A 144,179-nucleotide genomic window follows, 5' to 3' on the forward strand; every position below is an offset into this window, starting at 1 on the left:
GGTCGTAGACTGAAATTGTTTCGTGTGAGACTTCGGTCACGAGAAAATTGAACTCCGACCTTTCGCAATGTGCCTGCTCGTTGCTTAAGGTTTTCACTTTACACTTCAAAGTGCAAAGCATAACATATACTAGAAACATAGTAAATCTCCCATAATTGAGTCGCTCAGAAGTTAATGCGGTTAAGCACATGCCTTGATATTTCCTGATCTTTGAAAATTTTAGTGGAATAAATAATATTTTTCTTAGTTATTAATTCTCTGAATTTTTGTTTTCTAGAGTTAACCGCATTAGCTTCTGAGCAACTCAATTGCTGCATTATTTCGAATATACGAAAACCTTCCGCGAACAGAATAAATTTTCCATTTCATTCCAGTTTCGCTTGAGTTTTATCATTCTTGAATGATACGAAATTGTCTTCCCTTATATATACTAATTTCGCTAACTATGCTCAATAATTTTCGAGGATGTTCAAGTTTAGTAATTTACAAAGAAAGATATCGAACCAAGCAATTCAAAAAATGATGAAACTATATGTATAAGTAGAGTACGTCAAGCCTAATGCATTGCAATTTTTTTCGTGCCGAATTTCACTTTGAAGGATCGAAACCACGACATTCTGAAAGGATCGACACGCAGCAGATGACCATCGATTTCTAAATAAATATCTCGTGAACAAAATAATCGAAAAATTACGTGTTATCAGTTGATTTCTTTGCAACTATTCCTTTCTAATCGAACAGCAAACCAATTTTCCGACAAACGAGCACACCGGGTACATTCGCAACTGAACAGAGGCGCGACAGATGTGTAGACAACGGCGGGCAATGAAGAAAGTTCGGTAAATAGCGAATCGAGAGAAAGGGAACGTAGAAGCGGCGCACACCCAACGGTTTCAAAGCAAACGGAAGAAATTGAAAACACGGACAAACCCGAGGTTTGTGTTTTAACAAGTCTTCGTCGGTCCCTAGGAATCGGCACTATCAAATCCGACAAACAATATTATCTAAATCAGATGATATTAAAAAATTTGTTGTAATCAATCTCCCTGAATCTTTTACGTCTGTTGTTTACATATACGCAATTTTTTTTAATGTACATGCCGCCTACGTGGAAACCAAAGTAAAAAGAGCTCCGCGTTTAACACTAACATTACATTGTATACATAGATGTATACTGTGACCAAAAAAATAACTAGTTATAAAATAAAGGTAAACAAGTTTGACGAAAAATTGTTCTTAGTGAAAACAAAAACAAAAGAAAAGTCAAGAATTAAAGAGCTGATTAATCAATGCAAGACTTGATATAACGTTATATGAACGAAAAAAAATGCAGAACATCAAATCAAATATTAACACTAGAACTACCGCATTCGTGAAAATGGCGGCAGTTCGTTTCCTTATTTCGCAATCATTGATGTCTGAAATGCATAAAATATTCCAAATGATTTTAAAAATTAATTTCAATTGAATATTACAATAAACATAAACGACAAAAATCTATTGCTACAATTTCCACAAACATTATATCTTGATCATATTAATAAACCAACCGAGCAATTAAATTAACTTTTTTGTAACTGATTTATAATTCAGTTCGCATACTGCTCAATCAATGTCTTTAACAATTTCTCAGAGAAAAATTCGTTATCTTTTTAATAATTACAAGACGAAGAAATCAGGAATGAGTCATTTTGACCTGCCTGGTAGTTTTAGTGTTAGTCACTGGGTAATCTACCGTTAAAATCGGTCATTCGACCGGTTCATGGTACGGCTAGCGTCAAAGAGGAACTTCGATCCTGAAATGGAACGACACCGCCGGAACTCGAGGGGAGATATTTATCTGAAGGCCAAGTATCTTTGTCCATCCCGATGTACACCCAATCTCTATAAATTTCGCGTGAACTTGGACCTTGTGCCCCATTATTCGTGGAAAGTGGCGGAACGGTGGCCAAAAATGGCCCCTCTAATTTTTCCGGCGCGATCCCTTGGGGGTAGAAAATGGCGGACGGTGATAAAATACTGTAAACGAACGATATTATTTAGCCGCGCGAGGCCACAGTTCGCTCCCTCGCGTAATTACACGTTTAGAGAAACTTTTCCTGCCGGCAGGTGCTCTCTTGCCTGTAATTTTTATCAAGCGCGAGCGTCTCTTCGGTGAGGACTTGCTTTTTATGGCCGACACTCGGCGCCGGTCAATGCGTGAAGGCAACGCCTTTTACAAAGCAGGGAACGTGGTCTCTTGTTGCTCGGTGTTGGTGTATCACGCGATTTTCCCTCACGGGAGGAGAATAACGATACTGTTTGACCCTTTGTGGACAGGGGACCTTTTTAATGTTGATGGAACTTCCGTCGTAGAATATTCAATTGGCTACTAACGCGAGGCAAATAAATTTTCAGTGTCCAAGGTCATTCCGAATGAGATGGCTGTGCTGTTGAGGTAGACCAATTTCGTTAAAACTGTCGAATATTTTCAATCTTTCTGAGTGGTATGCTGAATTTCGCACAGAGACCTATTTAACTGTTCGTCTTATGCAGATATATTTTTATAAATATTTTATTGTTCGTTAGGTAGTAATAATATTTATTATATATAAGTTCTTTCGAAATAAGTGAACCACGACTTATATTATACCTGAATATATCGCGGGGCTGTGTTAATCAAATGTGTATGAATACGGGAAATATATGATAAAACTACGTTTTTCAAATTTTGAAATGGCGTTTAACTGAGTGAAACGTTTGTCTGATGAACGTGAAATAGCGTAGGATTAAATCACCGGTTTCGAATGCATTAATTGCTTTATGCGATTACGTGTGCATATAGTTACCAGGAAATTACTGCATGTGCACATAGAATTTGATATGGAATTTTCTTGCTGAAGCGCGGGAACGATGAAAATTTGATTACGAGTTGAGATGACTCTGCGTTCACCGACTGCCTGGATCCTCGTTTCCTAAAAGAAAATGATTTTCTCATTATGCAACAGCGAAACGATAGGTGCTTAAACATAAATAACTCTCCGTTTTTACAATACTTTTGCATGGTTCCTTTTCCAACGAAACTTTTATTCCATCAAATTGACAAGTTAATGTCAGTACACAGGCAGCGATCAGTGAACTTTCACATGTGATTCTCACGCGAACGCACAAGATTATTAATGCGATCGACGTTCTGTCGATTAGACCCGCATAATGTTCCCCGTCTCCGAAACAATCGTGACATCGCTGTCTCGTGCTAGACTAATTCGTCTCTGTGCTCGTGTCAGTGCACCGCGCAATCTCTAGGAAGAAACTTCCTATTATTAATCATATGAAGAAACTTCTAATTGTTCCTAGCTCTGCAATGCTCATCGAAATTCTGTGTTCTGCCTGATTGTTAATTGGAGCAGTAGATGGACAGATCACATCTACTACAGCGCATCCTATTGTATCGTATAGTATATATAGTAGATCATCCTATACAGTGGTAGATAGATCTCTACTGCAACAAGAAAATTCGATTAAAAAATGGGAACATTGACAAACGATCGTTCCATCAAAGGTAAAAGGAAACCAGGCCGCGTCATCCAGCCGATTGAAGTCGGGCGCAAATCGATCGTACTCTGAATCTGTTTTCAAACGAACGAATACGGTTAACCAGCGGTGCAACCATCCTCGACAGGTAATCGGTGAGCTTAATGCTAATACATCTACGAACGTTTCTGCTACATCGGGAATCCTATTTGCCCGCGTCTGTGTGTGGCTCCTAAAGTGCCCCGACTAAATTGAATCCCCGAAATTCGGCCCGCCTTTGCCCGATTTCTCTCCCGAATCTTCGATTGAGCTACATTCTGGCGGAAGACAGCCCCCGACCACAACGCCGCACTATGCAGTGAAGTCTAATTTAACGAAGTGAAACGAGTTGGTGAATATTCTTCGCGGACACGGGACAATTTTCTGGAGGGGACTTGCGCGTGCAATCGAATCAACAGTGATCCCGCGGATGCGTCGCTCGGACGTATGCTGGATGCTAGCTGGCTTTATTAGCATTGAGTGTGAATGCAGATTGTGAACGTGGTTGTGTTGGCGATTGAAAGGAATCGATGTTTCGGAAGAAATAAATAATGTGACTGACAGACGTGATCGAATTTTCGGGAACTAGAATGAAGAGTATTTTAGAAATAATTGAAACTATGCGATAGATTTTAATTAGATACTGTAATCGAGTTTTGGACGTGGACAAGGGTTGAAACGAGTAAAAGGGAAACAAAAGAAAGAAGGCTAGATAGGACGAAGGAAATGGAGTCTAGTAACGACAACGAAAGCGTTAATGTTATAATATTCAAACTAAACGCTACATTCAACTCCTTTCCAATTTTCCTCGTTCATTACAAGTACAAATCTAAACCGAATGTAAAACACTGATAATAACGAAACAGCTTCTAAGTTAAAACCACGTGCAACAGATAGCATAGATTTTTATGAAACCAAACTATAAATCTCTGCCATAACTTTCACTCCCTTCTACAAGGGATAGAAAACATGTTATTTAGAAACCGTTTGGAAGCCACCTTTCCACATCGTGTAATCATCAGGAACTGCACCTGTTCGACGATGACCGTTTGCATTCGCCGGATTTCAAGAGAATTCGTCGCGAGCCGGGATCGATCGATGCCACTGATTCGCGGTATGCGCCTCGAGTCATACGTCACCGACGAATATGCGACAAGCGGTTTCGATGTCACGGAATAAGCGCGCGCGTGGCAGAGGACATCGGATCCCAGCCCGTTTCGAGTAATTCCGCGCTGTTTCACGGAGTGTTGCGTGCCCCGCACGCACAGAGGCCCGCTTTGTCGCGTTCGTATCGTCACGGGAACACGCCATGGGAATTGAACTTCGCAACGGAAACGGAAGATAGACGGGATGCGATAACACGTTACCGCGACACTAAACGCATCATTAGCGGATCGATGGCACGTTAATTGCTCTACACGCGGCAAAAATTGTGCTGCTGAACCTGTATCCCCGGAAGAATAAGAAAACTGATGCCTGCCAACCTGTTATACCAGTTGATCGACAGGAGTTTGAGGAGTTCTTTTATAAAAGATAAAGTACCAAGCGATGTGAAACATTCATGAATAGAAGAGGTTCGTTGAGTCTGTTCAGAATTGAATGTAGGGTCCATGGTGATTGATTGTCGATCGTTTATCATGTTGGCTTCGACGAGATTTACTAAATGTGAATTAACGCGTCCGCCGGCGACGTATATTTGCAACTGTTTCGTATGTTGTGCGAAGAAGAAATAATTGGATTTACGTGTGTTTTCATGTAATATTGTAACGCATGGTATAACGCGGAGGAAGTTATGCAGATTTGTTTTATTAATTATTATTTACACTTTGTGAAGACGATATGTTCTGTTTAACTCTCCATTGAACCGTGACTTTTAAATCACGTACCAATATATTAGTAATCTGTTGTTTATTTCATTTCTCCTAGCAAAGTAGTGAATAAAATGAAGTGATTAATTAACTTAAACTTTGATACGCTCAGACGTGAAATTTCAACGTCATTGTAATTTCAAAATCACGTATATTCATTGTTAATTTGTATTTACAGGTTGATATTTCTTAATGTTACACCACACGTATCTTTTTATAGTAAAAGATTCGGCTTATAGAAGTTTCATCAAATATTCTAACCACAGGGACTGTTATTGAAAGAAACGCTGGTAGCGAATGGATCGATAATAGCGGAATATACTTTGCTCGATGCGTTATTATTAGATACTGTTTAATTTATTATTCGGCAACGACGAGATAATTTCATTGCAAGCTTTCCGGTTGACATTTTCCAATACCGTTTTTCTATTTTCAACAGAAGGATCGTCGAACTGTTTGTTCGTCATTGTACCGATTCGATATAGGGTGTACCGAACAGAAGCAGAGAAGAATAGCGACAAACAAGGGTTAACCTTGTTCCATTCATCTTGAGTACAACGGTGCCCGGAATTCATGGATCTTCATTTCTCTATCGACCTGTATAAATATACTTGAGGGCGTCCGACACGCGGGCCAGCTTTCCTCCATACTTTCCTCCAGTTTTTCCTCGGCCGAGGGAAGCTCGGAAGTTCGCGGAACGCCGGGACGGGCCATGTATTTCAAAATATTGCGCTTTAAAGAAGATATATTCTTATCAGCGCACATATTCCCGGCGCGCTGTCCGGAGTGGATGGAAGATATATGAGCAAACGGAGAACAACGCAACGCCGCAAGCGAATAAGAACAACGAGAAGTTCCCTTCTTCTGAATTCGCGCTTCATCCGCGTAATCAACCGTAAAAACAAAAGTCCAGCGACCCACTTTCACTGCCTACCCGGGAAAGCGACTCGCGAGCAGCTCTTCAGCTTTTTCCAGAGTCTCTGGAGAGATCCTGCGTGCTCCTCTCTGTTTTGTTGTTGAGATATTTATTTGTTAAAACGATTAACGTAGGTTCGTTGGGATGAAACTGTAGATAGAGTAAGCGAGTTTCGATTTTTTTATCGAAATTGTATTGTTGAAGGCGATATGTAGTTTTTGAAACAATACTCTAGGTGCCATTGGGATATTGTAGATATCAAAGTAATTGAACCTTAATTTCTTATTATAATTTCTAATTATAGTTCGTAAAGAACTATTGTAGGTTTTTAAAACGACGCTTTCCGAAGGAACACTGTAGATTTCCTCAAAGGAATTCTGTAGATTCCAAAGCGGCCAAATCTCAATTTTCTATTGAAATTTTCAGCTATAGTTTGTAAAGTACTATTGTAGTTTTTAAAACAACACTGTAGGTCCCCCTAAAGCAATTTCGTAAACCCCAAAGCGACTAAATCTCAGCTTTCTATTGAATTTTTCAACTATGGTTTGTAAAGCACTATTGTAACTATTAAAGCAACGTTGCAGGTCCCCAAAGGAATTCTGTAGATTCCAAAGAGACCAGATCTCAATTTTCTATTGAAATTCCCAGCAAAATTCTTAAGACACTATGCAGTTCCCAATGTGATGTTGTAGTTTCCAAAGCAACGTTGTAGTTCCTAACGCGACATACTGCAATTTCCAGGACAATATTGTACTTCACAAAACAATATTGCAGTTCCCAAAGCAGTATGTAGTTCCCGATAGTGCAGGCACCAATGCGATACTATATATCCCAAGGTGATTGAATCCTAACTCTTTATTGCCATTTCCACCAACAGTTCCCAAGGTAATATTATAGTTCCTAAAGCAACGTTACTGAACCCTTTCCTCCCAAATGGTATATTTAGGTACCACGAACATTTTAAATTACCGGAAAACTAGAAAACGCTTAGATAAAGAGCAATTGTACCACATTTTTGCTAATAGCTGATAACTTAAGTGCTAATCAGCTGTCAATACATGTGTTTTAGTTGATTAGTCCACAGCCGTAAGTCATTCTTCACAAAATTTCTTCATAAAATGGTACATATTCAGCGACGAAAGGGCTAAACCTGCAAGCGACTGAGTTATTAGAATAACAAGAATAACATTAGAATAACAGTCTCCGCGAAAGTACGGACTCGTAAATCTCATCGAGTTTCTCGTGATTTAAGGGTGAGCACCTTATTTAACCCCTCGCGCCGCCACCTGACACTCGCTGATTGAAATATGCTTCCCCCGCGATACAACTCCCATCAGTTTATTATCGGAATTATTAATGAGCGAGCGTAAGCGAACCAAGGGTTTCAGCCCTCGTAAATTTTAAACAGCCTAATCGGTGCATCACGAGTGCATTACCGTTCCACATGGAACTCGCAGCCAGATGTGCCTGGTACTAATCCTGTAACTAGAATCAACTTTGACACGGTTCTTTTAAGATTGGTGTTGATTTCTTTGAAAAATTCTCTTTCCTGTTTTAGGGTCCTTAATTTTTGAAGTATTCTTTAGAGAGCAATGTTGCTTTCTTCAAGGAATCTTTCTTTTTCAAATAAAATAATTAAATTTCTTAATAATGATATCTGTAGAGTATCCAAGCAGATATCTATCTAAAATAACGATACACCTTGTGACGAGAGCAATGACAATAACTCTTTCCACCGAGTCCTAGTTAAAATGTCCACTCTCGAAAAATTATCGAGGCGGGATGTTTGCTCCGCGATAAAATAGGAGGCCCGTTCAAAAAATTACTGGAGCACAGACGCCTCGATTGATCGCTGGAACGAAATATTCCCGACACTTCAATATCTTCCCACGACTCGCAATATCTCCCGCGTCTCAAAGGAAACTTTACATCTCATTGCGTCGGTCGATCACATTGGTCCCAACAACCGGGAACAGAGAAACTTCGCGCTGGAAGGAGTATAAACACGAACTTCTCGAACCTGGAGGGTCTGGATTCCGAAAGGAGACGCGGTGTAGCGATAGTCAGGCCGAGAAGTCTGATGTCGGTTCCTTAACGTTGTTGTGGTCCTCATTTGTGTACACGTTTGAAGCATTATTACTGAGAAAACAGAAATACTAATCTGATATGTGAAGTATTTAAAATTCCGTAATCCAATATTGTATTTTGACCAAAATGAGAACGCGACTGAGCCAGAAGAGATTGAACGACCGAAACGATGCTATGACAAAGAAAGAACTTATTTTTTACTTCACTTTCTCCAGCAATAAACTACTAGAAATTATCGTGTGATATATAAATATGTAATATTGTGGTACGAAGTCATAATACCATAAATTAACAACATATTAAATCGATTATTACGATGGAACAGTGCCAAGGAAAGCTAAAATTCCAGGTAGCAGCTGAATCGTTAAACGTTTCCGTCGACTAACACGTTAAACGCGGAGCTATTTTTGCTTGAAAAAAATCTTCTCTTCGTAATGCTTCAATGAAATTCATTTCAAAATTCACCAAAAAATTCCTTAACATTAGAACTACGGAGCATTTAATATAATGAGTGTGTAATCCTTATAAAACTTGTAACAATAGATTATCTTCAGTTCCTTCAAATATTCATTATAGTATTCAAGTGAGACTATCTATTTATTAAAAACTATCGACTAACATATTTTCAAAATTATTTCAAACATTCAATGCTTCTGAGATACAAATCATTGCGAAACAAGGAAACCGGAACCGGTCATTTTGACTGTTACGGTAATTCCAACGTTAACAAGTAATTCTTATAAAAATTGTAAGAATCTTTTCTATGTAAGAGAAATCGTTAATTTTTAAAATTATAATGAATATTTAGTACGAAGAAAATTTCGTACAATTTTTCCAAAATATATGGAAAGTATAGAGAGAAATTTTCAGAGTGAAACGCGTAGTCGAAGAATGCCTAACATCCGACATAGCTCAGCACTTTTCGAGTGCTCCAAGGATAAACAAATTTGTTGGGCATTGTTCCTTGCATATTCAGCTATCTCAAACAACAACAATGTCTCGGTTTAGGTAAAATTTTTCAAATGTACTTTTGGCCAGCCAGATCGAACGAATATTCCACTGTGCATCGCCTAAAGCTGATAGTCCGTCTCTAGGAAACGACGCCCGCGCTTAACGTGTTAATCAAGACACCGGCCCGTTGCGAGATATCGAGAACGCATCGGAAGCTTATTACGGATGCGATAGGCGGGGGCGCAAGCGCAAGCCGCGTGGCGCGCGGCAAGAGTCCGCGTTTCCGTGAGGCAGTCGGCCCGAAGCCGTCGCGGATCGAACACGCAAGATACGGAGTCAACGTGCTTCCGCCGGGGAGCACGAGGTTCTCTCATCGCGTCACGTCCCGTCCCGTCGTGTCTCGTCCGTCGTCAGCGGCACCCTCCAACGTGATTAGCACTTAAGCACCCGGCAATTTCGGAGTTCGAAATACCCCGATACCTCGAACGTATAGTTGGGAGATGACTTGACGTCATAGTAGAACGGCACAGGGGCAAGGGGTGTCTTTCCAATTTATATAGGTTATATATCTCTATAGTTTTGATTGATTAAGCGTGACCGTTTCGGTAAATTAGTAATGGAAAGTATAAGAAATTAGGAAATGACAGCAGAAGAAAATCGGGCGTAAAAAATGAGAACTTGCGATCAGAATTCCTCAGCCTAACCATCAAGTGACCTCTTAGTAGTATATGAATACGTTTAGTGGAAATTCTGTTTTGATACGAAGCAAATTGATTTAGAAGGTATACTTAATACGGTTATTAAGGATATGTTATTCCGACTAAATTAGAAAAATATATTCTTGTGATATAGGTGAATATAAATTATATACATCAATAGTTCTACAAGCACGCGTCAGAGGTAACGCGTGGCCGGACGTTAAAGTGTTAAAGTCGAAACCACGGAAACAAAGAATCGTGTTTCGCAATAACTGCCGAACTCAAGTAAACAACAATAGCATTTAAGACAGGGATCGGAAGAAATACGAGGTCCAATGTACGTGAGTTCCAATTAAAAATCGGAAGAAACGCGGGAGCCCGGTTGAATAGTTCAATTTTGTATGTCGAGCGAGTGCACGACGATTACGTTCTCCCGGGGGTCCGCTGGAGGCGGTGGATCACTGGATTAATGGCACACGGTTAGAAGAATAGGAGAAACTCGGCCGCACGCAGGCATCCGAGGACGTGACTTGATTTTAAGGGAACGGGATCGACGAACCGGCGTCGACGAGTTCTCCGACGCAGCACGGACACGGGCGAGGGCGGAACGTCGGCGCGACGCGGCGCACAAAGAAGATCAACGGCTACCTGTGCGCGTTTGTTTGTGTGTGCATCGATTCGGTGAGGCAGGATCGATCTGACGGAAGGAGAAACGGTGTCGCGGCGGCAGTAAACAAATAGGAAACGTGTTCCGCGATCGGTATCGGTCAGATGGGATCGAGGGAAGTTTAGCGAGCATTTACCTGCGACCACCGGCTCGCGTGTGCAGGAAACTACCCCTTGGAAACGTTTCTTGAACCGTGGAGTCGCGTTCGGAGAGCCGGTGAACGTTTCATCTTGATAGCTGTTGCTCGGAATTTCGCGCGGCACGCGTCCCCGGAGGAAAGGAGAAAGAGGACATAAATAGAAAAAAAGACACGAAAGAGGGAGGAATAAGGAATTTGTGAGAGAGGAACGAAGGAGGGAAATCGAAGAAAAGGAGGAGACGAAAAGATAGAGAGAATTAGAGGAAAAGGAGAAAGAGATAGAGGAACAGGCAGATAGAAAGCAGAGAAATAAAATAACAGAGAGACAGAGAGGGAAAGATAGGAGAATAGAGAAGTAAAGATAAGAAGATAGAGAGACGAAGCTAGAAAGCGAAAGTCCAGCCAACTGTCACGCAAGAAGACTGAGAACCGACAAAATCAATCAGGGAAACGATGAACTGCCAGCGAACTAGCCCCCCTAGTCGTCGGATACTCTAACGCAGCGCGTGGATCCCGACAAGTTCCCATCGCATAGATTCCTAGCCAGGTAAACCGCTGGAACGTTTCGAATCGTTCGGAATTGTTTTTCGATACTGGCCGCCGCGCGTATATTGGCCGGTCGTTCTCGTACGGGAAATCAAGAGGTTGGTTTTTTAATCGTTCCGAAGTAGGAAATATTTCAGCGCGACCAATTGAATTGCCGGTGATCGATTAATTACAATTGCCAAGGATTTCTGGCCTGTCTTTCGCGTGTCCGGTGTCGTTCGCGTGCGCCGGGGTTTTTCCATTATTTTTTCCTGCGCGTTGAAAGGCTGCCAGCTCCGTCCACACCTTCTGTTGGAGGAGCTTTTATTACCGACGTTATTGTCTCTCGAATTCATTGGTTATTCAGGGTGGACGAGGTAGGGCGTTCGGGCCGGGCCAACGTGCCCATTGTTCGCCGCGGTGTGTCGATACCCGCTGCTCAATAATCGAGCGGCCGCTGCTCCATTCGCTCCTTTTCCCTCGATTCTTAACTCCCCCGTCGTTGTACATAGTTTATTCCGCGCAGTTTGACTTTAAACAACGACCACGAGCGAAATGTATTCCCCCTCCGTAACAGAACGTCAATCCCGGTGAATAGCCGTGCGACGTAATCTCGTTACGCGCTTTTCGACGACGTTGAAAAATTGCGATACCGCCGGCAAAGCTCGATACCCGGCGTTCCGGACGCTCAATCGGCAGCCGCGGGCGCCGACGCGTGTAGAAAATTAATCGGAACCAGCCGAGGGTTTGATCGAACCGCCGGTAGGACGGATCGTGATTATCCGCGTTACTGCGCTTGATGATCCACGGTACTTGATCGAAATTTCACGACTTCCCGATTTTTCGGTTACTTGGTTTCTCAGTTTTCTTGATTTAGTAATTTCCGAGTTGCTCGGTATTACAATTTCCTAATTTCCTAATTGCTCGATTTTGCAATTTTTCATTTTGACATTTCCCTATCTTCCGAGCTTCCAAGCTCTCAAGTTTACAATTTCTCAATTCTCTAATTTCCTCGGTTGCCAGTTTCTCAATCTGTCACGCTTCTGCGCTTCCAAGTTTTCAACTTCCCAAGTCATGAATTTTCTAAGACCACAATTTCTGAATTTCTCAATTTCTCAATTTCTCAATCTGTAAAGCTTCCAACATCTAAAGTTACCGATTTCCAAATCCCCTGATATTTCAATTTTCAAACTGTCCAACGTACTTACACACAAACCCTTTGGAGTACCATAACGAATACAATAATCAGTGATTCCGAGCACGGATAATACCCTCTTGTATAACTGCATGGAGTCGCAGAAGGAATCAATGAAATGACAATACTTGTTGCACAGTACACAAAGGTAATCCACACATGCAAACCGTCTAGAAGGGATGAAACTTCGATCCAATCGATCCAAGCAATACCAACGTCGCGATTCGACTAAATTGTGCCCGTTCGATCTACTGGGATCTTCTGGCCGACTGAAATCGATACACGGGCTGCGAAAAAGGCTCGGTTTGAATATTATTGAGCAAGCTGACGGTTCTCCGGATTTCCAATATCGTTACATCCGGTCTGATGCAGCGAGCATACACCGGCAAGCCCGGAGAGGGAATTGGAAATGATTGAAATGAGAAAGGCTCACTCGTTTCGTAGTGATTCCCATTAACCAGGTAACGTCACACCGAATTACATCGACGCAAGACACGGGTTCTAATATTTGTCTTCGCTCCAAGGTGTATCGGGGAAAATTGAATTACCGGGGCGCTATGAATTCTTCAGTCACCGAAGCTGCGAAAACACTGACGCGCGCCCATGGAAAATTCATCTCGCGAACGCAAACTTTATACAAAATGAAGCCTGTCGTGACGACCTAGCTGCTAACTTGGCTTTTTCGAGGCACCAACTGACTGAGACGATTACGAGTGGGTCGTCTGAGTGCTTATTTGAATATTTATTTTCTATCTTCCCACTGTATCTTCCCTTGACGTAGATTTATATTCCTCGAAGCTAAGGTTATGTCCCTTTTTCGAAGAAGAAACCGAGTGTGTTCAGCGTAGGAATAGTTCTCATGCAATTCGTTCGATCTCGGAATTGCGCGAGCGTGAATTTACCTGGGAGACGTAAAGAAGCAAACGAATGACACGGAGCTTGGCAAGTTCAATACTTTCCGACTGTTTACGACTGTGTATCGAGGCGAATTTACGATACGAACAGATCGCTAGAGGAGTGCATTCTCTGTTTCTTATCTAGCTTTTTATCTCTGTACACGTAACCGCAATAGCAGAAGATTTTCGGTGGCTAGAGGGAGAATTTCATTTCCGAAAGAGTTCGTCTGTTTTCCCATTGCTCTGGGTTACCATTTCTGGCAACGAGGCGGTTAATCGAGATTGCTGTTTAACGAACAAAGGATTTTTAGCCCGTGTCTCGGTATCGCGTACCAGTTTCGCTTTTGTCCCGAGTTCCGTTGCGGCCTCGACTTCCATTCAACGGAAATTCCATCTAGAACCGATGGTAACAGGATCATCGTGCGGTTAACGAGACGTGAAACTCGATTCCCGAGCCCATGGGAGAATCCCTCGCAATGTTACGGTAGCAGCGTGAAAAATATGCTCGATCATTGACCGAATTTTGTGAGAGCCCTCGAATAAATCCGGAGGCTTGCCTAGACTGAGGAACGATTTACTCAGACACGTATCCGAGGATGGACACAAAACATGGCTTGGAACAGTCCACGGATAAATTGATGAAATTTTTGGCTTCTATTTTATTTTACACTAAAATTATCGTACCTGTCAGAATGACTAGTCTCAGTTTTCTTATTTCGCAGTTATTGGTACCTTAAAAGCGTCAAATATACGAAATCATTTGGAAGATAAATGGTTTCACTTGAATACTGTAATTAATATATAAAGAAACCGAAAAGGAATTTATTATTACAATTTTTATAAGAATTACATATTAATCATGTTAAACGATCCTCTAGTGTTAACCCATTTTGTCTCGCACACAATTTTTTTTTGAAAAGGATAAAATGGTTTTTCCTTATTAGAGATGCCTTCAGGGAATAATATATGTAAGTCTTTTGAAAATATTTCAAAATGAAATGTGGAAATATATTATTCGTAATGTATTCTAGAATTACTTGCACAAAAAAACTTCTCGAAGTTTAAGAGAACTTTTTGATCTTCTAAAAAGTCTTTGCACAGAAAACTGAATTATGCATCGAAGTCTGAAATACTAGGAAAGGAAGAAAGCATATCGAACACCTCTCGTTTAAATAATTAAATTATTCATTTGTAGCTTTCAATTTTACATATTGAAGCTCGAAGCTGCCATTACAACGGTATTCGACCGCAAATGGTCAATAACTTCCCGTTCCTTTCGCCGCAAATTTCAGAACACGTGTGCACTGTGAACCGCGTTAGCAAGCTCACGTTGAAACATGATTGGTGACATTAATTTAACATTAACGCATGAAAAGTTGATTCTCGGTCAGCATATGGGCAGTAGTCGTCCTTTTCTGTTTTGTTTACGGTATTGATTAATTGCCGTGTGATTGAACCAGCGAATGGAGTATTACTGCCGAAAATTCATTTGAAAAGAGCCCTTGTCCACCGCGACCAATTAACCCCTTACACTTGAAAGCTTTTCACTAGAAATATTCAACATTTTCCGATGACATATAGACGACAGATTTTCATTCAATATTTCGCTTATCGATGCATTGTACAAAAACATTTCATAAAGTTTAATATCATACAGAAGACTTACACGGATCAAGAGATATCACAATTTAATTTCAATACTTCATATCTAATCGCATTAAATTAAATTTAATATTGAGTATGAAATTTTATAATTCCTCTACATCAAATCAAGCGTCAAGCTACAGTCATCTCTTGAGTGCCAGTGGTTAAACCTAACTTTCATCAGTGTACTATATACACAGTATCCAACAACATCGTTCAATTATCGGTAGACACTGTACGTAGACAGTCCACAAACAAAGTCTGTCAATCCGAACTAGTATTGAGACTTCGCTACAACTAGCCGGCAGACGACGGGCTTACGTAAATTCCGTCGAGAAGCTGCCGTTGTCGCGAGCTTCCTGCCCGGTGCGCCGTAAGACGCGGAAGTTGTTGTTCCAACGACAATCTCGGCCCTATCACGGCGTCCCATTGTTTCGGTTACAGCGCGTCCTCGCCAGAGATTGCGAAACAGCTTGCAAACTTCGTTGTTTTTCATCCCGGTCGCTTGATTGCGCGTAGCTTCTTTGCTATCCGCGATACACTGGACCACAGATTCTTATACGTTTCCTAAGGTTCCAGGAAACGACGAAGCGGAATTGGGTAGAGCTGTAATTTACTTTCCAACCACCGAAACCATAGCGAGAGCAGATCAAAGTCTACTTAAAACGAGGATTTACATAATCGCCCGCAGCACAGCGAACGTGGCCAGGCAGTCCTCGTAATTTCTGGATTCAAAGTGTCTGCCTTTATGGCGGTGATTTTTAAACTCTTCGTTTATTAGCTGATTGTTCAGACCTTTTACGAATGCAGCGAGAATTTTTTGCTGTTTCATAATGAACATACTTGGCAATTCAGTTGGCAACTTAATTCATTTCTCCGGTAACAACACATCTTGGTACCTTTCACCTAAGTTAACTTCATTACATCACTTCCTTCTGCACGAAGAATCACATGTTTCTATATGCAGAACTTGTAACCATTTGAGAACGAATTTCATCATTTTAGCGACAACAAACTTCCATATTTAGAATATAAAGTTGTAAACAATAGATTTGTTCAAATAACAAGATATCACTATTCATTTTCCTCTGGCATTCAACACTCCGCTATGCAATTTAACTTCCTCTGCGTAGGGTTTTCAATGTTTTCAAAAATCCTCATCCGCAAAGGATTAATTCCTCTTTGCACTGCACAAATACAATAATCCTCTAAAACTCCAAAGAACAAGAGTTTTCATATCGTACTAACTCTCACAAACATTTCGCGTTCCGAAATGCTCAACAATTAACCTTTACCGAGCATATCACCTCCCATGTGACATTATATTTTTTATTGTAACGTTTGTTACTTGTTGAGTGACATGATAATTTGTATATAATACATCTGTAAACCTCTAACACTTATTCCAGCGTCTAACTAGTTTCATTCCCGACGAAACTGTCACACCCACTCTGCTAAACTTTTCAAAATTCCACCCCTTTCCGTAATTTAACGGGCCACTTTAAAACTATTCCTCCACATTTGACGATCCAGCGGCAACTTTGGTCTGAGAATTTGATGTCTCATTAACTCAGCAACATCACTGCGTCGTGAAAAATAGTATAGCAATTTTCAACCCCAGTCGGCACGAAAAGCAAACGTTTCGCTAACGCCAACAATCCCCGCGCGCCCGGTGCATCCACGTGACCGAGCCCGTGCAAATGGCCAGCAGCAAACCGTGCAGGCAAGAGGGAAAAAAGGAACGATAGCTGAACGAACAAACGAGTCCCTTTTATTCGCCAGCTTTACACGAGCCTAGAACTCTCCGTTAGAATCTTTACCGGATCGAAACGCGCGTACTCTTCCGTAAAAGTTCATTGCTTCGACTAGTCCGGGACGCGAGGGACGCTGCGCCAAGATTCCAAAGCGGTTCAACTTTTATTACCGGCGTTCCTCGACTTCCGCGCGATCTCCGACTCCACTCGGGCCTAACGATTTCCTGCCTCACTTCGATTCTGTTCTCTTTTTTCCGTTCCCTGCCTCTCACGAGCGAAACATGGCTGCATTCTTCGTTCCCTTTGTTTCAAGCGTAACCTCCATCCCCCGTTCACCAAGAAACTCGCCCCTGAAACGTTCCTTCCGCGCGGGAACTGTCCGTCGAATCGATTCACTCGATTTTCGCCTGAATTTCCATGGCTGCGACGTGCTTTTCCACCGGGTTTCTCTCGACTGAGCGTCATTCGGAGCGTTCGCCGTTATTGGTAGTGAATATTCGCAAGGTTTTTTGTTTGGCGACGCCACGTGCCACGAAAACGAGGACGCGCGGCACGGCGCGTGAGAGTGCATAAATATCGCCGAAAAATGGAAGAGTGAGGCGTGGCCTGTTGAAAAAATTAATAGTCGCGACCGCGAGTTGTGTAAACTAATTTCACGGCGACGGCGAACGTTTTAATATGCTGTTGGTGCTGCTTTGTTACTCGGTTCGCGGTTTTGCAAAGTATCGATCGAGCTTTCGAGATTCTCAGGTGATTTACCGTTCATTTTTCGTTTAATATCCACGGTAACGGTGCGGCGGTGTACTTACGGAGGTCGTTTAATTACGGAGCTCGCGAAGAGGTTCTTGCAGAGAATACGGCTACTGATTTGATAGAAAAGATGTGTGTCGCAGAAAATTAAAGGAAACGCTTAGAAATGAGATCAATTCTCGTTGGGCTGTTGATCCATAGCTAGTGATGTCTTTGTGAACGCAGGAATAAACGCTGATAACGAAGGGAAACGAAGGAAAGTGAAATACTTGTAACGACCCTCGTAAAACGCTGAGCAAATATTTTTAACGGCGGCCGCTCGGCTACGACCTATAACCGTTACAGTTTTACGAGTGTTACTTCTCATAGAGAGACACGCAAATTGTTTCCGAGCGATATCGTTGGGTATTGGTTCATCGAATCGAGAAGATATTACGATTCTGCACAGATTTATTACTTAATTAAAAAGTGACACGAAAGTTCCGAGTGTGCAATTCGAGTCAATTGTATTAAATGTTGTATCTTTTACTTTTCCTTGCCGTTATCATTATATAAATAACTTAATAAATAAATTCATTAAATAAATGTTAGTTAATTAAATAGAGAGAGGAACATAAGATAATTGACTCCTAGTGATAGACACTACAGTAACAATACAAGACAACGCAATTATCAAAAAAATCCTTTAATTGCAAACACATTATTTAAGAATAATACTATTTATTATATAATAAAAATACAAATTAAAATATTAATATTATTCATATAACACGCATCGTGGTTCTCGAGAAAATACGATAACATCGTTAAATACGCTACAGGATCTCAAGACAAACAGGAGTTTCTTCGTTATTCGATGAAACTTTGCGATATTTATACACTCGGAGAATTAATAGCGGAAGCGGAAGTTCAAACGGTATCGGGGCAAGGCACGGACAGTAAATGAAAACAGCGAACTCAATCCCGGGGGCTGTGCTCGCGCAAACGTGTTGGAAAACGTTGCCAGTGGATGTATCATACTTCTCACGTTCCTAATTCAGCGCTCGTCGGAATCACGATGCGATCGCAGAGAAATTTCTGCCTCTTCGCGCGCCGCGTTTCGAAATTCCCGGCAACCAGCGGCAAAATAAAGGGGAAAGTTTTCGGGTTAGCGGGGAATACCCGCGAATATTCATCGCTCAAAGGGTTTCGCGGCTGGACTGAAAAGGTTTCGAATCTTCCCTCCCCCGGAGAGTGGAATACGCGATAAGGATCCCGGTAACGAGGAAACTCGGGGATTTTCACTGAAACCTCAAAACTTAACCCCTCGGTGTCTAGGGTCTGTATTGGCCCAGTTCGAAAATCATATTTAAGTATTATTGAAACGAAGATTAACCCCTGACTAACTGAGTAGAATCTCGAAAAATCCGTGGAACCTTTTAGACACAGAATAAATTGATTAGATGTACTAATTATAAAGTCTCAATATTGGTTGTACATATTCAGATTGTCACAGGTTCTGGCAAGAGTTTTAAAATTTTATGCTTGAAAAGAAAGTTAAGTAACTGTTCTGAAATCTGGAAAACTAATTAGACTCCTTTTCCGTATTTCTCCAATATTTTGTTATTCAGAAGATAAAATGATAATTAGGATAAATTTTCTTGTAATTGTATCCATCAAAATCGACGTAGACATGTACCAAATAATATTGATGAAATTTAATACCCGCCAATCTGGCGCGTGCCATAAACCTAGTGTTAACCCTTCAGCCGCGAGTGACACGGTATCCACGTTCAGCTTGCCTTATCAATTTCGGCATTCAATTTCGGAATCCACGTCACGTTGAATTTTTCAGAAATTCTAATCCTGGTTTATGCATCTATAGCATCGTGTTCTGAAGTGTTCGATATCCAAAAACATTTTTAAAACTGAACTTTCTTTGAATCAGATTTTCTTTATTTTCAATTATTTTCAGTATTTTCCTGCTATTACAAACTTCGTTATAATTATTCATAAATGTTACTATTATTATCAATTTTTCTCGGGTTTCTGGAAAGAAAAATCAGAAGACTGCTTCCAAATGAACGGTTAGCGGAATACCAAGAAAATAATATTCGGAACGAACAAAGATACTCGTGTAAAAACCGAGTGTCTGATCCAGGATGATTACGTTCTTCCCGCGGGTCGCCAACAGATTGTGTCGACGAAGATTGCGGGTCGCAAACGAATGGCCGGTGAAATGCCGGACCGAATTCCCAGCGGGAAGCAATTTACCCAGATATACGGTGTGTATATAGACCGGCCGGCAAATTCATTTGGTTTCTTAAATATTTCATAACAAGGGGAAACGAGGAAAACCTTCGAGAAGAATGTCACGTGGTATTCTGACCAACGGCATTCCCCAAATTTCAGGTCATCTTTGTGCGAGGGTAAAGTCCGCCGCGAGACGCCGCTAGGGTGGCCAGCGACCCCAAAAATTCACACCGTAGACGCGTTGATTAAATTTGAAATTATAACCTGAACCCTTTCGTCTCGATTGTAATTCGTCATCGTTAGCCTTCATGTTAGTTGATAATTTAGCAACAATTTATAATATTTAGGAATTCTACATTTTCAAAAGAAATCGATGTTCAGGTACTCGAAGAATAGAGATTGATAGAAGTTTTGTCAAATTTTCAACAGTAGTTAGCAAATTCTGTAGTAGAAGATATAAAAATTGTCCAAATTTTCTATGAAAATATGCAGTTGAAATACATATGTTGCCGATGATTTTAGCATTCCATTAGCATTCAATTAGTATTTTCTTATTCCGCGAATTTGTCACCTAATCAAAAGTATTCCGTGACTTCGAACAGGTTAAAGACCACTACTTCAGACGTTAGTCGAAAGCCACAGAGAACGAGCACGGTTGAAATAGATTTTAATTAATCCCGGAGTCATGAGACAGATTCTATTCAGCTGCAATTCAACTGTCTCGCGCAGAAACGGATTTTCAGTCTGTTTCGCGCGAGACGTTGGAAACTCTTCGACGATTCCCGTGTAAGTGGTTTGCGACTCGTCGTCCAAGTCGCTCGAAGAATCGTGCAAGTTTAACCATTCCCCGTATCCTCTCGATTTATTTTACAGACAAGAAAACACGGCGAAGAACAACAAGGAACGGAGACTGTAGGATATTTTCGAATACTTCGCCTGCTGCTTTTGAAAAATACGTCCATATTTCAAAAGGTATCTCAGGTAAACCGTGGACTGTTTACCAAATTTTATGAGACATGGGATGACAAGCGTTTATATTTTAGGATATATTCCGTCTACGTATTGTTCCTCAAGTTTTACGAGGCACGGGTCGACGGAATTTTAAGCGAATAGGTGAAGGAACGAAATATCTTTAGCCGTGTCGTCCCAATTTTTATAACTTCAACATTAATTTGATGAGAACGAAGGTTAATAGAGAAATCGTTATAATGTTTCTCGGTTACGTTACTATTAATAACTCTTTATAACTTATAATTCTATAATAAACTTGGACAAATCAACTTTCTTAATTGAACCTAAATCTCGCGTGGAACTTCTGCTAATTAATCTCCTTCCGCGATCCTATTGTGCTTTAACGAACACCTAAGAAAGATAGAACAAACTGTACAGTATAAGTCTCCGCGAATCTAGTGTTGACAAACTATTCAAACCGCTGCAACTTCTACGGGAACTACTGTATTCAGAAACCTCACAAATCAAGAAAGATCTTCCAGCTCCAGTTATTTATGTCGATTATTCCCAGAAACTTCAGCGACAAGAACCCTGAACAGCAGAGATAGGAGCAGAAATCTGTCAAGCACGGAAGACGGACAATCAACGTCGCGAAAACTTGGACGGAATCCTGTTGGATGGGAAAGGGAAGAGCGGAGGAGCTGAAGGGAACGAAGGACTCGCGAAACGCGGACCGATGACCAACCGCGATACAATAGAAGCAGGCTGGCGAGTGAGCTTTCCAGCGAGGAGACGAGGGACAGGTGAAAAGGGACTGCGACAGCGAACGAGCCGATAAATGAAACCGAGCCTGACCACGCTGTCCTCTGCCGTTCGCCGTTTTGTGCTTCACCGTCGGTGTCCCGTTCGTTTCGATTTCCTTTTTTCGCGTCGACTGGACACGCGGAAATGAATCGGCGCAACGCATGCCACGGGTTTCCCTGTCGCGGAGGAATCGCGATGCAGGTCGTCGGCGCTGGAAAATCTCGCGGAGAATGCTTGAGAACGAGTTAGGGAATGTTAACCCTTTGGCCTCGACAGTTTTTCAGTGGAAATATTCTACATTTTCCGATAGGATGTGGTCGATACTCTTTAAAATGTAGGAGGCATGAAAATGAAACGTGAGGTCAAAATAGAATATTAATATATTTAATAAGTTGCGAAGAACACATAAGGGAAGAACCTCGACGTCTCGGGCGTTCAGATAAAGCGACTTAAAGCGACTCTTCTAAAAATGAAAGTGCAATGTGGTGTGATACGCGTCGGAATCGTGCGCCTTCGAGAAACATCGCTAATGGTCGTCGAACAATCGAATCTCGATTGTAGTGAATCTCATTTCAATATGCAAAACTTAATATTGAGTATCAAAGTCTGCGATTTTGCTGTATGACATTGAACTGGGAAATTCAAAAATTATGAAACCGAAATTTTCCGAAAAATTCTAAATTTTTGAACTTCGAGATAAAAATTGGTAGGTTCAAACAAATTTGTTTGAAGTATTTGAATTTGTTGTTTCGATTGCTAGTCAAACGATTATTGTGTGACGTGAGACTGAAGGTAAAAGGAAACTTGGGAGGATAAGAATGACAATATAGGAAAGAAGATATGAAAGTAAAGGAACTATTTAAAAACGTGAAACAGCCATCCCTGTTCTCCACAATCTTGTCTTCCGTTTTTCTCTTGTTTAGTCTTCCTTCGGGGAATACGCGCCTCGCTAAAAACGGACGAAGCAGTCCACGCGGAAGATAAAGTATTTATAACGTGATTTGTTTTTTGTGGGAAGAAAAACTAACGAGGGTGTGGGTGGAATTAAACGTGATGGAGGATGGAGGAGAGAAAAGAAAATACAACCGCCCTCCTTTGCGTGTTTTCCTTTAGCGACTCGTCCTCCGCCGAAAAAGAGGTGAAACGAGTCACGAGGAAGATACAGTATTATAACGTGATTTGTTTCTCGTGGAAAAAAGTTAACGAGGCTGAGGGTGAAATTAAACGTGGCCGCGCTTTCTCTTGGCGTCAGAGATTCCTCCCTCACCGAAAGAGGAATAAAACGAGCGAAAAGAAAGTTGGGGTACTTACGACGCGATTCGCTTCTCGTGGGAAGAAAAAAGGTATTAGAGATAGGGTGAAATTAAACGTGCCGGAGGGCGGGGACGAAATAGAGCCATCTGTCTTCTGTATAATAACGCTTTACCGGTGATTTGCGCGCGCCCATTTCCGCGCCGGGCTCTTCCGCTGATATCAATTAATTAACGCGATCATGAACCATGCCTGCACGAGTACCGGGAACTAAGATCCGACCTTCGGAGGAGAGCTTTAGATCAATGGCGATTGCAGCGAATTCGCTCCGCACTTCGCGTCTCGATTACACGAATACTATAAACATGGCGGTATAAATCAAATTTGGAAAATGCTATATAAATATAAATTCACCGCTGCAACTACTAACTAGTCGTTATTTTTTTATGGAAACTAGAAAGTGCAGTTATTGAGAGTTGAATCGATTTACTATGTTACTTTGCATGTTACTATGCCGGATTATTTAAGAATTGCATAGTGACACTGTGTCTTTTCGATAATCATAAGGAACTCAGGATCGAGTCATTTTCGATATTATTAGAAAAATAAAACGTATTTTCCGCGTGAAGACTCTCTGAAAAAGATGAAACGCATGAACGGAAAACGAGAAAAGGTCGAAGGGAATATTAATCCCTTCATATCTAATTTTCATACAAAATTATGTGCACGTACAGTTGGGAGATGACTTGATGTCTACCGAAACGACACAGTGGCAAGAGTTATATTCCTAGTTCATAATTCTAGTTTTGACCGATTACTTGTCACCCTATTAACAAACAGTAAATTAGCCGAAATATCAGGAGTTAGGAAATAAAACCAATAGAAAATTGCGTAAAGAAAGATGAAAACTGATCAATCAGCCGAATTCTTCAGCCTAGCTATCAAGTGATCTAGTAGTAAACAACACAAAACTGCTATTCAATGCACCATTAGTAATGACATACATTATGAACAAAGAATAAAAGTATACTACTTCTCCGATAGAAATAAGTTCAAATATGAAGCGTACACACTCTTGCCTATCATAGTTTTAATATTTCATTAGACATTGGAAACAGTAAAACAATGTACATTATAATGTGCTTCAGGACTGAAGCAGTTGATTTCATGCTCGTCGAGAAAGCGAACCGACTATATCCCTCTTTCAATTTGTCCTCCTGCGATTGGTACTTTTCAAGTGAAGGATCGAAGGGTCGAAAGCGCGGGGAGAAAGAAGCAGAATAGATTTATCCGACCCGGCATCCGCGATTCATTGTTCCGTGGATCCTCTTCCGCATTATTCGTCGAACGGATTTCTTCGCGCCTATTCAAACGGTTCGCGCCTTAATCCTGCCATTCGAAGATCCGTTTCCCGTGACGTCAACACGAGGACCTCGCCGTTCGGAACGCTTCCGAATAATTTCTGGGGCGAGCCTTGGAGCAACCCGCTCTTATCGGAATTTCTGCGATCGAAGAATCACTTGATTATTTTCCATTCGCTCCCTGTCGCCGATCAACCTTTTATTCGCGGAAATATGCCAACAAGCTGCTGCTGCTGCTGCTGCAGTCGCTGCAGCCGAGCACGGAATAAATATGAGCGCGCAATTAATTGGATTCGAACTACGCTTCGACCCCAATGATGACGTTCGATTCGCTAACCTGCCGAACTCTCCACGTTGGTCACAGGAAATCAAATACATCCCTCCCTCCAGCTCTTTTTCCAGGTATTATGATCTCGTTAACCCAGTTCCCGGGCGTCGAACGTACACAGCGAATCGGAATCGTGTTAACCCTCGGTAGTCCCAACGATCCCGTTAAGTATCTTTCGTGATTTTAACGTTTATGTGATTCTTTTGGTTACATTGTTTCATATTATAGACGGGGGATGAAACGTAATTTAACCTTCGAACAGCGATAACCATATGGTGTGTTCGGAATAATTTCTATGTGTTTGTTCATTGTATTCGTTAAATAGGTCAGAAAATTAATTATGTTGTGAAAAAGAGAATAAACTGAAGGGGAAAAAAGAGAGCTCGATTAAAGCACGGCAAATTGGAAAAAATCTCAGCGGGAAACACCGCGTTACAGTGTTGATTCGCGTGGGAAAATTCCGCGGCAAGGGGTAAATTCGGCGAGTTGTAAACGAAAATGTCGTTTGAATTTGGCGAAGTCGATGTGTGTTCCAGTAATTTTGTCGACGATCAGATTTTTATTTCACTGTCAATATTGACGATCAATCAAAACCGAGATCTCGAACAATTTGGGCGATTCACCTCTTTAATTGACCGAAATATAATCTGGAAATTTTGCACTCTGGATGCACAATATAGAAATACTCGATATACCTATGTTTTTTGGTATAATTCCTGAAGATTCCTATATTCAAATTCACATATTTCGTATGTCAGAATTCTAAGAAACGTGGGTTTAGACTGATCCAGAACGGTACCCCAAAGGTTAAAAGGGTTATAAATTTCAAAATCGCAATATCGATTCACGTTTAACTCTCGTACTTCACCGATTCCGACCGCTGCTCCGCCGGAAATCGATTTCCTTTTCTCTCTCCCTCTGTTGTTCGCGAGAACGAGCCAATAATTATCGGACAGAGGGCATAACTTTTTATGGAGATTGCGTAGTGCGTCGTACGCAGAAAATTTAGTGAGTCGTTGAACGGTTAATTCGTTGGCTCTTTCCATTATTATAGAACACGAACGAAGAGGAAAAAAGTAGCAGAGAATGGACCGGAAATGAAAATTCGTTGAAAATTTTTATCTTGGCATATTCCACTTTTTCCGCGAATAACGTTCAATTCAAACGCGAGGGTATTTAATGAAACCTCGCACGGATATACCGGATATCGAAAAATATTTGATTTGTATCTTTTTTTAGCAATCTATATTTATGTTTATCGAGTTAAAACAGTATTCGATGTTCCGTATGAAAAATCCGATCAACGAATATAACAATAAATAGAAATCAGAAAAGGGATATTTAACAATAATGCAATATAAATTTATCTCCTTATGACCATTTCTCTTAATCAAGCTCTCCTATTTAACGAACTTATTACTTTGAAATATTCTCCTCACCGCATCCGAGATAAAAAGAATGACCAGTCTTCCACGTTAATTTCTTTTACGTTAAGATTTGTTTAGAAGCAAACTTGGACGCTCGAATTCGATAACCAGAATATGTACAGAAGCTAACAGATTTAGCAATCAAATTGATATATCTTCTGGAAACGTAAATAGCTATAAAAGCTGTTTTAAAAAACTAATTGCTGAGTGAAATTTCAAATTTCAGATTTAATTCTTTGCTTACTATTTTATTATCTATTTTATTCTATTGTAAAACTCTTGCCTTATAAACTCCTTGCATTTCATGTATATCTCTTTCTTTTCTATACTAAATGACATAATAATAAATAAATAAATGCTCGTAATCCTAGTATTAATATTACTTTTCGTCAAATCCTTTGACAATTAAAGGGTTATTCTTCCTACAGCTCGTTGACAAATATCAAACGTCGAGTGTCGTCGTTGCTGCGACACCGGACCGAGTTACCGGGGCAGAACGGAAGAGAGATCGCAAACAATGGGCGAGGAACAGCAGAATTAACTCGGGCCAAGAGGAAAAAAAACTGGAAGGAGCGCGGTCTTTACGGTCCCGGTAAAAGCTGCAGGCAAGTTCGACGACGGCCGATTAAAGAAAATTGAAAGGAACGATGGAAACTTTTGCCTCGCCGCCTCCGGTAAACGGTATTTACAAGAAGAAGAACTGACCAGCGGAGCAACTGTTGCGTTTTCGCAAATTCCGCCGAAGATTGCCTGTTTTAAATGCGTTACACAGCGGCCGCGAAATCTTTGCGAACTTCCCGCCTGCGGAGCCGATGAATTCTATCTCGTTAGAAACTTTCGAGGCTGCCGTAGGTTGCATAAACAAATTATAATGCAAGACGGTCCCGGACAAATTAAATTTCTTCTAGAATTCGATCAACGTTGAAGAAGAAGAGCTATGGAATGATAACCGGTTCCGTCCGTTTGTCTTTGATTAATGGAAATCGCGTGTCCCCCCTGAAATTGCGAGAAACTTCTGCGAATCCGCACTCTTTGGCTCAAAGAAACGAGCGAAGAAAGTTCTTTGTATCTGCGAATTTCTCACGACAGAAAGTTGAAACCCTTTTATTTCGAACTAGGAAACTGTCGTAACGGGGACAAGGTATGTAACTTTTCAGTAGAAAATAACAATTAACGAGCGAGCCTGAACAAACCGAAGCGTTTCGAGTTCCAAAGTGGGGAAGGGGGGGAATCGATATTGGATCAATCGCGCCGATTAATTGATATTAGAAGTGGACGCCGCGTTTTGAATAATCCACAGAATAAACGATGCTCAAAGAGTCCAACCATCGAAAATTCCAAGGAAATTCCGGTTGATGTAAGATTTGAATAATATAAGAGTTGCAAAATTGAAAGCTAGATATGATACTAAATTAATATGTATTTGTATAGGTACATAAATGTAAGAATATACATGTTACACTAATTTTTAAAACTATTTTCTGCAACTATAGTAGTCTAAACTGTAGTTCTAAGTAATTTATACAGCCTACCAGATATCTTTATGATTTTATATTAAAATTCTTTTGAATTCTATAAAATTGAAACTTCTCAAAATCGTACATGAACAATTTCGGTTGATTTTACTATAAATTTCGGAATTACTTTATCGTAGTCCGGGGCAATCATGTAATTGATGCGGATTATCTTCATTCGTCGACCTCGAGTAAGCTCCACCTGGCTCTATATATTTTTAATAAAGTAGGGAATGGAAGGGTAAGCGATTCCGCGACGAAAGAAATGAACGATGCAAATGCTCTGATTTAATATTCTGAAATGCCGCACCAAGACGGCCGGAGATTTGGCCGTTTCATGCACATTACCCGTGAGAATTCGAATTACCGATTCGCGTCACGCCGAAAAACCGTTTCCAGATTCAAACCACGAACCCCTCTTTCATCCCAACCATTCGCCAACGTTTTAGGCTCCTCCGGTGCAGCCGAATATCCGTTATCCGGATAATTTGTCAAGGATTTCGCTGCCACCGAATCACCCAGCCGAATATCGATGTGTTTTACCGCATCCATCGGTTCAAGGATTATTGAGCTACGATACTAGACAGTATTAACCCTTTTGGTTCTGAATACCTTGCCTTTGTGAATCTTAATGTAACTGAATTGGAAAAAATAGTTTTACTAATTTTTAGGATATTTACAAGTATTCTGTAGATACGAAGTATTGCCAAAGTGATTAGTTTTGTAAAATGAGAAGTAAAGAAATTTGATAAAATTACATAGATAAAGACGGAATATCAAATGTTCTGGCACTAAAATCTAAAAACTTGGAACGTACTATTTGAAGTTTGGAATTGAGAATTTTAAGTTTGAAGTTAGAAATTTGGAATTTAAAACGTGAAACTTTAAATTTGAAATTCAAACAGTAGAATTAATTACTTTTTCGTATAATGTACCCAATCTTTATTCAATAAGTCGAGTCTATAATTTCACCGTAAAACTGGAAACAAAATCGTTTCGCTATAGATACCGACGAACATGCACACGCGTTCACAGCGCCAAAAGGGTTAATAATCGTCGAAAGTAGACCTCTTTCACTCTTCGCGCGTTATCCGAATATCAGCTGAAGTCTGTGCCTAAGATTTCGCGCGAATACAATCGACTCTAAGAACCGCATTATTCATCGCGGCCACTGGAGGCAATTACCTCTGCGAGAGAAAATTGATCGCTGCCGAGCACTGCGGGAGGCAGAAAGAAAATGCTGTTTGCAGAATTAATGAAGAACATAAATTAACTCGGTTGAAACTTTGTTGCGTTGCTCGCCAAATAAAGACCGCGTCTCCGTATGCAAGCCGTGTCACTGGAAAGTCTTTCGCAAATCCCTTCTTTATTGATAAATCTCGTGTTTTTCATCAAACAAAATGGTACCGGTACAAGAGATCTCGTTACGCGTAATTTCAAATAGGAATAGTATAAATATGATATCTAATATCTCTCAGTTCCACCCGCAAACTAAAAACAATGTAGATCGTTAAATCCGAATTTGAATTTCTACGTAGTTCTGACGCTGAAATGACTTTCTTCTCCATAAATTCCGGATTTTTCCAACCCTCCACTCATCGTTATAAAAATAACGGTGATATTTTAGTAATGAAAGTCTACTTCATCAACATTACTATATTTACGTTCCATTATTTACGACTCCAATTTCAGTTTCACCGGCACGAATTGGATTTTCTATTTCAACGATCCACGAGCACGGATCGTAAACCCTCTATAGACTGTGATTTTTAAGCCACACAATAATATAAGAATGAAATTAAATAATTAAATTACTTCAACTTCACAGTATATCTGTTTTAATAAAGTTATTAAAACTATTGAATACATTGTTAATCGGTCACGAGTTAACCCATGTTTGCACTTGCATTAGCTACTATAGGGCGATATAGATTATCGCAAAAGCAAAATATTCCAAGTTACACAGAAGATACATCCAAAGTTTCATTTCAATTCATTATGTAGAAATAAAGTATATTGAAGTTTATTCAGATCGTTTCACTTTCATATTTAATTACGGAATAACAGCCGGTGGCTTCGGATAGCTTCTGCGTAAAATTCCCGGTTAACGCTGTATTAATTACCAATATGAAACAGTGAACACCGTGGAAGCACGCGTAACAGCGAAACACTCTAGAAGAAACGGTACCAGCGTTCCACGGAATTTTCGCAGGAGCCCTCGGACTCTAGTCACCGCATCGCATAGTTTACGACATTGCTGTTCCTCCGGCATCGATAGTTGATTTTATCGTGCCACTTCCGTTCCTCGACGGCACAGCGGGCTCGCGTGCTTCGAGGCTTTCCCGCGGGCCCGGCAAAATGCCCCGCATTGGCGCTGCTAATTTATCGTTACAATTCCGAGTCGCATCTGAATCATCTCCTCACGAGTATTCGCGTGGCGAGGACTGATCAACCATTGTTCCCGACTCGATGCCACGAATATCACTCCCTTGGCTGCCCGATTGTTGCCCGCTATGAACAATATCTACGCTCGCGCGCGATGAAGTTTCGCGTTGCTTCCGAAAGTGAACGCTGATAGACGGCCGAGCGGAGTCGAATGAATGGCCGAACGCCGCGAGCAATCGGTTTTCCTTGGAATGAAAAGCCTGGTCACGCGAACGGCTAATTAAAAAAGTTCCGCCGATCGCCGCGACTCAATGAGATGCGAGGCACGTTGATTGAGCGAAGAAACCTGTGTACACTTGGAATTCGCTTAATTGGGTATCGCTATCCCTCTTTGATTTCCTTCTAGTTACTTTAGTTAATATTAGGTTCATTTATTGTAGCTTCTGTTATTCCTGGGAAAATTGGGGTGTTCGTTAGCTTGGAAATTAAAGGTCTGAAGAAAGGCAATTATACAGATTTGTCTAATTCTATTGACCAAAATCGATATGAACCAAATAATGTTTATAAAATTTAGTGTGCGTTAAATTGACCTGTTCGGTGTACGTAGTTTTTTCCTGTTTTTTCCAGTTTGAAAAATCTCTCGTTTTGCACGCAATAAAATCAAAAAATGAAGTGTGCTCCTTGAACGCACTTTCATATCTTAATAAAGAATCAAAGACAAATACAAAAGAATTACACGTTTCTCTGAAAAGAATAAAGAATTCATCGTTGAGAGAATTAGTATGTTTTCAAGCTTTAAGTTGACGTGCATACTCGTCAAACGCAGTTAAGTGATTCACTTAGTGTATGTCTATGCTATTTTAATGGCAATAACGTTATGCAATTTCCCTTTATTTCACAGTGGAACTCGATCACATCTGCGTGCAATACGTCTCGCTGGACGAAACCGCAGCACACAGGATCTTTCGTGAATGGCAAGTCCTCGATTAAGTTGAATTCATTTTCCCCAAAGTACCTGCATCCACTTCCATGAAGCCAGATCAACTGCATTGCAAAATCGGAGATGGAAACTGGTCCATTAAGCTTATTCGAACCAATTACCTCTTCAACGCTCATCCCCGCTATCTTCTGCGCCTTTCTGCGCAAAAATTTTAATCGTCGAAGCACGGAATCTCAATGGACGCATTTTCATACTTTATAGAAATCCATTGAAGGAAATGAAAACTGGCCAATCTCGCCGATATAAACATAAAAAATTCCCGAACTTTACCTCGTAGGAAAAGAACTTCGCGGCGAAATTTATTTCGGCAGTTAAAGGTTAACAGATGATGCTCGTTCGCGAGCAAACGGAATCTCGGTTCGATTTCTGAACGGTTCACGAAAGCGAGCGAAGTCGCTGGTCGCCAGGAATTCGGTGGGGAATAAAATATTGCGGGAAAGCCGAAGCTAGTATCCCGAGGGAGAGGTTTCGGTTCTCTTGATCTGAATGGTGGCTCGTGAGAATGTGTGGTGATGGGGTGCAGCAATGGGATTGAACTGTTAACTATGAAATTTAGTTTCAAAAATCTCTCCTACTCACAGCGAAACCAGAAGATGAAGTGTGTACTCGTCAAACGCAGGACGAATGCACCTGGATTTATCTTAACCGTTTGAGTGCCACGGGTTTTTACGAAAGATTGTTATCATTCCTAGCCTACACAGTATATAATACAATACACAGAGAATTGTAATATACTTATATCAATAAAACTAATAAATTTCTACAAAAATTTCAACAAATTCGTATGAAGACAACGAATTTCTTTTTTGGACCATAAGCCGCCATTGTTTCAGGCGAATCTTCATATTCAGGATTGAGGGGGAAATACTTCGAAGTGGGGGTCGCAGATTAAAGGGACGCATTCGGTCTAGAGAACGGTTCAAAGACCTTAAGCCGCGATGTTAGAGTTAATTTCAGCCGGCTCGAACCGGAATTTAATACTTCCGGCATGCGCATTCCCCCCCGTAACGATATTTCACTGTGGTGCTGACTTTATTCCAGCGGCCGGGGTAAAACGAACGGAAAGAATATCACAGTCTGCTGCGTTCGAGCCCGGGGGAACAATGCCGGCTAGCAGTTTTCCATGCAAATCGCGGGGAATACCGATGAAAGCGTAACTGAGAATTATTTTATTTATGCCAGCGGTTCACGAAGATGAATACGCTCCAGGGGACATTTCGAGCATTTAGGGCGCCGATGCTTTAAACTAAACATTCGATTTAAGAAATCGTGCTGTTCGTCCTTACCATATAGAGATTCACAAATATGAAAATGATCACCTCGAACTTTTGATTAGAAGGGAAACTTGTCACAGAAAAATGTTACAGACAGGTATACAAACGAAAATCGAGGAACAATTTATGTGATTTTATTTGTTTTGCGAAGATCTTGGTCATAAAATAGATTTGTTTTATAATTTATGTTTTCCCATTAGTTCTAAAGAATGTCGTCTATATATCGCAGAAAATTCAATATTTCTAGTAAAACAATTTCGAATGCAAAAGGTTAACAGAGAGGAAGTAACTATGAATATTTAAAAAAAAAAACTACCCCCATCCTATCCGAACATTTTTATAAGTGAAACATTAAACATTGCAATCACGTTTCGCCGTGAAAAGTGTGTCCGCTGCAGCGGGTACCGGCCGAGAAAAATGGACACGGGGTTTCCGCCTCGAGACGCCTGGTCCACTAATCTCGGAACAATATGACGCCGCGTAATAAGAAATTTACGAAGAAACGGCAGAAATGTATAGCCGTCCAGAGCCAGGGATTTATCGTCAAGTTACTCGCCGGTTTTCAAATGCAAATGCGAATGGCCCGTGTACCGAAGAGTCGAGCCACCGCGCTGGTTTGCGTGCGTCGGCGGATATTCGTCGTTTCCCGAAACTTATTGCGCGCTCGATCGATCGTAAACTCAGCCGTAACGGATCCCGAACTGGGATTATAATTTCCACAGCCGGTAATTTATTCGCCAACCGAGCGATCCGATACGTTGCTGGATCATTAATTTCGGCCGCGTTGAGAGCGCGCGGTTCCGAGTTATAAGGAATTAATAGCCTTTCACGGTCGAGCAACGCGAAATTCGCGTTGTTTACCCTCCAACGCGCTTCGTTCCCGTAGGAATGATTGTTGACCGTTCGAAATGGCCGTCGCGAAACGTTGTTTAAGATATCGACACTCGACGGATGAATCGTTTCGATCGTAGACATACCCGAGTCATTAACGATGATTGGGTGTAGTATTTATTTATCCGCGAAAACGAGGGAACATTTATGACGGCTTCGTGAAGATATTGGTACTGCAAACGTTGCGGATCGCGTTAATGAAACATGCAAGATAAATATATTCCTGTCATTCTCGCGATTCAAGTATTAAGCCTTAAAGAACCGGAAGTAACAGAGATAACAAGCGGAAACAAATTCACAGGAGTGATCTAGCACAATACATAACGTGTTAATTGTAAATATTGCAACAATAACAGTGTTAAAAATAATAAAATGATTTTTCCACCATATCCGCGGCGTTGGATCCAGTAAGTAATAATACCATACAATTACAATTAGAAGATGGCTTAGTTAAAGTGGTTGGTAATAAGAGATGATTGAGCAAAGGAGGGCAAGATAGAGTTTCCGGTGAAACGTGCACGAGAACAGACGTGTCGTAACGAGTTCCCGAAAATCTTGTCTTGTAAATAGTTCATGCTGTACATTTCTAAATATATAGTGTTCATTAACAATGTCGCGAGCGAGTACACCCGGCCGCAACGATACAATACACTGAAACATAGTAGATCAATTCCTAATCCATAGGAAAGAAATAATCGTAGATTTAAAAACAAAATAATGAACGTTACGTATAACTGTGAAAACACATTTTTAGATCGTATGTTCGTTCCTGTTACAAAGACAAAGCGGCCTGTGATCGGTAAAGCTTGGAAAATGTTCATTTACGCAACGAAGTTTGCGATGAATCAAAAACGAGCCGGTGCTTACGCGACGCGAAAAGTGGAACGCGAAAAGCCCGTGACGCGCGACGCGGTTTCCGGTTAAACTAATTAACGGGAACAATTGATGGAAGCTCGTTCACGTGAAAGAGCAAACTAAACGGGCGCAGAGGGCGGTCGACAGACGAAGCGAACGGCTATTAAAACCATTAACGGTCTAATGGTTATGGCAAGGTTTCGGCGCCTGTCTAATGAACGTAAGATTTACGAAGGTCTACGAAAATTACGTTGCTTGCTCGTGAGATACGCTGTTTATCTGCGCCCATTCCGCAAAGTACGCCGAGTAGATCGCATCTGCATAACGCAGCAGGGTGTTCAGGGCAGATTTATCGCCCAGAATCCGAACGACACGTTACAGGATCTAGACCCCACAAACTCCTGAAAGCCATTCGGAAACTAGGCGACCCGGGTACGACGTTGTGGACACGGTAATTAAACGTACGACCGGTCGAGCTACAAATTTCGAGACCGCTCTTTAGGATCTAGCTGTTGAGCGTATCACGAGACTTCTTCGTTATTATGGGCACAGCTGTCTAACAACCAAGGAGAATGAAATTCAAACGTTCCTCCCATGTAACGTACCTAGTACAATTATTAATCCCGGTGACCGTTAATTATTCTACGGTAACAATGGCCAAGAACTCTTCTACAGGAAGTTCGGCGTCGTTTCAAGCCTAATTCCAGAATCTTATTATTTAGAGACTTACTCGAAAGCGACGCTAATGTAAAATACAAGGTGAACGAACTAATTATTCAGTAAATACAACAAAGAAGGGTGCAACAGAGAGGAAAGTGAGCTATGAGCCATTTACAGGAGTCATGGAACGAAAGTATACTAATTATCACGGTGAGGGAGCCAGTGTAGCAGTTGCGATAACGGTAGCAGTTGCGACGAGATAACGAGAATGGAGAGACGAGTCTAACGTTGATATTACGGAGCCCGAGGGATGAGCAGACCGTAGCTGGGAACAGCGGTAAGCAAATTGGAGGGGCTGCGACTGGAATCCGGAACAAGATCCAACGCGAACAGTCCAAATTCGCGCATCACAGTTTAGTTCCTGCGCCGCGAGAAATTACAAGTGGACTCTGTCTGTCGCTTAAGATGCGGCGAAAGTTCATCGTGCAACTAATTCGCAGTTGCAGTCGTGGACTTCACAGCTGAGAAGACTAATTAGCCGCGCTAATTATATTTTGGATGTTGAAGGCTTGCTGTAACAATAACTCGAATGAACAATCGTGGAATCAGGATTGAACCCTCGGTCTACAGCTTTCCTAGCGACTCTGCTCGTCGTGTTTATTTTATTATTTATTCTGTTTATTGTGGATGTTCATTTTGGAAGTAAAATATTAGTAGCTAATAGTAGCAATTTTTAATTGAGTCTAAGTTGATACCTAATATTAGCAATTTGTCTTCGGTCTTAATATTGTATCGTAATTCTAGATCGCTATCATACCTGATTACAGGTGTTTAGTGATTGAATATAGTTTAGTGATCTACGGTTAGTCAATTGTAAATCGAATCTTCTCGTCTCGATATAAAGGATTAATAAACCCAACCTCGATACCCAAATAAATCAAAATAGTCGAAATAATTCCGTTCACCGAAGGCTCAGTGACAATACGGCGACCGTGTTGCACGAGACATTACCGAAGAAAGAAAGACGACTCGATTTCCGACTTTCTCTTCGGAAGAAAATCTCTGCTTGGTCGAACGTACGACGCCAAAGGAATTCCATTGCGCCTTACTCGCCTCGCGCAGTTCAAATTCAATAACAGAACCGTCCCCGGTTCGCCTTTGCAGGCGAGATTCACGGAACAACTGAGATTCTTTGTCCCTTGAATAATCCAAGCATTTCTTTCCCTTACCAAAGAACGGCAAATTGCGAATATCGATTGGGAATCGGGGAGGATCTCCTTTGAACTCGCCCAGAGGAACATAGTTGATTTTTCTCTACTTGGAGACTATTCTCCGATGAACTATGGACATCGTTGATCGAGTTAAAAATTAGAAATCGTTCACTATTATATTACTACGTAATTAAACAGATGTAATCAGTGAATACTCCATATATTTCATGCTTAATTAATTCATTCGAACATTGACCTCAATCGAATCTAATGATCTATAGAATAACCAACTGGAAAATCCAAATTTATCTATTCATTGTACAATTGCTAAATAATTGAACACCGGATAACAAGTCATAGCACTTGTATAAATATATATTAAATCATCCCATAAACAGTGTCATTCTTCTATGCTACCTTCTAATGAAAAATGAATACTTGCTTTTTTTAATCGTCAACGTATTAATTATCCTTGTGTTTGACCTTCTCATCTTTCGATTATTATTTGAATGCCATTTCCGAAGTGGCATTAAAAAACATCTTACGAAGCAAGATAAGAAACAACATGATTTACGAGACGACCCAATACTTCCAAATTAGTTTAAGATCACTGGATCGAAAATCAAAGTACTCCAAGGCTAAAAGACGAGGAATTGATACGCAACCGACCTCGAGGGAGAATTCGGCGATGAATCGCTAGTGCAACGATTCGTGCGTTGGCACACGTTCCCTATTCAACGACTTACAATCAGAAGTGTCCTCGCAAGGAATTCGAGCGTCGCAATCGTGCCCGGGCGCAGTTTGCTCAGCGAAAGCCTGCCATTAGCGGCTGAGCGACGAGAGAAGTTTATCTCGATCACGATCACTCGATATCCACGCCAATCTGCAGACACCTAACCCCGTTTTCGTGGTAAAGCTCGATCAAAGGAGGAAATCGCGGATGCATCTGACAGGCGGTAAACAAGGCATGATCCCGTGACCTTCGGTTAGCAAACACTGCGCCTGATTATTACAGGAATCCTGTGCACCTCGCTATTTACAGGGTAAATACTGTCTATAACGATTCGAGACACGCGACTTTGGTCGATTCGACTGATCTATTGGCAATTGTGACGTTAATGAGACCTACGACGCCTCTGCCTCGTAACAGCACGAATCTCTAATCATATACAATCAATTTTTCAAAAGGAACGCGAGAAATCTTGCCTCGATCGTTTGAAATTCAATTTTTAAACCTATGAGAAATTCAATTTCTATTGATGGAATGTTAGAGTTCTATTTCAATTATTCCGAAAGATTAACCCTTTGCATCAGTATGTGAAATATTGAAATAGAATTAATTTAATCTCAATTAACGTATGCTTTCTTGTTAGTCACTTTCAAAGAATGAACACTTCTCACCAAAAAATATAGAATATTTCTAAAAGAAAAACGTTCTAGTGTAAAGGATTAAAAATGACGAATGTAAGATTCAAGTTCTTCGAGTTTCCATTTTATCCGTCTCGAAAATCGTTAAGGGCTAATAAATTAAAGCATAAAATTCTGTAATCTACTCGCTGCAGTGTGTAGACTGTAGGATGACTGCGGGGCGAACAGGTAAATTAATTAGCCAAAAATATTCCGTGATTAATAAAACAGCTAATTAACGAGCTACTGGAAAGAATACCAAGGACGACGAAGACGACGCTGCGTGATGAACAACGCGAATATCGATCGCGTCCTGGGTTTCTTCCTCAAGAGCCCTGGATTAAGCAATCCCTATCGCGTTTCGGGATTCTGCAAATTGTCTCTTGTCATTTTCGAGAGTACCGTATGTTTTCCTTCAATTTCGAGCGTAATGGCGTACGGTCGTCTACCCGGAGTCAAGTGCCATCGATTAACACGTTAACCGCCACGAGAATATTTTGTGTTTTGTATAATATTGCTTGTTCTTTCGTAACGAAGACAAGTGCCATTGGAATCAGTTATTAATGGTTTGATATCATAGTTCTTGAATTACAATATTATTTAATTACTTATGTTATAGAATATTTCGATTCGACATCAGTTTCCTTTGTGTAATTTTCCAACAAGGTATAGACGACATTGTTTGAAACTAATGTAACGATGATTCACAGATAAATTAAGCAATAAAGCTATTTTATATAAATATTTCACATAGCAATACAAAGTTTAATTTAAAATACTAAATATTCAACTTCATAGCTTTCCTGTATCAAATCAAGTGGTGACTGAGAGTCACCTCTCGAGTGCAAAAGGTTAAATGGCAGTCGACGCTGTCGAGAAGCAACGCGACGCGATTTGATCGACTTTTCCACTGGGATCCTAACCGAAACAGATTAAAGTGATTTCAGTCTGACCTTCGATAATCCCCTCGTTATTCGGTAAACCCTGTTCGCGGCAAACTGGTCGATTAATCTTCCGACCAACAGTTCCCTTTAAGGTAATAGATCTACTCGATCAACGCTCAGGACCGGTAATTAATTTCGGTGTCGTTTAGTCATTCCATCGTGAGAAAATTCGAGCGCGCGAAAGTCAGGCTACTCGAAATTCGTTAACGCTCTCAGTGAATTTGATTTTCGTGGGATATCTTCTGGTGAGAATAATCTGGAGGGAACAATCGTAATTCCAGTGCATTCGCTGCGAACGGAAGTTAAAAGGAGCTCCCCATTTTAACACGAAATGTAAAAAACTTTTATCTTCGCGCAGAGAAAAGGGTCGTCGGAATTAGAGGTTATTCTTGTTCCCGAACTAATTATCGAGATACCGAGTTAATTAAATACAAACTGGCGAGCTGCTCCAACCGAAACTTCCGCCGATTTGTAGCTTCGAACGAAAGCGAAGACTGTTTTAAAATGCCAATTACCCGTAAGAAGAGTCGCTATCGCAGCTTCTATTTGTTCTTCCTTGCTGCGTTTACTGCTGGAATTTTTTTGCCGCCTTTCTTTGGAATTTGGAACACCACCCGAGGCAAAAGGGACAAAATAAAGGCAGCCTTTTATAGACAAAGTTTCGAGCCGCTGCGTTGCCGAGGCGAAATTGCGCGCGACCGTAACAAATCGCGACGCGGTCGAAACGACCACGAGAGAAAGGGTTGAAATTACGGCCCCCGGCCAGAAGGACGCGCGAAGGACGATTAAAAGGTGTTCTATCTGAAACATCGATCGCTGCCTTTTCAACCAGCCTACCGCGTGAAATCGCGAACTTACATGAACCTAACGAGTGCCAACCCTCCGCCCCCAGTACTTGCCTAAAGGTCAAAGACAAAGTTCCGCGTTCGTCCGATTTAACGGAACGATTAAACTCTGACGGGAAGAAGACATGCGAGGGACGCGAGGTGAATTTCAATCGTAGTAACGCGGCACGGTTTCAGAAGTTGCATAATAGCGTCATTTCTGAAAAGCTTGGCTACTGCTTTGCGCGGAAATTATTCACGTGAATATCACTGTAATAAAAAGTAGCTCAAACAGAAAGCTTCTCTGATCTACCATAATACGATATATGTTTAAAAGTTTCGTGCCTTATATATTCAGGCATTAACAACAAATAATAAATTGGGGAAAAATATTACTTTTAGAAAAAGGGAACCTTTAGAAATAATAATAAATAAAGTTTCTCGATCTCGGAGCTCGACCTTTTTCAAATTAACTAAGGTTAATGGAACGCAGTAGGCAAAAGATCACCACTGAAAATAGATCCCGAAGAAAAACATGCACCAACGCGCTCTTTGTCGAATGTTTTCGTTGGTCTAAACCATACACGAGCCTAATCGAGGCCGGTTTCTATTTAGATTTCGCCCGTGGACAACGAGAATCGTATCGTAATTGTTTCAGCGCAGGCTGTAAGCACACGGTTCGCAGGGAATCGGAACAACACTTCCCTGTACCGGTACACACGTGCGCGCATACGATTTTGGTAGTTCGCCAGCGGCCTCGTGTTACGAACGTTTCCAGGTTGTTGCGTGAGTTCTAAACCGGAACGCGGCTTTGGTAACCTGGCAGAAACGCATCCGCAGATCCAGAGGGACACACTTGTTAACTCGGGAGCCGCAAGGGATCGACTCGAGTCGGCGAAATTCGGAGGTTCACGAACAGCGCATTCGATACCAGGTGTATCGAAGAGCCATCGTAGAAGACGTTATCAAAATTAGAAAATGTAGAAGTTTGGAAGTCTGAAGATTTGAAGATTTGAATGTTTGGAAACTTGGAAGCTTAAAGTTTAGAAGTATCAAAGTTTCAAAGCTTTAAAGTTCAAAGGTTTGAAAGTTTAAAAATTTAATAAGTCAACTTATTAACTCTGACACGCGCAGTGCCAACTTTATTTTGTAGTTTGCCACCGAATTTAAATTTAGCAAACTTTTGACGAACTTATGACATATTTATCTACAAGAACTCATCAGTTATTCGCGTACAAGTATATTCCAACCTCATTCCGTTCGCCCCGAATCGTCAAATAATCGGAAGTTCCTCGAACTTCAAGTTAGGCGAGGGAATTCGAGCGTGACATGTATCAAATTTGGTTCTCAGTAACCTACATAGCCCAATTGATGCAAAGTTACACGGTTCGCTCGACGGGAAAACGATATAAACACAAAGTTTCAGCAACCCGCAGTCAAAAGGGATCCAGTTACCCGAATTTTTAACTGATTATACAGAACGGTTCAATTTACTCTTTCCAATTTGTTTTTGAACTGGACCTTTTCACCGTAGCACAGGAATTACGTTGCAAAGCAACAAACATACAAAAAAAAAGCAACACCAGAATTATTTAACAAAAAGACTAATGCCAAACTACCAAAACTTTATTGAATAAACCGGAACCTATGTTGAAATCTCTTCATGCAGAAAAATTCCCAAGTAAGAACTCGAATTATTCTGTGTATCACCGCCCACGAGCTCGTCAAATATGTCTGCCCCCGAGGGTTAATACAACGCTAGCATCCCGTTGAAAATTGGACGACCTACTTTACACGGAAAAGGCGTCGCCCGGCCAGGAATCGTGTTGAGAACGGTTCCTGAGTTTTTATGGTGTTCCGAAACTCCCGGAAAGGATAAAAAAAATTAAGTCAAGACCAGAAGGACTTTGGACGGAGTCCAAGACCTCTACATTCGAAGAAACCCTCGAAGCGGACGAAGCTTCCATCATGATCGAACGTGACGTTCTCCGATCTCATTCCTCAGTTGAACCGTACCTTCGCCAAAGTAATTAACTCCACAAAATGAAAAGTAGATCAAGTTTGCGAAACTACATAGATAAAGAAGCAATTAAGTTTTGTAATATTAACATTTTAATGCATCCAAAAATTGGTATTAATCACTGTAACCTAAGAACGACTCTGCTATCATCCGGTTTAATGAGAAAGGGGAGAAAAGACCCACTAGCTAAAATGGCGGAGATCTCTTTAGAAAATGGACGCGTGGTCGCGGGTGGCTTGATCAGGAAACGGGTCGAGCTATTTCTATCTTTCCGGCGTTCGATGGTGGAAGCGGTTGTCTGGCGAGAAGAGAGGAAGAAGAAGGGAGAAACAGAGATTCGCTTGGAATACAGAAGACTGTTTGCTGTTTCTCGAAGCCGTTGGTTTCAAGGGATGATAACGGTGTCCCTACACCCGAGGTTGAGACTCTCAGGGGACACGTACTCGACCGAGCTTTTTTCGAGCAAGGACGCGCATGTAGAACGATTTATACAGGCTGCGTTCGACGAACTGATAGGATGAGAAGCGGATGAGGGTTAAAAAGAAGCAAGATATATAGATATATCGACGAAGGAACGGGACGTTCTCCTGTGGGGCCGTTTCGAGGGCTAACGAGTCGAATCCCGTTGCTTAGGGAGTCCCGGTAGACTGTATTTAGCAGGAAATATTTCGATTGCAACAAAATTGTAAAAACGCTACGCGGTGATTAAACAAGTTGATGCTGCTCGAATTGTCTAACGATTTGATTTGATTTGTTCTCAAATATTTATGCGATAATGAAGGAGATAAGAATGGATGCCAACTTTCAGAAACTTGAACACGACTCTTCAAAAACCCAAGTAACTGGAAATTTAGACTAATTCCTTATTCTCAGAGGAAATTAATCCTTCGCTCTCGATAGAGGACTTATAGTCGCTACTTAGTTCGATATAGCAAAATGATGAAGTTTAATTTAATATTAAACTTTGTATAACGCATCAATATATGAACTAATTCAATAAAATACCTTTGTTCTTTAATTTCTATGTGATTTCCCTTTTAAAAGATTGTTAAATATTTCTAGTGAAGAACTTTCGAGTGCAAGGGGTTGAGCCCTCCATCGAAAAGAATTTGGGAATGAGCATATTCTGGGAGCTGCGAATAAGGAGTCGACCGTTCTCCGCTTGTTCCCGATATTCACGGCACCAGGACTACGTCTAACGTTATTGCTTTCCCTAGCGCAGGGGGTGGAGAACGGAGCGAGAAGAAAAGTGACGGCGCCCATCGGCGGAAGGAGGGTCGCGAAGACAAAGGACCGGGGCAAATAGCGCTTTCGTCTCGAGCAGGTGAAAGGTCAATTCTCAGCGTGTCAATATTGAGCTATGTGCTTCACTATTGCAAGATTTTTTGCCTGCTCTCGTCGAACAAAGGACATTTTATTTCAAGCCTCCTCCGCCGACAGAAAAGTTACTAGAAGTTCTCGACTAGTGGTACATTTACTTATACACATTTTTCGTGCAGCTTTATCTAACACTACCGTAATGTAAAGAATTTTGCGTTAAAATTGATGGAAGTGTATCCCAATAAAATATTAAAAATAACGCAGAGGAAAAGTAGATGAGGAATAATTTTCAAGGTCAACTGCCATTGCAAATTTATATGAATAATCCTGGAAGTTTATGTATATGCATAGCGAGAAGTTAGAGAAAGTTCTATACACATTTTATTCGTGGAGAAATGTGTCAAGTTGAAGCATTGTACGATATGCACGTTTTAGCAGTTTGAATTTTCGCGCCACCTAGCTTTCGGTACTCAATCTTTGAAGGCGTTAAAATTTTCGCGCCGCCCTCGTGGCTTGGAAACTTATTCGAACACGTTTGTATACTTGAAACATTTGAATGTCTAGAGACGTTTGAATTTCTATAAGTACAATGAATTCGCGAGCTTTCCCGAATTCGAATATTATTCAAAATCAATGAAGCTTTTCATTATGAGCGCAAGAGTACATTCGTTCTTGTTTGACCAGGTCTGTTCGTGGACTCGTTACTAATAACAAGAGATATCGTCTTTACCTGGTTAATTGTACTTGAATTAATGCTTCACAGGATCAATAATATATTCGTTCACAAGATATTCGTTTAAATATGTTTAAATATTGTTATACTTTCACTTTTCACTGATTAAACGCAAGACCGTCTTTCACTTTTAACCGCCAACGTCCATAGACTAACCTACTTGACAGAATTAACCCTAAGCGAGCTCCCCCACCTACAAGTGGTTGAAATTGTAATCATTCGAGTTTATGCGGCAAATTTAAACTGATCGTTTGAAGTACTAAATTTCTTCAATGTTCGGAAATCTAAGATCTACTTTACGGACAAAACATCGAGCTTCTTATGGACAATAAAAGAGAAATGTCCTTTTCAAGACTAGGTACTGCCATTTTACGACTTTCAAAGTACTTTTGGAGATTACTACGTAAGTAATATTTACTTTCCAGAAGTGCATAAGACTTGCAAATTCCTAATACAAAAGTTTTACAAGTCATAGGTGATTCATAGAAAATAAAGATGTTAAATATATTGCTTGTCTATTCAACTAATAACCAAACTTCGAATTTTTGTGCGAACATACATATTTCACAAACTATTTATATGAACTAAAATTAAATAATAATTAATTAAGATTTATATGAAATATAAATTATTACCAATAAATCCACAGAGGCTCGCGATCGGCTAATGACTGACGTTCAAAGCAACAATTCAGAAACAGTCTGAGAACTTTCCGCAGCGTCGAATTTCGTTGCCGAAACTTTCGCATTAATAGAACGAAACCGCGTAGTTCGTAGCCGGGATACTCGCTCGTTATTAAACTAGGGAACCTGTGAAACGGGTAATTACTGGCGTGAAAAATGTTCAAAGGAGGAGATTGGGGTTCGACGATGCTGTTTGTGGCCGTTTTCTGTCGCCTACGGTATTAGGCTGAAGAAGGACGTGAGGAGGAGAGGAAAATTAGAAAACTGGGAAACGCTGGCGGCGGCTTCGACCTCTCTTCCGTGAGGACTGAATCCCGCCGGATAACGAACAGTTGCGGCGTCGAATAGTTTTTCGCGAAATGGGAACGGAAACAAAGGTGCCGGGAAGTAGAACAACGAAGTGACTTTTCAAATTGAAGCTCGGGTATTGCGCGAAACTGCACCGCGGGATTTTTCTGTTGCGATTTTTTTAATTACGATTCGCCGCGGACGCGAGAGCCAGTTACACCATAAAACGATTTTGTTTCAGATCAAGGGAAAAATGTCGGTCGAGATAAGAGCGGGTCGACCCACGATGCCGACTATACCGCAGTCGAAGAGACCAACGATTTTGGTGTATCCAACAGGTAAGATCGCGAACAAAACGTCAAACTTTTTCTTCAAGTTCAGGATGAATTTCGCGAGCACTTGTTCACATTCTTTCCCATCAAATGGAAAATATAGAATCACACTGTGGTAATATATTTTTGAGATATCCTATACATTCGTTTCAAATAAAGCTTCAAGAAATACGTCAATTAAATTACATTCGACATTAATATATTACTGTTAATGCTGCAATAAAGCCCATAATGAAGTCAATATTTAAAAGCGAGATAACTCGTACGATTCGTAACAAAACTTCGCTGCGGTGTCAGCACATATTTCCGGGCACCACCATGATCGATGCAACGTAGAGAATCGAGGAAGCGGGTAGCTGCAGGTACGTTATATTATTCGTACAATGCAGACATTCCGGATCGGTGAAATTTAATCCGAGATAAGAGGGTTGGTATTTCGCGGTATTCAACGAACTTCGCGCGTTCGATAATTACAACCAGATCACCGGGAAACTAATTTCACGTGACAGGAAGGCACAGAGATTGTACTTTGTTTTCCAGTAACCCCGGAGAGTATCATTATCCCGATAGTGTCGTGCATTCTGGGATTTCCATTATTGGCGTTAATGGTGATCTGTTGTCTAAGGAGGCGGGCAAAGCTCGCGAGGGAACGAGCCAGAAGGAGGAACTGTGATCTGGATCACGGCGCACTGAGCCTCGTTCGTTTCAGTCCTGTCCATCGCTTGGGTGAGTTTCAAAGAGTAACGTCGTCTCCCGGCGATTAATAAACATTGAATGAAGTCCCCGACCGTGACTAAATAAATTAACTTTTACGCGAGTTCCGGGAAAGAAACTTTCCGGATCAGATTTCGCGCGTGCCTGTCCTACAAACTTCGAAAAGCGCGCGTATTCTCATTCCGAAAGAGGCAGTCGGTTTACCTGAGACGTGGCGAGTTTAAAATCGTAATGAAAATATGAGCATCTTGGAGGGAAAGGCTTCCCTGTGGAGAGATTCTGAAACGAGAACGGAAAGGGGTCGCGGGACATTTATATTTGAGTACCCCCGCCCTCATTAACAACCGCAACCGTGGTCTCTCCTTTCTACCGTGATACACTGAATACGTGCATCTTCGTGCGCTCGAATACGTACAAATTCATAGGCGCGGTCATACAGTTTCGTAAATGGAATATATACGTGTAGTACGTGTTCATCTGTACGCGCGTACACGGATACGCGGAAGCACAAGCCGCGATATACACGTGTAAAGGGAGCAGAAGAGGCATTAAACTGGATTGGATGTCGGCCTGAATATCCCGGTTCATGCACCGATTCCGGAGTACTTTAAATTCGGACGTAATTCGTGTGTTCATACACGGGTTAAGATATCATTCGATAGAACTGTTTAATCTTCACTCGAAGCGTTTGGAAAACAAACGACGGAGGCGCTGGAACTTTTATCGGTTTGTAGTAAATTTTGATTATCTGTGTTTTCCGCGCTTCATATCTCATGTTCCGTGTGACAGTTTAGATATAACGATCTTTAAATGACCGTCGACACGATGGTGCCGTTCTCGTGATGTTCGCCGATAAATAAAATTGCGGTGTTTTGTAGTCGGTTGTGAGTTTGATTAACGAGGGTTACACTCGAACAGAAATGGGGGAGAAAGGAAATTGTAGATAATGTTTACACGTATAAATCGTAAAACGGATTCCGATAGCGTGCAATTCATAAATCCGCTGTTCTGAAGGTGTCTGAACTAAAATGCATACCCATTATTTTATTATCCCGTCAAGCGCAGCGTCTAAAGAGGATTTAGGTAAAAGTTTTTAACACGATTTGTTGCTTGATTTCGTCTCTAGAGGCGATAGAGTTTTCTCGGAACCGGCGCGGTTCATTTTTTCTTATTGCACAATCATTCTGTCACCGCTGCTACTGTTGCATACTCAATGTAGAGTTTAATTGAAGTTCCGCCAAAAGCTGAAAGGTACGCGCATTTGAACAGCATCAGGAAGAAAGATTAGCGAACCGTAGAAATGACTTGTAGAGCGATCAGTGCTCGCCATGCACTAATCTGCATCGAAATGCGTTTTTTCCTGTATTCCAATTAATTCGTCGGAGCTAAGGGCAGACGCTGCTAATCGTGTTTATACCAAATTTACATACGTGCAGCTTCGTCGCAGCTCTTGAAACGGCTCTCGATGCAAAAGCATGAATAAAGTAAATAATTAATATCGTAATCCGCATGTAGCTGAATTTAAATGAAATTTGCTCTGCAAGCCTGGCAATGTATACTTGAGTACATTCTGCATTAAACTATGTTTAAACCATTATATTGGATTAACACCTTCGAATATTATACGTATACGTTCTTTATACATGTTGGAGTTCAATTAGTATTTTTGCTAGTAACATTCTCGCGCTTCTACTCGCGGGTTTGCTTGATGATTCGAATTCTCATTAACACAATATAGAGCGTTAAGTTATATTTCACGGACCATTACAATTTAATTTGTATGTAACAGTGGGAATTGATCGTCCAACGAGAGCGGTATCGTTAAGAAGCGATCGAGAATCTCGGACATTCCCATCCCTGGAATTGGATACGGTGGTCGAGGAGAGATCGGATCCTGAACAGAGTACTGCACTAGAACTTAGCAGTCCAGATTAGCATCCAGCTTTGGTACCGCCCAGGTTGAATCTTTGCACACCTCTTTATTGTAAATCCTCTTTATCTGTAGTCGCAAACATTTTTGAATGATCCAACAGAAGTATGTATACACACTGTAAGAAACTAGTTTTCCTTCTGCTGGTCTATTATTACCGACAGAAATTTCTATGTTGACATATGCTCTGAACAGTTCCTACATTGCCGACCCCGGATCACGTTCTATCAGAAATCAATAATTTTATGTAAAAAGGACACCCTTTTCTAATCATTATTTTTCTTATTTTTCAGGTCTCCTCGACCATCGAAATCGGCGGTACCATTGCCTGTAGATCACAGCCCATTATGGACGGCTTTGACACACGCTAATTCCGTGTCTTCTGTTCTCGGAGATACCTAGCAGCACGTTGAAGAGGGCGGCTACATCGAAGCACTAGTCCTCGACTTACCAATCATCTACTAAAATAAAGAACGAATCAACGTGTCTTGTTCGATTTCAAGACCGCGAACTTGTACCGCGAAAAGTGCCATAACGTGAACCAGTTTCAAAAAATACACACGTTTAAAAGAAAACTATAGAACTCTATGAACGAGTCTCACGTACGTAACAGAAGCTACGGGAAACTAAATTTTTTACCGGTATACTTGTATAGCACGCTACAGCCATTCCGCTTTTTACATGAGGAAAGTTGCTTAAGGGGATAATATACGTGAACACTACTAATGTAAATACTAATTTATTAACATCATGTACAATAAAAAAATCAAAGTGTATAAATAATAAAGCATTATAAACAGTATTGCATATTCAAGTTTACTCTCCAGTTTATAAATGAAGTTGTCATCATATACATATAAAGTATAGACTAATGTAGTAGTATTTATCTTTATGTAATTGAACTTTATTAATCCTTATAATTTAATGTTCATTCATGAAGTTCTTCTGCATTACATAACTTTCATTCGGGTAAACTATGTATTCATTCGTACTTTTCCCACACATACAACTTTCAAGGCTATAACACAAAAAATTGAGTAAATTACATAATGACTTTCTAATTTCCTAAAAGCCAGGTGTCGCTCGTCCCTTTTTAGCGGCTTTTTTCAGTTTATTTATTTTCTTTTCCTTTTTTCTTTTCATAATATTTTCTTGCCGTTTCTCCTGTCTTTCTCGAATCTTTTTCTGAACACTTTCCATCCTTGATTCCCATTTCTTTGCACTATGTTTCTTTTTGTGTTCCATTCTGTTTATTGTTCGTTTAAGTAACTCAGGATCATCTTTCACCTATAAAAGCAAGACATTATTGGATTTTACATACACCAATATAAAACATTAAATAATACAGACTTATACATATTTCTTTATTCACCTTTTCTCCACTAGCTTTTGCTAATACAGAATTCCATGCATGTTTCTCTTTTAATTCTTGTGCTTTTTCTGCTTCACCCGACTGTTCTAATTCCTTCAATTTCTCCTTTTTCTGTTTCAGTTGAAGTAAAATTTTCTTTGGATCCTTCACATTTTTGGGTGGCTTCTTTTTAGTTCCAATTTCAGAAAAGTCAAACTTGCTAAACACCATTTTGCCTTCTGAATTGAAAATTGGTTTTGGTCTTGGTATTTTTGGTACTTCACCATCTTCATTTTTAATTTTAGATCCTCCAATTGCATTCTGTTCTGTCTTCACTAATTTCCTTTGCATTACACGTTCTTCTCTCTTAGAAATTTTCTTCATTTTATTTTTTAAATTTTTCTTTAATTGTTTATCTTTGTAGCCTAACCTTTTCACATTTTTCAATCCTTGAAGTTTAGCATGTAGTTCTTCAAATGTATTTGCTCTCTTTGCTTTCCCAACAGAATTTGGGAAAACTTTAGCTTTAATGTAAAATACAATAAAAATTGGAATAACAAAGAATATATGTATTGTATAAATATTTTGAAAGACCTACCTTTTGACTTAACATCTGTATTATGTGTTACTAATTCACTGTTTTCATCTGAAACTGATAAACAAATCTTCTATCACAGATGCAAACATCATAAACATTTTTACAGTCTACTTTTTTATGTTTTTACCTAGTTTCGATACAGGTAACGGTGTTTTTGAAAATATATTCGTGATAAATTGATTTTCTTGTTGTAGTAGTCGTTTGACAAGAGTCACGTCAAATGGTTTTGACATTTTTAACTGCATATTTCTCAAAAAACACGTGTAGCACAGTGAACTAAATAAAATGGATTTACACAAAACAGCGACACGTTTCTAACTTTCCGAAACTAAAAAGTATGTATTATAGGTTAGAAATTATATTCTACTGCGCAAACTCATAAACAACAGAGATTTGAAATCTTTTTAATTATTACAAAATTATATTATATTGTGATTCAACTTAAACATTAACAATATTGCTTTTAGCACCTTTAATTTACATATTATTCTTTATATATAATTATGAATATGATAAAAATATCTGTAACGCCATCTACTAACAAAATATATTAGTTAAAAGCATTATACATTTAAGTCTTAGAAAATTAAATTACAATTAATTATACTAATAATAGCTATTGCATTAAATTGGATTTAATTAAATTGATTTAGGCTTATTCAGGAAATACACATTTATTTTTAAAAAGGGATTTATTGTACTTCTTGCATTTATATTTTGTTACGTCTTATAAAGTCTTTAAGAAAGTGTACAATGCAATTCTTGAATGTGCGTTATTTACAAATTCTTATAACACTGAAAAGCTCTAAATTAACATTACAAATATTACACATAATGAAGATTCATTTACATTAAAAGTGCTTGTTCAGCTAATACATGTAATCTTAATACAATAAGGGTCTTCCCATTCCACAAATATTTATCAAATTTTTTTTCAACTACAGCTGCTTGTTCAGCTGATTCAAAATATATGTGGCAATACCTTAGTCCAATGTTAGGTATGTGGAATATCTGAGATGTCGCTATTGGCTTATATTCATCAAAAAAGGATAATATCTCAGGTGATCCCAATTCAGGATGAACATTAGCTATAATAACTTCTTGAGCTGGAATAATGTGTGGAGTCTTTTGAGCATATTTATGGTTTGTAAACCTTTGATTATTACAAATCAAAGATGGAATTTCATTTTCATTAAAATAATCTTCTATTGTACTTGAGCTGTTATCAAGACATTCTACAGAAATTGGGGTGCTTGATGTTGATCTTTCCGATTGTTTTGACTTTAGCAGTTGTCTCAACGATGAAATTGTCTTAGTAGAACTATTGCCATCACTATTTCTTCTTGACCTAGGTGAAACATTATAATGATAATCTTTATTATCTGTTCTGTTAATGTCTTTGTTCTTTAAATGGTTCTGTTTTAGAAATTTATTAATAGATGAAAAAGCAGAGGAGTCTTCACTTCTTTCTTGCACAGGTTTATGATTTTTAGTAGTAGATTTATTCTTAATTTTCTTTTTGTGTGGTAAAATTTTAATTAATTGATGATTTTTAAGACTGTTAAGACAACGCATAGTGTCTTGTAAATTTTTATATCGTACAAAACATAGTCCAAAAGTGTCACCATGCTGGTCTACAGACACAACTGTACCATAAGAAGAAAATATATTTTTAACTTCATCTGTGGTTAATCCTTTGTTTGGAAAATGTACAAGGTATGAACCATCGTGTTTTTTATCATAAAATTTTTCATGATCCATACTTCTATAAACTATTTCACTGTCTTAGATATATTAAAAATATTTTTGGACCGTTTTCACAATATTTGTTGATAATGAATTCAATGCGTTTGTTGGTTATATTGTTTCAAATGTGATGTATTTCAATTTAATTACTGGACTTTATGAACCACATTTAACCACATACTATTTTTACACGTTAATAGTAATAAAATAATGTATGGTTTTTCAATATACCTATGTAATCAGTCCGCATTACTTGTAAAATTTATAAAACCAAATGCTCCACAACTTGTGTCGTGTCAGTGAGGCTAGAACTGACGCCAAAGACAAAATATAACGTAGATGTCACTCAACTGTCATCTTAATTTAAGAAAGTAAAACGTAACATTGTTAAAAAAAACAGTTGAACAATGATCTATACAACACCAGAAATTATTTTGGAATAGAATTTTCTACGTGTTGAGTGTACTTTGTTTTTACGATATAACGTCATTTTCCTTGTAAAATTAATTATCACGTATTTTAAATAAACGGACAAAAATATAGTTAAAATGACGAATACACTTTGTAGCGAATTTAAACGTTTAGTTTCAAATATCAAAATAATTAATTAGAATGGTAATTGAAAATAACAGTTGATCATTCATATTTTCCCGCCTTATAGAAATGGCCGAACGCGCAGCCATATTTGCAGAACGGACTTGCGCATTAACTCCGCCATAATTTACATTTCTTGAGCACAAAGTCTCCTTGTTTTACTTGCACAGTGGTCAGTAAGGCAATATTACAATTAACTGTTCGGTTTTGACCATTTTTTTACGCAATACCTTGCACAGACGCAACGTAAACTCATACAATTAAATGGTAACGGCGATGGAAAAAAAAGAAGTCGGAGAAATGGGCGGAGTTTGCGCCTGTCGTAATACGAGGTAAAAGACAATTTATTCAAAAGATATTTTCAGAAGAGTCCCATCAGGTTTACAGATGGTATTTTCGAATAATGGTTCCGAAGCATTGCTATTGCAATTTATAGAAATTTGAAAGGTCCGCGATACAGGTTAAGGAAGACGCGAACTACGAAAAGCGACGAGGTCGCGTCGTAAATAAAGTGGATGCGCACGCGGACAATACACGTGTGAGAGAGAGCGAGGGGAACCGATTGGTCGGAAAAAGACGGAAATGTACCGAAGATTCTGATTGGTCGACGGCGGCTGTTATGGCCGCCGATTAGCGCACGCACGCACGCACACTGAGGAAGGACGGTTCGCACACGAACGCACGTACACGCGCGTGCATCAGGAGCGTAGCAGTCGCTCGCGGCCGAGAAGAGTGAAAAGAGCGACAGAAACGGTCGGTCCGCGCGTTGCCTTCTAAGGCGGAGGGAGAGTTGGTGTGTGACGTCGTCCGTGCGCGGATGGCTCGAAGAACGCCGATTTTCCTCAGCTTCGACCAAGTATCCTTGCTGAGCGTCCGAAAGACCAAGTGAAAGGAGTGTGCATGCGGGCCGGCCGCGACGCCGCGACCGTCGACTCAACCGCGTATACGTAAAACCCGACAATCCGTCAAGTTTCAAGCTGCCCGAAGCTGCTGCACCATTTTCATCATTCTCTTAGAGTGTATACCAAAACCCCGGAGAGAAACCGATTATCACGGTGCGTAACCTGGAACGTTCCTGAGCCAAGTTAAGAAAAGATACGAAGAAGCGGCGGTAATAGAAATAAAAAGGATACGAAGGGCATCGAGAGAGGTAGCGGGAGACAGAGATAAAGAACGAACAAGCGAGCGAACCAGCGAACCAGCGAACCAGCGAGCGAGCGAGCGAGCGAGCAGAGACAGAGAAAGAGAGACAGAACGAACGAGAGATAGAAAGAGAGGTAGATATAGAGGAACAGAAAGAGAAAGAGAGAGAACGAGATCAGGAAAGAGAAGCGAAGAGCGAGTTAAAACGCCAAACGAGATACGTAAGAGACAAAGGCCACGGCGGCATAACCTCCAAAGCGATTCGATCGTGCCGCGCGTTTCGTAAATCGTTCCTGCGGTTCGTGGATCGTTTCCAAGCGTTTATTCGATACCCATTATTTACGAGAGATTATATTTTTACAAGTGCATGCCTGCTGCTGCCCGGGGCTTCCATATATGAAGTGTCGCACGAGTGAGTGAGAGAGAAAGAGAGAGACAGAGAGAGAGCACGTGTATGCAACGTATTTTCCTCGAAGGCATACATACACGGGAGTCGTCGTTTTCAAGTGAAAGAGCGGGACGGTTGTTTGTATGGTCGTGTTTTTTCCGCGATACCTGGTATACGATATAGACCAATAGTCCGCGAGTGTTGTCTACTGTGTAAACGAAACCGTTGTTGCCTCGACGACAACGCAGAAAATAGTAAAAGGATAGAGAAAATAGAAGGGGTAAAGAAAGCAAGAAGGAAGATAGGAAAAAGAGAAAGAAGAAGAGGGGGGACAGAAATAGAGAGAGAGACGAGGGAAAAAGAGCCAGCGGATAACACATTCAGCGCTGTAGTCTACGGTTGATGGATGAAACTGGCAGGATGCTGCAACACGGTGGATCAGGTGTTGGTCTGATGGGAGGCAATCAGGGCCAGGGGGCCCAAAATACCGGCGGATACGGAAACATGGGGCCCACAGATGGAACGGCGACCCATGGTCCGGATCCGGCCGGCGAGTCCAGAAAACAGGATATCGGAGAGATTCTTCAGCAGATCATGAATATCACCGATCAGAGCCTAGACGAGGCGCAAGCAAGGTAGATCCTATTCCAGATCCGATCGACCGCCATTTTTTTTAACGCTATAACAACCGGGAACTGCTCGGAATGACCAAATGACCGATACAGATGCTTTCCAATGTTACCTAAAAACAGGTTATCAAAGGATACTTTGTCGCATAGTTTCATTGATAATTATGGAACAGTACTCTTGTCACTTGGGTAATTCCAGCGTTAACTTTAAGAGGATTAAGGGGAAAGTTTCTCCAACTGATCGATTCTAACATATTAAAAGCCATCCGTGTCTCCGAGATACGAATCATTTTTCCTCTGTTAAAAATTGTTTCTCGAAAAAAGCCTCGAAAATACATGTTTACACGCGTGGATAAATTACTCGGTCGCAAACTATACACTGTTCCGGGGTTAATAGCAACGTACCCTTAACGTTGGAAATTACTACGCGTGTTTTCGGTTTTATGTTGCTCGGTAAACTTCCCCAGGCGATGATTTTGCTGCCAGTATTTTCGCAGGGGCTGTTCGAGCTTTTTCACGGCGTTACGTTTGTTAAATACGTTGTTAAGTCGTGGGTGTGCAGGAGAAGCCGTGACAGAAACGGGTTACGTTGATCGCCTTCGAGTATCGGTCGGCACGACTTTGTTACCAGGGTGGGGTGGATGGGCGGGAGGCGGACATTATTTTTACGAGGCCTTTTTTAATATTTTATATCGTCGGTTAAACTGTTCAATGACGGGAGCAGGACGCGTACGTGTATTGGTAATGACAAGCTGTAACGTGGGTTGTACACAAGCGCGCGAGCGAAGCACGGCGATAAGGCCGCGTTTATCTTCGCGTTATTGGTCCATGATCGTTCAACGTTTGCCAAAACGTCGACGCGTCTTACGCGCGAATGCGATTAACGTTATTTTTGGATACACCGTGTGCGTTTCGCCCGGCCGCGAGATTCTCTCAGACGGAAAATTCATCTCTGACGATTTCTCACACGATTTTCTCTTTTCCCAGGAAACACACCCTGAACTGCCATCGAATGAAGCCGGCCCTGTTCTCGGTCCTCTGCGAGATTAAGGAGAAAACAGGTGAGTCCGCCTCTCATTCGTTTAATCCGCCGGTATTCGAGGTGGAGGCGGCGGCGGCAGCACCCGGTGCTCATGTGACCGTGCGTCACAAATTGTACTTCAATATTTACCGGTGCGTGCCACGGCCGCGCGTCCCATAAATTAAGATACGTCGGTCCGCTGAAAATCCGCAGTTTATCTCGCAGCTGCTCGCGCGAACGAATTTTTTTTAAGCGCACGAGCACGAGATAACGAATCGATAAAACGGCGAGATAAAATTTCGCCGGAGATCAGGTTGGCCGAAAATTATTACCCCGGCTTTTAAATTTGTTGTTCGAACAGTGATCCGCGAACCGTTGGTATCGCCTAGTCATCGTCGCCGAAAAGTCACGATAAACGGCTACCGATTAAACAGCCGCCGACGAGATAAGAGGAGGGAAACACTCCATAAAAGTATACGGACGATCACCTCGTAAACTCGCGTGCGCCGGTCGCCGCTGGCCCGCGGAGTCGTTCTAAACAATCCGAGAAATTCCTAGAACAAGAGATCCCTATCTCTAGCCGCCTAGCCGGGGGACCGAAAGGGGCGATAGAGCGAGAGAAAGAGAGAGACAGAGGGAGGGACACGGGAGGCTGTTGATACGTTTTCAGCGTGGCGAGTGCAGGGTCGACCCCTACGCCCATTCGAAACTCGTAAACATAATTTTTATGCGATGTTTGGATTACTTTTACGCGCGGATCAAGAGACCACGAAACGCGCAATTATTTTTCGGGTGCGAGGGGTGGCTTGGCTGGTTGGCTAGCTAGCTGGCTGACTGGCTGGCTGGCTGGCTGGCTGGCTGGCTGGCTCGCTCGCTTGCTATCTAGCTAGCTGGCTGGTTGGTTTGGCTCGGCTTGGCTCGGCTCGGTTCGAACAGACAAGGGGCAAAAGGGGGCTGAGGTGGAGAGAAGGAGGTGTGTGGGTCGGCTACCCCAAAAGTAGTTTCTGCCTGGTCGCTTGATGGGGGTGGTGGGGCCACCACGCCCCTCATGCTAAGCCACCCTCTTTCACGTCGTTCCGCCATAAGTATATGTGTATATCCTACACACATTTTTCTCTCTTTCCCTCTGTTTCTCTTTCTCTCTTCGTCTCTCTTCTTCCCTGTATCTGGTTCCCTTGCTTCCTCCCCGCCGCCGTTGCCGCCACCGCCACCCCTCTCGCCGTCGGCTAGCTAGTCTCCTTTCTCGCGACGAGGGTGGTATTGTGCTGGTCGAGGGTTCGACGTCGACGACATTCCACGAACACCGTCCGTTGTATATGTCCATTCGATAAAAATTCGAAAGGGAGAAGCGCGAACCGTGGTCCCCCATTGTCGCGAAACGATGCTCCTTTTCCTATAGAACGATCCTAAAAAATGGGTCTATCCTTTAAACAGAGCCGCGCTCGAAAAGCTCCTGGTCCTCCATCGGACTCCTCGAGGATTCACCCTTCTATTTTCTATCTTCCGTAGTCCTGCTCGTTCGATCCCCAGGACAACGCGCGAATTCCGCGCGAACACTCGACCCGCTGGGGCGATCCACGCTTGAATGGGCTGAACTTTAATCGCCATCCGCTCGTGAAAAAGAGCCTGTTCCTCCCTCTCGACAGGAAAGAAAGTGAAACGGAGCATCGGAGGGCGGTAAGGAAGGATTTACGTAAACAAAAAAGGCGTCGAAGTGTGATGAGCGCACTCGAGAGGATGAGTCGTTTTAATGGTTCTATATTCTTTATGAGTCTCGCTGCTAAGTATACACGGGCGCGCGTTCATCGCGCCCTGGCACATGGGTCGGTCGGTCGGTCGGTCGGTCGGCTTGGCTGGGTCGTCGAGTGTGCATGTGCGCGCCGCGTAGGTCGGAGACGAGGGTACCGAGAAAAATGTGTAGGGTAACGGAGACTGAGCGACGGGGGATGAAGAGCGGTAGAGAGGGCAAGGCTTGTAGTAGAGTTTATGGGCAATGGCTGACGAGGCAGTGAAAAAGTACTAAAACCAAGAGGAGCAGATAAACGCTATGTTAAGCAGACCGTTTTACCAACCATTTAATATAATCGGCTCTCTCTTTCTCTCCATCGTGCAGCTCGGATGGCTTCAGATCAGGGCCGTCCCGAGTCAGATTTCTCCCCATTCGACATCTTTTTTCCCCGCCGACTCTTCACTCGCTGCCAATAAAAGTCGCGAGCGACAGCTTGCGTTTCCATTACGAACGTTACCCTTAAATCTTATTACGTCAAACTCTGTTTCCGGGCTCGCGCTTTTCCACTTGTCAATTCGCAATTGTGCGATATCTGAAAGCGTTCAACTGACCAACCGATAAACGCGTATCCCTATCTCTTTTTCCATGCGAGAGATTCATTTTTAATGGACCCTCTCCTCTGTCTCTCATTTGAATATCTGGTATTGTGATCGACGGCCTCGAAGCAACAACGATTTGTCACGGTCATTCGGAGCGGCTACTCTTCGGAACGCGCGGTGATCTTCGGGAACCTGTTTCGGACAACCCCGTTTAGACCGATTTCCCATGGGACCGGTGCGGCGGCGGAGAGAGAGGATCCCGGAGGGTAGAACAACGTGAAGGAAACGAAGGGACGCTGGAGAAAGAGGGTAGGCCGAAATCCGCGGGATTTCTCGACCCGCCTTTCTCGGCCAACCCCTAATCCGTTTTTTCTTCTCTCCTACGCTGTCGGGAGATCTTTTCTTCGGATAGTCGTTCACAGCGGTGGTATAATCGCCGAGTCGCACATTGTACCCTAAAAATATTCTTTCCTCGATGGACTAGACTTTTAGAGTCTAGCCAGCTAACTCTAAAACGCTACTCCTTTCAACGAGCTTCTCTGAATGCTTCCTCTTCTCGAATCGCGTCGATTTAGGGAAGGGTGGAATTCAGGCTGGAATTAAAACAACTCAGCTGCGAAACGAACGCGAGCTGGTAGCTTCCCGTTCGAATCGAATCGTTCGGACTCGAAACTCTATGCTAATTTGCATTGAGCACGGTCGCTCGCGGCGTGATTCGCGGACGAAACAAAGAGCACAGCCGGGTATCGATTGCTGGCCGCGCGGCCGGTCGTCCGACTCCGCGGTTCAACTTTATTTATCGTTTGTCAACGCGTGTAACGCGAGCGAGCGAGCTCCGAAACGCGAGCGCGATTGGTCACGCGTAGCCGCGTGCTCTTCCGGAGACTCTTTCTCCGCCTCTTTCGATTTATCGTCATTCAATTAAAGCGACAGGCGATACTGGGCCGCGCGCCGCTTTACTCTCGATCCCCACGCCCGCCCGCTCGTCCATCCCTGGGAACTACGTCTCGCCGCGGTCGCGTTTCGGCGTAACAATTAAAAAATCCATACTCGATTTGGCTCCAGTCCAACCGTGATTTTGCTTTGCTCGCCTCGTAAGTGTTTTTCGCCGGCGAAATCTTCTTCCGCCTTGTTTTTTTTTTCGGCTCTCTCTCCCAGTTTCGCTCTTCGTTTCGCTTCCGTAATCTCTGATTCGTTTCAATCGCTTCCCACCCGCAACATCGGGACGATGAAACATCACAAGATTGTCCGTTCTTCGTCCCGACCGATGTCGCCGCTCGCCTGCATCCGCCGCGCTGCTTTTTCTGCCTTATTTTCCCGTTCGTTCGTCGACCTCCCTCTCACGGAGACGACGATGCCTCCTTTGTCGTTGGGTCGTCGGTGAATTTTCAGCTTCTCTCGTCGAACGCGTTCGCCCCTGGTCTACCAGTAACTCAGCCTTCCTTTTTTTTATGGATTGCTGATCGAGGGCAGGATAAATTTCATACTTTCCTTTAGTCAGAAATTCCACGAAATTCGTGCGATTAACACGAGCTACGGTGGTACGGGTAATTTCTCGCGTGGCTCACGAGAAATATCCTCCCCTCCGGTGGTCCATGGGTTAAGCCGGGAATCAAGGATACGAATAAAATCAATTCGAGTCTGGTTTCCCGGTCTTGCGCGAGGAATCCAGCTCTCTTCGAAGGACATTCCTTCCATCATCAGTTCGCGATCTAAAATCGAATGATTCGATTCGCTAGAAGACCGTTTCTTATTTAACTTAACTTTTCATCGACGGGCCAGGGGAATAATTAACGGTCAGAATTTTCGTCACGAATGCGGCCGGTGTTCCTTCTGACAGCGAGCACCGTACACTCCGCGTCTTAATTGGACGGCGCTCGGTTTAATTAACGCTTGGCGCAACGATCCGTATGTTTGTTTGTCTCACGCGATTCCACAAGTAAGATACGCCGTCGGCGATTTCAAGCTCGACGAAGTTTCTCCGTAGAAAATAGATAGATACAGGGTTCGTCAAGCTTTTTCCTTGCTGCACGATCCCGTAGCCGCCGATCGGTTCCCCGGTTCAGCTAAACCGTTTTCTTCGAACGCTTACAATTACTTTATTTTTTTCCTTCTCCTTCCGTTATTTAATATCGCATCGATTTCTCTATGGTCAGCAACATGCTCGCCTAATTTTTAGATTTCCTTCTACGGATCCACTGTTTTGAAAAATCCAATCAGCTTGTTTCTGTTGCCCCGTGTTTTGAAGATGTGCTATATTTAATTTGATGCTTTTGGTCTTCTGCGATGAGTTTTCGTTTCCGTACATTCTGTTAACGATTACTTTATTCTCTCGTCTAATTAACGCTGGAACTACTGAGAAACTTTATTTTCGTTTTAAAATTTTGTATAGAAACACCAAAAACGTATTCGTTGCGATTTCAATTGACTTATTCAGTTTGCGTATTGCCAAGTTAATTTCTTTAACAATTTCTCAGGGCAACAACTATAATTCTTCCAATAATTGTAAAGGGAGAATCCGGAGATGGGTCAATTCGATCTGCACAGTAGTTCTAACGTTAACGAACACGTTTCTTCACAATCGGGGCACAACGAATAAAAGGTCATCGGTCACCAGCGAATCAAGCGCGTCCCGCGCACCGAAGAAATTAATAACCTAATTTACTCGTTCGACGTGGCGAGACGCTCCTCGTACATCACGGTTTAACGCGCTCTGTGTTCCCCGTGATATGATTTACCGGGCAAGCCGTGCATCGCGGGTCGAGATTAAAATGTAGCCGCGCGCGCCCGCTTGATTTCGATATCTGATTACTAGGCTGCCGCGCCGGGCTTCATGCATTCGTAACAAACACCGAACTCGCGCGCCGAAATCGCACTGCCCACCGGACAGAGTTTCCATTTTTCGTCCGTGAACGCGGGAATTCCTTTTAAAATGTAAATGAAATACGCGGAGAGCAATATCGTATGAACGTTGCATTCTGTCGATGCACGCGCTGAAACGTTCTTCAATTCCCGTCTTACGATGATGTCGTTTAACACCGTATGAAATGTGTTTTCTTCAGTATTCCCGTTTCACATATTTCTGTAGCGTCTAACGAGAATTCATTGGTTAACACTAAAACTACCGAGCGGTTAACTCGACTTGAAACTCCTTTATGGAAACTCTAAGAGTGCATCTATTGAAACTTTAATTGACTTACAATTCAGTTTGCGTATCGCTATATCAATTCCTATAATAATTTCTCAGAGAAACATCTGTTATCTTTTCAATAACTGTATAAAGAAGAAATCAAGAACGGATCATTTTAACCAGTCTGGCAGTTTTAGTTTTAACCACTTGCTTTGGGAAAACGTGCTCCGCGCGTCGTGACGTTTTTGTTCTAAAATTGCTAATGACATACACGTCGATAGTATTATTGGATTACATATTCTTAATTGTTCTGAAATCTACCATTTCATACAAAATTATTAATAAACAAAATTAGTATGCGTATCTGTATGTAATAGGTAAAGACAAAATTCTTAACACGAGATCCTGCCGAGTTTCTGAATTCGTTACCACTGCAAGTGGTTAATAATCGTCTAATAAACCGTCGTACGAAATCGTCTCCCCTCAATTATTCCCATCGATCTCGTTTAATCTCAAACTTTTTCCAATCAAACTGTTCAAACATCGAGGCGTTCACTGTTGTGAAGAAAAGAAGCTTCCTTGTTTGCCTCAAGCGTTTGAATCGAACGATTCGTCGCGGGCTGCATCGTTGGCAAAAGGTACAAAGGTAGCGTTGGTTTTCCAGGAGATGACGCTTCTCATCCCGACCCCAGTTGGAATGTCGTTCCCCTAGCTTCGATTTTCTTTTCTTCTTCTTCTTCCTCTTCTTCTTCTTCCTCTTCTTCTTCTTCTTCTTCTTCTTCTTCTTCTTCTTCTTCTTCTTCTTCTTCCTCTTCTGCTTCTGCTTCTTCTTCTTCTCCTGCTGCTGCTGCTTCTTCTTCGTCTTCTACCCGTGCTCTCGTCCTCCCCAGTGCTTCTCTTTCGTTTTTCTTTTCCTTTTTCTCCTCCCTCTTCTTCATTCGCGGTCCCCGCATGCAGATGGGTTCCAGCAACCAAGGTGAACCGGCCTTTCTGCTCTCTCTTTCTATCTCCCTCTCTTTCTTTCTTCTACATTCTTACTCTTTCATCGTACTCTTACTCTTTCCCTCCCCCTAACTCGAGACTCAAACTTCTTCGACTCGACTAACGAGATTTGTCCGATTCCAGCCTGTCGTATTGTGCACTGATTTATTGCGAAAAGTTTTTTAAGGTTGCACTGAGTGCGCCTCCGTGTATATATACTCCACGGATGCCGTCTAGGCGAGAGATACAGAGAGAGAGAGAGAGAGCTTTTGCATGCCACGCTGGCAATTTCGTAGTAATTTTTAAGGCCACGACATAGGAAGAACCTTCTTCCACGTTTCAGCTTGATAGTTCTTCTTTCGCGCTCGAATCGAGAAACTGTACGCTTGTAGGTACACACGGCGGAACGTGTTTCGTGGTATACAGGGGGATTCGGAACGAGCGAGGAGCCGGAGACACCGCGTTGAAGTTGCAGACTGTTAGTTTGTCAAGCAATATGCATAATGCAATCGCGGCGATGGCATTCGCGGCTACGTAAAAGCAGTTTCGATATCCTTACCGCAAATACGCCTGTATATTTATAGGAGGAGATAAAAGCTCGCCGCGCATTATCGAGTAATAATGTTACGGTAATGTCTGGTCGCTGATAAGATACACACGTTGCATTCGTTAACCCTTACACTAAATCGATTGGTCGACATTCTTTTTCCGTTCCGTTTCGATTCGATTTTTATTGTCACTTTTAAGCGCTCGACAATTGCTCGAGTGTCGTCAAATATATATTTTTCTTATCGTTGCGACAAAACGATGGTCGGGGACACGTTCGTCCCATCCTGCTTCTCGGTATGCCAACTTTAAAATTACCGAGACTAAAATGTGTAGAATGTGTCCCGTAGAATTTAACATCCGTAACCGACCTTCGGCAATTACGTAGAACAGATGTTTGATCCATCACTGCACGATCGTGACACGAAAGGAGTTAAAGAAACGACACTTAACTTGTAAACGACTGCACAAGATAACGAGTATAATTATTAGACTTCGGAGGTCTATGCAAATTGAAACCTTCATAGGCGAATACAAAAGAAGTTTTAATAAAATTCTATTTACTCGCTTCACTGAAGTTCTACTGAATCCTGTCGTATTTGTCAAAGATGTTTGATTATTTACTGCGAAAGCATACAATCATGCAGTCCGATATAATAAAAACAATCAAGATTCATCCAGTTTCGAACGTTCTTCTGAATCTATTCGTAGTTCGAAGAATCAATAATGACCGACGGAACGGCGATTGTTCGCGCGATTGCTCGTGGAAACCGGCGGAAAGGGAACTCCAAAAATACGTGGCCGCTTGCGGCAGCCTTGTGTCGTCGATATTTTGGGATCCGGCTTTCGTTAAACTATCCCGGAGCGATCGGAAGGCGTCCCGCGGTCGAGAGCCAGCGGCGGCGGCAGCGAGTCGGTATCGGCTGACCGGGGACGTAGGACGAAGACGCGCGCGCGTACGGAGCGGAGTAATGATACGGCGAACAAAAGCGGGCCCGGTTAGACCGAGCCGGGCATTGTGCTGTCAAGTCGTACACGACAGTTACACTGCTGTCCCGTTAACGGAATTGCACTTAAGTCGCTTTAATTGCGCAGAGTTACTGACCGGAAGTCGCCGTTCTGGTCATCGCCCCCGCAAGGAGGATCTCTCCCTTCACCCTTTTTGCATGTTTGATCGGTATCGATCCCGGCCCCGTCGCATACGAATTCACTGGAAACACGATTAACTGAATATTAACGCGTTAACTGCCGCCAGAATTTTGAGCGTTTCGTATAGTAACACTTATCCTTTATAACAAAGGCAAGTGGTGGTAGAATTTGTTATTACTGATTTAGAATCACAGTTCTCAAGGTGCATTTAAAAGTATACTTGTTACTTGTGCTGTTAAATATTTTTATTCGACGTCATTTTTCTTGTTATAATTGGTTTTAAATAATTTGGAGGCTCTGGTCATCGGTGACCACCACCGTGGTAACGTGTTAACGCCTTTGCGATCACATATTTGTGACGCACGGTGCAACGAGTTGGAAGTTGACCAGATTTTCTTGTTGAGTTTTATTTACATTTCGTGCCAACGATTTGTTGGATTTAATGAAAGATTGTAATTATGGAGACAGTTGCTGTAACTTAGCACAGGAATACTGCAAAAACACAGTGAAAGTTTTGTTTTTTTTTTGTACAGGATACACATAAACGTTTTTTAGTGAATATAACAATCTTCATGCTGTGAAAGTTAAGATTCTATAAGTCCGCCGAGAAATTAGAAAAGAGTTCCGTTAGAAGCGAAGCTTCAGTACCTAGAGATACCGATGAAAAGCGTTCCCGAATTCTTTTTTCCCAACTATTATCCAGATTGCAGATGCCGCCCTTGAGAAACGATTAAAAAATTGACGTACTAACCCACAAACTAAATCATAAGTGAATTAAACTCTCAATAGCTACACTCACAAAATTCCCGTAGCAAAATTACAGAGCCCCAATTCATCAATTCGGTAGTTCCGGTGTGAAACACATTTCCCATACCACCCTTTTCTTAGCTACAAAAATATTCTCATGGAGCATCTCCACAGCATCTCCTCGAGAGTACATCTCCAAAAATAGATCCCCGATCTCTCTTTTTTCAATCGCTTTAATTAAGAAGTTCGCTTGTCGCAAGATCATCGAACCGGAGCGTCTCCGTTCGGCCGGGGGGCGACCGGCGCGGTGCACGAAAACTTGAAAGGTTTCGGAAAAAAAGAATGACCAACCGATCTACTCGGTTGGGTCGTCGTACCGCGCGCGCGATAAACATCTACCGGTGGGCTGGAGAGGAGAGAAAAGGAGAGAGCGGTAGAAGGAAAGGCGTCCCTCCGCGGGATTCATCGTGCGTGTTCGCGCGCGGGTTCGCCCGGTAAGTGGATCGGCGCGGCGTACGTTTACACGCGGTCAAGCCGTGCGAGTGTGTGTAACCGGGCAAACGAGCGCGAGCGGCGCGGGGGGGTCGATTTAACAAACCATACGTTACGCCACGATAAAATCTCGCAAACCTATAAACTTCGGGCCGGAGCTAGGTGCGGGTACGTTATATCATAAAAATCCAGTAAAATAAGCTCGTAAACCGAAAGACAGAGAGAAAGGCGGGTGAAAGAAGGAATGGGGGATGCAGGGAGATCCGCGGGGAGAAGCAGAAGTAACGCCATGTCCGCGCGACGACCCGATATACGCTCTTCCTGCTCGCGTGTATACGCGCTCTCACGTCGTTTACACGCGCCTGCGTGCGCTAGCGAGCGAATGAGCGAGCGACACCCTTAGCCCACACGCATCTCGCTCGCTTGGCCTCCGAACTCCGGTTTTTATCGTCGATAATTAATCCAGCGAGCGATCGAGCGGACGACCGAAGTTCTTCAACCGGTATCCGAGGAAACTCGATGAAACGGCTGAGCAGCTTCGTTTCCTTTTGCTGATCTCTTTTAAATCCTGCGTCTATGCTGTGGGAAGCTGGGAGAATCGCGTATTTTGCTCAGACTACGGAAATTATATATAATTTGAGTTATATGAGTTTTTCTGAGAAGCTTATAGTATGTACTGCTAGATCACTTGCTAAGTCTGAGGAATACAAAACAGTGATCCAGTTTTCACAGTTCCTCTCGTCCAATTTTCTGTTGGCTTCGTTTCCTAATTACTGATATTTTCGATTACTTAATTGACCATTCGTCATTACGGTTACACGTGAACAATTGAAACTATACAATTGTTAACTAGAAAGATACTTTTTGCCTCTGTACTGTTCTGCTGGACATCAAGTTGTCTCTCCAATTATAGAAGCGGCCTAATGTTATGTACGAAGGAAAAGATTCGAAAAAGATTAGGGTGAAGGAGAGTTTCCGGGATCTGCCAATGGACTCATCAGTTACTTTCTGGTAGACCTGTCCCTTAGACCTTGGGACTAGTATTGGAGATTTATGGATGGTTTATATACAAATAGGTAAGGAACTCAGTAGCATTGAGAAAAGCAAGGTGTCAGTAGCTCTTTATTAGCAGACTGAGAGATCTGCCTCCACATAGTGTTTCGATGGATGAACATGTGACCGGTAAACATTCCTTGGAATTCGTGTGCACGATTGCAACATGTTTCGACAAGTAGTACGTTAAAATTAAATATACGAAAAGCTCCGTTTCTTTTCCTATGCGACTAATTGGACACACATTCGTTCAACAGCATTTCTTTCTAGTTCCACACGCTACAAGTTCCTCGTGCGTTGCCCGAGGCATTGGAAAAAGCACGCGGTACACGAACAAGCGCGCGAAACAACGTCCACCTCGTGACAAAATACGACCACAGTCTCTGTACGTCTCCTCCAGGTTCTGTTGCTTTTTTTCTTCGCGTGAACCTGCGCGCTGCTTCCGTTTCATCCAGATTATCTGGCTCCCGTATATCCGAGATCTTATGTCCTCTACGGTAACTCCGGCCGCGATCTATACGGGGCCGGAGAAGAAACGATCTTTCTTCGGGCTAATTGGAAGACTCTCGAGGGCCGGCCGCGCTCCGCAGCGCTTCGCGGACGGCTACGTACGTACGGGGGCCGGTATTCTCTTAATCGTATGGTAATTCTATGGAGATTGCATGGGGCGAGGAGAAGGTCGTACCGTGGATCGTTAGGCCCTTTTCGTCCCCGATGGAATCTAAACCCCGCGCCGCGCTTTTTTCCTTCGATTCCTCGCCCTCTACCACTGGGATTCTAATCGCGGATTCTCTCTTCACCTCTCGTCGCTGTCGGCTCCGGCCGAAACCGCACTTCCCTGGTCCGACGGTTCGGGAAGTTGACAAAGGAGTCCAGCTTCGAACGGAAATCGACGAGGGATTCAGGGTCCTGAGACACATAGGATTCTGCAAGCAATAAAACGATGTTGTTTTATACAATTTAACAAGAGGAATTAGACTTATGTGGTATTATTTTGGCGAAGTATCAGTAGGATGATAGCGCAATGAGGTTTTAGAGTGCTTGGCAGTTTTGAGATGTTTATATAATGAATTTTGGAAGCCAGGAAAAAGGGCAAGTGTGAACAAGATTTCGACTGAACTCTGATCAGGGAAACTCGAAGATCATTGATCTTAACTCATTGATCTCCTGAGACCCTAAAAAGCACTCAGTCGCTAGGATACCTAGCAAACAGTCGCCCACTACATGTTGTTCATAGTTCTGATTAGTTACCTGTAACCATATCCACAAATATCGAATTAACACCGAAAATGAAACGTGGGAAGATGAAAGCTGACGAATTGTATACATTCTAAGGTTCTTCTCCTCAGCAACGCGAAGTAGATTGGTCATCCGACAACAGCGTTGGGGTGACGGAATCGCGGGTTTCCGTCGAGCCGACGCGTTCGTCGCGGGGTTGGATTCCTGGTGACGGGTGAATGGCATACCACCCTCGGGGATCACAATAGCGGGTACACGTCGGCATGGAATAAGTACCGTCGTGTCTTGTCTTCGCGTCGGGAACCGCAAGACACGCGACGACCTTACCGCTCGTCGTTCGAAGCGCGGGACGCGCCACGCCGCACCGCGCCCACAGTGAGACCCTCTATGTGCACCGTACGTGTGAGCGTATGAACGAGTCCGTTATTACGTGCCGGTCGTATGGGCGCAACGCGACCGTTATCGTTAATTTAATTCCATTTCAATTCCGTCCGTGCAGAAGATGACAAGAGAGTGACAGCTCGTCCTTGAGCCGAGTGCTGCCACACGTCTATCATCGGAACGGTGTATCAGAATCGTTTTATCGCGGGGCGAATTATTCGCCGGCGTCTATAGTACCGGCGGACAGCCGTTCTTCTGCGGATCGTATCGCCACGACATCCCCTTGCTCTATTATTAATGGCTCGAAACGGTTTCGCGAGGATACCGACTCGTCGGACGGACGAGCCGACGTTTCGTTCGCCGATCTCTCTTAAGCAATCGAAGAAGTAGTTTGGGAGAGATACTTCTGTCTCTAACGGTGAAAGCAACGCTACGTTCAACGATTCTTCAAAATGATTCGTCATAATGAGAATGAAAAAACGTTTCATTTGAATTTGTAGGAATGAAGAACTTCTTATTTCGTTTGCGTTAGGATTCTCTCATTTTCATCACCAAAATTATCGGTTTGCAGTTAGAAACTCGTGGAGTGTCTTACTTCCAGCAAGTTCCAACACACGTTTCTGTTCAACGGTAGACGAAAACAACCTAGGGCTTTCGCTCATGCTTTTCTTGAAGAATAAATCTGGCGGAAGCCCTAGCCAGGAAGTCTGGTAAACGAGCACGAAAAATTCCAGCGTCGTCGTATAATCAGTTCATTCGGGTAAGTTCACTCGCCTGTTCCAACCCCAAGGAATATTTGCCGTGGACATTTTTCGGTTAAATGGATTAGGGAGAATCCGTCGGCTGGACCCAGCCAAGGATTGCTGGTTTAAATCAGAGTAACTCCGAAACCCCGGACAACTTGGACGAATAAAAATGAAGCCGAGTGCAAGGATTAACCCTCGGGTTATTAAAGGAAATATACTTTATGTCCATTTATTATTTCACGCGTTCATTATCATGGTGGTCACCGATGACTCACGTTACCGAATTGCTTAAAAACAATTATTTTGAAGTAGATGGTCGATGCTAGATAGAACTGTTTAACAGTAAATAACTACAAATAATCAATAATTACCTTTGCTACGAAAGGAGAAGTAGTATAATTTTCAAAATTCTTAGCAGTCAACTCGTTAATACGATGTTCTCCAGTATAAGCTTCGTTTCGCGCTGAACTCGGCTAGTCCACGCTTCAGAAAAACACCTCAGCGGCGAGGGTTAATCGAAGCCGAATTCGTGAACCAAGCTAGAACGAAAGCGTTCTTCGGTAGCAGGGGCGCTGGTAGACGGTGGCTTATTCGCGCGGATTCGATTATTTACGAAGGCGATTTCGCGGCGAATATCGGGCGGCACGTAAACAGCATAGATCAGAACGGGAGAACGGCAACAGCAGGCGGGCGATGTGTATACGTGGGAATACACGAGGAAAAAGAAGGATGCAAGAAGGACAGGGCGAAACACGGAGGAGCTTCTCCATCTCCGGCTCGAGATTTCATTAAAATTCATGAACCGTGCGCGACTCGCGCCTCTCTCGCTGCCGCCGCCGCTGCTGCTGCTACTGCTGCTGCTGCTTCTGATGGTGGTGGTGGTGGTCTTTGAGTTTTGCACGTTACGAAGAACCGGGGCCCGTATCCAGTGGCGAAGGAGTACGGCAGCCGAGAGGACGGGAGGAGCTAGCTAGCTAGAAGAAGCATGGTGGAAAGGAGGAAAGGAGGAAGAGCCCGCGGAGATCGAGGCCGGAGGGAGGGCGCAACGTTAGCTATGAATAATACAGGGAACTTCTAATTGCGCGAGACAAAACTCGGTAGTTGGAAAGTTTCGTAGTCGGAGCCCGTAGCCGGGCGACGGCCAGGAACTTTCTCGACTCTCGCGAAACTTGTTTCCCACCGACCCTCCTTCATATACGCGAGACGCTGTCTCGCCGGAAGTCGGATTCTTCTTCGACGTTTCGCGCGGAGCAGCAGCCCCGCCGAAATCCTTCGTCGATCAAACCGATTCTTCTTTCATACCCTTTTCGATCTTCTTCGATTGCTGAAGTTTCCGTGTGAAGTCGATCAAGCCTAACTACGAGCACCCTTTCAGGCTGCAGGCAACGCGAGAATTGGAGGAATAATATGGAATACATAATATTTTGCACCTCTCGTCGTATGATTCTCTTTGCGACCAATGCTGATTTCGCTATCAGTAATTCGTAAGAGATACAAAGAAATCTTCCGTTCACTGTAAGTACACATTAATCTCGAAATTGAGATATTGAAACTAGTAATAGTCTTTCGACCTATGTGCACTGGAGAACACTGATTTTTGTTAAATTAATCTCACTATTATAGGGGTTAATCGGTTAGTGACTTAACAAACACGTTTTTCTTAGTTACAGAATGAAAGTAGTTAGTATACTTTTGGAACTGTTGTTGTATCAGTTCTTCATCCCTTGTAACACATCATTTTTTAAGAACGCAACGACCATGTTACACGGTGCCTGTATTTCAATCGATCCCAGCAAAGTAAAATTTTCCGAGCCGTCGTGAAACGGGAGCCTCGAGCGTTAACGAGACGGCGAGCTCGGTTTTCATCGTCGAACGATCATCTGAATCATTATGCGCTTCCTCGTTCGTTTCCGACTGTTGGAGATGGTGAGATAAAAGGAGAGAGAGAACGCGCGCGCGCGTGGCGAGAAATGAGAGAAATAAACGGCTGGGGGATAGAACGTTTCGGGTTTTGTGTCCCTCTCTTTTTCTCGTGCCGCTAGCCGTTCGCATAGGTGCTGGCAATGAGAAGAGGGATATCGTTTCCGCGGGGAGGGTGTGTTCAGCCCCCGTACTCAGGGGTGGCTGTAACGTCGCTCGTAAAAACACCGTAAACTCGACAGCAACAGGTCCCGTGTGTCTGGTACAGAAACGGCGTGTTCCCTGCTCTCGAATATGACGTTTCGAGTGCGCGCGGGGCACCCCGGGCTCGTGCCACAGCCCTGCCTCCGGCACCGCGGCCGTCGATTCTAACATTTTTTTTTCTCTTCGCGTTACTCCCGATACGATGACGATGGAATCGTGCGTGTCCTGCGTTGGATATTTCAGCTTTGGCAAAGTGATTAACCCTTTTCGCTCGATAGTTTTTTGATGGCATATAGACGATACTTTTGAAACTAAGTTAAATAGAAATCATACTAAACTAAGGGACAGGATATTTTATTTCAATGTTCTACATATTGATGCATCGTATAAAGCATAGTATGAAACATCAAACTTAATCCTTAGATACAGTTGGGAGACCACTTTATGTCGAGGCTAAGGAATATGGCTCTCATTGGTCAGCTTCCGTCTTTCTCATCTCATTTTTGATACTAATTTGGTATTAGTCAATACGGTTGCGCGTGACCAATCAAAACCATAAACAAAATCCTTAGCGATTGACTTCTCTTATCCCTGTGCCGTTTCAGCTAGGTATTAAGTGATCTAATACAATACTGTGCTATTTCAGCATTTACCGAATCTCCAATCGTTTAAGTAATTATAGCTGAAACGTTGACGCAAGTTTCAAACTAAAAAACGAAGAAAACTTTAGTTACGTGTAGAAAACAAGCCGAGAGACTCGATAATATTATTACATCAGTTTTTAAATTTGAAATAATTTACATGAACGGTCGAAGCACGAAAAACAAGGTATTTGAATTTTTCCGGCCGTCTTCGACCGGGCTTGCAAAGTTTCCCGCGGACTATAGCCTGCAGGCAAGTATAGCAAGAGATCTCGGAGGACTGTCGGGTAGCCGTCCCCGCGGCGGGAGGAATTTCAGCGACGAAGGATTCGAAATTCTCACCGCGTAAAGAGTCTGCGGCATCCTGGCTCCATGCATAATGCATATACACCGAGATGCCGGGAGAAAAATGTCTCTCTGCAGCCGCGAAAGAGCGTTTTCGTTTACGTGCGCGACGCTGCACCCCGGTTCCCGCGTGTACGTGCGCGAACGGTACAAATTTTTAATCCTCCCCCGCCTTCTGCCCGCGCGTTTCCTCTAATCGGCTCGAATCCCGTTCCGCGTAAGTCGATGGCGGTGTTCCCGCGCGATCGGCCGGAATCCTCTTGATTTTATACGCGCAGGAAATTAATTTCTTTTTCCTTTTTCCCGCTTTTTTTCCTACTCGAAGGAGGGATTACGCGGAGTTCCCATTCGAGTAGCTTGGTCGATTAAAGAATTACCGGACCGTTAAGTTTTACGAACGATCGTGTGTCTCGAAAGAGTAAGAGAGAGAGAGTGCACTCTCGATATTTCCAGAATGGTTTTTCGACGATTTGATATCGAGCGCGCCTTGCCCGCCCCTCGGACGAGCTGGCTGGCGGGGGATGAAGCTGAACGGAACACGACAGTGGCGTCGGTCCACCCTTTCTCGGGGACGGATCACTCGGTCCCCAGTCTTCCTGAATGCTAGACTCTCTCCGCAGACCCATTAACTGCCACGAAAATCTCGAACGTTGTGGATACATTTTCTTCCGTAGCGAATAGATACAACTATTAATCTTTTGGTATCCTTACATTGCACTATTATCAACTTACGTTATTATACATTTTTATTCAACGTCAATCATTTTACTTACTGTACTTATTTCCGAGCACTTCAGAATCGTCGGTCAGTGACGTGTTAACGTATTGAACACCATTGAACGTACCGAATCGAATTACTGTAATTTCTTCAGCCAAGCATTAATTATTGGAAACCGTTCGGGTATTATAAATAATGTACCATCGAACGATAACCATTTAACGGAATAAACACGCAAAGAATGGTAACACAGCTCGATTAAATAACTCGATATTATGTTTCCCGCGTTGAGTGTATTTCAATGTTTACTCCGACGCGTTAGAAAGAGAAAAATGCGCGATCGTGTTGCAGGATTCTTCTGGTTTTCATTCCAGTTGGATAATTCATCGATGCGGTGTCCTCCCGGATTTTCCCGATGAAACCGAGCTTTTCGGGTGCCAATCTCCGAGGAATGATGGTTTATGGACGCGCGGGCCGCCTCGCGGTAACGAGACGCTGTCCCCCGAGGCGAAATTTTTACCCGAGATACGTTTAGCTCGAGCTTCCGATACATCCGCGCCGCGAGGGGGTGTAGCCGAGGCCCGTCTCGTTAGCTGGAAACCGAATCGGGGCGAGGCGGTAACGCTTTGGGTGTAGTTTTTCCGATGGCGATGCACCGACGCGAGGCGCGCGATTACGACGCCCGCGGGAGTCACCGGCATGAAAATGAAACGCGAAAGAGTCCTCCGTGTCGTCCTGTTCCGTCCGTCCGTGAAAAGGGATGCTCGGATATATTCGATTCCGCCGCGAGCTTCGGGAATGCGGATCGAATTTATTCCGCAAATTTCGGTTTTAAGTTTTCAGTAAAATCGTTGAAGGAATCGATGCGTTTTGCCTTCTAGACGATTCTTAATTTGCTATCAGGATTTAGAAAACGATTATTAAATTCTTAGCTGGTTGGAAGCATGGAATAGATGATATATCTATCAAACTGATCGTACGTCACAACGATCGATTCTATCGAAGAGTTTTTAAAATATCCGAAACCTTGAATAGAATAAGCTAAATAATACATCGCAATCCCACATATTAAAGAGAGCTGTGCATCGATTTTCTGTTATACGAATAGTAAAATGTGTTGCTAGCTTTGTATCTCGGATATGGAAGTCTGATGACTCCAAACTATCGATGTTTATCCTCAAAGGGTTAATGTTCATTTGCAGTGACCATTTTTTCGTTACCTATCTTTCGAAAATGCAACATTTTCTTGTCAATTTTTGGGGGGCAGACGTACGAATACAAATTTCGCGCGTCCAAGCGAAGGGGTTGTCGTAGACTTCACGGGACGAGTGTTACCGCGTTATTCGTAGGATGCGACTAACATAGATCATGGTGTTTTCAGCGCGCCCACGTCCAACGGTGCGCGCACGGGAACGGGGGCCGTGCACATGGGAACAGGCCGACTGAGTTATTTTCTGACCGTTGCCTCCTGTCCTCCCCCACACGCGAACCGTTCGCAGTACAGCTTCGCGCATACACGCGTGCACAGTCCGCTGTCCGTTTGCACGGAACATAGAATAATCGTACAGGCTGATCCAGGTGTCGACGACCATCGTCGACGATCGATGGTCGGTAGCCGGATTGCTAGCCGGTCTCGCCGAGCGTTGGATAACCAGTCGCTATTTGGGTTGATTCACTAAAGATACGGATTTCTGCACAACGACTCGGTAACCCTGACGCTAGGTCATTCCAATCTTGTTTACTGAACCGTCCAGGTGCCAGACACGCGAAAACGGGACTTAATTCCTTGCGCCCGGCAGGCGACTTTAAGTGAACGTTTCATTCCTCGCAGTGAAATTATAAAATACGAAATTCAGTATCTAATTTTGTGTACTGTATCAACGCGCGCGACATTGAAATAAGATAATACTTGTTCTGAATTTGTGCAGAGCCCTTCATTTACACAACAGGGTTAATCGTCTCACATCTCAACCTTTAAAGTTCAAACTGGCATCGTTAGCACTTCAGTGGAATTAGAAAACATTCTCAACGCGTTCAACATTCTTTTTCAACCACCAAAAACCAATTCCCCGTTGCAAGCTACTTCGTTGCAACCACCTACACCTTGAAATCGTGAATATTCGTTATGATAAATTACAGAACCGATTCCCGTGTAGTTATTTATCCGACCGTCCAACAGGAGACTCGCTCGATCGCGCACGAAATAAACCTGATGGACTTTCCTTGTACGACCAGCTAGCGAAGTTTCAGGGGGTTGAAACTTGCGGACCCGCGACTTTGCGTGTCCCGATCTCTCCCGTTTACCGTGAGAAGCGAGAAAACAGAGAAAACAACGGGCGCTCGCCACTCTCCACGCTGTCGCATCTCCTCGCCCCGCGTCCGACTCCCGAATAACAGTATTTCACGTGTATAAACATCGGTCGGAATAGATTTCCTACGCTCGTGCCCGTTACCGAACACCCACGCGATGCCCCGGAGAAACGGCAGGTCGAGCAGACCATGAATGTCGCGCGAAAATATACCGGGCGTAAAAGGGTTCGAATGTTTCATTCGCGGTGTTCGTAACTCACGAGCCGCGTGCGTCTCCGAAACGTTGTCGCGCACGTCCGAGATCCTTCTCGCGATTTTTCCATCTTGTCTTCCGCGGGCGCGAAAACGTTTTTCATTTTCCTCTATCTTCTCTCGCGTCTTTCCTGGAATCGGCCTGTGTCCAGGGCACGGATAAACAGCAGACGGAACGGTCGTGGTGTGCGGGAAGAGCACACGCACGCGTTGGAGAACGACGCCGCGACACACACGCGGATTCCCGTCTAGAAACACGAACGCAGACGCTCACCTATACAGGGTGGCTCGAAAGCGGTGTGGTGGTCGACGCGAGAGCCACTCGATCAATACGCCACGTTGCCTCCTGCGCCTCCACCCCCAGGAACGTCTACCCCTGTCGCCCCTTTCTCTCTCGCTTCTATCAGCCAGCCACCGCTGTCCCTCTTCTTCTCTCCCTCCGTCTGTCTCCTTTTCTCTCGTTTCCCGCTGCGTCTTCGTCGCACTCGATCCGCTGCCGTTCGCTCGCCCACCCCGTGGAAAAGGAACGACGGAGGAAACGCTGGCTCGCTCTTTCCCGTTTTCTCGTTCCTCCCCTTCTCGTTCTGCCCTGGACGAGAGAGGACTGCGAAGGAAATACTCCGCAGCTCAGCAGGATTTTTCCAGCCGGGAAATAACAAATATACACCACCCGGTGGCGGCGGGAGACTGCCGGGAGGGTTTTAATGGAGAATTCGGCCGACGTCGCGTACGTGAAGCGTTCGGGTTTAGAGGAGTCGCGATGAGGAGTGTAGTGAACGATGAAATTAAGCCTTGATCGAATGACGAATCCCTGGCCCCTTTGCCGGGAAAGTCTCGAGCAGGTTTTCTAGCTTGCTCCGGGATCCCCGGACCGTTAGTCCCTACCGTGCAGCTACGGATCGTCGGAGTTGGATTAACCCTTTAGATGCGAAGTGTTCTCGGATCTCCGTTGTGGAACTGGCGACTGAACTCAAATATCGAAGTGGTACAACTTGACATCTTTATGTTAGGGTATTTGAGACATTCTTCGGAACTGGGATCAAATGGACTCAAATATCAAAGTAATTCGGAAACATTCGGTAAAATCTATAATTATACAGTATCACGATAACGTTCACGAATAATTGCAGTAAAGATTGATAAAGTCTATTCGACCTACGACTGCCTCGGACTTCAAAGTGTTAAAGCAACAGTCCAGGCGACCCTCTGGAAGTTTCCACCTCCACAAGCTCCGGGTTATCATAAACGAAAGTCAGCGTCGATGATTTACACGCGGCAATTGGTCTCCGCGAGAAACTGGTTTACTGGTTCCACGGGGGATAGCTCGTCGCCGTAACGAACCGGGTTACACAGTTATCAGGCGTTATAGGCCGCGAAGCTGGTCGGCTTTAGGTTCCGCGGTCTCTTGTCAGGTTCGTTTAATCGATTACCGGTTCGCCGCGTTTTACAATGCTCGAGGGTGGTGGTAGTTTTGTCCGCGTATGAATCGACCGCGCTCGCGACAACGTCCCCGTGTTTTCCGTCGTGTGTCGGCCATGCTTTTCCTCTAACACGGGAAGCTCTGCCTCGTTATTGCGAGCTGAGATAGCGCGCGCCGGTTCCGTCCGTTTGTTTTATCGAGAGCCGCGCGCGCGTTCGATCCGCCGCACCGGGAGAGGCGGGAGGAGTATCGGGTGGACGATAATTTCACCTTTTTTCTCTCCCTTTAAGAACGACGTGTCCAGCTTGTATCGTATTGAAAAAGGAAAGGCAGATATTAGAGAGGGAGAAAACGGTCGGGCGGATGGGGGAACGAAACAAGAGCAAAGAGTAATGGTCTCCGCTAGACAGAATACGGTCCTGACCATGCGTGCACACGGGGCTGTTTCTACCCTCGCGGAGCCCAGCGTGTACCAGTGTAGAGAGAGAGAGGGTGGGATGGGGTGCTCACATTCGGTACACCTGTGCTGTATATTGCGGAAAAGCCGGACTTGCCAGGCAATAAGAATTTCTTTCTCGATCCGCTCGCGACCGTTCCCTTTTTCCACCCTCGCTCTCTTTCTCTTTTTCCATCCTCGCTCTCTTTCTCTTTTTCCACCCTCTCTTTTCCTGTGCTTTTCTCCTGCAACCTTTTATTGATACTTCTATTCTCCCGCATTCTCCTCCCCTTCACCGCTGTCTCCTTCTCGGTTCTCTTTCCGCGGTAATGAACTCGCGTCCTCTCGTGTTCACTTGCTATTAGGGGTGTTATTCCGCAACGACGAATCAGGAATCTTTATTCCGTCTGTTAATGCGTTAACACCAATGACCAGCGCTCCCAAATTGCCGCAACGGAATAATATGCATTTATATCGCACCTTCAATGAGCCTGTGTTTTCTCCATGTGAATTCAGAGGCTGAAGCCGCTGTTACTTTCGGGTCCGAAATATTACGCGGGCACGCAGACCAACAGTTCAACCCTTCGGAATCCTTCAGCTTACACGGTGACCGACCGAAACGAGTTAGAGAAAAAAAGTTTCCTCTCGGCGTGAACAGTGGTCGAAAGCTCGGCGAACGAGCTGATAAATTTCGATGGCTCGTAACGGTGCAGGAAAAGGGGTTGGCGGTGGAGTCGGGTCGCGCGGCGTTGCGTCGCGTCGCGGGCTTCTCGTTCCTCGTTAACTCGTCGCGAATATCTTCGGTCGTTATTAAGCTATTAAAAAGTCTAGTTATCGTTGTCGCGGCGTACACAGGAGAGACAAGTTCTCGAGGGTTCCCGGGCAGGAATGCCACTTCAATAACGAAGCCGAAGCGGAGTCGAGGGGCTTAATTTGCCTCGAGACGCCCGCCATGTACGCCTGCCTCCATCTCTCTTCTCTTTCTCTTCTTCCACTCTCCTTCTTCCTCTTTCGCTCCCGCGGTGCGCGCTTCTCCGTGCATACATATATCTGCGCGGTGGGATGCTTTTCCTGGGTCGACCGACGAGAGCAGTCTCCTCGTGTACGTGCACGCGGTCTGGCTGTGTTGTAACGCGCGTGTGTGCGTTTCACGTAGAGTACATAGCACGGCTAGACCATTTTGCAGCATTCCTGCCATTCTAACATCCGCGTTTCATTAAAAGATCTTGCCCGACCTCTTGGCGTAGACTCGCGCACACGGAAAAGCGTACACACACATACACGTGCACATACACACATGAACACGCGAGGAGAGAAGGTGTTTGAGAGCAGACGTCCTGCTCGCGCGCAGCCCGCTCCTATCTCCCGGAATAAGAAAGAGACGAACGCAAGAGGGACCGCGTGCAGAGGAATGGGAGGAGGCGAGCCGCCGCCACGTAAGCGAGCACCGATTCTCTCGCTCGAGATATTCTCGCGGCGTGTAATCTTTTTGCTTGAATATATCGACGCCGGTTCCTCTCCCCGTGCCGCTCGAAAAATCGTTTCCGGCGAGGACTCGAAAGAGAGAGGAGCGCCCGGTTTCTCGAGTTCACGGACCGATCGGTCCACGGTGACCTCTTGATGATACGATCCTGGTTTAGTAGGGTATCTCGAAGACAAAAGGGGTGGTTTTGCATGTTTTTTATTTTGGACGCACGGCACTTGTTCTGGATATGAATTTTTGAATTATTCTAATTGTAGAAGAAACGTTGGCACCAAGGGTATACGATTGATCAGACGATTGGTTCCAAAATTTGTCTTAAAATTCTTTGTTTCGTTCATTTAACTTTATATCAATTTCTATATTTTCCAGTTAATCAGTTTTTCAATGGTCTTTCCTCCTGTTTCTACATCTCTAAGAAAATTTTGTTTACCTTCGTTTTGTAGCCGATTATTCGACTGATTGCAGTAGGAACAGATGCGTGTATACAAATTTTTATCAAACGACGTTGGAACAGTAGCGTCAACTACAAGTTGGTCAGCCTGATGAGAACATTCATGCTGCACGAGGACTGTCCAACTTTCTTGCGTCACACTGTACGGAAGTTCACCTCAATTTTAGATATCACATCGAAAGCGTGTTTCTAGAGTACCGTGTCACACAGAGATTCACTGTACTCCGAAGGTGATAGAGCAAAATAGCGAAATAACTTTCGAGCAAGGGGACGAAGCGCGTGTTCAAAAGCTTCGACGAGTTTCTCCGTGCGACGGAAGCTTCTTACGTATTCAGTGGTCACGAGAGCAGATGTATTCGTCGGGAACCGTCGTGTGCCGCATTTACGACGGTCGGTTAGCACTTAATCGGGATCCGGCTACTCGCCGCAGGATGCCCGAAAGCAATTGCTCCTTTCGGGTGACTTTATGGGGTGCGGATATGGCGTGGCTCGTCACGCCGAGTCGAAGGATAAGATTTTCGAAAAGCGATCGCGGGGAGGGACGCGATGGTTCGGGGGGACGAGACAGAAGCGTGTAGACGCGGAGCAGCACCGCCGGTAATGCGGCATAATACCCCGTAAGGGGGTTAAGAGTAATTCCTGTCGACCAGGGGGTCGTCCCTTTCGACGTTTACGACGTGTTTTACGCGATCAAAGCGAGCCGTAACAATTATTGGACGATTTCGCGGCCGTAAAATTTTATTCGACCCCCGCAGCAGCCGCCGCAGACGCTTCTCTCTTCTCTGCCACCCTATTTTCTTGCGCGACCGACGCGCCGCGAGACGGAGGGGATGCGCCTCGACGGTCTTCGCACAACCAACCCCCTCCGCGCGTTCTCCGCCGCCCTTTCCTTGTCGTCTTCTTCACAGCGATACGATATTTTTCTTGGTTTTGTTAGAGGAAGTGGCCAGGGGGGTGGGGGAACGGTGTAACGCGAGAGACAGGGATAACGTGGCTGAAAAAGAGGGGCAGTAGCTCGAAAAAATTTATATCTTAATTAAGATTGTTCCGCTCGTCGGTAATGAGAAGACAGAAAGCAACGAAGCCGCGAACGAATGAAGCGGCGAGCAAGTCTTGAGCGTAGCTATACAACGAGTTTGTCCTAGCCGAGATACCAGTGGTTTGATTCTTCATTGTGCTAGTAAGCCTGCTGACCTGAGTTACACTTGGATCATTGACGTGTCTTGACGAGGGTAACTCGTTCTGGGAATAGCGTAACGAACTGCGCAACCCGTTCAATAGTTACAAGCAAGATGCGATATGTGCTAACAACCCTCTAAAGTTTATCAATTGTCGACGTATTGCGTAGTACTCTATTTATATTTTATCCGATTCTCTCTGAGTTGCCTTAGTTGGGATTTATTTGAAGATTATACGAGGAGCTACAGGGATGGAAGTATAAAAAAGAAAGATTAAATTCAAATTATTCGAGATCCAATACTTTTTCTCAGATTTACGATGAAAGAGCCTCCGTTAGCAAATCCCGCGCATCCTGTAATTCTTGACCATTCGAATCTCTTTCCCACGTACCGATGTACACAGGAACCATATTTCCTCGTCATCGATCAACCTGCACCGGTGCAAGCCGAGCGTACTGTTCCAATGGTCATTGAAGCCACCCGGTACGCGGGTTTCCGCGGAGCGCGCCACTCGTTCGGCCACGTTTTCGCGTCGAGCTTTTTGATTTACGTTACTTGGGAAAGCCGCCGCGTCGGCGAGAACGCGGGGAAAGGGAGACGACACCGGTCGCTTTTCCTACCGGAAGTCGCCCGGGGGAAAGGAAGAAAATAATAAAAGCGGTGGAAAGAGGAGTGCGCGGTCGAACAAGCGAGCGAGCGAGTGAGCGAGGCGGAGGGCACACCGAGAGGACACGGTCGAGCGAATTCGACGCGCGGAACTCGGAGAGGAAACGGTGCCTGCGTGATAAGGGGCGAGGAGGCGGCAGGGAGAGGAAAAGTCCCGGGAGAAGGAGGGTTTTCTGTGTCGAGGCTGGAAAAACATCGGGCAAAGAGGCGGAGGGATCGCGAGAAACCGTTCGCACAGGATTCTTTTCGGGAAACGGAAGCCGGGAATTGCCAAAGCGCGAAAGAAATCGTAGGAAAGTTCTGGCTCGCGAGTAGAACCGGGGCAAAGGGGAGCGACGAGCGGCGTCCAGGCCGGAAGCGCGACGCACCCGGTCGTCTGCGACGACGTTATTATTATCCGCGCGTAGAAAAATTTAGAACCCGCCCAGCGAGACGTGTTTTTCACGCGGCCTTCGCGTCGCGTCGCTTTACAACGCATATTAAAACGCGTAACCCCGTCGGATTAAAATAAATATTTCACTCTCGCCTCTCTTTCTCTCTCCCTCTCTGTCACACTATATCGCCTCTTTCTCGTGGATTACGTCGAGTAATTCGAGATCGCGTGTATCGTTGGCGTAGCAACGGTCGCGGCTCGCAATTTTACAAAAAAGAAAAAACCGGTTCCGAACATGGTATCGTTCGTCGCATTAGCATTCGCTTTTGTTTGTTCGCCTCTTTTTGCGCGTTGGTAAGTTGTTCGGATAACGAACGCGAGAAGCTTGTTAGTCAACGGTACCAGCGAAAATAATATTCGAGTCTCGTTGTCGTTCCGGGCGACCGTGCCGAGGATTCGCTCGTCGAGAGGCCGGCGCAGGATAAACGGGCTCAAGGACCCGTTGGAACGATCGTCTTTCGCGGGATCCCATTTTTTCCCAAGCCAGTTCCGAGGATACGATAATGCTTGACACGCGACGATCTTCCACCTTTCCGCGGGCACCCGAGCGGAACCGGCGCTCGTAACGGAGCGAAACACGATATCAACAACGCAGAAACACCTCGTCTCGATTTCTTTCGTAAATCAGAGGAGGCTCGGATATTCTTACGGCTCGGTGTCGATATTGGATCCCCGGGGGGTAACGCTCGCTGTTAGCCTCCGTCTTCGCTTGGACTCCCTTTCGCGCCCCCGTACGACCCCTCTTCCGATACGCCAACGGGATTCACCCTCGAATTAAAAGAGCAGCCATTCCGACTGCCTGTCCGCCTGCCGTCTCGCTTGGCAGCCTGCTGGTCGCTCCTGCTTGCTCCTCCAACCCTCTTCCATCCCTTTAGCCTTACATCTGGACCCGGGTCCGCGCGGCGGAATCTCGTGAACGCGAGACGGAGACAGAGAAAAAAATTGAATGGATTTTGGGAACGGATCCCTCTTATACACCGCTCGAAAGGATCTTTGAACTGGGTCAGGACTCGAACTCTACCTGGCGTCAACCTTCAGGGGGAGAGCTAATAATGATGGACGGAACCGATCCTTTGGAGTAGTCGGATCCAGCAACGGTTCGAGCAGTTTCCCTCTAACCGTGTCCCTAGGGTCTCACGGGGAAGCAGAGCCACGGATAAAAAGAGACGCTATTTTCCAGATGTTCTTTTCCGGCTTTACATATTTGCTTCCTGAGTATTTTTATTAACTCGTTGACTGGTGCGGGAATATTCGTTTTACGTATTGGTTATTCTCTTGTAGCAACTATAAATTGAACGAGTTATTTCCTGCGAAAACTTCTGTTTCATTTGATACAGCTGAATTATAGAGTCTTGTATATAATATTATGCTTTGTATGATGCATCGACACGTGTTATATAGAAATAGCTTTGTTTCTTAATTTACAAATATTTTCTTAGCATCGAAGAGTATCATTTAGACCTCATCGGAAAACGTTGAATATTCTCGGTGATAAATTTTCGAGCGTCTAGAGTTAAGAGTAGTGATATTTACAACAACCGACGCCGCCAAAAATACGCGAGAAGAGATTTCCAATTGTTTCGAACCAGCCTTTACCCTCCCTTAAGTCACGAGAGGAAAACGCGCTCGATATGGATTACAGCCCCGCGGTGATATTCGGGTTTCCACCGGGTTTCCCCGGGTCGTCGCGACGGCTAGGTATCTGCACCTTCATCCGGTTCTCTTTCTATTTTCCCCCGGTCCCTTCGCTTTCTGTTTTCCTACGGTGAAAAGCGGGTAGCAGCCGACAACCCTTTGTTACCGTGCCTTATCTTAATTGCTTTCACGGGTTCCCGTTTAGATCAATACACACCAGCGACGTTCCACCGGCGCTCCGCCATCGCGCCGCTGTTGCCGTACAACGGCTCCGCTCTGGCTCGCGAATCTAAATTATCCTAAGGGCTGTTTCGACCAGGGATTTTCGATTTTCTCTTTGTCGTTCCTCGCCGGTGCGCTGTACAGCGCACGGAAAGCCCTTGCATATTTCAGGTTCACTCTCTACGCTTGTGTGGCTGTCGCAATCGAAACTGGTTTTCGGTCGATCTAATTTATCGTTCCCGGCTCTCGCGCTATCGACTGCGCGGCATTTCGACGCGCGAGAAATTTCATTCCGCGCGCAACATTTGCAGACGTGGATATGTTTTCGCGATTTCAGAAGTTTCAGTTATTCAAGGAAGACAGGACAATAGAGAATTTATGTTAAAGTTTCGTCGTCATTACAGCTAGCTTCTCTCGGGATCAAAGATGCTAATGCTTTCCCATGAAGGTCACCGATGACCGGCGCTTTCAAATTGCTTCAAAACAGTTACGATATATAAGATTCATATCGTATAAAAATATCGAACAGCGTAAGTAATTAAATAACAGTGTAACGCAAGAATTTTAATACCGAACAATTAATAATTTATCCTATTTATACACAAAACGTTCAAGATTCCCGTGGTAATGAACGCGTTAAATGACTTCAGTGTGCGGCAGACTAGTCTACCGTGTCGCTTCATTGTCTGTTATCGCGGTACCGCGTTGGTCCACGCGGGATGGATGCAACAGGGGTAGAAAGTTTCTTCCGGAAATTCGTGCGGCCTGATGGAAAACGGGGATCGGTGAAAACGGTGGTGCACGGGGGAGGGAATGGACGGAGAATTAGTCGTGCAATTAGCTCGATCTTCAACGGGGTGTCATATTAACGCAGTTTCGGCCGTTAACGACCCTCGAAAACGACGAGCGTTACGTTGTCGCCGCGCGGCTCGTATACATTTGTATGGCCGGTGTTTCACGCGGGCCCGTGGCTGTTGTGACGAATACGCGCCCCGACCGACATGAAGCAGGGCGAAGGAGGGGAACGGGAAAGAGAAACGCGTAGTGCCGTTCGCGCGATGCGAACGGAGAGAGGAAATGATAGAGCGAGGGAGGTGGAGAGGGGTGGAATGTACAGAGCCGGCAGACCGTCTCAGTCGTAAAATGTTAACTGCTAGTAAAACTGAGTTTACGTGCTTGTAAGGACCCCCCCAGGAGGTTAGCAGACCCTGTGCCACGGCGACATGGTACCAAGGGCCTCCCCTTACCCCTTAATAGCCAGATTATTGCCCGTAAGCCACCCCCGATTACTTTCTTCCGCTCGATACCCGAAAATAATTTCGGCGGAACGCTTAATTTCGCGGCAGGCACGCGTCTCCGCGTCTCTACAACTCGCGAGCCACCCCTTTTCGGTGGCGGGTGTCCGCGGACTTTCGATTTCCGGGGCAATTTCGCGCCCCTCTTGCGACGGAGCCGTCTCGCGAGATCTTCTCCCCCGAAACGAATAAACGAGAGTGCCGTGGATGGCTCACGGGCCTTTAACTTTCAATGGAACAACTTCTTCCGGCCCCGGTATCGCCATAAACGTACGTTTTATTTCATGGCTGAACGACGCGGACGAAGGTTTTTCATTTTTAATTATCTAGTGCCCCCCTTCCGCGCGAACTTCGCGCTACCAAAGTTTTTTAACGATGCACCCCTCGACCGTTGTTAACCCTTCTCTTAAATCGCGAGTGCTTTCGTTGTTTTAAGAATTTCAGTGCTGCTACGTTTTATTTGGAAATATCTGGTGCATCGATCAATTAAGTTTTCGATCTCTATAGGTACGGATACTGTTAACTTTCTTGAAAGAAATGATAATTAGAATTTAATGTTAGAAGCAAAGACGCTGGGATTCAGAGTCAATACCCTCTACCGATGTCGTCCCTGAAGGGTTAATTTTACGTGCCTCCGGAGTGCGACTGTAAAATTGAAGAGGAGCCGGCAACTCGGTCGGCAAAATTGTAAATCAGGTTCCCGAGGAATCAGCGAAAAGTTTCGCGACGATTCCCCCGCGTAGCGGAGGAGAGATTCATTAACGGGCGCGAGGGGCACCGACAACATTAACGTCTTCCTCGAAGAAAACGGTTCCCCAGCGATCGACTCCGCGTCTTCACCCTTCTGGCCGCATCCCGGAGGAGCCTGAACTCCAACCCCTTTGCCGTGGCGCCGTCCCTAATTGTTACACTTCGTATAAATGCATTAGTTCCGCGCATTCGTTTCACGCTCCCGCGGATCCCGGCGAACTTTCACCCCCCTTCCGCTATTCATGGCCGGCGCGCCGGCTCCTACGCGTCTCCGGAGACCTTTTTTTCGCCGGTGCATCGGGAAAAAGTTCTAACGAATTTAAATTACGGCTCGAATAACCGCGAACGTTAATTAATTCAACACTCAAATCTCAGTCGAGGGATGCGCGCACGGTTTAAAGCGCGGTGTCGGCCATTTAACCAACTGCCTCGCGTTAGAATCCGCGGCGAGACTTCCAGCGGTCGTTTCAATTAATTTAACACGAGCTGCCGCAGTCACCGATGACCGGAGCTACTGGATTGCTTGGCAACAATTAGAATAAGATTTTTATGGAGATATTTAGTGATTCGTGTAACTAGGTAACAGTGTAAGAATCGCGATGTCGTATAATTAGCGCCATTTATCTTTGCTACGAAGGAGTAAGTAATATAAACAGAATAACGCATACAGAAGCAGAAAAATACGATATTTCGTGGATTCTTCTAAAGTGAAGATCATTCCATTCGCTGGGCTCTTTAAACTCAGCCGCCGCCGATCAAACGGTAACCGCTTCGGTCGTTTCTTTTTTCGAATCACCGGACGAATAATCGGTAATCCCACAGGAAGTATATCTCGCGGTAGTTTGCTCGACTTTCCCGCGCTGTCGTTCATTCCCCCTCGGCGTGTGCTCACTCGCGCGTGCACGTGTTGGTTTTATACACACTCGCGGAGGGTGAAAACTGTCGAAGACCGTGGCAGCGGCGGGGAGAGCTGCATCTTTCCGCGAGGAACTGTCACATGGGATGGGACGTTGAGAGAAGAAAGGAGAGAGGAGAAGACCCTCGCGCTGTCTGCGGTTTTATGGGTCGTCCAGCTCCATCATGCGCCGTAAAAGTACAATAAAACCACTGTTACACCGCGGAAAAACCACCCCCTGTTCTAAAGCACTGCGTGCATCGGCCTTTAAGACAAAGAGAACGAAAGGGTCTGGACCGGGGAATGGTGATCCAAGAGGGTACACCGAAGCAAAATTGATTCTTTTACGATCGGTAAACGTGCGACTTTCACTCGACTCGCTCCTTCTCTCTCTAACTTCAACCCTCTCCTTCGATTCCCGTGGTTACACACGACGCTCCAGGGTTCGCCGTACTCGTCCGAGGAGAATCGTCCTCGTGATTTCTACGGCGTTTAACCCTAGTGACCTGGCTGATACAGGCGCCGTTTGGGCTCGAAGTTTCAGAGTCCTGTAGTTCCTCGTCTCTTAACAGTTGAAGTTCGTTAATCCGTCAAATGAAGCCTGAATGACTGAACACAATGAAATATATATAGAAAAATAGTATAGAATAACGACCTAAATGAATTTAGTCATTGATGGTTGTACATATTTCCAGTATTTCCAAATGAAGATATCAGTAATGAGCCTTTTTAATAGTTAAATAGCTCCAGCGTCAGAAGCAACCCTTTTGTCAATAACCTATCCATAAAACTAACCATGAACTTTTATCTGTTTCAGTGCTGTCGTTAAGGAACACTCAGGAAGAGGAACCACCCGATCCGCAGCTAATGAGGCTGGACAACATGTTGATCGCGGAGGGTGTGGCGGGACCGGAAAAGGGTGGTGGAGCGGGAGCGGCGGCGTCGGCCTCGGCGGCCGCGGCGGCTGGACCACCTGGACAACCTGACAACGCCATCGAGCATTCGGACTACAGAGCGAAGCTCGCCCAAATTAGGCAGATCTACCATCAGGAACTGGAGAAATACGAACAGGTTCGTAGCGAGTGGGGGGAGCAAGCTGATCTTCGTCGGTCGAAACGCGATATTCCCCGAAACTCGTGGAACATTCTCGAATGGTCGGGCGTAATCAAATCGAAGAGGCGGTTTCGTATGCAGTTTTCGTGTCGGATTTTTTCTTTCATCTCTCTCTTTCTCCCCCGTTTCAACCCTCGAGCGGCCCGATAAGAGACCAGTTGGTATACCTGCGAGCTCCTTTCTCTCCCTTTCCCTCATTTCCTCCTTCCCTGTCGAACAATTTGCGTGCTAATGAACCTACTCGCTCGCGCTAAGTAAAATCTCGCGTGTCGAGCGAGCCACTGCTGTATCGCGAGCCGCGGATCTCTTTAACGCGAGCAAACCCCGCGGGCTATTGTGTTCCCCGTGGAAATTCGACGGAATTCTCGACTCGCTCCGACTAACGTGCTTCTTCCGCTAACTCTGCGAAACGTGTCGTCTCTTTGGTAACCGTTCGTTTTTCAATTGGCACGTTATTGCGGCGTTTCGACATCGTTGCAGTTGGATTCATCAAGAGCCAAAAGAATTTATAGTGCTCTTCATTTATAACAACTGCTCCCGAAAAAATGAACCTTAACCATTTCATATTCTAAATTTAAATTTTAAATTTTTTAATTAAAGTAAAATACCGTTGGTATAACTCTTCTATTGTACACGGCGTATTCTCTAAAGCCTTAAATGAGCATGGTCCCTCTGAAAGCGAATCTGCTATTTTCTTTCAATTTTATTCGGATCGGTTCATATTCTACGATAGTCGAAAAGAAAATCGCGGAGTCCGCGAAACGGCTATCGATCAGTGAGCACGATACCCGGACACGGTCCCGGGCTGTTTTGCATTTCCAGTTTTCGTTATTTTCATCGCGGTGTAATTCAGCTGCGCGTCCGGGACGCCGGCGGCGTGGCTCGAACCGCCGACCGCGTATTCAATTCCTGCTTATTAATATGCGCGCGATTGAAACAAAAAGACCGGGCGGGCGTGTAACACGCGAGACACATACGCCCGCTCTACCACGACTCACTTATCAACGATAAAAGCATCATTCTTTTCAACGCCCGGCCGCTCTCGCGGTTTCTCTCTTCGCCTCCCTCTTTTGCGTGTTCCTCGAACAAGAACGATGAATTACACGGAACGTCGAAACCTCTCGAACCTGAAGAATGCTTCCAGTTCCCGGAATTCGAAACTTAGCACCTTCAGCGTTCTGCTACAAAAATCCGAATTAGTTGCTCCCGTTACATTTCCCTTCGTATTTTTCCATGCTCGATGAATATTCATGCAAAAATGTTGGCTTCGGTTCTCGAAACACGATATTCCAGTTACCGAATGAAATCAGCATTTCAAGTTTCAAGAGTTTCGAGTTTCAAAGCTTTCAAGAGCTTCGAAACCTTACGGAGCACCGAATTCGAATTTCGAGGAATTTAAAATTCAGCTTTAAACCCACCCCTAGAAAATAACGATAGCTCGTCGTTCGTTCGTTCGTCCGTTCCGTGCGTTCGCGCGTACATAAATACCGAATCACTCGCGCACACACTCGCCAGTCACGAGAACAGGGTTGGAGGGGGGCAAAGTGAGAGAGACAGAGAAAGAAAGAGAGAGAGAGAGAGAGAGAGAACGTTCGGGTTTAATTGCCACACCCGTTTCGACCCCATATTTCACAGTGTGTCAGCGGTCTTGATGTTTCCCCGCAGCGGATACGCACACCATTGCTGTTCGAGGTCCACACGGTGTGTGGACGCATGCGAATTTCTTTGTACGCGCAACAATATCGGAGAGGCAGTGCCTCTGGGTCGAGATGTATGCGTTCGCGTGTACGCCGACTGTGAAACTGCAGTTAGGGGGTAGTTGACGCCCTATCGATAAACCCGGCCCATTAACAAGTTTTAACCCCGTTCCTTTCTAGACTGCCTATACTCAAAGAGAAGCCCAAGGCACTTTTATAACGAAGCGTGCTTTGATTTCCTCCGGTATACCCTTTCTTTTTTTCTTCTCCCGCAGGTCTCATCACTTTTCCTCGCCGCGTACGCATCGTTTTTTATCGCTCGATCGCTCGATGCACACGGCGGGATAGCTCCCTTTCACAGAGCGCGTTCAAGCAAGTTCGAAAGGATAGAGGGAATTTTTCCTGTGCGTCAATGCAAGTGCCGATCAAGTTTTACACTTCAAATTAAAGTGGGAAACATACAACAAGAAGTTAAAAATAGATTCAGTTCAATTCTAAATATCTTTATCGGTACTATGAATCCTGGTGGCGATTATGGGAAGAAAGAGCTATCACTTGCTCTTAGACAACAAGAAAACGATGCCACTGATACAGTCACCTGTCAATTGTTTCATCAATCTTATATATTAATTAGGTAGCAGAATGAACGCTTAGATTTCCAACGTTGCAGAACGTTTTCTCCTTCTGCCTTCTATTTTGCTTCGTCCGTTCTTCGTTCATTCGAGTCTACCATTCGTATCGCGCGGGCACGATTGTTATTTAAATGAACACGCGTTCTCTGGACGCTCGGAGTATTTGGCGAAAGAGAGGGAACGAGGGAGAAGGACGGAGGGCGAGGTATAATACTCCAGTGTTTCGGGTAGCCGGGGTTTCGTGAATATATCGCCACGCTTAAAAGTAACGATATTACGGCTGATATCGTCGCGGCCAAAAGTTTTATCATAACCGAAATTTACTATTCAAACTCGCGCGGCGGCCGGGGGCTGCCCCGGACTCGCTGCATTAGGGTGAACGTCTGCCTGGCTATGCAAAATGGCGTGACAAGTACGAGAATAGAACCGCGCCGAGTTTTACGAGATCGCGTGATCACCGCCAGCAAACATCGTCTGGCATGAATTTTACTGGTGCATGCCCGCCTTTATTTCGTCCGATTCTCAGTCCAGATTTCAACCGGCTCGACCGCCACCGCGGCTGTGCATCCGTTGCCGGGCTCCTCGCGGACTCGCGGCGTCAGTGGTCTTTGGTTGAACCGCGGATAAGTCCCCGTCATTTCCTTTCCCTCCTTTTTTCCTTTTCAAACACCGCATCGTTTAAGTTTATCGAACTTTCCTTGTGTATCTTCCAGATTTCTAAGTTGTAGACATTTTAGACTTCAAACGCAGGTTTTTAATACCCTTCAGATGAAAACTGTAGCTTTCGTAGTAAACAAATCCCAATTTATGGCTGTAAATCCGAGTTATGGTTTTGAAGATGATGCTGTGGATGCTTTGTTGTAAACTAGGGTTTCCTTTCAATTACAGTATGTTAAACGAATGATATACTTGTTGATACTAAATAAAGAGTTAATGAAAATCACTTCAACCTATAGTTCATCAACAAGAAACGGGTATAATTTCTACCACACCAAGTTTCTGCTCGTCTTGTCGATAGTTTAAGGCGCTGACGCTATTGACCCTTTGCAGTCGAAAGTGTATCACTAGATATGTTCAACATTTTCTCTTGATATAGACGGCATTCTTTAATACCAAGTAAACATACATAATTTAATAAGAAAGATACTTTGTTTCAATACTTCACGTTTTGATGCATTATACAAAATTTAATATTATATATAATATAATATAATATAATATAATATAATGCATTCCCGAGTGCAAGGGGTTAATACAATGTTTCGGTGGAAGTAAGTTATTGACGATATTATAATGTTGTGTTTGGTTATTCTCATACAAATGTGTAGAGTGAAGAAATTATTTTATTGGCACATTGAGAAAGAGAGTAGAGCAAAGTGAAAATTTGGCAGGTTCCTGTACGGCCCAGACTGATTAGATATGACTTCTATATATTTCAAAACTCTGAATATGATATGTAGAAGTTTCTTCTTTTACCTTAGCTTTTTATTTTAGATTTTCTAATCTAGGAGTCCTAACATCCATCGCCTCGATCTACCCGTGAAAATCGTCGCTCGAACGTTAAACGCGGTTACATAAGAAAGGAGAGCGTGTCGTGTGTCGCGGTAACCGCAGAACAACCGCGGCGAACGTGTCAGCCGCGCGACCAGGTATATTTAGCAGCGCGCAGGTTGGAATTTCGATAACGCTCGCGAGCCAGAAACCCTCCGCCGCGTCGCTGTATATCCACGGGATACAGCGTGCAAGTATTAATAGACCGAACCGCAGTAAAATTAGAGGCGCCGTAAGGAAACTCATTTCGCGCGGAGAGCACGGATTAACGACCGCCGACACTTGTTGGCTTTTGCCGTGAAGATGGACGGGCATCGACAACGCGACACGTTCCAAGAGTTCCCAAACTCTTTTACTCGTGGTCCAATCGAAAAGAAGTGAAAATATTTTCGCAGAATCTCGACAATCCGGTTTGATTGGGAAACTAACAGTTCAGATGAATGCGGATTTGAGAGGACTCTTCGAAACGTACTTGTAAAATCCGATTGTACGCATTCCCAGGTGCAATCTAAAATTCTGAATGATTGAGTGTCAATGTAATCAAGACACTTCAGCAATCTAGATCGTGAGAAATAGCCGGTTAATCGAGGTGCTATTGTACTATGAAATAACAACGTGGGATCTCTGCGACTCATTGCTTCATTCATATTCTAGCAGTTCGTCACTTTGACTATACCTCCTTCGTCAATGCTAGACCTTCGGTCATTCCGTAAAATAATACCTGGTTCCAACGTATCACTGTTCAGCGCCGAATCCCGTCGCAACTTCGTCATATCCAACGGCGCAATCGCGAGAGGGACGCTCAGTCGGTCAAGCAATAAATTTTTAATATCACTGGCCGGCGATCGATCGATCCGCAAATCCGAAAACTTATTGCCACACGAGTACGTGTCTGTTTCCGCATCGATTTCATCGCTTACTCGTCTCCCACCGTGGATAGAGAGGATTAGACGTCCGTCTTGCCCGCGTCTCGCGATTCGCGGTTGATCTGTGCACCGCGTTTGTGTCGGCGATAATTTAAAAATTGGAGAAAACAACGACGGAGTCGGGGTGGGACATAATTCTCCATGGGTTTTCCATCCAATCCACCTACTCGAGATCGTCTCCAGCCCCTCGGCCCAGCTACCGGCGTGGCAGGAATGAAGCTGATCCGCCACCCTACCGAGAGAAAGAGAGAAAGATACGGTCCGTGCGAACGGTGGAGAGATAGAGGGAGAAAGAGGAAAGAGAAGAGAACGAAGAGAAACGGGGGTTAGGATAGAAGAAAGACGAGGAGAGTAGCATAGCATGGCGGCAGAGTGGAATCCATTTCGAAATTGCGAGCCACCCCGTCCGACCTCTCCCCTACCGACCTCTCTTCCTTCTAGCGCCTTCCCTCAGGAAAATCCACCCTCCTCAAACCCCCTTTTCTCTTCGTGCGCTATCTCCCTCTTTCTTTCTCTCTTTCTCTGCCGTTCCTGCTCCGCTCCCTCCGGAAGGTAGCGTGCTCGCCTCGAATACTGATATCGAGCAAAGTCCTTTTTCCCTTAAACCGAGCAGCCACCAGGAATAATGCATTATACGTACGCGTCTTTCGTCTCGTTCCTCCAGCCACGTTCATCCCCCTCTTCCTCTCTGTTTCTTCGTATATCCTCGTCCTTCCTCCTCCTAGTTTTTTTGGGCTTCGTCTCGACTCTGTCGAGCTCTCGTTTCGCGAAGATGTAACAGGAACGTCTATGATCAGCAACTTCAGTAACGCTCTTTCTCCACGGTAATCTTGAACCGAAGTAGAGAGGACTCTCTTTCAGATGGTCAATGTTTTCTCGATGCATTCCGAAAATTTCGCTTATTCGACGGGATCGTGAATCTTGATCCATGCTTGAAATTTTCGTCGATTGAAGTTAGAAGAGATATGAGTAGGCGATACTATGGACAAGTAGATAAATGGACACCTAGCTTGAAGCCTGATGTGATCATTAGTTCTTCTGTATATTTGACGTATTGTTAAAAAAGTGGATATGTATTGTCTAACTACAGTTTTCTTTCACTATTTTCAAATCGAATAACATACATGACAAAATTAGAACGTGAATATGTAAGAAATACTTGAATAAACGAAATAGCGCTGAGAGAATGAACATGTGATTGAACTAGGTAGACTCGAAGAGCATAGAAGGTTTAAAAGCCATAAACGACGCGTGTTTAAACGGATCTCCGTCTTTGTTTCAGGCGTGTAACGAATTCACCACCCATGTAATGAATCTACTGAGGGAGCAGAGTCGCACCAGGCCGATCACGCCGAAGGAGATCGAGAGGATGGTACAGATCATTCACAAGAAGTTCTCGAGTATCCAGATGCAGCTGAAACAGTCGACTTGCGAGGCCGTCATGATCCTGAGGAGTCGATTCCTCGACGCGAGGTCTGTATTCATCGAAAGTTACCTCGGACCCGGTGTTTTCGTTGCTCCTCGTCAATCTTAATTCCCGCGCAACTAAAAGACTCACGGGAGCAAGAGAGTTTGGGGTTCAACGACAACGCGGGCGCCTGGCTGTAAAACGGCGCGCGAAACTTTCCTTCTGTTGCAGACGCAAGAGACGGAACTTCAGCAAACAGGCCTCCGAAATCTTGAACGAATACTTTTATTCGCACCTCAGTAATCCTTACCCGAGCGAGGAAGCCAAGGAGGAGCTCGCGCGAAAGTGCGGTATCACCGTGAGTCAGGTAAAAACCGGAACGAAGTTTCGTTCCGCCATGATAACTGGAATTTACGCTCGCCGAGGAATTAAGTGACGACCATTATCGGCATGCGGTTATACACGGTTTATTTTTGATCGTTCAACGGATAAATAGATTTGAATGGTACACCTTGTTTCTGAAACATTGTTTCTAACGCGGATTTCGGTTTGAAATATCGGAGTCGAGTAGCGTTTCTTGGCGGAAAAATGGTAAAAGCACAAGCGTGATCATCGGAGAATCGTGAGGCCTCGTTGTTATCCCGGTACTCTTCTCTGCCGTAGGTTTCCAATTGGTTCGGCAACAAGAGGATACGCTACAAGAAAAACATAGGTAAAGCACAGGAGGAGGCGAACTTGTACGCAGCTAAAAAAGCGGCTGGTAAGTTCCGTCCTTCGCCAAATGAGCGACGGGTGTTCCTTGACGAGTTCGTTTCGATAACTTAAAAAAGAAACCGAAAAACAAAAAAGCCGAAGAAAAAGAAAAACGAAAGTAAGCATCAACGACTAGAACCCCATTAACTGAATCCGAACGGCTGTAAGAGGCTCGGCGAGGCGATATTCGATCTGAAAACTTTCGATACTCCGCTTGTGCATCGCCGAGGAAAGAACTCCACACGATCGTGCCGGCCCTTCGCTCGCGTTTAATAGTACCCGGCCCACCTCTTCCGACCCCCCATCCGTCGCGTAATCGTTTATGCATCAGAAATTAGGACGGAGAAGAAATTGCGTCGCGTGGCGGTTCTCATTACTGTAAATCATTACGCGGCTGAGTTACCGCTCATTGTTCGGCTTCGCTGCGCCCAGCGTTATCGCGGCTGAACGATAAATCTTCCGCGCGAAGGGAAAGAAATGATTCACAGGGATCCGCGATCCTCTCTCGCGAACGAGAAACGTTTCTCCTACGACTTCCGATCCTGAATTCGAGAAACAATTCTGATGGTTATGGGATGCTCAGCATCAGCCAGCTGGCTAGCGTCAATTCCAATGTTTAGGGGATACTTCGTATCCAACAATTATCCAGCGACTATCCCAATGTTTAGGGGATACTCGGCATCCTGTAATTGTCTAGCGGTAATTCCAATGTTTAGGGGATACTTAGCATCCTGTAATTGTCTAGCGACTATTCTAATGTTTCGGGGATGTTCAGCATCCTCCATTTGTCTAGCGACAACTCCAATGTTTAGGGGATATTCAACATCCTCCAATTGTCTAGCGCCAACTCCAATGCTTAGGGGATATTCAACATCCTCCAATTGTCTAGCGCCAACTCCAATGCTTAGGGGATGCTCAGTATCGTCCAGTCGTCCAGCAATAACTCCAATGTTTAGCAATTCGAAAATAGGGGATGCTTCTGACGAAGCCGCATCATCTCCCGCTGTTCGTTCCCTGTATTTACCTTGCCGCGCATTCCCGCGGAAATTAGGAGAAAAATGCCGGGTTGGTTTTCTCGGAGAAATTCCTGGCATTCGCGGGACTCGCCGCTCTCTCGCAATTACGCGCGCACTTCCCTTAACTACCGAGGCGTTTCTTTATTTTAGAGAGCACGGCCAGATATTTTTAACTTACCAATTGCGCGTCGGAGGAAGCACGGAGCGATGGGGACGCGGAGGAGAAGAGGGTTGCTGGGAAGGGTGCGGACGAGATGCCGGAGTTCTCGCGTTTCTTTCGACGCCCAGCGCGGAACGCGTGGGCGCGCGCGATTGTGTGTGTCGGTCTTTCCTCGGCCACGCTTCCGGTGAACGCCGCTAGTCGTCCCGTAATTAAAGAAACGGAATTCCAGCGATACCGGCGTCCGGGACCGGCATTTTCGCTCGACGTCGCTTCTCGCGTGTCGAAATAAAAATTGTTCTCGCGTCGCTGCCTCGCGCGCCCGAGCTAATCGTCTCTCGCAGCTTCTTCGCTGCCCAATGATGAATTCTTCGTCGCCTCGACGATCCGTGATCCACGTGGAAGTGAGAAGCCATTCGTTTTCTCTCACGCACCAATGGAAACCAATCGAGACCGATTCTTATCGAACATCGGACACTATTCAACGATACATTTGCCGGTCTAGATAATCAGTGGCGGTCGCACGGGAATCGCGCGTTCTAAATTCTCTGAGTAAGTCGGGGATAATCGCAGGAAGAGAGACCAGTTTCGATATTTTCAAATAAGATCAATTTTTATATTAAAACTACTAGGTGTAAATGAGCTATGAAATCTGAAGAAATGTACTTTTGTTGATTAATAATTGTTCAGTAGTTCCACGGAAACACTATCAACGTATCCCAGACTTACCCCTTCTTCAATCCGTCCACCGTTGTCCGCGTCTCTGATTCAAACGATACCGTAGTTTCTCGCAAGAAATCGAACGCAACGCCACTGGTTACCAATAGGAACGGATGCAAAACGGGCTGGCCCGAGAGAGAAAAAGAGCTTTCGAAAGCTCGTGAGACGGACGAAATGTATCGGTCAGGCGGATGAACTTAAAAGACGCACCCTCGAATTTTGTATGCACCGCGATTGTTTCTACAGCAGCTTTTGCAGGAGCGTCGCCGTACAGTATGGGTGGTGCAAGCCAAGGCACCCCGACGCCGATGATGTCGCCGGCGCCTCCCGGCGGGCCGCAGGACATGGCCGGATACGGGATGGGCATAAACGGTAGCGACTACGGCTCGCAACCGTACAACGACGGCTCGATGGGCTACGATCCTATGCACCAGGTAATCGTCAATGCTTCACTCACCACTATAGATTTTCCCCGTAGTCGGCGTCAATTGCCTCGCTTTCTTCAATATATATACATATATATATAATTCGTATATACATCCCCTATGCATTCTCTGAGCATGTGCTGGATTCTTTTCTGATAACGCTTGCTCCCATCGGAGTTTCGAGGGACCATATCCTTCTGGCTCGAATTGAATGGAAAGAAATGAAGAATCATCATATACACGCGGCCGCGGTTTCACCGGAACTCGCCGAGCGAAAGACAACGGAAAGCAAAAGCTTCTTTCCTCTTCGCGATTGTATGAAAGAACTCTGTCGCAGCACTCGATTTCCATCCATTTTCAAGCCGGTTCATCTCCGTAAAATGCATGCGCATCTCACCGCATATTCACACATCTTGCGAGACTGGACGTTTGGATAGAAGAGCGCGAACGAGAGAAAGAGAGAAAGAAGGAGTGAGAGAAAGAGTGAAAGAGAGAGGATGAGCAGGAATGAGGAGAGAGGAGACGAGAGTGGGCAACGGTGGTGGATGGAGAGGGTGTGCACGCAGCATCTGTGAAATTGAGTTTCGCGCTCGCGCTCACGGTGCACGGTGATTTACCGCTTGAATATTAAATATTTCGAGTACCCTTCGCCGAGATCCGCGGAAGTGTAAACGTTTCTTTGACGGGATTCTTAAGATTCGATGGCCTTTAGCTGTTAACTTGAAAAGTTAACGAGTAGACTTTTCACTTTTTAACCCTTTGAATGAAAGAATCTAACTGTGCAAACATCAAAATTTCAGTACACAATTTTCTATGCAACAAATTTTAATATTTTCGGAAATCCTCGTTCACAATATTTAAGCTTGCTCCAGATTAAGCTTTTCGAGGTTACGTTCAATCCTATCGGAAAATCAACCTTGCAGTTAAGCGATCGGACCCGATCGGTGCAACACCGTGCGCGGAGCGCAGCGCTCGAGCGAATGTTTCGTGTGGGGTCTAAGGATGCGCTCTCGCGTGTCTCTAGACGGCGAGTGGATGAGCGTGTTGCGTTGGAATATACATTGGATATAGGGCTGGGTTAGATGCGCTGTTGTTGGCCCATAAAGGATGGACTTAGAAGGGGGCGGTCTGGGTTAGAAGCCGGGTAGAGGAGCGTCAGGTTTGCGCACGCGGCGAACCAGCAGCAGCCGGTAGCATAAGGGTTGCTTAGTATGCATTGGAGTTGCTAAGTCACTTTTTAGGTAGGGCTGCTCTCTCACATATTAATGGACTCTGGTAGGTGCGCGGCCGTGCTTCTAACGAGCTGCCTCTATTCGGCCGGTACGAAACGCAACGGAACCTGCATCCTTCGGAGATCCAATTTCCTCGTGTATCCGACACGGACACGCGCATACAAAGACGATAGAGTCGCCTTGGATCTCGTTGCTACGCTTCGGACGGCTCTCGACTGACTAAGAATTAATCCTTCAAGGATGTCGCCCAGTTCCTTGTTTCTTTGGAACTATTGTTCTTTTACATATATCACTGTACTGTATTGATAACATAGATTTCTTGATGCTTCTAATCTTTAATTCTACGAGGTAGAAGATGACAGTTCAGTAGATGAAGAAAATAGAGTTAATATATGATTCATATCTTTAATTCTAGAATTTGAAAAGAATGATAATTCAGTAGATTAAAGAATGAAGTACCTGAAAAGTTAATTGGCTTCTTGGCTCGCGTGTAGTCCCATTCTTGAAGAACATAGCTGTGTCGAGGGTTAAACGAATGAAACGGTGCATCGTGTCGGTCTCTAGGATTCCTCGAAATCGGTAAATCATTCCGACATGCAATTTCATCGGTGTCATGCGGTAAAGAGTGACGGTTGGATTAAATTCGCGCGAGAACACGCGAGACACGGGGTTCGTTCATGGCCAGCTTTCGAATGTTCGCTGCGGTATTTCTGATTCGCGGATTAAACGTTCGTCTTGTCGATACACGGGGACCGGTTGTCGATACACTTCGCATCGCGGATATTGCTGTGCGCGTTACACACGGTTCGTTCGTCGCAAAACGCGTTTCGAATGCTTCGCCTTTGATTAACCCTCGGACGGCACGCCTCTTTAATGATTTCGTTGATGTATCTGGGACCATTTGAATCCTCGCTTATTGATTCTTCTAGACTAATACGTCCACTTCTAATCTGGCTCCATTTGAATCCTCGTTTATCGATTCTTCTAGAATCTAATATGAATATCTATACCGTGGATCTTTGCATGTTAAATAACGAAAAATAAACTTCAATGAAATATCCAATGGAATTACTATTTTAAACGAATTGTAACTTTGACTAAACGTAACAGTTCATACAAATGAGTCTTCAATCTGTAATTACAATACATAATTACAATTTTTGGAACCAATCCTCAGCAACTGAGGCTCCGATGATCGAAACCGACCACGTTTCGAATAAAACGCTTCTCGCGGTCGTTCCTCTCGATCATCTTCCTTCATATCGTGTTCCCATTGCCTCGGCGCCTTCTTCATTACCGTTGCGTTTCCGTAAAACCGGAGAATCCGCTAAGAGAACCTGTAGAAGTTGGCAAGAAAATTAATTTCGCGGTTCATCCGGTTTAGCCGTGCACGGTTGCCAGGCCCCAAGAGTGAGAAAACCCGGGTGCCGAAATGAAGCGACTAAAATGCATGCTCCTACCTTAGCCGCCGCCGCCGCCGCCGTTGCGTTTTCGGATCGCCTCCTCCGACACTCGTTTCGTTTCCCGGGTTCGTTTTCCGTTCGGCTACGTCTCGAGGCTCTCGCCTATTCTTCACTTCCTTCTCGTTACCGTCGAACGTCGAGGAATTTCCTCGAGTCGAAGTGCAGCGGTGATCGTTAGCCCCGCGCTCTCTCAGCTTTTCGTTTCGAATCGCCGCCGATACGCACGTGTAACGAAACAAATCGAGTTTTCGAGGGAGAACTTCGAGAACGATAGTCTTTCGACCGCGCGACGGTTCTTCGTTCGCTATTGATGCCATTGGTTTGTTGCTGGACGTTCAGAATTCGGGAAAATCGGGCGGGCTCGACGACAGTGGCTCTGAACAGCTTACGCTACTCGTGAAATCGGTTTAGGTTGGCGCGAGTAGGCGCTGGTAAAAGGAGAGTCCAGTCGGAGATACGATGAACGCTCTCGCTGCTGCAGCTGGCACTAACGTTTCCGTAATCGCATACACATAACAACCCAAACAGAGCAAACAGAATTACAAACAATTGCTTGCACGCGGTTATACGAGCACCAAAAGATGTATCCTCCTTCCGCGCGTCGGTCGATCCTAACACGCGCCCGTTCGACCGGCCGTAATTCTCTCCTCCAAGTTTTACTTAACTCTCTTGTCTCTTGGTGTTTCATTTTGTTCCTTTGTTTTTATTTTTCTTCATTGTCCATTTATCTAGTTTTGTTATTGTTACATTTGTTGTTTTATTTTTCTTCTTCTTGTCGCAACACCGTTTCCTAATCGCTGCTGGTACTACCTGCCGCGTCTAACACGACGAAATCAACGAGAAGCAAAGAACTGTGTTTGTTGCAACGGAAATTGAGGCGCGAAGTGCCTAACAAACGGGTGCTCGTGCAATTTCCATCCGTGCGCGTGTTTTCCTGTTCGCTTAGTTCGTTTTCTTTTTCCTTTTGTTTCGGCCCGATACAGCGAAAGAATTAAAACTGAGAAGGGCTCGTTGGTTCCGGAACCTTTTTCTTTTTTTCTTTCGACCCACGTTTCGTTTCCGTTTCTTTTTTCTGTTTGGCTGAACGACGAAACGAGAACAAAAACAAAAAGACGAAACGCGTACACCGACGGCTGCGCTTTTTCGGGCGCATTGTCACAAGCACAGTTCACACGGGCCCCGGCACCTTGTATAATACCGTTTTCGATTGGTCGTCTGTTCTTTGGTCTCTTCTATTTTCCGTCATTTTACGAACACGCGCGCGCGATCTTGAAACGCGATCTTCGTCGACGGACCGTCCATCCCTTTACGCGACGCAACACAACGATCGAATCCGAGATTCGAATTCGAACCTCGTTGACACGCGACGCCTTCTGCACTGGTAAACTCGTTAACCTCTTCGAAACAGAGAAGCAAGCAGAGGCGATTTTAATCATCGATGTAATGCAAAATCTAGAATTTGAATCCAACAATGAAAGATCAAAATACATATAAATTTAATTAAACACTTAGAAAAATTGAAATCAAAATAACAATTTCCTGCTTGATAGTTCGAAACATCGAAATTGGTCTGCTTTTCTTAATTTTCAAAATGTCCTCGACAACGTCACATCTATCTCCCAAAATTCTCTATATTCCGCGACGAATGCGTATCCTTAAAGAGATTCAGCATGGATCTCGGTTCCGCGTTTCCCTTGTAAAAATCGCGTCGGTCAAAGAAGATGAACGGTCCGTCGGCTCGCGAGATCGGCCCGCTCCGTCGAACGGAGCCGAAAGCTGTTGATTCGCGTCGCCCCGTTTGAATTTACTTGAGTTTTTTCTCTTGGCGCAGATGAAACGAAATTCTTAGAAGGCGACAGAGAGTGAGCTATCTAATAAAAAAGAACGAAAGAAAGAGAGAAAGAATAGAAAAAATAGACATCTAATCAAAGTGCACAAATTAGAAAGAAAAGAAAGAAAGGAAGGAATGTCTAACGATGAGAGAAAGAACGACACGCGCGTAGACGCGCGAGGGAAAGCAACAACGGGAAAAGCAGGACGTGACGAGGGAGAAACGATAGAAAATAAGACTAGAAAATCGAGGGTTTAAGATCCCTCGGCTCTTTTGCGCTTCCTGTTCGCGTCCGTAGCGAGCCGGTGTCGCGCGAAGCGCAAAGGCCACCTGTCCTATATACTCGCCGTCGATTTTCGTTGGGCGTGCAGCTTTCCCGAGGGTGAGGGAGGATCGTTTCTCGCTGGGATTAGAAGTCGACGAGCCGGCCAGTGGATCTCCAAATGCTTCGTTGCAACAAGCACAGCTCTCTTTCCCTCGAACGGAACTGGAGCCGAACGTCTCCCACGAATTTCGAGCGAGAAGACGCGCCTCTAGGCTTCGTGTTCGGTCAAACTCGCGGGCGCGCAGCGATCGCGTCCACCTTCGTCGATAGTGCAATATACGTTACAAGGACTCGCGAGGCGGCGTTTTCATCGACGTTTCGAACCCCGATTTCGATCGTCGCTTATCCGCTGCGAAGGAACCAGGCGAAAGATAACGTTGCTGGTCACCGCGGTGCTCGGTACTACAGCGTTCGTCTTCGAACTGATCTGTAGGTGAAGATCTCGCCGAGTGTGCAATAAGATTTCGATAGTGGCCCTTCCAGTGGCGAGGGAAGCCTTGGGCAGCTCGTTCGCCAGGTTCTCGGGTCGGGAAGAACGCGCGGGGATGCGTGCCGATTCGATGAGAAGATGCAGTTTTCGCGGCCGTGTTTTTAGATTTGATTAAGGACGTGTACTTCTTTGTTGTGTACAGGTTTCGGTCTCTTCGGATCGAGATCCGAAGTATCTGTATGTTTTTAACGCTAGAAGTACCAAACAGTCAAATGGAATGGTCTGTATTTTATTGAAATTTGAAGAGTGTTTATTGCGATTTCAGTTACTCCTATTTTGGAGTGATTATTGATATATTAAATTTTATATATTAAAGTATATATTAGATATTAAATTTGTTTGATATATTAAAGAAACCTTTTTATCCATAATCCGTCTGGTGGTTCTAGCGTGATACGAGAACGTTTCTACAGGAAAAGATGTTTTTCTGAAAGGTAGCCGATGCTAGTTTTGAACGGAATATAGCGTATTTTCATCGCAGCGATATCGAAGGAAAGATCCGTTTTTATAGTAGAATTCGATATCTTTTAGAGAAATATTCTTTTATCCGGGAAACTCGATCGTGTCGTTAAGAACATCGGAGATATCTAAGGTTCCAGTTCGAAGTGACTCACCCTGTATAATAGCATGCGAACTCGAGCAGACGTACGGTGTGGCGCGTTCCTCCCGTGGACCGCCACCACTATGCAAATGCATCCTCGAAGAACGCACCGCGCGGTTTCCCGTTGCTCTCGTATGGCCATCGATACTTAATCCTGGAGTATTTTTTACAGGCAGTCCCGCGGTATACCGTGCAACACGTGCAGTCACACGCAAATATTCACGCGCACGTATTCTTACACGTCCAAACGTAACACGTATCCGCGATGCATAAAGGAATTAACGCAGGTCAGGAGAGTTGTTCACGGATGAATGATAGATCATTCGAAAGACATCTTCGTGGCATGCATGGCTGCACGTAGAATTTAAGTTTATATGTGTATCATGGTTCTACGCAAGTAGTACGTGTGTGCGTTCATCAATATTCTTTTATTCTCACGTTTTTGTTTTGTTTTTTTATGTTTTTTGTTTTGTTTCTTGTTCTGCGGGTCGATTGGCTGGGGTTTTTATTATTGGGTGAATAGATAAAAGGCGAGAGAAAGACAGCGAGGATCAGAGAGAAAGAGAGAGAGAGAGAGAAAGAGAGAATGGAAGAGGTGAGATGTGAAAGGGGACGGATGACAGAGAAACTTCATTATTTTAGTTCGTTGTGCAGAGTTCTAAATTTTTCGCGTAGACAAGTAGAGAATAGGCGTTGGTTCCTTGCATTGGCGGATTGGAATGAAAGGATTTTCTGGTTTCATTCGGAGCGTTCGCGCTCCTCTTCCGCCTAGCCATTCGAAATCTGTCGCCCGGAGTCATCGCACCGAAGAAATCCTTTCACGCTCGTAACGGGAATCGACGCACATCCCGCGAAGAAAGTTGATTAATTTTTCCATAGGATGAACAGTCGCCCGGGAAAGTCGATGTCCCGGTACGAGCACGCCGGCCAATCCAAACAGCCCGCGCTTAAGTTAGACTCCGACACTCGCGTCTCATTTTCTTGATACGGTCGAACCTCGTTGAATGGGATCGCGGGGGAAGGGAGGAGATCGTCGAGTCGTAGAGTAAAAGAAGTTTAACAAACGAAAATTCGACTTGCAAGGGTTTTGTAAGAAGACAGTAGAGTCGGTGATCCTATAAAATTGACTTCTACGCAAAAGCAACTTTCGACTTGTGAAGGTTCTTCTCGGTTCGTGTCGTAGAAAACTTTACGAGTCATGGAGGTTCGACAGTATTTTTCTCATGTATATCGCGAATTCGAGCTAGAACACGACAATGATCTGTCTGTGCTAACAAAAAAGTGCGTAAAGAAAGAATGAAAAGTAAAGTCAGTAATATAGTAGAATGAAAAGAAAGACATAGAAAGAAATTTGTTGTGACGAAGGCGAGGCTTAGCGACCGACGAACACGCAATTTTGTCGCCACCAGTTGGGGATAAAAGAGCGCAGACGGGTTAGAGAATCAATTGCAGGTAATTTACAAAAAAAAAAAAAACGAAAAAAAGAAATAATCGCACACGCGCACGCAAAAGATCGTGTATAAAAACAACAAACGCAATGACGCAGGGCAAGGCATTGGCTGGGGGGCCAGGCGCGACGGGATGGATGCAACAACGCGAAGCGGTGCCGGAATTTCCACCGCTCCACGATTCAGCGGACTCTGATTCCGACCGAGAGAATGAGAAACGGCCGCGCGTCTAAAATTACTTTTGGAAGCGCGCGAGCTAGCACGGTAACGATACTAATAGAAAGGAAGCAAAAGCCTGCGAAAGCAAATACCGGAAAAATACCGAGCAGAGAGAAAGAGTGTATATGTCAGGGAACGAGCTGAGACAAAGGTATACCATCGGCGGACACAATAAGAAAAACCTATTGACACCGTACACGCTCCACCTACACACACGTATACAAACATACACACGCGGTATATATACGATATACGCGCACCTCCGAGCCACACACGAGGAGATAATGTTCGTTGGTGTTCCTGCGATATAAAATAGTAAACGTTAGTTTCCGGTTTTCGAACATTTATTCCCTTTTTTCGTCGAGGGAGAAGGGCAAGCACGCGAAAGACGCGGGCTCCGCCATTTTCCGTGTAGAACGGACTTCGAGTAGCTTCGGCATGGCGGCGGCCATGTTGTCGCAGCAACCGTCCACCTGTGATCTTCGAAGGCGAACCGTCGATTCCGGCGTCGTTCGATCGCGAATCTAATCGGCGAATCGGTTTCACGGGAACGGAACCTTTTTTTCTAATTCGTAAACCGCGTCTTTTTCGCTTGTCCTTTGATCTTGATGCTTGATCTTGCCTTATCGAGTGACCGTGCACTAGCGTACAAGCGACGTATGTACGACGGATTTTAACGAGCATTTAACGGGAAGAGGGGTAGGAAGATGGTGAAAATGAATGTGAGAGAGAAAGAGAGAGAGAGTGAGAGAAAGGAAAAGGGAGAGAGGGAGAGAGAGAGAGAGAGAGAGAGGGCGAGAGAAAGTGCGGGAGAGAGCGAGGGAGAGAGTGGAGAAATGCCAGCGTACGATGGAAAATCCGTAGGCCTATGTGCTCCTAAGAATGTAGGTTCGCTTCTCTTTTAAGACAATATAAAACGGCGTACGGGCGCCTAGCTAAGGAGAGAGAGGGAGAGAGCGTACACGAACTTGTTCTTATACATACGCTACTTATACATACACACAAAACACAAAAATATATACACAGAGAGAAAGAGAGAGAAAGAGAGACACGCATAGATAGTTTTATAGCTTGTACAGATATTTTTATTCTTTCTCCTGCCCCCCCCCCCCCTATGTTTTCTTTCGCGTACCTCTTATGATTTGATCTTTTAAAAAGAAAACAATTTTTTAAAAACAACTTGACATCGTTTTGCAACGATCCTTGACATCGTGTTACGTATCCTTCCGCTATGATATACGTCTGACACACACATTCTTGCGTAGCGTAATTTTGATTGCTGGGCACGGATTTAAACGAACGCGACCTATATACATATATAAATATATATATTATATATAAAATATATATACATATACACATATATTTTTGTAACGTTTTAACGTTATCCTTTCGAGAACACACGACGGGAGTATACTTATTACGTCAAGGAAACTTGTACTTTGTCGTTGCAGATTTTTCAGCGATCCTTTCTTCGTGTTCTACTTCTTCTTGTTCTTCTTCTTGTTCTTCTTCTTCTTCTTCTTCATCTTCTTCTTCTTCTTGTTCGTCTTTTGTTTTTTTATTCTTTTTTTTCGTTTTTTAAATCTAATCCCAGCACGGGTGTATCGTGTAATGCTAGCGAATGTTCCCTACGTTCGATCTATTATAATTTAAGTCTCGAGTTTTTAAGTTTTAGCTTCGACCAGTATATATTTATATATATATATATCTATATAATTTGCAACGTCTCACGTTATGCGTGCTGATTTGTTCCCATTCGTTTCGACACGAGGACACCGTTCGTTCGTTCGTTCGTTCTTGTACAAATACGCATCTTTTCGAACCTTTTTTGCCTTGCCTCCCGGAAATTTAATTTATTCGTGTCGAAAATTGGCAATATCGGATCGGCGCGTGTCCTCGTCCGAATGAAGCGAGTGCCGTGTAACCCTTTTGTTACGTTGAAAAATTGTGTGCATGATTGTACCCACGAGCGAACAGAGAGAAATCGAGGTTGAACTTCTCCCATTTCTCTTCCGCCCCCCGCCCCGCTATTTTCTCCTCTTTTTTTTTTGTAAAACAACGATTCAGCACGAGAGCTCTTATTAAAAATTCGTTCTCCTCCACCATGCCTTTTTTCTGTTTCTGTTAATCTCATCCACCCGACACACGCGGCGTCGAATCCAGGCTGTCAGCGCCATTTTTGATTCCCGGGTCGAGCCTCGTTCTTTTTTCCAAAAGCGCGGGAACAAACGAAAGATAGACAAGAATCGCCGTTAACGTTAATCCCTCGACGTTAAATTCACGCGAATTCGGGAGAGGAATCGCGCGGGGGCGCGAGTGATCGAACGTCGAAGGCGGATTTTTATTGGTATCGCGCTTTTTCTGGGCGAGCGGAAGCAACCGTAGCTTTTCAAAGCATCGAACAACAATGAAACAGAGAAAAAAGAAGTAGGGGGGAAAAATAGAAAATCCCCGGATACAACTGGATTCGACACTTGAAATATACGATTGCGCCTGTCTACCCTTAGTTGGTCGTGCGTACGTAGGTACTACATATGTATTGTGTGTACGTATAATACGGGAAAAAGAAGAAAAAAAAATTTATATTCTGTACTTTCGTATCTGTGTAACCTCGTGTGGATCACCATCACGATGATGATAACACTTTCCTACCGGTGCAGAGACATACGAAGGATTGCGTGGAAAGATGGTTCCGACCAAGTTCTCTGTCGACCGTACGCGTGCATGAACGGTCGCCCGGCGAAAGGTCCTGTTCACCGAACAAGAACCGGTTGTCAACGGAAACTGGTGTCTAGGGAAAACTCGATTAACACTAGAACTACCGGACGTGTAAAGAAACCCATTTTGAATTCATTCTTATAGAATTTCTGAAGAAATGCGTACGCTCTTCCGAGAAATTCTACGACAAACAGGTTCGCCGATGTGCATTCCGGAGCACAAACCAATTGAAATCTTATGATATGAAATGCATTCTTATAATTCGTACGAGGAAGTACGTATTAGGCAACTCGATTGCTCGCTAGTTCCAGTGTTAAACGATGGAGAACCAGTGAAAAACAGAGAAAAATGGAGTCGAGTCCCGTGTAGCCGCTGTTTTCCGTGCGACTGGCCGAGAGACGATCACGCACGCGTACACGGCCGGTGCTGTTTGCTTTCAGGAGCTGTCGCCTTGAAATACTTAGAGGAAATCGCAAAGAAGAAATACTCGCAAAACAGACAATTAACCGAGATCTCGTAAATGATGAAGGAGTGCGTTACGCGTGTAGGACGATGCGTCGCGAGAGAGCGATGCTCGCGCAATCCGATCACCTCACTATCTGTGATCCGAGGCTCGCCTCTTAGTGGGCGGGTAATACGAACGAAAAAAAAACAAACAAACAAAAATGATAAGCAACAAAGAGAAAAAAAGAAAGAAAATCGATATTAAGCTATTAACGTTATGTAATAGATATTCTTCGGGCGAGAGAAGCGTTCACGCGTTCTCGACGCGCGCGACAAGGGGAGAAAGGAAACCGTGCGATTTTGTAGAGACACAAGGTTCGGCGAGGATCTCTCTCTCTCTCTCTCTCTCTCTCTCTCTCTCTCTCTCTCTCTCTCTCTCTCTCTCTCTCTCTCTCTCTCTATCTATCTATCTATCTCTCCCCCCCCCCCCATTTCTCTCCTGTCTGATTCTCTCTCTGTCTGTCTCTCTCTCTTTTTCTCTCTCTTTCTCCCTCACTTTCTCTCTCACTTTCTCTCTGTCTCTATTTCTGTCTGTCTTGAGTGGCTGTACCGATGGCAAGCTCTAACGATCCTGACGTGTAATAGGGTTCACGCTACGAGAGAGACTCGGCCTGAAACATGAGGAATTGCGCAGCGTGGAATTAAGACGGGAAGATAGCACGAAATCGGCGAAAAGTCGAGGAATCGGCTCCCAGGAAACGGCGGAAAATTTTCCGTCGCACTTCCTCCGGTGCCTGTTTCCACGCTCGTGTTTTTTCTACCGTTGGACTGGCTGCCGGTGGTCTAGATTGCCGGTTTAGCAGGAAGAAATGTTCGGAGATCATCCTTTTATTGATCGTGATACTGTTTTCTATAATATACCGAGTTTCCACATTCTGGGTTGAATGCGACTTGAATCGAGCCAAGATGATTAGTAATTTTATAGTAGAATCACCGTGTAGCAAAATTTTATTTAGACAATTGGTGATTTGCTGATGTAGTACATTGCATTTAGTATCACGTTGATACTTTGTCATTACCTTAATGTCTTAATTGTTATTCAAATCGTTTACCTTTTCGCGCGTGAAACGTCGGACGATGTTTCTTTATCTTCGATTGGGGACATTTTTCTCCTGATCACGCAATCCAGACCACTGTGATCCAGTTGATCGAGCAGCGCCGGGTTCCTCCGCGTTCCTCCTCTTATTCGCCGTGTTCCTGGTTTCTCTTCTCTTTCTCTTCTCGTACGGAGACGTGTCGCGTTGCCCGATGACCGAGCGTGAACGCTTCTGTGCATCGATGCCACCTTTTCTTCCCGTTCCGCGATGGCCCCGATCCTGGCCGAAGGATACGCGAAAAGACAGCGTTGAACGGAAGCGGCCGCGATAACATACTGTTGGTAAGGGGACGCGATAGAGAGAAAGACGAAAGCGGTACTGAAGGAGCACGAAACGGGAAACAGAACAGAAACGAAGCAATGGTCCTGCGACACAACACTAATGTATACGATTTTTCAACATGGAAATATTATATATTGTAGCTATACATATAGAAGTATATAAAAGAGAATAGTACATAGGCAAAAAAAAAACTGTAACGGCTAAGTACATCACTGTAACGACGATGCTAATTAGTAGGACAAAAATTTATTTTATTATTATTATTCTTAATATTATTATTATTACTATTATAATAATTATTATTAACATTATTATTATTATTATTATTATTACTATTGGTACTTCTATCAATTATTATTGACGTTATGACTATTATTATTTTATGTATATTATTATTATTATTATTATAATTATTGATATTTGCGGTTACCGCATTGCAATTGTATTATTGTCACATCGACGGCGATTATTAATATTACGAATGTATGGAAAATTTATTATCACGTTCGTTCGTTGAACGTGTTTATTTTTAAAGGCAGACGATTGTACGCTGAACGATTTCTGTCGATCTATTATTTTTATTATTATTATTATTATTATTATTATTATTAATATTATTATTATTGATTACTGATTGTCGACGATTTATTGTAATGAATTGCGGCTCGACGATTTATTACTTAGCACGTAGGCGGAAATGAGAAGATATCCATTTATTGTATAAACGAAGACGCGAGACGAAGGCGAGAATTACGAGTATCCTCCGGAAGATTAGGTGATTAAATTCTGTTGTTAAATAATATGTCGCGGGTGAAACGATGGGCTGAAAATCGTCTATTGAGAAACGCGCGGTGTCCCGTTTTTCTTTTTTCTTTTTTCTTTTTTTTTTGAAATTTCGTAACGCCGGCCGATCGTTCTATTCTCCCCTCCTTTCCCCCCTTTGCTCCCATGGGTCGCGGTATTCCGATTCTTTCTTCGTTGCCGATTGAACGCTACGACGATCCCCGCAACGTTTCACAGGCGAGCCGAATGAAGAACGCGTTAAACGTTCTCAAGAGTCAATTGTTCAGCTGATTTTTTCGCCAACCATGCGACCAGTACAAGTGCGTTTCGGCACAGCTAGTATACGAGAAAAGAGCGCCCGGAGTTCGCGGTGAGCGCGCCCCCGGGCGCCCCCTTATTAAGCTCTACCTAACATTTAATAAAAAGAAATGAAAAAAAAATAACGAGTCAAAAGAATACGAGGTCGATAAGACGACGATGACGACGATGACGACGACGACGACGACGACGCGAGAGAAAAAGAAAAAATAAGGAAAGAAAAGAATAAGAAGAAATAACGTTTAACATTTATGGATACACGATATTAAGATATTATATATTCATATTCCTCGCTCCCCCTCTCCGCTCGATCCTTTATCTCCGATCGTCCATGTTTCGTTTAAGGAGTAACCGGCGCGAGAAATAAAGCCGTGAAATTTACACGAGGCGGAACCCCGACGCCGGTTTAATTAACTGCATTTATTGTTTCTTCACCATTGAGCGAGGTTTCAACTTGCTTTTCTCGGATATTTGACGAGAGGAAGCGCCGTTTTTTATATACACGATTCAATCTATCGAGCAACGCGTTACTCAATGAACCAGGAATCCGTTTTTGATCACACGTTTGTCCGGTGATTCGAAGCTCAAGATTGTTAAAGAGACTTTTCACGGAGAAGAGATTTTATTCAGAATGTTCCCGAACACTATTTCCTCCCTATGGTGAAAGATAGAAAAGAAAGAAAAAGAAAATGTTACATATATTCTTCGAAGAAACGGAAAGGAAGTTGAAGTCACGTCTCGATGCGCGCGACAGTATACCACAGAAATCATTGTATCAACTAAAATCATGGTAAACTTAATAAAACGCTCAGAAATAATATCAGTTCCATCGATACCGAGTGTTTCTTTACTATTGCTCACGAGGGATTCCCTTTTCCGTATCGTTTTATTTCTTCTTCATCTTCGACGCATCTGAAGTACAATCATTTTCTTACTCTTTATCTGTTTCATTGGATGCAATCATTTTTAAACGTTTATCTCTTGTGTTCTGTGTATGTTCAATATCGATAAACTGTTCGACAATAAAATATACGTTTCGTATTAAACGAGTGTTACATTTTTTGTAAGAAGACCTGTATGGTTAAATATTTAAAAAGATCTCGAACGATTGTAGCGACATCTTAACATCAATGACGGTTTCTTATTGAACTCTGCTATAAACTGTTTTATCGATAACCTAGCTCTGTTACCGATAACGAATGGTAAGGTAGAAATTTTATAGTACTTCGTGTTTGATGATCTAATGGTTGTGTAGAAATGTAAATAATTTGTTCCACCATCGACGAGTTGTAGGATACAATATAAATATATGCAATATAAATTTTTGTCCTATATACAATGTATTTTTTTCTGAAATACCGCCAGTCAAATATGTCTCGTCACAGCAACGGACTCTACCTGAATCGAACGGTCAACTGCTGAACTCTATAATGTTGTAAAATAAAAGTGTGTGTTTGGGAAACCACATTCTATAATGTTGCCAACTCTAAAAATTAGGTTTTTGAGTCTGGAGAGTTAGGTTTGTACGAAATTCGTTCAGGCTGACAACGACAGTGTTCGAATAGTGTAAAATATTCATAGCAAAAATGATATGTATAACTAATTCGATTCCTACTAACTAAATTAAAGACTTGTGTTACCGGTAACATCAAGTGCGACACCGAAATGGTATGGAGGTTTCTCGAGGGTGCACGAAACAGGAATAGCAGGATTATTGACAGTAGGACTTTGTTCTTTTTCAGAATTCTAAATGAAGTTAAATGTTTCCTTTATAATACAAATCTAAGTGTTATAATGAATTGTTCATTGTCAAATATTTAATAAGTATGTCATTAATAACATAAAATAGTTGTGTCTAATCTATTAAAAAGGCATTTAGACGATAATTTAAAAAAAATCATTTTTAAAAATCCCACTTCCTTATCCAAATTGGTGGCGCCAGCTACTATGAGAACGCTCAAACTTCTAGCCTAATAGTACCAGAGTGTCTCCACTAAGCGCAGCCACAGATTCAATTCTGTGGCCTGTTTCTTTACTCAATATACTTATTTACAATGTTCACTAAATTATAATGTTGAAATATTTTTATCGACTAACTTCTGTGACGGCTTGTTTCGAACCGAGTATTTACAAAAAGAATATTATGGATATTAATCCTTTGTACTTTGCAAATTAAGAAACAAAGCTATTTTATATAAATACTTCACATATTAGTGCATTATACAAAACTCAATATTATATCTAACACTTTGTAATTTTGTTACATCAAATCAAATGGTGACTGAGAGTCACCTCCCGAGTGCAAAGGGTTAACAACAGAATTTTAAAATGTATAGTTAAACCATTTCTAAAAACAAACAGATATTGACTTTATCTAGAATCTACATCACCGACACATTGGCTACAATTCTCTCTATCCTCGTTCTCATATATTTTCTATTCGCATCTTATGGTACTGCCATCAATGAATGGTTTAAAAGTGCCATCACTTGCCATGGCTCGATTATTATGACGGCACAGTTTCGACACGTCCTTGTTATTGACTATACGCTTTCTTCATCCTGCGTCTCAGTCAGTAACAAAGACGTGCCGAAACTGAAACACCATGACAATCGAGCTGAGCGCAGAGAGTCGACGTTTACTTTACCAGTCAACTGGATAGCCGACAAAGTGGGTTCCACATGGGAAGAGGCGAACTGTAACTCGTTACCCTATGATATATTTCTTAACGCGTTGACTGCCACGAAAATTTCTAACGTTTTTGATAGCAATACTTATTCTTTAATAACAAAGGCAAATGGTATTGAAAATAATTATTCATGGTTTACTATTACAATAGTCACATTACGCTATGATCTAGCTACTTATGTTACTAAATATTTTTATTTAAAATCAAGTTTTTTATTATAATTATTCTTCAGTAATGTGGAAGTTCTGGTCATCAGTGACCATCGTGGCAGTCAACGTGTTAACTATAATCAATGCAACTACTTCATCGTTAATAATGTATTAAAAAAAGAAATAATTTTGATGCTTATTCTGTGTCTACGTTTACTCCAAAGGTTAATAGTTGATAATAGAAAAGTAATATTTAAAAAAAATAAATAACACTTACATTCCCCAAATTCAGTTTAAAATTGTCGTCGCTGGTCTGACACGATATTATAAGACAAGGGGGTAGTCTGCTCTGTCTATCGTCGGTAATAACAAAATGTCGACTTTATCGTATCTCTCGTCGGTTGATGAGATTCCTAATTATGTATTTCTTTACATACTGTTGGTAACATTGCGAGCATTCGGAAATAATAGTAAATGTTAAGATATTGAAAAATCATGCAATGAAAATAAATTGAATATGAAAAATAATTTTTCATTTCACCTTTATTATGATGTACATTCATAATGAAAAGTACTTAATCATTTAATGATTAAAAAAAATTAAACGAATGTAAACCTTGTTGATATTCGTTTATGAAATCATATTTATTATAAATTCCGAATTGAATAATTTTATTTACATTTATAATAAACGTATCATTAATCAGTACACAAAATGATACACACTTGCCTGTGTATAATTGGTGTAGTTTGTTATCTGCATTTATTTGAATCATAAACATCGCGATTGATTAAAGATGAAGTTACTGTTAATAATTTTATTTGTAATTGATAATCAGTAAATTATTAGATTAATGATCGTCTTGTTAAATATTCATTGTGAATATTCTAATGTCCACCTATTTACGAACAGTAAATACAATCAGAAAATATCGAAATTAATCTCTTGATAAGAAAGTTGATCTACTCTGAACCTGGCTGAAAGATTACCCGTTACAGCGTGAAATGACCAATTATCGCGAAATTCAATTTGTTTTATCGCTCTCTATTTTCGTATAGTTGAACTTCAGTCGTTTTATCATAGCCCTCCTCGATATACTTACACGCAACTTAAACGTTTCATTTAATTAAATTCCCTAAATGCGCACGCGATTGTATCGATAGCGAAGTATTATCGGCTAAACTTGTAAGGAAATCACGATACCATTGCATATTTTCGATATACACTTGCGCTATGCCACGTATCATTGATTTTTGGAGGAGCTTCGTCATCGAGGCACATCTCGATTAGATTGATTACCCTGTGATGATCACGCTTAAACTCATGTTTACACGGCAATATCCTACCCGCGATGATAAGCGTCTGGGAATTATGGCTAATATGATTACCCTGTTCGTGATTCGTTCAATTTTCCTATCGTCTCATAGAAACCGGTTTGCCAATGTACACTTTGGAAAGTTTCGAATATTTCCTCATACTTTGTTACATTTCAGTTTGCGAGTACACTGTTAGCTTCCAAAATCATGCTTAAACCAAAAATGTTAACTACGTGTCGTACACATTAGGCTTTTACGAATAGTATAAAATAATGGTGGAAAGGAATTTCTATTCGAAGATTTACATGCTTTTCTATTCATTTTCAAATTAAAACATGCATACACTTCTTACGGAATTTTCATTCAACATTATACAACTGCGAATGAATATGCTTTTGAACATTTGCATTTAATGTTTAACTGAAATTATTGTAGCCCTTGCATATGCTTAATGCATAATTCATTTCACTTATTTTACTTGCCTTAATTAATAATTTATCTTGTTTCTGTTGTGAATATTTGAATTCATTACAATTTGGTGTGTAACGATCTTTTGTAGAATATATTCTTTAAGAATTTATTAAAAAGTATATATTGACTAATTCTCATTAGACATATTAATTTTACAATTACGTTAGTATTTACGTTCACTGAACGGTTAAAATTCTTATAGTTACCTTTTGATAAGCAAAATTTACATTTTACTTTTACTTTTACTTTTACTTTTACTTGTACTGTTACATTATTCTGTATCTTATAGTTAGAAGCGACTCTACTGTTGCGAATTAATAACAGCGAAATAAAAAAAAATGTTAATTTCTTATTCACTGTTGCAATGAATGAACGAGTCAGAAAGCGTGCAATCTTTGAACGGCATCGTCTTCTTGTGACGCACGCATAAACTCATGGTAAACCATGCGTGTAAATTTCAATGATTTTTATTGATTTGCAACGTTGCTCGATTATTAATCGATCGATAAGATCTTCGAACAGCAATGTTAATCAAGGATTTCTTTTCAAGGCGACATTTCATATTAATAACAGCACATGTAGAACGCATAAAACTGTCTTTGTACGTGACGTCGATTATATTTCAATTCGCGATCTATCAGGTGTGAAAATTCTTGTCATTCAATTGCCTACAAAAGCAATCCCTGTTAGGTGTACGTTCAGCTATGCGTCTGATTTTTATATAACACAAAATACTTATCGAATGATATTGAAACATGTGTATTATGCAAGCATAATTTCCATTAAAAATAAAGCGGAACGAAAAAAGAATGGTGGGAAAGTTGATCGCCTGATTTTATAATTTATAATTAATATTAGGTGTGGTATATGTCATGATTAATCATTAATTTACTTTTTTGTAGATAACTGATTAGATAATTTAACATGTATTTTATTAATAACATTTCTGGGATAAGTTAGAATAAAACGAGGATTTTATTAATTATTATTCCGAGTAATTTGCTTGCTCGTGACTATTGCTCTCGCATAGTTTGGAATTCAGAATAAAACTTGTCTAAAATTTGAATACGAAAGCAAATATTGGCACAGAAAGCAGACGCCAAGCGGCGAGATTAAATATTTGCTGACACTCTATATACTGTTGTTCATAACTTCTATTCTAAAAAATATTTGCATTCTGATAAATGCTACTCCATGATATACCTAAAGAGTCTCGTCTTAATTGTAGATACTATATAGTTTCTTACTAAAGAATTCTAATTAATAGTAAATTCGTAATTATCAGATAGGACTATTCCACAAACCCTTCTACCACGATCCATTTAAATAAATAGAAGTATTTAAAGAAATTATTCAAATAAATCCTGTTCAACACGATCACTTCGTCGTTAATAATTCATTCCAAAAAGTGGACAATTCTAGATACATTCTATATCTACGTTTGCCCAAAAGTATAATTGATAACAGAGAAACAACATTTAACTTGAATTCAAGAAGAATCGACTAATATTTCATTCTCCGTAAATCTTCGTCGCGAATCTAACACGTTACAAGCCAAGGATTTAACAAAAATTCCTTGAACCCGAGACCACCAACGAATATTCACGGAAACCAATTCAAATACACATCCTTCGATGCACATTTACCTAGCATCACGCTTCTCACAGTAAAAAGAACCAAGACCTAAAAAAGCTGCGATAACGGGAGTTACTCGATTCGCCAACCCCCTGGCCGACTCGCGCCCAATTTCATTCCCGAGATATCGCGAGGCCGATCGACCCAGGGTCGGGTCCGTGAGAAAACGCCGCGATTCCCCCACAGTCGGTTCGTTGGGGTCGTCGGGCGTGCCGAATGTAAACAGAAGTGAACTTGGCAGTGTCGATAAATTTCCGAGAGTGAGGGTCGTCGTAGTTCAAACGCCGCGGAGAAAGTACAATCGCGAGGAAAGAAAGAAAGAGAGGGGGGAAGAAAAAGTCAGAAGAAAGGAGAGCGCGACCGTCGAATGAGGCCGTGGCGAGCTAACTAAGGGGGAAAATGGAAAGAGAAGTAATAAAAACGGGAAGACCGAGTGTCCCGGGCCGAAAGGGTGACGGGACGAAGGAAAAGATGGTGGCGGGTGGTTGCGGGACGTAGCGTGGGGGCAGATGGGCCGATCGAAAGAGAGAAAAAGAAAGGAGCAGCTACGCGGCAGCTATCATAAACGCTTAAAGAGTTCTGACAGATTTACGAGCACGTGACTGCGTCGTCGATCCCTGTCTTCGCGTTGTTCCGCTGCCCGCACGTCGAATTAATCCTGCCGGTCACTCCACTCTCACTCTCCCCTTTCTCCTTTTTCCTTCGATTCCACCGGCCGTGTATCTTGCTCGGCCGGCGCGTCGCTTTCTTCAGTGCTCTGCCCGCGCAACGCGCAGCAGGTTTAACACGTTGAATGCCGTGGGGGTCGCCGGTGATCCTTGGCCAAATTCGATTCTTGTAATTTCTTCAATTAAACAATGATTATTTGAAAACATTACTATATTGTAAATAATGCTATCCAATGCGGTGGTATTCAGTAAAACGAACCTGCGATAATAACGCAATCCAATGAAATGATTTAATATTGTATCTGTTTCATTTCGCATATTCTGCACCTTAAAATCGTGCGGCATTCAACGTGTTAACCGTATGCGGAGGAATGTTGACATTTCGGCGTGTAAGACAATACGGGCGTAAAATAATGACGTGATAAAAACTCGGTTTGAATAATATTCGCTTTAACCCTTTGCACTCGATAGGTGACTCTCAGTCACTACTTGATTTGATGCAGTAAAAATGTAAAATTTGATATTTAATATTGAACTGTATATAATGCATTGGCGTGTGTAATATTGGGGTACAATAGCTTTGTTTCCAAATTTACTTCTGATTTCTCGTTGAGTTCATTTAAACAAATATTTTCCTTGTCTAGTTTGAAGATGTTAAGTATTTCTAACGAAATACTTCCAAGTCCAAGGGGTTAATTCTATTGCACCCGAGACACGGGGACGCTTCCCATTGACACTAGAACTACTACTTATTTTCAACATCATTTCGAATGTTCAATGCTTTGAAGATATCAATCATTGCAAAGCGAAAGATCGAAACCAGTCATTTTGACTTATACGGGTAGTTGTAGTGTTAACGAGTTACTGATTGACGAAACGCAGGCGACCAGCGTTCGACTCCTTCACCCCGAAGATTATCTTACAGGCGAGATCGAGTTTTCGTATTTGGAAGACTAAGTCATAAACAAATGATATAACTATTGAAATAGCAAGAGATCAGCAGGTATCGGGTTTTGTATATTTTAAAAAATCTTCGTTCGCAAAAGGTTAACTGTCCGAGTGCTACCGGTGTTTAGAAAAACTCGGTCGATAACACCTTAGAGGGCGGAAGATTTATTATGGATACAACAGTTTATCTTGTACGGATATTACAGTATTCTATAATTTTTATTAGGTTGTCTCTATATAGAAAGATGGCGTTATAAGGTTTTCAGAGAAACAAAAGGAAGTAACGGATTATAATGGATATCAACAGGATGTAAAATGGAAAACATTGTGCATCCATTATGTATTAACTGTTCGAGTGGCAAAATGTGAAACCTTAGAGAAGAGAAGGTTTATTATAAAAATATACATTTTATCTTGCACGGATATTATAGTGTTCTATGATTATTATTAGATTGTCTCATATGTTCACAGCATACCGTTTCAACATATGGAGTTCTTCACGTGTTGAAACTTGAATATCAACTGTCTTCGAGTAAACACTTTATCTTCAAAACACAATGTTTTATTCTCCAAGCAAAAATGTTAAGAAGACTGAGATCCGAAGTAATTTTATCGAATTCCCGTAAGGATATAATAAATTATATAAAAGAGAATTTCAAAGTAGCACTCGGTTGCTAACGTAAAGGTTAATGAAACAGAAGCTGCAAAGTGAAGGTTCTTCACAGCAACTGCTCTATCGGTCCACTCATGTTTCATGCATCCAACGAAATTGTGTTCGTTCAGAATATTCACGGTACAAATATTTGAATACTCTAGTTTCAATAAAAGTTTCGAATATGTCAGTTTTCTGAATTACGAGGACACGAACAGAAAAATGCAGGAGATCATCGTCTCGCGGAGTTCATTGCCACCTGCGAAGGTTATCGCGCGATTGAGTCACCGGGACTTAAATTGTTTATGTAATCTTGCTTCGTAATTAAACATTCGTGGTAATGCATGATAACGATACAATGGCTCCGATGACGAAGTATCCACAGTGGATCCGTTTCTTCCGCGAATCTGTAACCTGAGTGGTAGCAGATTAAAGGTCTGAACAGACGGTGGACACTAATGATTTCAGGACAGTAAATCCTTCCAGCATTTTCTACTTTACAATGCACTGACGCACGCGGCAAGTGATTTTTCAGAAAACTCTTCCCGTTTCTTATTTACAGCTTCATCGAATCGATAGACCGCGATGACTTCGCTGTAACTCTGACGTTCCTCATCAATTTCGAAAGAAACCTCCATTCGTAACTTGTGTCTGACGCGTAGATATATATTCTCGATTGTGTTTCTAGATCCATTTGATTTTAGACAATTCAACGGTAAAGGTCAAATAAAGTTACGAAAAATGTAGGGTAAGAATAGAGCTCGACAACCTGTATGAGGGCAAACAGACGAATTCAGTTATCAATTCAGTTGTTTTCTCACAATGGGCATTGTCTCGTTCGCAAATACAGGAACAAGGGGAAACTAACAAAGCCCTGTTGCATTTAAAATGAAAAGTTACGGAGGTATAAAACACAGCGTATACTTTTAACTATAAATCGTTCTTTAGGATACCGCTGGAATGACAGCCATTCCAGAAGAACTGTAACAAATTCTCCATGCAAATGCTTTAGCACCTTTGCCACCCTGCTCGTTTACCAATTTATTGTAACACCTGCTAGATAAACAAGCTGATAATCTTATGAATATTAATAATTTACTTCAACAATATTTATTATTCTACATCCTCCATCACTATTTAAGGTTCACCGTCCACCTAACATTATACGAAATGAAAAACCGAATCCTCGTTGCACAATATTCATTCACATAAAACAACGCTTCTTCCAAAAGCGAATTCCAACTTGCAATTCTAAAAGATCTCGAAACAATAGACATTCCATCAAAAACTTGTCTCGTGCCATTGAAAGCAAGGCGCCACAAGCTCCAATCGCCAACAGGGAATGACTTCTGGCAGGAAAATTCCTTCTAAAATGATAAAAATCGCGCGTTCCTGCTGATCAAGCTTCCACGCGGTGAAAGGTTCCGCGCGGCACGCAGGATAACGCGTAAACACGATCACACGCGATAAAACCGCGATTGCTACAATGTTTCCCAGCGTTTCCCGGCGTCGTTTCTCGCTTGGGATCTGGCGGCGTTCGCAGAAGCAACGCGTCGCTCGGCAGTCGATTGGTGTCAAGGTTTATTAACCGATCTTTCGCGTTGCAGCGAGCGCAGCCTCGCGGTTCACCGATCGTTCGAGCCGTCCGTTCGCGCATGTTTATTAATAACAGTCCGCAAGGGCCACCTGCCCCGCTATGATAAGCCTATTGAAGTTCGATTTATAATTAGAAGCGTTGTTGCTGCGCCGTTTTTCGCGCCCGGCCGCGGCGGTGCCGGTGGCGGCCGCCGATCGGCTCCGGCACACACGGTGCCGATCACGCGATTATTTCACGCCGGCACGTTAATCAATTAAATTAACTTTTGCCTCGATAGACATTGAACGGCCGCGACGATCGCGCCGCAGATATAAAACGCGGCGCACTTGCGCGAGAGAAAACAGAGAAAAACAATGTTGCCTCGCTTGGGAATAGTTGAACCGTAGATACGATCGACGCTGATCGCCGACAATGCCAGATAAAAATCCTGAAATCGCCACCACGTTTCTGCGTGTAGGCTTCTAACGGACGTAGACTTAAGACGTCACCTAGAGACGTCCTAAATATAGGTAAACTTTAGGAATTCTGTTGTTAATAACTATTAACACGATAAGCGCCATGAAAATCTTGGTCGTTCATTCGTAGAGTTATTCTTTTGTAGCAAAGAAAAGCGGGGACAATTATTCATTATTTGGCGTTGCAGTCCTCGCAGTGCACTATTATCAACTTTGTTATTAAACATCTTCGTTCGACATCGGTTATCTTGCATGTTACGATTGTTTTCAAGTAACTGAGGAGCGCCAGTGACTGGCGCTTAACGTGTTAAGTGAGAATTTATAATTTTTTCTGGGTGTATAGCTGTAATCTCTATATATATTTTGTCTAAATGTTATAAAATAGCGCAGTTACTCGCTAGCTTCGAGACCTTTTTTCGTAAAACATCCATCGTCAATCGACTCGATTACAAATGACTGAAACATCCGAAGACAAAAATTTTTGTAGATTTATAAGCAGAAATATATCATATAAAATGTAGCATGGTGTCTCCCTTCAATTGCGAAACGCTGAACGTTGACAACGGAATCTGTGGTGACTAAACGTTAAGTTACCTTTTCCTCCGGTTTCGTTTGTAAAGGTTATTTACACTTTACGGTCGCTAGCGATCGTATCCACGGATATTGATGTTGCTCTGTGGAGTACGGGCAGTAAAGGAAACAGAAATATGGATTATTAATTAGAATTCATAGTGTGCTTAATGTGAGTACGATCGTTTGTCTTGGATTGCAGGTCGGAATTATTATCGCGATTAATATCTGGTTCACTTTATCCGACGATTGATCTTTGTGAAGCGAATACCACGAATAAGTTACATTATACAATGTTTGTAAAACTGTAGGTACATTATAATTAAAAATTCCAGTGAGAAGAATCCAGCGATGTTGAATTTGAATCTAAATAACATTTAACACAGAGTAATATATTTCACGAAGCATTTATTTACTGAAAGAGTTGGTAATAATCAATGTTAATCGAAGACATTGAATTTATAAAATTATTGACGCAACGAAAACGTACACTTTTCCCTACAATCGTTGCATCCAATTTATTACACAGTCACATGTACTATGAACAAAACATAGTACAATTTATTAAGAAAGAAATATTCAATCTTCTTCGTAGAATTTTCAAATAATAAATTATGAAACAATTTATTAAGAAAGAAATATTCAATCTTCTTCGGAGAATTTTCAAATAATAAATTATGAAACAATTTATTAAGAAAGAAATATTCAATCTTCGTCGGAGAATTTTCATATAATAAATTATGACACAATTTATTAAGAAAGAAATATTCAATCTTCTTCGGAGAATTTTCATATAATAAATTATGACACAATTTATTAAGAAAGAAATATTCAATCTTCGTCGGAGAATTTTCATATAATAAATTATGACACAATTTATTAAGAAAGAAATATTCAATCTTCGTCGGAGAATTTTGAAAACAATAAAACCCAAGCATTTTATTAGAGCGAGCGGTACATATGACGGGACTTCCAGTGTACCCCTTTTATTCCAGCATTCCAGGAGTCCCTGGGAAGGATCACAAAGAATTACGGAGGCTCGTGTTACAGGCAGATCAATGGTAATTCGTGGTCCGCTAACTTATTGAACTCGTTACACAATTTTCAGAGGGCCACGCTCCGATGTAGCGAACGTGCAATAACGATTTCACGAAACAGCCTGCGAGAAAGTGACTTAAGGAGGCGGCGGAGAGATAAGGTACAGCGAAACAAGTGCGATAAGCCGAAATGAGATAGCGTCGTCGCAGCCAGCCGACGATATCTCAAAGTCAATGTCCTATGAAGGACTGCCTGCTAACACTCGACCACCGTACGGTTTTCTGATTACAGCCACATCGCAGCCCGAGACTGCGCTCGCCGTCCTCGTCGCGCTTACTCGGCAGCATGCCACTCTCTCCTTGTCGTCGAGAGACTTCGATGCCTAAACACAAACCCTTTTGCCTCGTCTATTTTCGTATATTCTTGTTTAACCTCTTGTCTACCTTTTTTCCCTCCTTAGCAGCTTCCTGAAAGGAACTTCGCTTCTCGTTTCCGACTATTTGCATCGACTAATCGCTCGGAAATATGAAATTTCATCGTCGACTACAGAAACGAACGTTGAAATGAAAATTAATTTCGTTCCAGACTATTCGTACGTATTATTGAAACAATGATTTCTAGCAACCATTCGAAATTGCCATAAGAAGGCAATTGTAAAACGAGTTTGTAACACTCGTCTGAAACTAATATGAACGGAATAAAATCTAAAATTAAAATCACTCTTGAGTATATTATTTTGCAAACTTGTTTGAAACCTCGTAGTGGTCATTTCAATAAACGTGTGTTTCAATTGTATAGATTGTCAAAACAATGATATTTCCCAGCGTAATTTTGAAATCTTCAGAAGAAAATCATTGGTTGTAAGGAACAATAGTCTCTCTCGTGCATAACGATCTTGCACTTCTATACTTCACGATCGTAGTGTAGAGGCGTAGAGGGAAACGCGGCGAACTTTTCCCGAAAAATCGACCTTTCGAGAAAAAGGAAACGGGAAATTAATAATAGAAGACCTCCCGGGCGTGTGACGTGTAACTGAAGCCAGAAAAATGTCTCGAACGACGCTTATTTCGAGATCCGAGCGTCGCGTCGCATGAAGTTTAAGGTCAGAGTCAGATTTCGATGTTCTTATCGTGTTTCTAGATACCGCGTTTTATCGTTGCCAAGCTTTGTGTTAACGTAAGCGTGGCGCTGAGTCTACCGAAAGCTATGTTTGCGCAATGAAAATATTTCCCGCGACGATCACCGCCGGCTGTACACTTGTTGAACGTTCAAAACGACGACGGGTCGCTCGCCCAAGGAAAATTTGCCCAAGATTCCTCATCAGAGGTGTCGCGCGTTTGAATTCGCGTTTTGTTGACGCTAAACGTACCGGTTGAATGACCGGTATTAAAATTTCATTTGAAATTACGCATTTTCCATCAATTTCACCTTATATCAATTCTTATATCCTCCGATCAATCGAATTTTTCTAACCTTTGTCTTTCATTTTGTTTATGTTTCTGCTAAGAATAATTTCTCGTTTAACTTATTTACCTTTATTTCGTATGGAATTATTCGACTGGTTACGGTAGAAGTAGGTTATGATAAACTGCCGGGTGCGTTTTGTGGTAATTCTCGTCTATTCGATGCGTAGGCACTCGTGGATAACAATGTATCGTTCCGTGACTAAGTCTTTGTTTTTCTGAAGCTTGTTTTCCTCGTGACGCAACGCATCGTCATGAGAATATTCGAGCACAAATATAGTTCAATTCTTACGCTCTGTATTTTAAGCTGGCACACAAGAATCATGCATTTGAAAACGGAATGGAATGCCTTATGATAGAATATAGGTGTCATGTAATTACAAAGTGATAATTTACTAAGTTTTTCACGTACACTGTTATTTGGAGAATAGAAGAGAAACGTGTTATTTAGATTAATCATCTTTTTATTCATTAATAACGATTCTTTCTAAATAATCTCTTCGTATACGTTGCCGTTCCAGTGACAGGAATGTTTCAAAATTAGTAAGGCTTGGATGGAAGCTCATGTTAAATTAATAATCGGTAATTTTCATTAATGAAACTGATAAAATTGTGCCCAGTAAAATTGAAACATCGAAAATCTAAGTAGGTGGAAAGTTGTAATTTTAAAATGATGTGCACGTCGAAAGGAAAATTAATTTTAATTTCATTTGCTGGAACAGTTCGTTGTTTTAAGAATCTGCAGAATAGAATTGTGTTTGTTAAATAGATCACTGCGACGTTTCAGGCGAGTTCGCAAAATGATGTATTCAAGAATGATCGTAATTCTTGCGCTTTAATTCGTCCAGTTTCATTTCAGATAAAAGTTCGGTCCGGTAAAGTGTAAGTCCGAGTAATAACATTAGAGTTGCGCGAATTGCATAAAACGCTTGGAGCGAAGTTACAGCGCATTAAAGTTCTAGAAAAGAACAATCATTATTTTTGACGTCCGAGATAAATCTGTTTCTATATTTCGATAGACAGAGAGACGAACAGACACGAAACTCAGGTTGCAGAAGTTTGAACACTTTCTAGTACGCACGGCGAGTCTCCGATATTTCGCTTCTTTCTACTTGGAGACTTTCACGTGGACAGGAATCAGCATTGAATAGAAAAGTTTTGCAAATGGCAGCCGTTCCCAGCATTCTATACGTTTCCTATACATTTTAGTATCGCCTCCGACGTGAAATTATCAAAAAAATCTGATTAATCTGTCTAGTATAATTTCATAACATCGCATCGACGTTTAATGGAAATTATACTAAAATCATTTTGTGTCAATATAACTTTCGTGTCATCGAAAAATGATTCTTGTATACAAATTTGCAGAAATATTTTAATATTAAAGTTCGGTTATTTAAGTGAAATACTGTAACATTAGAATTTTCTAAATTTAAGTATTTATAAAGTTAAAATATTTTACTATTTAAATTTTCTAATTAATAGAATGATCTTGTTACAGGTAAATTCGCGTTATCTTCGAATTGAACTTTCGTCCGGATCCGTTTGTGTTTCATTGCGCTTTCGGTGGACGTTTTAGATTATTAATGATACGGTCATACGGTTTGAGTGGCAATGCTCTAGTAATTAGCGATATTGTGGAGCAAATATGTTTGTGGAATAACGGGAATACGGTCGTAGAGATAAAACCTTCTTGGCCTATAAATAATACGTTCCTCCTTAGATTAAGCAACGCAACGCAAATTATAACACACGAAATTCTATGCGCAATAACGACAACATTTCTGTACATCCCATTCATAGAAGTTTATTCGGATCTCATCGATATGCACTTTAAATAGAACATTTCATTTAATATTTGACCGACTCTTTATCAGAATTCAATACTATTACCATTAATCAATAATTATCGACGTAGGAATTTTATATTAACCACTGAACGAAATTCACAAGACCATACTACAAAATTGTAACCATTCCTCTCTCAAAGGTAGACTCCAATTCTTGACAATTTAGAATAATTTAGAATATACATCGCCGATCAAAATTATGGGACCACCTGCGCGTTTATTGCATGTAATTCATATATATTGCATTTCTCAATATTTTTCAATTCTTGCACTTCACTAATGCATACAAATATATCTCTACATTTACGTTCCGTTATTACAAAACGTCTCGAATAAAAGTTGTCCTTCAAAAAATAAAAGTTTTCATATATATTGCATTTCTCAATATTTTTCAATTCTTGCACTTCACTAATGCATACAAATATATCTCTACATTTACGTTCCGTTATTACAAAACGTCTCGAATAAAAGTTGTCCTTCAAAAAATAAAAGTTTTCTTTCTTGGTCCCAGACTTTTGATCCAACGTTAGAGTTGAGAAGTAAAGATTGAAATACGAATAAAATAATTTACGCATCGAGTACGAGGCAGCGTTCCATTCTCACGGGACCGTGTTCGAGTAAACGTTCCTCGACCGTTCAAGGTCAAATTTTCACTGTCGAGCGTCCTTGATAGATTAGCTCTTGTTAGTTCCCGTTATCGGCGACGAACTCTCCCGATAGACCTTTGCTCGTGACATTGCTAGTCCGGCCGTAAGTTTCCTAAGCAGCCGATATCGTGCCGCTTCGATCGGAGATCGTAGATTAGATCGACGAAATACTGCCGGCGAAAAAGTCAACGGCCCCGCTATATATTCGATTCGACAGAGTGTCGCCCAGCTCGTCGAGGCGAGAAACAGCCGGGGGCAATTAATCATCCGGCCGAGAATCTCTTCGATCTCCACATTGAGTTTTCCGATCGTTTGAAGGGTACATTGGGTGGCCCATTTCTGTGTTCCCTTGCATCGATCGTATAGATCGAGCGAGTAATTCGTCGAATTTTATTCTTGTTAACCTTCTGCACTCGCCATTTAATTTAACCTAGCAAAATTATGAAATTTAACATTCAATATTAAATTTTCTATAATGTATCAATACGTGAAACATGTTTCATTACGAAATAATGTATATTTCTTGAGAAAAAAATTCTCGAGTGCAAAGGGTTAATATTAGAGCTACGTACTAGACACAATGACTGGTTTAGATTGTTGTTTCGCAATTATTGATATCTTAGAAGCATTGAATATTCGGGATGATCTTGAAAATAAATAGCTTCGCTTGAATACTGTAATGAATGTTTGAAGAAACTGAAAATAATCTATTGTTACAATTTTTATAGGGATTACATATCAATCGTATTGAATCCTCGGTAGTTCTAATGTTAATGATGTAAAGACTAGATTTTAATATTTCATGATATTGTGCTGTTATTAGTTGCTGGAATTAATGATATGAACGATCTGTAAGAGAAATTTGGAGTTTTTAAATGTGACGACATTTTATTGTCATCGTTGGTTGAATTTGATGATTTCAAAGATTCGTAAGGGAAACTTGCAGTTTGCTCTGGCTCATGTCAGAGATTCATTGAAAATTTAAGAAAAACAAAATTTTCGATGTTTACTATTATTAATTTTATAATTATTAGAAAAATTACATAATCAATTGAGGAAAAATAAACCTTTAAAAAACGGTTTTAATTTTTTTGTTCACTTCATTGAAAGGTATTTTGTCAATTGGGTCATTGAAAGATAGTTTTTTAATACGTAAAGGAAGTGTTAAAATTTTAGTTGATGTTAATAATGTTATTGTGTAGACTCTGTTAATTCATTAATGATGTTTCTTCAATAAAACCAGTCTTGAACGTAATGTGCATCTTTGATGAATTAGTATTTACTTAAAATAGGTGAATTTCTTTGTTATTTCAAGAAGCCTACTAAAATCAGTTGTGTAGAATAGATATCTATATATAAATTCTCCATTCAACACAAATCAAATTTATCAGCTTCATTACGATTTTTAAATGCAAAGTTTATTCTATTGTGCCTATTATTATCGCAAGTTATCACGAAAGATAATTCTATAAGAGGGGAATAATATATTATATAATAGAGATTTCCTCTTCATTCTACTAAAACGTGAGAACTACATCGTTTGCACAAAAAATAACAGAAGCCTGATTACATTTACCTTATTACAGGAAGATCATATTTACTTAATTAATTTTAGGCTTCTGAAAAAATAAAATATTAAAAAAATGTTTGCATCTTTTATGAACAAATCAGTAAAGTAAAGAGAACTTTTCTAATTAACTCCCTCAGCTTTCAACTTTATTTCTATCGTTTTAATTTCAAATGTACTTAATCGTACAATTACACTTATCAACACTTAGACTCTATTTAAGAAACTATTATATTTCAAGGTTTAAATTAATTTGAAGTTGTATTTGAATCAAGAAGATATATTTATCAGCAGTTACATTGCAACTAACAAATGTAAAGTACATTTTGTAACATAATTAATTTATTTTCTGTGATGAATAAGACAGGTTGAAATTATTATTCGCTGCTGTAGGTCAAACTGAACCAGCAGCGTCGCTATCATCGTCTACCATCGCTACTGTATTCGCTGTGACGTCGAAAATAAAAATCCACCCCGCATAACAAAACAATTATTATAATTGGACTATCAGTTCTCAATGTAAAACAATTTTTCACCGAGTTGCGAGAGGGGTTAACAATATATCGACAATTAAAAAGTTCATAATAACCGCCAAAGAGTTAAGAAATCTCCAGCTTTGAATTATTATATTTCAAAGGCTATCAACACTAGATTTACAAACGTTTATTGTATTGTTCATAGAATAATAGGGGTTCATTCATATAACTCTCGCAAATCAGTAACAAAGGGTTGGGATATATATATATATATATTTCTACAATTGCATCAATCCAAACCGACATAAACCTGTACCCAATAACATTCATGCAAATGAACGTTCGTCAAATTAACAGATTTTGCGAATCTACAGTTAACCTCTTGCCTTGCAATATCGTATCAGACCTGTAGCGAACATTTCGAACAAAGGTTAGCAACTGTAATCGTCGTTATATTTATTTCAGTTGAAATGAAACATTGCTTTTCTATTATTCTATTGTTAACCATTAAAAGTAAATTTAGACACATGGCAAACATGGGATTTTTTTTCTCTACTAAATCAATAACGATGAAATACTTTTGGCATGCACTGTTGAGAAATAAATCAAAAGAAACGATAAGACGAGGGGTTGGACAGCTACCGACAGGTAAAGCGTTAACAAGTCGAGCATTAGTCGCGTCGACCCGTTCCGCGGTCGCCAAGATCCATCCCACCCCCGCGGGCCTCCACGCGCGCCGAATCTGACCCTGGATCGTATCCCATTACCACCGGAATCGGTCATCACTGACCCTCCTCCTTGTTCGGGCGGCGCTCTCTCGCTCCTGCCGACCGACCGAGCGACCGACCGGCCAGCCGGCCGGCCGCAATACGCGTCGATCTCCTCGAAGCGGCCCGGGGGAGGGAGGCGTTCGGATTAGAAGCGGAATCAGGAAGAGAGAGCGTTGCACCGCTCGAGAGGGTACACTGTACCAGTGAACCCGGTGTATACGCTGTCGGCGAGCGGAGGTGAGCGGTCCCCACCCCTTGATTAAACGCCCGAAGGGTGGGGATTCGCGGGCGAGCGTGTCCTGCGTGTGTCAGCGTGCCGTTGGAGGGGCCGAAGGGAAAGAATAGAGCGAGAAAGAGGGGAGGAAAGAAGGGGTAGAACGTCGGTGGGAAAGGGAAGCAGCAAGTAGGAGCGAGAGGGGAGACCGTGGAAGAAAGAAAACAACGCGAATAGCAGTGCTTTCCACCCCTTCGCCTGGCACACTGAATCGCCCCACTCCCGCGTCACCTTGTCCCGCATGAGGGGTAAGCAGAGCTTCTCCCACCACTTCGTTCCCCCCACTACCGTCTACCCCTGTAACCCTTTCGAAACTCGCCCCTCCGGCCGTTGAGAACGGCTTCGTACGAAACGTCGTTACGTTTCGAACTGACGTCGTCATCGGTTCTCTCGGGTACGTCGACGATGCCTAGCTTCCGAGCGCACGCTGCTCGTCGGTGGGGCGGACGTTCCGAAGTGGGGGGCGGCGCTTGAAGTGGGGGAACACAGCGAGTGGTGGGGGAGTGGCAGCGCGGTGGCAGTGGGGAGGAGCGACGCCTGGTGGGGGAATAAACGCAAGCGGAGGAGAGCTCGACGACGGCAAGGAGAGGTCATTGACCCGAGCAGCAGGCTGCCGGCTGCTAGAGAGCTACGTCGCTCGCGCGCTACCCTGGCCTCTCCTCGTCTGTTCCGCGTTTGTTCGTAACCTCGTGTGTGCTGTGAGCGCGAGAAAGACCCCGCACACCTCTGCCGCGCTCTCTCACTCTTTCTCACTCTCTCTCTCTCTCTCTCTCTCTCCCCCTCTCTCTCTCTTTCTCACCCTCTCGCACTCTTTCTGTCTCACACTTTCTCACCCTCTCTCACTCTTTCTCTTTCTCTCTCGCTTTCTCTCTCTCATCCTCTCTCACTTTCTCTCTCTTCGTGCTTGTTCTCTCTTTCTCGTTCGCGTGGGTCCCTCTCACTCGCTCTCTTGATCGTTCACCGGGATCGTTCCGTCTCACTCTCCGCCCCGCTCTCTTCCTCATGTACTCCGTTCCTACATCTTTCTCCGTCTCTCTGTATCTTTCTTTCTCTCTGTCCCTCCGTTCGTTCTGCATCCGCGTATTCTCTCGCTCCGGCGTACCTTCTCTCGCCTCTGTCCGTCGCCGCGATTCCGGCAGGGCGCAACGCGGCTAGAGAGCAACAGAGAGAAAGAGAATCCGCGCGGCGTGTTTCCCTCTACGAGCGACGACGACGTCGTCGTCGCGGTTACAACGGGAGAGATCGCGGTGACTACGGAGCGGCGCGTGTTCCGCGTTTAACGGCCGCTCCGAAAACGAACTTTGTTTTCTTTTCCCGGTTTCTGGCCCGTACCTGCGTGCGTGCATGCGTGCCCCGGTGTGAACCCTCCCGTGTAGTATCCTCCCTGCCTCCCGCCCACTCGCCCGCACGCACGCCCCACCACCCCCGCACGTGTAACCTCGTGAACACGCTCGTGTCCATCTCCAGCGAGAGAAACTCCTCTCGGCCGTGTGGCACATTCACGCGGGTTCTCTCGGCTCCTCTCTTCTTCGGGATCGGCCGGCTTTTTCATTGCCTGACGTTCCACTGCGAATAAGAAGAAATTCTCTCCCTCGTTAGTGCTATACCGTCCGATCACCGTCGCTGCGACGGTCTCTCTTTCTCTCTTTCTATCTCCTCTCTCTCTCTCTCTCTCTCTCTCTCTCTCTCTCTCTCTCTCTCTCTCTCTCTCTCTCTCTCTCTCTCTCCCTCTCTCTCTCTCTCTCCCTCTCTCTCTCTCTCTCTCGCTCTCTCTCTCTCTCTCTCTCTCTCTCTCTCTCTCTCTCTCGCGCTCTCTCTCTCTCTCTCTCTCTCTCTATTCCTCTCCCCCCCGCTCTCTCTACTCTCATCGCTGTTCTCTATCTCTCTCTCTTTCTACACCACGACCACCATCGTCTTTCTATCCCGCTCCCTCTGTCCCTGCTTCCGTCTTTGTCAGGCTCGTTCTACCTCTGTCCGTCTCTCTTGCTCTCCCTCGTTCCTCGTCTCTCTCTCTGTCTTTCTCTCTCCCGCTCGCTCCCCGCGTGTCTTTTTCCCCGGCTTTTCTGACCGCGCGCGTCCGTTCCCTTCTCCACGAGGGAGGAGAGACGTCTGTCGCGCTTCGAGGCTCCACGCGTGCACGCGCGCGGAGAGTCGGCTTATCGCGGACGAGCGTGCCGAACGGTTTTCTACGGAGTGTCTCTGCCTCTGCATCCTCCTACGTCCGATCCTCTCTAACGCCTGTGCCCGCTTAGTCGCACGGTCGTTGGGTCGGGGACACGGTGTTTTGTTACGGTGTGACGGTGCACGCGCGACTACCGCACGCAGTGTGTGTGTGTATGTGTGTGTGTGTGTATGTGTATATGTGTATACACGGTGGCCGGCGTTAACGGTCGTTTTACTGTGACGCGCGCCAGTGACAGTGAGTTTTGCCTCCACGGTGGGAACAGCCGAAAAGAGTGTGCCCCCTACGGATTAAGAGAAGTCGCCGTTCGGCCGCGGTTTTCGCTTTCGGACCCGTCGTTCCTGTGACACGCGGGTACGAAACCGTGCGCGGCCTGCGTGGCTACACGCGTGCCTGCGTGCGTACGATTCCGTTCGTATCGGTCTGTTTCGTCGGTCGGTTTTCGGTTCGTTCACCCGTCCGCGAACGTCCACGGCCCGTCGTGTTCGCGTGAACGCGATTTTCTATCGTCTCCACGTGAACTCGGGCCACCGATATCCTTTACGGTTTAAACGCCGCCTCGTGACGTTTCGCTGTGACAGCCGGCGACGAGCGAGGATTACTCGATACTGAGGTAGACGAAGAAGAAGAAGAAGAAGAAGTAGAAGAAGAAGAAGAAGAGGAGGAAGAGGAAGGAGAAGAAGAAGAAGAAGCGAAGGTGGAGGCAGAGGAGGAGGAGGGGGAGGAGGAGGAAGAAGTAGAAGAAGAAGAACGGAAAGAAGGAACAGAAAGTAGTAGGAGGTGGAGGTGGAGGAAGAAGAGACTCGCGAGTGCGACGACCGGGCCACAATAGTGCACGCTGCTTGTTGTTTCGTTGGCCGGTTTTTTTTCGGTCCGTGTTGCCCGCACGCTGCTTGGACCCTGTACACACGACCGAAATATAACCGACGCAACAGGGGAAAACTACTACGACACGCCGGAGAGAGAAAGAGGATTACCGATTATATAAATTGAGTTACGCGAGTGCGACAACCCGAGTTTACCGAAAGTGTGTGCTATTCTATCTACCTGCTTTGATCCGTAACCGGCCTCTATGTAATATATACCTACATACGCTAGTATCTTAAATAGTCTCCTTCTTCTGTCCCTGTGGTCGCGCGGAGATGATCGCGGGTGGAGGGCCAGACCGAGAGGAACAGTGGAAGAATGATCAGTGAATCACCTGTGTGGCGTTTACGTAAATCCAGTTAAAGGGAGAAATAAAGGGAGAGAGATACAGTGAGAGCGAGGGCGAGTCAGAGGGAGAGAAAGAGAGTGTGTATGCGTTTCTGTGTGAAAGAGAATGATCGAGAGAGTGTCTGTCTGCCTGCCTGCCTGTGTGTGTGTGTGTGTGTGTGTGTGTGTGTGTGTGTGTGACATAAATGAAAACGGGAAAAGGGGGGAAAACAGTCGGATGAACGGATAGAAAGAGCGGGGAGGAGAAAAAGGTCGAAAGGAAAGATAAAGGAACAGGAAGAGAAATCTGTCACATATAGTGATCAACCGGAGAGCGAGAGAGACTCCCCGGATATATTCATCATGCATGCACGCGCACACACGCATATTACATATAAATAGATGCATATATGACCGTTCGTCGCGATACGAGTTCGTCGACGTTCTCCAGTTCCGATCTTCATCTCACCGTGTCTTCTTTTTCTTTTCTTTGCATTTCTTTCGCGGCACCCGGCTTTTCTCGGGCCCCCGTCCCGGTGTTTCATTTCGCTTTTCCCTGATCGTCGATTCGTCGATCCGGCCCCGAAGAGGAGCCGGCTTGTCACGCCGCGATCAAGCAGACACCCGATTAAAATCCCCACGCGATTTCGCGAGTTCACCGCTGTGCTGCTACTGTTTGCTGCTAGCTTCTTCGCGTTTTCTTCCTCGCGGCACTCTCGTTCGTCCACTCTCTCTTTCGTTCGCGTTCCACGCGTCGCCGGCTCGCTCCCGTTCGGGCCGGCGAACGCGGCACGCTGCTTCTCGCCCGTCATCCGCTTCTATCGAAACGATCCTTCGTCGTTCCCCTATCGGCGTGCACGTGTCCACGCACACGCATTGTTCTCCCCATTATCCGCTGTGTATTTTCTTTCTCTCTCCCCGCTTCGGGCGGTAGCGGCCGCGTGTTCGCCTCCGTGCCTCGCGTCCTCTCTTCCGCGCTTCTGTCTGTCAGCGGCGCGCGATTTTCGAATTTCTGACCTCGTGGCAACTTCCAGACTAACGGACGGTACCGTGGTTCCTTGTTCGGCTGTCGCACCGTCTGGTCGGACCAGATCCTCGGAATTTCAGTATCGAAACAGGCGTGCTCCGACGCGGTAAATCACCATTCCACGGCAACCGTTTCCTCTTTCTTCGCCACTCACGATCAGCGCGATTATGTGGACACGCCGGGCCGAGGGAGAAAGAAAGGGAATATACGGCGAGCGAGAGAGGGAACGGAACTGTACCGTCTTTCCGGCTCGGGGAATCGACGAATATCGCCGAGAGGATCTGTCGCGATGAACGACACTTCGAAATTAATAGGTGACGACCGATTGTTTGTTGCTTTCTTTTTTTCCCTCCTTCTTTTCATTCGCGCAGCTCGCGATCGAATCATCGACGGTAGGGTCTTACTCCATCAATAACTCTCTGACGCTGTTTCCTTGGTGACTCGAGCGGTGTGCACGCGGCTCTTTGCGGAAGATAGACGCTGCAACGGTTATCTCTCAAACTGTATCGATCTATCGGACCATCGTTGATACGAAGGATTTTATCTAAACAGTGTGTAGACTGGAAATACGACGATCATTCCTCGTAGAATTTTCTCTAGCGATCGGGAGACATCTTCCAATGCTCTCGAAATCTAACCCCGAAATTTCCACCTTCTGCAAACCTAATTCAATCTCATAACAAATTAATCATTATTAAAGTTCAAATTTCCCTCTCGGTACCCCTAATAGCACTTCTTAAGCTAGTCCAATTCACTTTCGCGACAGGCGAGTCATTAATATTCAAGCCCTGGTAAGCAAATACATCATCCCAGCGCAGTCACGTGGCGAACGGTACCCAGCATTTTCAAATTTCCCGCGTCTCGATCCCCGTAATAGCAGGAAGCCGTTCGAACTGCCGCCGCTCTAAATCGAGACCCGCGCCGTTTCTGTTATTTTAAGAGGCGTCATATCGAGTCCCGCTCGTCGATCGGACAATTCGCTTTCCCGTTACGAACGCGTTCCGGGATTAGAACGGGAAACGAAAAAAGAACCGGGGAAGAAAAAAAGGAAGTGACCGGCGGCGGTCGTTTCATCTTCGAGCGCGCCGCTGATCCGTGATCTTTTTCGATCCCGTAACACCTTTCCGGCGGGCCGCGTGCGTAATATTCGACACGCGCGTCACGGCGGAGGCCGTTTCTGACCGACGCGGTTATAAATAAAACGCGCGTCGTGGCCGCGCGGCACCGCATTACGCTCGAGCCTCCTTCGTGCCGGTGTAACAGCGTGTCAATGAAAATAGAGACGGTATGTCTGCCCGCGTGGAAACCGCGGGGCTACACGCTCGATCCGCGATCCCTCGGATCGGTCCCGCCATTGTTTATATTGATTTCTGATTGGCCCGCGGGTTCGTTGAACCACGTGACCTATAGAACAGGAACGGCGGCTGCCCCGATATTTCGAGCGTCCCCTAGAGAATCGCGGATTGTTTGTTGAGTCGCGGTACACTGTTTCTCATTATCTGCTCTTCTTTCTCGGTAACCCTTTGAACTTTATAGTTTGCTGAATTCTTGGGGAAACGAAGGTTTGGAGGCTGGGACAGCTGGAGATCGTTTCGGGGATATCTTTCTTCGGTAGCGCGGATTTCGCGATTGTAAGAGGCATTGCTCTTTTCGCGTGATCGTTTAGTAGTTAGATTGCTTATTTTTCTTTTTCAAGTGTTTACGACAGGAAAGGAAGGAATTGGTTCTGATAATGTTTCTTGAGATGTTCAATAATATTGTTGTATAGGGTTTCTATGAATTAATTTGTTTTCATACCGACGAAGATTTGTGCGGTCCTATTAGGAGTTTCCTCGATGAAGGTAGAGAGTAATTTTTGCATAGCAATTGTTCACTTGTCTATTAAAGTATTCGTGTTTGCCGTTATTACAGCTAGGTATCGCAACAAATTGTCATTATCTACGCTTTCGAGGCGCAGGAAATCAAATATTGGCAAACAATACCTTCCATATTGCCCGGCGAATTTGCAGCTGGCTAATCAATTGAATCGTTTTGCAATAACGCCGGGTGTGACACTGCAAACGCTTTAATTAACAGAATTTTCTAGCATGTAAATTTTGACAATACGATAACGCCGTTAATTAGTTTGCTCGTTCGTTTCGGGCGTCAAGCGTTAACGCTCGAACAGCAAATAATCCCGCGGAGACATCCGACGAAGCGAAAGTTCAGAAGAACTTTCTGTCAATAATCGATTTCTCCGTAGTCTCTGTTCTTCCGATTATTGCTGAAATAGTGACTCGATGACTCGAATTTCATTGATCGCCGGTTAAGCACTAGGATTCCTCTCTTAATTATAGCTTCAGGAGAAAGTCTGTTCAATGGATCGAGAACGTTTCTTCGTAGAGCACACAATTCTCGATGAATGATAATCTGATTATTCAAAATCGTATTACAATACAAACAGCTATCCCAAGAATCGACAAATTCAATATTCCCACATAATAGAATCATCGGAATCATTCTCCACACTTATCGACCGCCAACAAACTTGTTACTGTCTGCACGATACGTTTTCCACGCGAGACCGTACCGTCGACCTTTGAAATCGGCTCGGAAATCGTTCACCTATCGACGATTAACCGAATTGATTCTACTATCCAGTAATAATTCGAATATTGTCCCCGCTCAAGACCGACTGTAAACAATAACGAGCCAATTATCGATCGATGCTTATCGCAACTATCGCCTCCTCGGCACTCGACAATGCTACGGGCAACGCGCTAGATTCGATATCCAGTCGAACTTAATACAAGCTTAGAATCGATACATCGAATAAAAAAGAAGAAAGATAATTCTTCGGTTCAGAACAGTCCGATAGATCGTACATTGTGCTCTGCGTCTTTCGAAAACGATTCACGTTCGTTGGATCGATCGACGGTCCTCCATTAACCCGCGTGCGCACACGCCGAGCGTTCGGGTCCCGCCCGCGACGAATATGTTAGCTAATTGGCTGGAATGATCATCGCGATCGATCGCGACCGATCTTCGACCGGAGTGAAGGAGGGCTGATTATCATCCTCGGCTTCGCCGCCGTTTCGTCACGTGAGGGGTTCGCCGCCGGTCTGGTTTACCAGGCGTAATCACGGCAACCTCTTCACGTACACTTGAAACGCGCGTCGCACGACGGGGTACGCGCACGTGAGCCACGCGTGAATCGGAATTCAAAATTGAAGAGAGAATCGGGGAACGACGCTCGCGGAAAATCGATGAGCCGACCGCTCGATACCAGAGAATAGAAAGTCCGAGCGCTGTCGTGGACTGAATCTTTCAAAGACGGAATTAACCGAGGCGGCTAGCCTCCGTTGCAGCACACGGCAACTGCAACTGGATTTATATTTAAAAGAGGTTCGATGTATAAACGTTACAAATTGTAGAAACTAATATTCCACTTGTATTTGAATAGTATCCAATTGGTAAAAGTGACAAATAAAGTATGATTAATTTCGAAGTTACATGTCTGAGTGATAGAATAGAGGATTCAGCTGATCAAATATAGAAGACTAGTTGCTAATATAATTTATAATATAATTAAGTCATTTAATATCATTTAATCGGAGCAAATGAATTAGAATCTGCAAGTCCAGAAGATTGAACGCAACAGAGTAGCTCATAGTAACTCCAATTATAAACTATGCTAGCTAAAACTGGAAATCTAATTCGCATTTAGAACATCCTGTCAATAGTTACAGCAACCTCTGAAATATTCATACACATCGATCTCTGGTATCAGGCGAAAGGTGACGTACCCGAACGCCCTAGCCCAAAGAAAGCTTTCGAAGATCCTGAAAACCTCTGCCCGCTTCAATCGAGCGTCGATCGGAATTAATAAAAATCTTTGTGAAGCTCCGTCTCCCTCGTTCGAATCTGATCAGCTCACGGCCGCGTACCCATCTGCGCGAAGCCGGGCGAAGGGGCCACGTCATGTTCCGATTTCCTCCCGTGTAGCGCGCGTGTCAAGGAAGAAGCTTCTCCGCGGGCTGCGATTCCAGGATTTCTAGGGAGCGGCGGTGGTTCACGGGTGTTCCCGGGAGGCGAGGGTCCCTCGTGTGGAGTGGCGGACGCATGAGAACGGTTCGGGGCCGGCCGGGGTACCGATGTTGAACTGTGATGACCGCGGGCAGCGTCGACCGCAGGCGGGAAGTGCTCGAAAGCGCCGGGAGTGTTCGGGTGGCGCGGAGGCCGGACTGACGAACAACTGAGAGGAAAACGGGCCGGTGAAAACCCGGCCCCCGGGACAGTTCTCTCCCCCATTGTCTCGCGAGCAGGTTCGAGAGTGAACGCACGCCGCCCGTGCCGAACCGTTAACCCGGAGAAGCGATGGGGCCACCGGCTGGCTGCTGGTAGGAGGAGAGGGCGGCTGGCTGTCGGCGTGGGACGACGATGTCTATCGTCGATTCGCCGCGCAAGGTCCTCCGTGTTTTCTTGAAAGAGAAACCGGCCGCGCGGCTGGTGCATCGTTGATCCTCGTGCTCCAAGAGGCGACGCGGAAGGTCGCGAACGGGCAAGAAAACGGGAAGAGGAAACGAGAGGAGGAACGGGAGTGCGCACCGATCCCGCTGAAAGATAAAGACGATAAGACGAGGAGCAGGGAGAGGCGGGCCCGATCGCGTGGCTCGCGGTCGCCGTGTATCCCGAAGGTTCGTCGAGCGGGCCGAGGACTGGCGGAAAAGAACAGCGCCGAGGAGCGGGTCTATGACGTTACCGTGGGCTGGCTCGGCTACGTCACGTTAACGGTAACGGTAACCCTCGTACACAACACGCACGCGACCTAGTCGGCGCGGCGGTGCGGCGCGGAGAGCAAGTGGAGAGCGGCTAGTGAGCGAGCGCCTCGAGGAATTTAAAAGTGAAACTGTGACGATCCACCGGCACTCCACGCGTTTCCTCCCCGCCCGTCTTGCCCCCTACGCCCAGCCTTCTCTACTATTTGCTACCGTTCCTGCTTGTGCCTCTAGACGCACACACCAGTGATCCGTCCTCTTCTCTTCGCTTTTGTCTTCTTCTTTCTTCACCGTTGCCCCGTCCCTTTCTCCATTACTTCTTCTTCCACCTCTACCTCTTCCACCACCTTCTCCTCCTCCTCCTCCTCCTCCTCCTCCTCCTCCTCCTCCTCTTCCTCCTCCTCCTCCTCCTCCACCTCCTTCTCTTCATCAACCGATTCCACAGTTCCTTCGCCTGCGTTTCTCGCGACTCCCCCCATCTTCCTTAAACCCGCCCCCTCTGGAATCTCTTTCGCTTACCTCCACGCCGCGTCGAGCCTCCTCTGTCTCTCTTACTCTTTGTCTCTTGCTCTATCTTTCTCTCTCTCTCTCTCTTTCTCTTTCTCTCTCTTTCTCTTTCTCTCTCTCTCTCTCTCCTCTTCGTCCTCGGTCGTGTCGTGATCGTGACACGGAAGGGAAGGCGAGCGCGAGCGCGAAGTGAAAGTGATCGACGTTACTGATTTTCCCGTCTAGCGGTCCTAAACCGGGGGTCGTCCCGCCGCGAGAGAGGAGTGAAGGCTGGGCCCGCGGGAGAGAGAGGCGAATCGTCAGAATGACACGCAGGTGCCGCCGCGAGCCGGGGAGCAGCTGAAAGCGGGCCCCGATTACACACCGTCGGCCCCAGCCCGGTGTCGTCCACGGCACTCTCGGACTTCCGGAAGCCCAGCAGCCGGCCGCCGGGAGGGAGAGGAATTAGGAGGCTACCCGCTCTAACAGCTGGCGCTCACGTTGATGGCCGATCATCGACGAACTAAAAATGTAAGTTTCACGATACAACGCACACGCTCACGACATATGCGCGCGGCACGTTCGTTGACCCGTTCGATCACGGCTGCCCGCTGCGATACCGTCACCTACACCCCCTGCCCCATCCCCCCTCCTGCCACCCTTGACGCGCGCGAGAGCTCGCTCGCGGGATGATCGAACGCCGCGCGCGTCCTTTCCCCCACGGATCCATTGATGTTTTTTAATCGTTCCGCCATCGCACCGCGGGAAACGCGGACTTTCGTGGCCGGTGTGAACCAGGTGAACTGGCGACGCCGTTTCTCGCGGTGACACCTTGGACGGACGCTTTTTCGATCGTCCCGGAAGCGCCGCGTAGATTGGGTCTGGTAGCGGAGGGTTTTCAGGTGTGTTGCTTCGAGTTGCGACGATGCATTTTGTTTCTTTCGACTTAATCTGCGTCTGCGGTCGTGTCTGTGTTAATTGCGCTTTTTTACTGGGGATAAGAGTAGGATCAAGTAGGTGCCTGGTAACAGGGTACTGTTAATGTTAAGGGATTTATGAAGCTGAGGGCATTAATGGTTTACATTGTTTTCGGCAGACTTTTTGGTCGTTGCGTACCTCGTAGGAGAGTACGAGCTGCTGTTTGTCAATTGAAGGATGGGGATTGGTTAGGTAACGCGATTTTGTAGTGGAAGAGCCAGTGGGATATGTGCAGAATTTAAGGTAGACACGACTGCATTGTGAGCAAATTTTACTTCGAAAGAAACACTACCGGCTTGTGATGTAACTTAATATTATACTTTCAATTGGAAATTTTATCACGTAGTTGCATTAAAGAGAGCTTTAATATTAATACATTCGTGTGTTCCGGTAAGACAATCACGTTCTTATTTAGCAAGGAGTATTATCTTATCGGAGAGATATCAATTTCGTTTTTGGACTATAAAGCTAGGTCATGTTGTTCATCGCATTGTCGACATTTTACTTGCTCCGTTTAGATGATTTAGATGATTTAGATGATTCGTACCCGAATCTCATCTAAACAAATTATAAACATTCTGTACATTTTTATTCTATAATTGTAACATGACCACTCAAAGTGGAACTGTTACTGAACATGTATCATTTCCGTCAAATAAATAAAGTAAAATATAAACAATGAATTAATTAAGATTCCGATAAAATATTATAGTTTCCGTTAAATATAAAAGTTAACAAATTAAGATTTCGATCATATATTATGATTTCGGTTAAATAAAGAACTTAATTAAAATCTCGATCGAGTGAAAAATCATTGAATTTCGATGGTGACGGAGACAAGGGTTGGTGTTCCGGGAATATTTAATTCGATCGCGTAACGACCGTCGTTACCTAACAGCGGCGGGAAAAGTGGAAAAAAGCGTTCGCGATTCTAATGCACCGTCGCAGGAAAGAGCAGGAAAGGAACTTCACTCGCGCAGTGGAAAGGAAAGGAAGCGGATAGAAACGAGCTCTAGCGGCTCGCACCCGTTGGATCGAGTTTCACTTCTTCACTGTCTCTTTCCACGACTCGTTTTCGCGTGCTTCTCGGCGGAAGCGTTTCCCATACCGTGAAAAGGGAACTCGCGATCCGTTCCTTTTCCTTAAAAAATGATCGTTAACTCGCGGCCGAATCGCTCGAGTGGCTCATCCTCTCTTATTTTCTCGCTTTGCTATCTTTCTTTCTTCGGTTAACCCTTAAACGACGAAAGCTGGGTCATTATGACCTATTCATATAATTATTTTGCAGACCGTTATTATAGACCACTTTACACAGATCAAGATTAATAGGGCAGCTGACACCAAATGACTTGTGACTCGTACTAAAATTTGTATAATCTATAACTCAAAAGTTAACCCCTTGTTCAACTTTTCATTTCACAATTATGCTCGATAGGACTAACCTCATCGCTAACAATCGAATATAAATGGACAGAAATTAAATGCTTATTCGTTTATGTTTATTTTAAACGTTAAAGATTGATAATAGACAAGCAATACTTAATTTGCACGAGAAATAAATAAATGACGTTTAGATTTGCCGTATTGAAAATTTTCATCACGAGAAACAAAACAATTTCAAGGGAAAACAATGCAATACCGTACAGTAGCGACTGACAAAAGTGTCCGACTATCCACGTGTACGATATATTTTACGAAAACAAGTAACACGTATAATGTATAATAGTAAAATAATAAGTTACCATATAACGGTAACCTTTTCCAGTGAACGGTGTGTAATTTCTTGATCGAATATAGATGTACAGTGTACATTAGACGATATAGACAAATATAGGCAATTAGAAACAAACCTGCTAACTCTGCGTTCGTCGAGCATGTAAAATATATTATACAAGTACTGGTATCTTTACGGCTGACTACTAACACACGCAACAGTGACCCAATATCGGCCGGCCGTGGGTTGAAATCGGTTAATTATTGGAACTGACGTCTATAGTTGCGACGTAACCGCGATTACAATTCGGAAAGGATGATGGATGCCAGGTGATCTTGAAAGTCAGCGACCGGTTTGGATATCGGGATCCGAGAATATGGGACGAACCGCGTGCGGCCGTATCGAGGGAAAACGTAATTCCGAATGAATTCGACCGATTTCCTCGAAATCCGATGCGGCGCACAATGGCGGATGGACTTGACCGAATTGGTCGGTAAAATATGTGCTTGGCCGAGATTCTCGGATAAAACGTCGCAGACGCACTCGGCGTTCATCTGGTTACATTTCAATGCGAGACTCGTTTCGCCTCGAACGCGAGCCGCGCGAAACGGAAGAATTAGAACGCTTGTGTCGGCGTTAGCCGCTTTGTAGCGGGCTCGTTGCTCGACTTCTCTTGTTTAAAAATTATCATTTTAAAACGTTGTTTTCCTCTTTCTTTTGATGCATTAACTGCCACGAAAATCTCGAGCTTTTTACGTGACAGTTATTTCTCCGTAGTGAAGATAGATAGGAATAATTATTAATTTTTTATTATCGATAGTATCTCTATTATCGAGTTATGTTGTTAAACATTTTTATTCAATATTATTCTTCTTATATATTATAATTGTTTTCGAGTAACTCAGAAGCATTTAGAAGTCACGGTAAAGAATGTATTAATTAGGAGAAAGAATAATTTAGTTATAGATTGAATTATATTTGAGCGATTTAAAATAATATGTAGAGATCTAACTCTTATTTCTGAATTTTCGAGGAGATAACTTTTTTAGAATGGTTTTGGAGTAATTAGATAGTAACATTGCAATGTTATTAATAATGTCATATTATTACAGTTGTAAGAAGAACAAAAAAATTGTTTTATTACTTTATTGTTAATTGAAATATTATGGTGACGTTGTATCAAATGTCGTTTGTTGGTTTTGCTGCCTATGAATAAGTATATATTAACATAGAACAATTAAATAATTTTGAGAATGAAGGTGCTCTTTGTTGCTATTCGAGCACAGTGTTACTCTAATATAGCGGTGTATGTATAATCAGGTAATTTATCTTTGAAGTAGGAGAAGATAGCAACAACAGGAAGCGTAATGTAACTTATCTTTCGTGATGTTGACATAAGTAGTATTAAGTGACTACATTTGCGTCTTATGATTGTCATTTGTACGTGACAATTTACTTTAAAAATACTTTAATCTTTTCCGAACTTCACCGCGAACTTTATCACTAATACTGAAAAATGTCTCCATCTGGCGACTTTCGGAGCTAAATAGCTACTCTATTAACTGTTTTCCTTAAAACAAAACGCACGCGTACACGAACGATACTAACTCTTTCGTTGCATAAGATGAGTACGTTCTTTTATTAAAATTTAATGTTATTTAAAATGTTGAGTTTACCTATTTTTTTAATGATTCATCATACCAAACATTCACTCAACATTCAAGAGCATACACATATATTAATGGACGTACATCAAGAACTTCAATAAAAATCTAATGATTTACTTAATACAACAAACTACGCTACATTCCTTTAACAGAGATTCACGGTACAACTGTACTACACACAATCAGCATAATGGCGTCCAACTCGGTCAAAGCGACAGGATTTAACGTACTCACAAAAAATATGTAGAACGCGTAAACAAAGGAAAGTTATATATCACCTTTCGTATAAAAAAAATCATCTAGCAGCAGAATAATATTTCTCAATGTACTTCACTTATCAAGTAGAGTAGAAAAACTAGTGAACAATATTCATTCTAATCATTCAAATTATTCATTCATTTCTTCGAGGCATATTCCATTGCTAAATATTCTTTACTGAAACATGTGCGCCGATATTGATATTTTCGAACTAACATTATAAAATATCTTGTAATGTTCGATAAAATATGATAATACTTATGAGATCTGATACCAGGTATTTCCATTATTTTGTCTAACCCTCCTGTCCCGTTTGTTGAAAGGGTTGATAAAAGAAAACAGGAAAAAGAAAAGAGAAATAGTAGTACTAAAAAATATCTTACCAAGTTCGATAACAACCAATATTACTTACGAGATGATGTACTACAAGATATTTCCACCCCATTTCATCTAACCCCCGTGTCTCGTTCGTTAAAAGGGTTGTCAAAAGAAAACAGGAAAACGAAAGGAATAGTACTAGCACTAAAAAATCTCTTGCAAAATTCGATAGGAAACTATATTACTTATGAGACCTGATATCAGGTATTTCCATTGTTTCGTATGACCCGCGTTCGCTGAAAGGATTTTCAAAAAAAGACAAGAAAAGGGAAAGAAAAGTACCAGCGCTAAAAAATCTCTTACAAAGTTCGATAAGAAACTATATTACTTACGAGATGATGTAATACAAGATATTTCCACCCCATTTCACCTAACCTCCGTGTCTCGTTCGTTAAAAGGGCTGTCAAAGGAAAATAGGAAAACGAAAGGAATAGTACTAGCACTAAAAAATCTCTTACAAAGTTTGATAAGAAACGATATTATTTACGAGGTGACCTGACGCCAGGTATTTCCATTATTTCACCGACCTCTCTTGTCCCGTTCGTTGAAAGGGTTGGAAAGAGTAAGCTGGAAGCACGAGGAAGGAAAGAAAGAGAGAAAACGCGGCAGGTATGGCGCGCCATGTGCGCCGAGATTGGCACGTTCCTAACCTACCCCATTCGTTAACCTGACCCGTGTCGCGATTCCTCCGCAGGTCGATTCCCATCGAGCGCGGATTAACCTACATACGCGCGGGCATTTCTGCGGGGCCGCGCCAGCACACGACGCGTAGGTGCTCGTCGATACAAAATTAACCGGTCCTCACCCTTCCTGCCCGGCGAATGTCCCAGTCGATACGCACAACCATCCCCGTGGAATCTCCACGACCTTTTTATACCCTCGTGGCCACCCGCCCCCGTGTCTATCCGTCTCTATCTCTCTCTTTTTATCGTGCTCGCTCTCGCGGCGCTGAATGAATAATAGAAGAGCATTATGAACGTTCTCGCAAGCATGAACTTTCGACGGTCGTTCAACGACCGCTTCTCTTAATTGAAGTTTTTCCGTCTATTTCGCGATGGGACTGATTTATCGCTAACCAATGCTCGCACGATCCTCGGTGGGTGTATTTCTCTTTTTTTTTTTTTTTTTTGATACTGGCCAACGTTGCTTGCGGTTCGCATGCCGGAGAACTGAAATTTGAGAGACGATGCTCGGGGAAACTCGAATATTTGGTGGAAGCTGACGCGTTCGAATATTTGGAAACGCGAGACTGGAGCAGATTGCACTCGCATTATTTAGTTCATTGGCTGAAGCAATTAATTTGCAACGTTGATGTTAGACAGCTTATTATAACGTCGAGAACTGTTTGAATAATCACCTCTTCATGACTAGTAATATTTGTTCGGCTAATTGATTTCGTTCGGTTAATGCTTTCACTTGGAATTTCGTACGTGATAAGTGTCGCTTACTAAAGTGAATATCCAGCACTTCGCAGTCACGCGTGAACGGACAAAGTGAGTAAGTGTTTATTCATTAACACGTTGGCTGCCGCGAAAAACTTCAGTGTTTTGTGTATCACTTATTGTTTTGTAGCAAAAATAAAAAGTACACAATTATCAGGTTACGCTATGATCCAGTTATTTACGTCATTGAACATTTTCATTCGACGCCAGTTACCTTACGAATTATAATTGTTTTCAAGTAATTTGGAAGCTTCGGTCACTGGTGACCACTGTGGCAGTCGACGTGTTGAAATCAATCGATTAGATTATTCTACATTTCTCACGAATGATGAATTCTATAACTCCGAAGACATATGAACATAGGACAACATTATTTCATCTGTTGTCAATCTCGTCAATTCGAAATATTTATTAATAGCAGCCTCGAAGTTCGTTAACACAACATGCACGAACAAAACGGGACACATTACAATGGCCGATTGGACCGCTATCGGTTAACGTTGGAAAGTGTTAGCCGGCTCTGAACGGTTCGTTTGTGAATGTACAGCGAGGTCCATTTATCTCGCTTCCGGTCTCACCGCGTATACCCCAAGTACACAAAACCCGCCGCCGGCACTGCAGACGCATCTCGTATATCTTACCATAAT

At 43.4% G+C, this 144,179-nt stretch overlaps 4 protein-coding genes across 15 annotated transcripts; 2 read left to right on the top strand and 2 right to left on the bottom strand.

The window, feature by feature from the left end:
* The first annotated feature begins 9,681 nt into the window (after positions 1-9,681).
* On the top strand, positions 9,682-47,776 carry LOC116430606 (uncharacterized). Of its 7 annotated transcripts, none has more exons than XM_076372324.1 (8): positions 9,682-10,157; positions 10,228-11,426; positions 42,045-42,450; positions 44,248-44,344; positions 44,879-45,064; positions 46,118-46,135; positions 46,842-47,010; positions 47,276-47,776. In XM_076372324.1, the coding sequence occupies exons 3-7, from the start codon at positions 42,343-42,345 to the stop codon at positions 46,985-46,987; spliced, it is 555 nt and encodes a 184-aa protein (XP_076228439.1). In that variant the 5' UTR covers positions 9,682-10,157; positions 10,228-11,426; positions 42,045-42,342; the 3' UTR covers positions 46,988-47,010; positions 47,276-47,776. The 7 variants fall into 7 exon arrangements, with proteins under 7 accessions (XP_076228439.1, XP_076228440.1, XP_076228442.1 ...); XM_076372325.1 differs by having other exon boundaries at positions 10,255-11,426; XM_076372327.1 differs by having other exon boundaries at positions 9,682-9,935.
* Positions 47,706-49,203, bottom strand: Surf6 (Surfeit locus protein 6). Its single transcript, XM_031985006.2, has 4 exons — positions 49,059-49,203; positions 48,932-48,985; positions 48,355-48,857; positions 47,706-48,269 (listed from the first exon to the last, which is right to left on the bottom strand). The coding sequence occupies exons 1-4, from the start codon at positions 49,174-49,176 to the stop codon at positions 48,048-48,050; spliced, it is 897 nt and encodes a 298-aa protein (XP_031840866.1). The 5' UTR covers positions 49,177-49,203; the 3' UTR covers positions 47,706-48,047.
* A 388-nt stretch (positions 49,204-49,591) lies between these two features.
* On the bottom strand, positions 49,592-51,172 carry LOC116430608 (uncharacterized). Its single transcript, XM_031985016.2, has one exon. It carries the CDS (start codon positions 50,690-50,692, stop codon positions 49,778-49,780), a length of 915 nt encoding a protein of 304 aa, XP_031840876.1. The 5' UTR covers positions 50,693-51,172; the 3' UTR covers positions 49,592-49,777.
* On the top strand, positions 50,523-109,048 carry exd (PBX homeobox extradenticle). Of its 6 annotated transcripts, XR_012999747.1 has the most exons (10): positions 50,523-50,647; positions 51,339-53,437; positions 54,419-54,492; positions 85,316-85,569; positions 91,700-91,890; positions 92,057-92,192; positions 92,489-92,585; positions 94,721-94,908; positions 102,388-102,659; positions 105,670-109,048. XR_012999747.1 is itself a non-coding variant. In XM_031985003.2 (9 exons), the coding sequence occupies exons 2-9, from the start codon at positions 53,205-53,207 to the stop codon at positions 99,441-99,443; spliced, it is 1,191 nt and encodes a 396-aa protein (XP_031840863.1). In that variant the 5' UTR covers positions 50,523-50,647; positions 51,339-53,204; the 3' UTR covers positions 99,444-109,048. The 6 variants fall into 6 exon arrangements, 5 of the variants coding, with proteins under 5 accessions (XP_031840863.1, XP_076228435.1, XP_076228438.1 ...); XM_031985003.2 differs by having other exon boundaries at positions 99,426-109,048; XM_076372320.1 differs by having other exon boundaries at positions 102,388-109,048.
* The last annotated feature ends 35,131 nt before the right edge of the window (positions 109,049-144,179 follow it).

The sequence above is a fragment of the Nomia melanderi genome, chromosome 11 (genome assembly GCF_051020985.1).
Source record: "Nomia melanderi isolate GNS246 chromosome 11, iyNomMela1, whole genome shotgun sequence".
NCBI lineage: Eukaryota > Metazoa > Arthropoda > Insecta > Hymenoptera > Halictidae > Nomia > Nomia melanderi.

Excerpts from the sequence above, each read along its gene's own strand:
- LOC116430606 (XM_031985014.2), top strand. The coding sequence starts at position 42,343 with ATGTGCTTCACTATTGCAAGATTTTTTGCCTGCTCTCGTCGAACAAAG. Across the intron at positions 42,451-44,247 it reads CTAGAAGTTCTCGACTAGTG|ATCAAGGGAAAAATGTCGGT; the intron begins GTACATTTACTT and ends ATTTTGTTTCAG. Across the intron at positions 44,345-44,878 it reads GATTTTGGTGTATCCAACAG|TAACCCCGGAGAGTATCATT; the intron begins GTAAGATCGCGA and ends TTTGTTTTCCAG.
- Surf6 (XM_031985006.2), bottom strand. The coding sequence starts at position 49,176 with ATGCAGTTAAAAATGTCAAAACCATTTGACGTGACTCTTGTCAAACGA. Across the intron at positions 48,986-49,058 it reads GTTACCTGTATCGAAACTAG|TTTCAGATGAAAACAGTGAA; the intron begins GTAAAAACATAA and ends TTTGTTTATCAG. Across the intron at positions 48,270-48,354 it reads CAAAAGCTAGTGGAGAAAAG|GTGAAAGATGATCCTGAGTT; the intron begins GTGAATAAAGAA and ends TTGCTTTTATAG.
- LOC116430608 (XM_031985016.2), bottom strand. The coding sequence starts at position 50,692 with ATGGATCATGAAAAATTTTATGATAAAAAACACGATGGTTCATACCTT.
- exd (XM_076372320.1), top strand. The coding sequence starts at position 53,205 with ATGGATGAAACTGGCAGGATGCTGCAACACGGTGGATCAGGTGTTGGT. Across the intron at positions 53,438-54,418 it reads CTAGACGAGGCGCAAGCAAG|GAAACACACCCTGAACTGCC; the intron begins GTAGATCCTATT and ends CTCTTTTCCCAG. Across the intron at positions 54,493-85,315 it reads CGAGATTAAGGAGAAAACAG|TGCTGTCGTTAAGGAACACT; the intron begins GTGAGTCCGCCT and ends TATCTGTTTCAG.